Below are 121,872 nucleotides of genomic sequence, written 5' to 3'. Positions count from 1 at the left end.
ATGTTCTTTCTGCGTACTCCTCACATTCCCCTATCTCTATACCCTCTCTGCATCTTCCCCAAGTCTCTGTATCTTCCACATTTCTTTCAAAATCACCTCCCTTTTCATTCCCTCATTCCCATTCCTCCTCTATGCCTTCCATGTTCTTTCCAAATGTCCATGCCTTCTCAGTCACCTCCAATCAGTTGCATCCATTCAGTAAATAGGCACTTACTGCTAATTGCTGCTAAAGCAAGGCAGGGTTCAGTAAAACAGACTGCAGTATCACATCTCATCACTTCATTTACAAATCTAGCCCATCTAGCAAGACAGACTGGAAGTATTGTTGTTACAGTCACAAGCAAATGTCAGAGTTAATGCTCACATCAGCATTTAAAAGTAAGTGTGTCATTTGAAAGGACATGCAGCTGCAACCACAGTACCCTAGTTACAACTTGTGAGTCAGGATGCACATTTGTGTCTCAATGGGTATTCTTGGGGTCATGTATGGCTGTATCCGAACAGACTGGAAGGAGATGTACCATATCATAGGTGACAACAGCTGCTTCCAACTACAATACCAAAATAAAGGATTTACCGCTGGGATAACCAATCAGTAATAGTACTACAGAATAATATAAAAGCAGTAAACCACATGCAACTGCTTTGTGGGAAGATTTTCAGAATTATACATGTTATATTTGATAAATCCATACAGAAAGATATCTGTCTAGCTGTATTTGCTCTTCCCAATAAATATTTAAATAAACTACAAAATAAGCTACTGTCCCAAAGTTTAGCAGTGGCCACAATTAATCTGGCAAAAGAATGGTTACAAAAATCCATCACTGTTATGGGATAGTAGAGAGAATAAACACAATGCAGAACCTAGTGTATTTAAAGGAGAAGGAAAGTCTTCTTCCAATTGGGGGTGCCAAATGTTAGGCACCCCCAAGTGATTGTATTTACTTACACTAGTCTTAATGCCAAAAAGGTGGGGACCTTTTCCACCTTTGCCACCTTACTAATAAAATAGTATAAATAAATTAAAATAGATTTTATTGGTACTAAAACACAGTGTAGTAGAACAATCTATGCACTTTGCCGGCCTATCTTTTTTACTTCACCAATTTCAAATTATAAATAATAATCAGTTGTTTTAACTGGCTGCTTATCCTTAAAAAGCTTAAAAAGACTTTAAAAAACAAATCACTGAGGATTTCATATGTCTTCAATTACGGTTCATTGGGGCAAATTCACTAACCTCCGAAAATTCGCCGGCGATGGCTTCGCTCACAACGCAACACTTTGCCAGGCTTAGATTCACCAGGACAAAGCTAATTCACTAAAATCCGAAGTTGCGTCCAGGGCGCTGAACACTGGTGAAGTTGCGCTAGCGTTACTGCGCCAAGCAAAGTGAAGTTGTGATACCATTACTGCGCCAAAGCGAAGCAAAGTTGCGATATCGTTGCCTAATTTGCATACGGCGGGAAGTTAAAGTTGAATGGACGTATATGTTGCAGCAAATACATTACACTACACAAGCCCGGGAAACCTTAATAAAATAAAGTTGTTATAATGAGCTACACATGAGCCCAGTGTATAGTTTATGTGCCATATGTTAGCTGGTTACCCCAAAAATATTTTACGCTCTTTTGCAGCCTATCACCCTGAAAAAAGGAATGATGCTAGCGTTTTTTGGGACTTAGAGAAATTTTCAACTATTTTTTGAGGAAGTCCTATCTACTCTATTGCACTTCGCCTGGTCTGAGGTGGCAAAGGGAAGTCTGGCACAAGAGGTAACGTTCAGTAAAATCCGCATATTAGTGAATTTGCGTAGTTACATCCATTCGCAATAGCGCAAATTCGCTTGGCGTTAGGGAGTGAAGAGTAGAGTGTAGAGTCTATCTCCTTCGCTAGCAAAGTTACGCCGGCGACCATTAGTAAATCGGCAAAGTTCCGAAATTACGTCTCGCTGGCGAATTTTCTCCAGCGTTAGGCACTTCCCCCTTTAGTAAATTTGCCCCTTAGTGTTCTATATTTCATAAATAGGGGTTAAAACTTTTCCCGGATATTATTATAGTTCACCAATCCACTCAGATAGTATTCAGGTTACTTTGTTGCCAATTCACATAAAGTTCATATTTTAATTGCGTGAGCTGCTATTGTGGTGTGATTTATTGACTTATACTTTCTACAGGGTAATTTTCTCCCGACTTCTTACTAGATTTAGCTGCAAAAATGAGAGAGAGCGGGAGCTGCACTGCAATACAACAATATAATTTGAAATTGGCGAAGTAAATAAGATAGGCCAAGTGCATAGATTGTTCTCCTAAACTGTGTTTTAGTACCAATAAAATGTATTTAAATAATTAAAAAAACATACAAAATAAAAAATGAAGACCAATTAAAAAGTTGCTCAGAATTGGCCATTCTATAAGATACTAAAAGTTAACATAAAGGTGAACCACCCCTTTAATGTTGTCATTTCAGCTTTCGTGACAAATTATGATGCTAATATAATTGTGTAATGGATGACTGTAACTAGAATGTGTTTCTATGCAAAAGGGAACATGGCTGCTGGGAGGAAAGGGCCCCCTCTTTAACTGTTTCTCCACGAGAGGAACACAGAAATGATAAGACCTGCAAACAATTGCCTTAGAGGGTGAATAACTGAAACCGCAAAGTTTTAAAATGTGCACTTACGTTGATTTATTAATTAAAGGAAAACTATACTCCCCAAACAATGTGGGTCTCTATAAACAGATATTGCATTAAACAGCTCATATATAAAACCCTGCTTCATGTAAATAAACTATTTTCATAAAAATATACTTTTCTAGTAGTATGTGCCATTGGGTAATCATAAATAGAAAGTGGACATTTTAAAAAATAAGGGCTGCCCCCTGGGACCATACGATTCACTGTGCACACAAACATACCAACAAACTATACTTGTTAGGTCACATGAGCCAATAAACAGACAGAGTCTATATATATATATATATATATATATATATATATATATATATATTCCAGTTTGCTAAGATTCTTTAATATGCCACTTAATATGATATCTGTTGCTAAAGCATTCAATTTGTGGGTATAGTTTTACTTCAACGAAAGCTTAATTTGCCACAGTCAACTTGGTTACGTGTGCATCTTCTTTTGCCCACACCAAACATGGCCGCGCTGAGCGTTATTGCCAGATGAAATCTCGAGATATTACCTCATCGCCCGTGACTTGTGTAAGCAACATGAGCACGTGAAACCACGTCCCGCATCCTTTGCATCCACGTCAAGCTCCAGTCACGTGGACTAATGGCCGCAGCAATAAAGTTTTTTGTTCTTGTTTTAAATAGTTGACAACAACTGGCGCTGCATGATACAAATGTAAATGTTTACGTTCTGCAGAAGCCGAGATTTTATTTGCATTCTTCTGCCTTTCTCTGAATTTCGCAACACTACTAAAACGGCTCATCTTCGTTCCGCGAAAACGATTTTAGGCCTTACTATAGTGAGTTTTAACTCGGCGTTAATTTTATAAACCCCTCGATTTCCCAATGGGCCTGACAGTACCTTCTAAATGTGGTTCTACACGGCTTGACACGTAGGTGGAGACTTAGCCCGCGTTATCGAATTGCGCCATCGCGTGGCAGTTCTGTGATACTGTAGCATCAAACTTTTAACCTCTGCGCCAGGACTAAACATCTTGCCCCTAGTTCTCATTTTGTACTTACACTTCAGTAAAGTACATCGGTGAATGCGGAAGGGTAGTGTAGATTGTCTGTTTTCCTTAAAGGACCAGTAATACCATAAAGTGAAAATAGATATATATCTTTTTTTGCAATCATAGTTTTTATCTGTACAACCAGCACCTACATGCAGGGCCGCCATCAGAAATCATAGGGCCCCATCCACCCTCACTGCAGGCCATGTCCCAAACCCCCATACCCAGGGTCGGACTGGGCAAGCGGGATACCCAGGCCCTCATGAACCTTACTCTATATTTATGTTTTTTCCCTTTTAATAACATTCGGACCAGCCATCATTTTTACCGGACATGCCGGTAAAATACCAGCCAGGTGGCAACCCTACGGGACCCCAGCTGGCCCAGACCTACTTCCCCGGTTGCCCCATAAAGACAAGCTGTTGGGCAGTGGTGGGCGGCGGCCTACGCACATCGCTTCTTCTGCCTGTGCTCGCTACGGGCCCAAGAGTCTGGAGGGGGCCCTAGGGACTGCCTGGAGAGCCCTTTAGTTTTGCAGCCCTGGTGGGCCCATAAGGCTCCAGTCCGACCCTGCCCACACCTAGTGTTGCCACATTTTAATAAAATTTCCACCGGCCGGTGGCGGTGGGAACAAATGGGCAGACTGTGATGTAAAAGGGGCAGGGCTTGACATAAAAGGGGACGGAGCCACTGCATGCGATGGCTAGAAGGAGGCAAAAAGGTAAGTTTTGAGTGGATTGGGCAGGCCAAGGGCATTTGTTAGGAGTATTACAAATTTACCGGCAGCTACAGATAAGTAGCTAGCATAAGTAGGTGCCGCAATCATGAGGGGGGGGGGGCACACTTTAGAGGTGATTTTGTTTTTAAACCCTGGTTTGCTTGGCCTTTAATAGTTTTTAATTTTTTTAACTGCTTGTTTCAACCCCCTTTTGCACTCCCCACCTCCCTCTTGGCAGCTGCTAGCACGGGTAAACAGATGATTTGGGGCAATATAATGGGTTTTTGGCTGCTGTTGGCACAGGTACATGTTTGGGGGCAATATGAATGCTTTTTGGCTGCTGCAGGCACAAGAACATATTTGGGGGCAATACATTGTGGATTTTTGGCTGCTGCTGGCACAGGTACAGATTGGGGGCAATATGAGGAAGTGGTTGCTGCTGGCTCAGGTACATAGGGCAATATGGTGACTGCTGGCACAAGTACACAGATGTTTGGGGTAATATGACGGATTTTTGGCTCATGCACAGGTACAAATTAGGGGCAATATGTGGATTTTTTTGGCTGCTGCTGGTACAGGTACAGCAGGGCCAGAACTAGGGGTAGGCAGAGTAGGCACGTGCCTAGGGTGCAAAGTTGGCGGGGCGACAGGCCCGTATCCCCATGTCCGGCCCCCTCTCTCCCCGACTAAGTGTGGCATTTCAGCATCTGCTTGCGCATGCGCACATGTGTGTACTCTTATTCGCGATTCTGCGCATGCTTGCATTATGATCTGCGCTTCCGTACGATGATGTGAACATGCACATGTGCACAAGGTCACCAATTCGCGCATTCGCTCTCTCAGCCGGTGCTGTGCCCGGGCAGGTTGCCTAGGGTGTCTGCCTGGTCTGGCCCGGCTCTGAGGTACAGATTGGCTGTAACACTATGGTGGATTGTTTGGCTTATGCTGGCACAGGTACAAATAGGGACAATATGATTGGTGCTGCTACAGGTACATGGGGCAATATAAATGGTAAGGTGGGAAATGGTAATGCAGGACAGGGTGGAGGCACTGCTTGAAGCCTAGGGTGCCAAAATACCTTGGCCGGCCCTGGTTTTGGTTCTGGAAGATCCCAGACTAGTGTGCCTATATGAAAATGACAGCATATATGACTGTGTAATGTAATCTTGCCTGGTTGAGTATGTTACACAATGCATTGTTATTAATCTTTGGTACTTGTGTGTTGCTAGGGGGTTGCTAGGGGGTTGCTAGGGGGTTGCTGAATGCACTCAGGCGCATTACAAAAAGATGGTAAAAGATGTGTCACTAGGGCTGTCACTGTATGAATATGAGCACATAGGGACAGTGTGTGTTATTTTGAAGATCCTATAGGATATACTTGTGTGTGGCTGGGGGGGGGGTCGTTGTACGTAAAATACATTGTTACTGAGGCACAGAGCTGCAGTGTGTGAGTAAATGTATGCTACTAATGTATGTGGTCTGACATTGCCCGAGTACTTGAGAGTTGCAGACAGTTGTGCCACCCTATGCTGTGAGCAATATTGCTCCTCGGCCTGGACACGTGACTTGGTATCTCCTGCTCCCTCTGCCTCTCCCAGAGCTTCCCTCCTCCTCCTGCACAGCTAAAGGCATCTCCATCTGTATCACACCCACACCTTGTAGCTGCTCACAGCCTGCGCCCCACGCTCAGCAATGGCCCGGAACCGCCAGGAGAGGAACAGCTGGGGTGAGTATGAGCCGCGAAGAACATGCAGAAATCCTCAGAAGCCCAAGGCGGGAGTCCTGTGCAGCTACTGTGCCGGCGTGAGAAACAGGTGCACAAGAGCAGCATCAGCACCAAGCGACGAGTCTGTACTGGCGGCTAATTCTGCTGCTCCTGCTGCTGCTGTGATCATGGCAACTCCCTTTACGGGAAGCACGGGGGACCTATGAACTGACTGAGCAGCAGGCTTCCCACAGTGGCATATATCCCCACACATAGTACTGCCGCCCCAATATCCCCACAGTGCTGCCGCCCCAATATCCCCACACATAGTACTGCCGCCCCAATATCCCCACAGTGCTGCCGCCCCAATACCTTTTAGGCCCACCAGTTGGCTGTCAGCACCATGGAACCTGGATACACGGCGCCCTTTCCCATCGTTTTCTGCGTCATTGGAGAGTGAGCGGGGCCTGACTCTATGGGATACACTAGGGCTGTGACTTGGGCCCAAGCAAGAGAGAGAGTGTGAGAGAGAGTGAGAATAAGAGTGTGATACATAGTGAGAGAGAGAGTGAGAATGAGAGAGAGTGTGTGAGTCAGAATGAGAGTGTGTGAGAGAGAATGAGAGAGAGTGAGAATGAGTGTGAGAGAGAGTGTGAGTCAGAGAGAGAGAGTGTGAGTGAGTGTGAGAGAGTGAATGATAGAGAGTGAGAATGAGTGAGAGTGTGAGAGAGAATGAGAGTTTGAGAGAGAGTGTGAGAGTGAATGAGAGTGAGTGAGTGAGAGTGTGAGAGAGATAAATGAGAGAGAGTGTGAGAATGAGTGTGGAAGTGGGAGAGAAAGAGTGAGAATGAGAGCGTGAGAGAGAGTGTGAGATAGAGTGAATGAGAGAGAGTGAGTGTGAGAGACAGTGAGAATGAGAGTTTGAGAGAGTGAATGAGAGAGAGAGTGAGAATGAGTGAGTGTGAGAGAGAGTGGAAGTGGGAGAGAGAGAGTGAGAATGAGAGCGTGAGAGAGAGTGTGAGAGAGAGTGAATGAGAGAGAGTGTGAGAAAGAGAGTGGAAGTGTGAGAGAGTGTGTGAGAGAGAGAGCGAGAATGAGAGTGTGAGTGAGAGTGAATGAGAGAGAGTAAGAATGTGAGATAGAGAGTGGAAGTGTGAGAGAGAGTCAGAGTGTGTGAGAGAGAGGGAGGGTCCAATAGTCTTTAACAATAAAAGGAATGGGAAGTCCTGGAGGAAGGGCCACACACAATACTGGGTCACCTGCAGGATGAGGGGTATGGGGAGTGATTCTGGGGGTGATGGGGTTTTGGCCCTATAAGCTTCTGATATTCCAACTGTTAATAATTGCTGATAGAAAGCTGGGGCTGGAACTAGAGGTAGAGTAGGCGCGCGTCCCGCCTAGGGAGGGATTTTTGAAACCCTGGTCTCTTTTGCCTATAATAGTTTTTCAATTTTATAAAACGCCTGTTCCAACCCCCTCTTACCCGTGATTCGTACTGCGGGCAGAAGCTCTCCCCACCTTCCTCTTGGCAGCTGCTGGCACATGTACATATCTGGGGGCAATCTCTTGGCTGCTGCTGCTGCTGGCACAGGTAAACAGATGATTAGGGGCAATACGATGGATATGTGTCTGCATTTATTTTAACTTTATTAAAGATACAGTATAAATTAAATTCTTCATACATTTCTCTAGGTTGTAGATTTTTAATGCTGTGGTACAATTATCCTCTAATTCACATGTTTGGGTCGTTATAAAACAATGTCATACAAAAAGCTCTATGGAGATATTGAGCATTATGAGGGACCTAGAAATCCTATGAAGGGCCACAGTCTGGACCACTGACTTTTAGGCATTTATTTTACTCTATGGTTTGCTAGTAAAATAACAGGTCTCACGTATAACATACCGTAAATGATTATGTTACTTGAATGACAAAGTGCAATTAGGATTTATGGTAAGGGCAGAGACACACGCTGCTACTTCGGGAGATTAGTCGCCCAGCAACAAATCGATTCTTCTTCGGCCAACTTATCTCCCCGAAAAGCTGTCCCGACGGCTAGAATCGCAATTACCGGCGGTATGCCATTCCGATCGCATCAGCTTTCTGAAGTCGCCCGGAGTTTCCTCGCGAGGCAACTTTGGAAACGAAGCCTTCCGACTGCCATCCCGCCATCGGTTTTCATTCTAGCAGACGGGAAGGCAGAGATTAGTTGCCCCGAAGAAGAAGCGATTTATCGATGGGCGATTAATCTCCCGAAATAGCAGCGTGTGTCTCTGGCCTAAAGCGTATGATAGTTTTTACATCTTACATTCAGCATCAGAACAAAGCAATAAAGAACAACCCCCAAGAAAGCACTCTTATCTAAACTCAGCTTGTCAGCACCCCCCCGGTAGCTACTTCACTGGAGGATATTATGAATTGCCCTTCTCCACAACTGGAGATCGTTTTCGACAGTTGTATTTCATCAGAAATCTCAGAGAGATTGCCTATGACTAAGTGCTAGGTAAGCATGAAATGCGTTAGGCTCCATGTGGGGGCGTTGTTGATATTTTAAAATGATTTAATAAAATAATACTTTTTAATCTAAAAAGCATGCATGTGGAAAATTTTTAGAAGTAATGGGCTATGCCTCTGTTTGGTCACTAGAGGACCACCAGCATGCTATTATTGGTTAACCTATGTCTTTTTCCTAGAAACTTAGAGATTACGGTAGTTTTATGCAACCAAAACTTGCTTCAAAGCCACTGGGAGCAAAATCCACGGGGTTGGTGGGCAACATGTTGTATGTGAGCAACTGGTTGGCGATCACCTGTCTTTTCCATTTATTGTGCCATTTACATCTGTTTGGTATTTGCAGTGTTTATATCGGAAATAATGTACCCAGTGCTGTAAAAGATAATAAAAGTTAACTTCTAATATACTTTACAGCACACGAAACTCTAAAGCTTTTAGTATGATGAGTGATGATATAGAGAGTGATATTCTCAAACAATATACCCACTTTACTTCCATGGCCCAGCCAGGTAGGATATAAATACAAATAATAAACGAGTTACAGCTGACCTGGGTATGATAACTCAGAATAACTCATTCTCAGCAAATTTATTGCACTGCAAACTTTGCTTGTGTCTGCTCAGTGCTGCTGACTCAGCCAAACGCTGACCTATTTTCTGTGCCGTTTATCCCACTTTATTAAAATAAACTAGATACTTGCATTCATTGTCTGTTTATATAATTAAATATGTGAATGTACCGGCTTGCTTAATTAAATGAAACATTTTTTCTTGTACTACACCTTCATGGGACTCATTCAGTTGTACTCAACACTAAGGGCAGGAACGAATCCGGCGCGATCCGACGCGCTGCACAAAAATGCAGGCGTCACTTTGGATGCCACGGAAATAAGGTAAGTAATGCTATTGTCGGATCGTGTTGCATTGTTGATGCGACATGACACAGCGTTTGCATCCGACGGTTGTGTCGCGTCAACGCTGCGACACGATCCGACAATAGAATCAGCTACCTTATTTCCATCGCATCCGACATGACGTCTGCGTTTTTGCGCAGCTTGTTGGATCGCGCCGGAATCGTTCGTGGAGTCCTGTCCTTATGACTACTGAGACTCCTCTGCATGTCTCCAAGTGTCGGTTATAAATTTATATATATATATAAATATATCCACAAAATGTCTCTGTCTTAAATATATTGATAATGGGTTGAGTGCAGAGGACTCTTGTAGTTGACTATATGTATTTTGTGGTCACACCCTCATTGCACCCCCGCCTAATGGTTTTAAAAAATAGTGGTGAGCACAACTTTCCCTTGTTTGTTATAGTTATACAGGAGCAGTGACCAGCTCCATGTTGTAGCTCCCACCCTTCCCAGCTATAGTCAGGTGATCCCACTGGTGTCTAATAAAAGGGCAGCCAAGTATGGAGGTTTACTTTGAAAGCAGCTAGTAAGTTGCAGGTAAAACTTAGTCCCTTTGTAAAATGTATAATGAAGCAATTGAATTCTTAATGAATCAGATGAAAATTGAGCATAGGACTGGCCAGATATGGGATGACTTTGACGTAGTTGGCCAGCTTAAATATATTGCAATATATGGACAAACAATCCCTGTGTTGTTTAAAGGGTAAGGCATTTTTTAGTAGCAGTATGCACAAAATGTATTGATAATGGGTTGAGTGCAGAGGACTCTTGTAGTTGACTATATGTATTTTGTGGTCACACCCTCATTGCACCCCCGCCTAATGTTTTTAAAAAATAGTGGTGAGCACAACTTTCCCTTGTTTATATATATATATATATATATATATATATATATATATATATATATATATATATATATATATATATAGCAATCATCCCATTAATAATATGCACAGGGTCCATTCTATCCTGCGCTGTTCACCCTTGCTGACCTGATTATGTAATTATGTGGCTCTATGTCTAATGGCAAACTGTCTCATGGTTCTAGGTGGGTTTTCTGACAGGAATTATGACTGGAGCTCAGAAGAGGAGGAGTATGAGAAGAACGCTCACCCAGTTCAGGTCCTTGTGGTTAAAGATGACCATTCCTTTGAGTTGGATGAGGCAGCACTGAACCGTATTTTGCTCTCAGAAGCCGTCAGGGACAAGGAGGTGGTCGCTGTGTCAGTAGCTGGAGCATTTAGAAAAGGAAAATCATTCCTGATGGACTTTATGCTGAGATATATGTACAAAACGGTATGTACTATGTGTTATTGGCTGATGCCTAACGTAAAATGTATCTAATTTGCCTTTAGATAAATATCCCCCATGCCAACAATGACTGAAGTACATTAGTACAGGTATAGGATCCTTTATCCGGAAACCCAATATCCAGAAAGCTCCGAATTATGGAATGGCTATCTTCCATAGACTCCATTTTATCCAAATAATCAAAATTTTTAAAAATTATTTCCTTTTTCTCTGTAATAATAAAACAGTAGCTTGTACTTGATCCAAACTAAGATATAATTAATCCTCATTGGAAGCAAAACCAGCCTATTGGGTTTATTTAATGTGTAAATAAATTTCTAGTAGACTTAAGGCATTAAGACCCAAATTACGGAAAGATCCATTATCCGGAAAACCCCAGGTCCCGAGAATTCTGCATAACAGGTCCCATTCCTGTACTTCATATATTGTGAGAATGTGTAATATATTTTATTTTGCTTTGCATCTCTCAGGCTTGGAATTTCAACTGCTATCTGGAAGTAGATTGTAGATTGGAAGTCAGAATGGTAGAGAAATAGAATAAGAAGCCTGACAGGAAAGATTACATACAAGAATAACAGTCAAAATGGGCCTCACAGTCAAAATGTTTCTTGATTGCTGGGGTCAGTGACCCCCAACAACCAGATAACATTTTCAGGTGCAAGCTGGAAGTAGGCAAAATATGAAGGCTAATAATCCAATAACCAAAATAATGAAGGCCAATTGAAAATAATAAATAAGTCTGTTTATAGGCATATTAATAAGTTAATATAAAGGCGATTCAATTTCTGTGAATCCTATTTCCATAACCCTCTACTGTGCTTACTGGTGTTTTTCTGTTTTGTTCAGGATACAGTTGATTGGCTTGGTGATTATAATGAGCCACTGTCCGGTTTCTCCTGGAGAGGAGGTTCTGAACGGGAAACCACAGGAATTCAGATATGGAGTGAAATCTTCCTGGTAGAGAATCCTAATGGTAACAAGGTACAGTGCAGTAGTGCCAATGAATTATTGTTTAAATAACTGTAGCACAACTCCATTATTTTGAGGGGCACTTACAGCTGGAAAGAAAGAGGGAGTGGGGGACACCCCAGCATATCCCATTGGAAACCTGTTTCATCTACAGCCTCACACAATTAGCTTGATAATCCACTGAGAGAAGTACCTAATCCCCAAATGGGAGAACTATAACTCACACCCCACAAAGAATTTCTTCCAAGTTGGAGAACTGTAACTCATAGCCTTCCTTTTCACGAAATTGCTATTTTACAATTGGGGCAACCACCTATTATAACCTACGAGTATATATTGTATTGTTGAATTTTAATGAGTGACCATCCATGTGAAGTAATTTGACAATTGTTTTTATGTAATTTTATTGATTATTTATTGTGTTTCCTGACCGGACAGATTTTAAGAATTCTATTTGACAAATAAATGATATACTTTAACACCTTGGTCTTAAAATACACCTTTAATTTATCTCTTAAATCCGAACTAAGTTTCTTGCAAAACATGTTGGAAACATAAGACATAGTTCCTGTAGCAGTGGTCCCCAACAAGTGGCTGGTGAGCAACATGGATGTTGCTAACCCTAACCCAGAGGCCTCAAAGCAGGTGCTTATTTTTGAATAGGAGGCTTTTGTTTGCATAAAAAAACAGGTTTATTGCCAAACAGAGCCTCCTGTAGGCTGCCAGTCCACACAGGGCAACTGAATAGCAAATATTCTTTTTTTTGTCACCCCAAGAATGTTTTCCATGCATGTGTTGCTCCCCAACTCTCTTTACACTTGAATGTGGGGCCAGAGCCGGAACTAGGGCTAGGGTGCAAAGGTGGAGGGGTGCCAGGCACGTAGCTCTTCTACTTCTTTACCCTAGTTTGGACCTTTCTGTCCCCCACATTGCTCTTCTGTGCATGTGCACACTTTTTAACACACACATGCGAGGGGGAGGCGACATAGCCTAGGGCGCCCGGCCGACTTGGCCCAGCACTGAATGTCGCTCACAGTTATAAAAGGTTATTGACCCCTGGCCTGTAGTATAAACTGTAGTATAAGATGTAATGAACCCCAATTAAAATGTATAAGAGTACAGTGATAAATAGAATGCTTTTACTGATGTGTTGTTTACCTTTTTGTTTCATGCAATACTTGAAGGTGGCAGTGTTACTTATGGACACCCAAGGAACCTTTGATAGTCAGTCTACACTCAGAGATTCTGCTACAGTATTTGCCCTGAGTACTATGATTAGCTCCATACAGGTATGTCGGTTGCAATGTTTATTTAGCACTTAAAGCTAGTTCTATTGCACTAAAAGCTATTGTGGTTTTTACTTTTACTAGTGTTGAGCTTGCATGTTGAAGCTTGTTCTGATGTATGTATTGCATAACTTTACGGATTGTCGTCATCTGAACTGGTCCCACCTGCTGTGATGGTATCTGTGTTCTGCTGGATTGCGGTCACACAGAAAACGTGCAACCAAATCATTTAAAATGTCACATCCAGGGTTATATGGATTCAGACCAAAAGCATGGATCATTCCTTTCTTGATGCTGATTTACCTCCAGGAACATCATCCCAATTAGAATTTCTGTTACCCTTCAAGCCTTTAAAAATACTTATTAAATTACTTAGTATTTAGCCATTCTGGTTGTTGATTTCCCTATACTAATCCTGCTATTCTGGTTGCTAGTGTGTAACCTAATTTCTTTGATTTAGGTGTACAACTTGTCCCAGAATGTGCAGGAAGATGACCTACAACACTTACAGGTAACACTTTTGCTTAAAAGGGAATATGTACAATTGGAATACAACTTTAATGTCATGCTTATTGCCTGCAATTTAATGACTTCTTATGTTTAACTTTTATATACAAATATTAACACAGGTTAAAATTGACCTTATTTAGCATCCATACTGTTATATTTTAATGCTGTTATTAAGGTTGGAAATTTAATTTGTTTATGAAGCTATAATTTTCCCTTTAAAGCTGTAGATAAATCATTCAGGAATGTGCCATCCACACATGTAACATGCGATTAGTCAGTATTATATATAATATAATATATATAATATATATATAATATAAGTGTTAAAGAATTCATTTGTACCCAGGGACCACTGTACTAAATGACAAATAATCTTCCAGGCACCTGATGTATCACTTTTCTCCTATATTTCCCAACCCAGCTATTTACAGAGTATGGAAGGCTGGCGATGGAAGAGACCTTTTTGAAACCCTTCCAGGTGAGTAACATGAGATCTTTGCAAGATACTCAGGCATTCAGTGGCCATTTAGATTGCTTAAAATGTCTGAGCTTGGAAAGTAACCGATCGGGAGGGTAACAATAAAATTAAGTGTTTGGAATGAATAAATGTTACACTATGGGAGTATGAGCAAGACTTCTATAACAGTCACATGCACAACCTAAAGCAATAAGTGATTTGTGCATGACTGTATGAGGTGCAGAATAACTGACTCTTTGCAGACAGAACCATTGCAAAATATGCATCTGGTTTTTTTTTTTGGGATAAATTTAAGATGGGGCCCCATAGTATGGGGGTGCAATCTACAAATCACAACATTAATCCCACCAGCTGTAATTTTAACAATATTCAAGCCTAATGTGTACTTTAAAGGAGAACTAAACCTTTGATTAAAAAAAACCCTACCCCCTAACGTACATAGACCCCCTCCCTGCTCCCCCCATCCTACCTGTTACCCCTGGTAAATGCCCCTATTTCTTTACTTACCCCCTGAGTACTATAACACATGGGGATAATATATTTATTTATTGAATTGTACCTTACCTCAATCATTGGTTATGATGGACTACTTAAATATATGTGTTTTTTTTAATCGATGAACAAATAAAGTGTGTCTTTTTAATGACACCTTCAGCAGTGAGACCCCTCATTAAGTAGCTTCTTGTTTATTTAACTGTTCTTTCACTTGTTTTGTGAATAGTGTAGGTACTTTCTGTCTGGGTCTGAAGTGTGAACGGTGCAGGGCTTTAGGGATGTGAACTATAGAGGCGTTACAGGTGTGAACAATGCAGGGGGGATTACAGGTGTGAACAATGCAGAAATTTACTGCCTAAATTTAATGGAATACTGTCATGGGAAAAAAAGTTAATCAGTTAATAGTGCTGCTCCAGCAGAATTCTGCACTGAAATCCATTTCTCAAAAGAACAGATTTTTTTATATTTAATTTTGAAATCTGACATGGGACTAGACATATTGTCCGTTTCCCAGCTGCCCCAGTCATGTGACTTGTGCTCTGATAAACTTTAGTCACTCTTTACTGCAAGTTGGAGTGATATCACACCCCCCAGCAGCCTAACAACAGAACAATGGGAAGGTAATCAGATAGCAGCTCCCTAACACAAGATAACAGCTGCCTGGAAGATCTAAGAACAACACTCAATAGTAAAATTCATGTCCCACTACAACACATTCAGTTACATTGAGTAGGAGAAACAACAGCCTGCCAGAAAGCAGTTCCATCCTAAAGTGCTGGCTCTTTCTGAAAGCACATGACCAGACAAAATGACCTGAGATTGCGCCTACACACCAATATTACAACTAAAAAAAAAAAACACTTGCTGGTTTAGGATGCAATTTTATTTCCAAATATTCTTTATTATTTTCAAAGAGAGAATAAAGAAAAAACGCAGTATAGGTATACAGCATAGTCTTATGTATCATACAATTTCCATTACGAATATCAAGTATACCGTTGAGAAAGGGAGAAGGTTGTTAGTGAGAGGGAAAGCAAGAAAGAAAGAACAAAAGAAGGAAGAAAAAGGCACATTCCAAATTTAACCCAAAAGCATATTGCTCCAGACAAAGGAAAATCCAACACAGAAATTAGGATGCAATTTTATATGGTAGAGTGAATTATTTGGAGTGTAAACAGTGTAATTTAGAAATGAAAACTACATCATAAAAATCATGACAGAATCCCTTTAAGGTTAAACAACGCAGGGGCCAGTTAATCTCAATACTGATATGTTTTAAAGCTTTAACAAGGGAAGCAGTCACAACAGGCAGACTTTCATGTGAGGGGTCACATAGAACAGGGGGTCGCTGCCCGCCAGTTGGACAGCACTTGTTTAGGGAAATGACAGAGGGGATGTTTTGTTGATGGTGATTAATCTCAGGTACAGACCTTTATCAGATGTTGTTTGCTATGCTAGGTGGCCAGTCCCTAAACTGATACTGACACTAAAAAACTACTTTTTAAAATATGAAAGTTACCTATAGGTCATGTTTATCGTTTTTTGCTGAGAGGTTTTTTTTTTTTGTAAGTTATTGTTAGTTGAAGTTTCTAAACCTGACTGTTTTGCCAACCTGACTGTCCCATTTCATGGTCTGATAAATGATCTGCAACCAGCTAGTCATAAACATGAATGATCCCAAGTATATGGGAAGACCAGAACATGGTGTAAAACCCGTGAGAGACAATTACTATGCAGCACAGGAAATGCAAGGAAACAATCAACTCTTATTTAGTCATACTGTACATGTGACATCACTAGGACTGTTATGAGATGGAATGAGCTGCTTATCAAATCAGAAGAGACAATTATTTTCTGCAGATATAACTGCAGGCAGAGCTTCTGGCTGGAATATTGCCAGTGACAACAAGCACCCTTGTCCGTGTGTGCACACATCTCCTAAGATACTGCTATGCACAAATAATATGTGAAAAGTATATATATACACTTCCAGCAACTGCCTGATCCCACTTGTTACATTCCTTCTATAGGGATGTGGCAACATAAAGTAGACAAGTTAGTTATGTCATTGCATAGGCATGCTTTTGTCTTTGTTCTTTGAAACAAACAATAAAAATACGTGTTTGCTCATAGAAAACGGTGAATATACCCGCATGTTTTCACTGTGGCCCAGGAAAGATAATTGCAACCAGGAGCTGTGGGGACTAACTAACTTTATTTATTGTCAGAGGCAAGCATGGCTTATCTTGAGAAGGCATGCCACTGTTATATTTAATCAAAATGTAAATTACTCTTGAGGGGGGATTAGATTGCAGACACCGAAATGTCCTTTCCTACTCAAGCTGGCCATAGACGCAAAGATCCGATCGTACAAATCAACGTACGATCGGACTTTCCCATCTCCCGACCCTCCACTAACCATTCAGATCAAAGTCTTACCATTCCGATCCAATAAAGTAGTTAAAGAACAGATCAGCCAATGTTCATCCTCTGACAGCAATCGTACGATAGTTATGTCTGACAAAGCTAGTGACAGTCTCCCTCTGAAAATCGTATGATTGGCAATAAATGCAGAGATATTAACGGCAGGCGACAGAAATTTCCTAACCTGTCCGACCGATCTATGTCAAACGACCGATCTCCGCCGGACGAAAAATGTTGGGACTCTCCACACACGGTCTGAAAATCGTTGCGTCTATGGCCAGCTTTAGGGCAAAGACTCAAGTGGAGATTCCAGGAGATTAGTCGCCCAGTGACAAATTGCCTCTTCTTCAGGCAACTAATCTCCCCGCAATGCCTTCCCGCCGACGATTTAGATTCTAGATGGCACTCGGAGCGCTTAGTTTTCCGAAGTCGCACAAAGTTTTATTCATGAGGCAACTTCAGAAAATGATGTCACTTGTACAGTACGAAGTTTCCTCGTGAGGTTACTTTGGGCAACTTCTGAAAACGAAGCGCACTGAGTGCCACCCCCCGGCGATTTAGATTCTAGCCAGCAGGAAGGCAGTTCGGGGAGATTAGGCGCGGGAAGAAGAGACGATCTCCCTGAATCACCACGTGTGTCTCTGCCCTTATGTATATTTACAGACAACAAAAGCAACCCATTCATTGTCAATCCCATTTATTTCAGTGGTTCACGGGGGAGAAGATTCTAGTTTAGGAAGGTTCAGAGAAGAAGTTGATGCAAATACAGTTTAGCTTAGTTAAAAAAGGGATGTTGAGGGTCCACACATAAAAATTTAAAGGCAAAGGATCCCAGTTATGATTATACACATAGAAGGTTAATGCTACCTGTTTACATATTTGTTGTTGAGGATTTGGGTTTGGATCAGCTTAGCTTCACACAGACAGGTAATGGTGCATACATACATAAATACTGGTTACTTGGGGGTACAGGACATATTGCTTACTTGGGGCACAGAACCACAGAGGTTTGCATATACTGTATATATATTTGCACACGCGCTAATTTTGGATAGATAGTTCCACTTAATATTATTACATGGGTGTGGTAGAGGGTACAGCAATGCAGATTGTATCTCCTTTCTTCTTGATACACTAAAACGTTACAGCAATTTTGCATTTAGTTCTGGGCACGAGGTGCCGGAGTTTGTAACTTCAGAGCATTATGTGCAAGAAATAAATAGTCTGGGTTTGTTCTTGTGCTGATTCAACACTCTGAGGCATTTGCCAATGTTGTTCTGTAGCCAGTTTTGTGTCACTGATAGAGACAATAGAATCCAGCTGATCTCATTCTACCAAGCCAAACAAAACAGCATATAACTTCAGTCATCAACCACTTCCCCCCCCCCTCACTTCCTTTGTATATTTAAGAGATTTCAGTGTTTAACATGGAAATCTCACTTGAGCTGATGGAGCCATTTTCAGATCACTTTCTTAATATGCTCTGGTACAGAAATCTCACACGTTTTTTTGTCTTATACTGTGTGTATGTGTCGGATCATGGTTAAATCAAGATAATTAGATTACTAGCTATCATACATATGAGAAGGTCATTTTATTCAGACTCTTAAGGTGGCCATACATGGGCAGATTTAAGCAGCTGATTCAGGTCCTTCAGACCAAACACTGCTGCGAGGCTCATACACCTCAGCAACCGCTCCTCCTCTGCCTCGCCATTCTGTCAATCCCTGCACTGGCTTCCGTTACCTTTCGGAATCAAATTCAAATTAATGACACTTACTTTCAAAGCACTTCATAACTCTGCCCCACCCTACATCTCTGAACTCATCTCTATTTACGCACCCAACCGCTTACTACGCTCCTCTACTGACCTGCTACTCAACTCTTCTCTCATTACCTCCTCACATGCTCGCATTCAAGACTTTGCAAGGGCTGCACCCCTCCTCTGGAACTCTCTCCCACAGTCTGTCTGACTTTCTCCCAACCTTTCTGCTTTCAAGAAATCTCTTAAAACGAACTTCTTTCGAGAAGCCTACCGTCACTCTGCTTAACTACCAAACGCAACACCACATACAATACCACATTTCTCACCCACTTAATTCGATCTTGCCCACTCCCACACCTTGTATATTACTCCCTTCCCTTTAGACTGTATGCCTATGCATAGGGCCTTCTTCACCTTTTGTACCGGATTGACTGTGATGTATGTAACTCCATATGTTCTATGTATATAATTCATGTGATGTAGTTGTATAATCACATTTACTTTACAGTGCTACGCGTTATGTTGACGCTATATAAATACATGTTAATAATAATAATTTGGCATCTTATCTGCCCACGTACATGGCCTTGCGACAGACCCAACCGATATCTTGCCAAAAATCGGGCAGATATAGATGGGGCTGGTTTGGTTTTCCCCTGCAATCAAGGACTGCATTAGCTAGTTGATGTGCTCCCCATCCATTCAGCCATCATTGTAATCCGATCGTTTGGCCCTAGGGCCAAACGATTGGATTCGCCTGATAACTCCCTGCCTATGGTGGGCATATAGGGGAAAAGATCCACTAGCCTCCTCAAACAAGCGGATCCTATAATGTATAGCCACCTTTAGTCATTTACTATTGGTGTTTCCCAGTTGAGCTTTCTTTCTGCCCAGGTGCAATAAATGAAATTATTTGTATGGAAAAGTTCTAAACAACTCGTGGTACAAATATTACAGCACAGCCCCAGCATCCCACCAACAGCCATCTGTGCTGAAATTACCTATTTATAAAATTTCATCAAGATAACTTAGAGAGAGATTATGTTAGCCATTTAAGTGATATTTCAAGGAAGCAGTAAAATGTAGGGTAAACAATGGTTCTTTATTCCTCAGTAGGAAATTCAGACATATCTGGGGCTGCTGCTCCCCATGAATTTTAACATAGGTCAATATAAAATTTGCAAAGTGAGAAAAACCAGGGTTAGTAGATGTGCCAAGTACTGTTGGGATGAAACACCTGCAACCGTCTACCTTTTTCCAGATTTGAAACTTTATAAATAGGTCTCTAGGTTTCACACAGGTTACATACAGGTCTTTGCTAAATGACTTAAGGTGGCCATACACGGGCCGATAAAAGCTGCCGACAGACCGAGTCGGCAGCTTATTGGCCCGTGTATGGGGGCCCCCGACGGGCTTCCCCGATCGAGATCTGGCCGAAAGTCGGCCAGATCTCGATCGGATGGGATTAAAAATCCCGTCGGATCGCGGCCGCATCTGTTCGTTGATGCGGTCCCGCGATCCGACCGCCCGTTTGGCGAACGCTAGGATCCGATCGTTGGGCCCTAGGGCCCACGATCGGATCAGCCCGATATTGCCCACCTCAAGGTGGGCATATCGGAGGGAGATCCGCTCGTTTGGCGACATCGCCAAACGAGCGGATCTATCCGTGTATGGCCACCTTTAGTCATTTAATTATTATCCAATGGCATTGTATAATAGAAAATGTATAGCATTTCTCTCACTAGTTTTGTTTCTCTTGCTTTATAGTCCCTTATCTTTCTGGTACGTGATTGGAGTTTTCCATATGAATTCCCTTATGGTTCTGATGGAGGCACTAAGTTTTTGGAAAAGCGCCTAAAGGTTTGTACATTCACTAACTCATCAGTATTGAACATGTCTGACTACATGTTTATTGTTTAAATTGTGCTTATATGCTATTGGTGATATAGATTCCTTTCTGAAGATTTAAACTAGCAAACTTATAGGAACAAATTGGGTGCTGCTGTTAATACCATTTAGTAGAACAATATCACAGTACTTTATGGAGTATATCTTAATATTTAATGGAGTGAGTGTGCCTTAAAGGGGACCTTTCACCCAGACATAAAAATCTGTATAATAAAAGTCATTTTTAAATTAAATATGGAATCCAAATTCTTTTTTTTATTAAACCATCCGTACCTGTTATAAACTTGTTTAAAAGTCTCAGCTGTCAATCATATATTGCCCGCCCCGCCTATATGCCTTAGGCATAGGGGTGGGACAGGAAATTACTTTCACTTTCCATTCTGCACTCCCCAAATTCTCCCTCCTTCCTCACCATCTAATTGTAAAGCAAGTGCATAGACATGGGCAACAGATGCCCCATTCCGGCACATAAATAATATTTTGGCATGACGCAAAGCTTGCCTTAATAACCGTGTTAACAAAATGGCTGTTGCCTGCTTGCCATGACTGTGAATTTCAAGACAAGAAAAAACAAGATTTTAATAATTGTTAAAGTTCAAGTGAAGTTTATTTTGCTTGACTAACATTATAAAATAGAATTTGGAATTATTTCTTAAGGTGACAGGTCCCCTTTAAAGCTACAGGGCTTTGCAGTCTAGTTAGTGTCTGAAGTAACCAGTGGCTTTGAGTAGCTATGGACTTAATAGCGCACTTCACTAAAATGTACAGCTAATGAAAAACAAATTGCATATCCAATGAAGCAATACAGAGACAAGCGCATTGCATGAGCTTCCCATGATACACATATTTACTTACAGGTCTCTGAGAACCAGCATGAAGAACTGCAGAATGTGAGAAAGCACATCCACTCCTGTTTCACAAACATCTCTTGTTATCTCATGCCACATCCAGGCCTCACTGTAGCAACAAACCCAAACTTTGATGGAAAACTTAAAGGTATGTTTTATCAATAAAAAGCTTTAGATATTTTAACTGTAAAATTAAGTCTATTTAGTAGAAGTCATTATGTTCCATTTACTACCCTTCAACCAGGAAGTATCGGTACCATAATTTACTGCATGCGCATATTCTCTATCTTCTCTAACTTTGAATATATCCAGGCATAGGAGCTGTTACGTGTCTTGTTTTAACTGAAACATTCTATATATAAAACCATAGCAACATCACATAGCATGCATAGTACTGCTGATCTAGGTCCAATTTATTATGCCTATATAGGGCTGTGCTATACTCAAGTGCATCATGCTGTTGTACCTACACTCAGTTTGCAGCTGCCATAAAATATGAATGGAGGATTATATTTAATAGCCAAAACCGCGATTGTAATTATTATTAGGCAGCTGAGTGTACTTTTAGTAATTTATTTAGGTGTTTAGTGTCCAACATTTGTTTTGCTTACTCGGCCCTTCCACTATTAGGTTGCATTAAAGGAACAGTAACACCAAAAAAGTGTTTTAGGGCAGAGACACACGGTAAGATTCGGGGAGATTAGTCGCCCAGCGACAAATCTCCTCTTTTTCGGGGCGACTGCCTTCCTGACAGCTAGAATGTAAATCGCTGGTGGGATGGCATTCGGATCAGTTTCTTTTCTGAAGTCATCCGAAGTTGCCTCACAAGGAAACTACGGGCGACTTCGGAAAACGAAGCGCTCCAATTGCCATCCCGCCTGCGATTTTCGTTCTAGCCGGTGGGAAGGCAGTTCTGGGAGATTAGTAGCCCCGAAGAAGAGGAGATTTGTTGCCAGGCGACTAATCTCCCCAAATCTGACTGTGTATCTGCCCTTAGGGTGGTGGCACATGCTTCTATCCGAGGAGATTAGTCGCCCAGCGACAAATCTCCTCTTCCTCGGGCGACTAATCTGGACTAAATGCCTTCCCGCCTGCTAGAATGTAAATCGCCAGTGGGATGGTACCCAGTTCGCTTTGACATTCCGAAGTTGCCTGAAGTTTCCTTGTGAGGCAACTTCGGAAAAACTAAGCGATCCTAGTGCTATCCTGCACAGACAGGACTGTGACATCAATGTGCAACGGCTGATTTCTGCAGCATCAAAGTAAATGTATGTCTGCTGTCTTATTGCACTAGTTTAGTCATTGTGTTATTTAGACCGTCAATGACTATGAGAATATATATATATATATATATATATATATATATATATATATATATATATATATATATATATATATATATATATATATATATATATATATATATATATATATATATATATATATATATATATATATATATATATATATATAAAATACACAAAAGCCATGAATATCTTATCAATTATATCCTTTTAAACGCTGAGTTCTGATGTCATTTCTGTCACATGACTCACTGAAACTTGTGTATTATAATAAATAAAGTACCCCAGTTGCAAAATATAAGGATATTAGAAGTTACCTCGGAGTTCCATGACCTGTGGTCATGAAACTCCTCGGTAACTTATAATATCCTTATATTTTACAAGAGGGGGTTCTTTATTCACTATATATATATATATAGTGAATAAAGTACCCCCTCTTGTAAAATATAAGGATATTATAAGTTACCAAGGAGTTTCATGACCATATAAAAACACGAGGCCGAAGGCCGAGTGTTTTTATACAGGTCATGGAACTCCGAGGTAACTTATAATTTCCTCATATTTTACAACTGGGGGTACTTTATTTATTATAATACACAAGTTTCATTGAGTCATGTGACAGAAATGACATCAGAACTCACCGTTTATAACTGAAGACATCAGAACTCACCGTTTATAAGGATATAATTTACAGGATATTCATGGCTTTTGTGTATTATAGATGCATATAGTAAAATATATAGATGCATTTTTGTAGCTTTCCCCTGTTTACAAGCCTGTGTGTACCCTTTATGTTATCAAAACTGAATACTATTGTTATGTCATGGGGCAGGTAGTTTGTCAAAGAAAAGCATCAAAGACTCATTTTTACTTTAGATAAGACACCTATAGGGTAATTAACAACAGTTGCAAAGGTTGCACCAGGTCTAGTAACCCATAGCAACCAAACAGCAGGCTGTATTTAATGGCCACACGTTTGGAAATAAACATCTGACCGGCTGCTACGAGTTACTAGACCTGCTGCACATTTTGCTGTTGTTTAACAAAGCTCATGTCATGGCCTACCTCTCATTTTAATTTACAGATCATTAAACTCATCTGTACAATTTGCTGCAGTTTCTGAGTTTATTTGTATTTTCTTATCCTGTTCCTTATGCCTAAACACTTCCCTTTAGCGTCACTTATTTGAACAAAAATGAACTCTGGGTCAAGACTGGAGTAAAATTTACCGTAGCGTTTCAACCTACCGCGTTTGCTTTCATTATTATTATTAGCATTGACAGTTGAGAACCAGTTTCTGCTTGGTTGCTATAGAATAGATCATAACTGCAGAGTAGCATGGCACTAGTAATTGATGTATAATCATGTTTCCCTTTATAGAAATAGATGAAGAATTCATAAAGAATTTAAAGGTATTTATTCCATGGCTTTTGAGCCCTCAAAACTTGGATGTCAAAGAAATCAGTGGAAACCGAATTACTTGCAGAGGTCTGGTGGAGTATTTTAAGGTAATTTACCAAAGTTCTCCAAGCACCCTGTCACTTAAAAATGTCTAAATGTGAATATTTATGCATGAAATCCCTTCACTGTTCCTTTTTTACATTCAAATAAGCAAACGTTCAAGTTTTTTCGAATTGAAAGAAGAAGAAAAAAACCTAAAACTCGCAAACTAGCAAAATCTGAATTCTACGTAAATGGCAAAACCCTTTACTGAATCCTGAATGTGTTGCATCATTATTTCAAGAAACATTAGACAATGAAATGTATCAAACATGTCTGTAGACTCGTATTCATGTTGGGACATTCACAAAAAGAGGCCATTTACTCAAAAGTAAAAGCTCATAGCAATCAATTAGCACTTGACCTTGATAAGCTAACTATACCTAGGGGGTTATTTATCAAAGTCCGAATTTATCTCAATATTTTCTACTACAAACTCCGATAAAACCCGCTCGGGTTTTTTACGATTTATTATTACATTTTCCCAAAAATTTGGTTTGCTGTTATACAATCCGCTTTTCATGTTTTTTTCATCCGGTTTTTACGATTTTTCTGAATTTTCACCCGAAAACTCCAAAAACGTTGTGGTATTGCATGAAATCCAGCGCACAACAAAAAATATTTGGGACTTCTCCCATTGACTTATATGCAACCTCGACAGGTCTGAGATGCCGGATTTTCAGATTCGGACTTTTCCATCCTAGGGGTTTATTAAATTCCGAAAAATTTGTGATTTCCAATTTTATAAAAACAAATCACAAAGTCAAAAGGATATACTGTATTCATCAAAGGGCCAACAGTTTGCCACAGTTCATCATCAGCCTCAATTATACTGAATTTCTGTAGTTCTCCACCAATCACCAATGTTTTTATCCACAGATGTTTTAAGATTTGTTTTTAGTGCAGTGCAGTTATACATATGTTGTAAAGCACAGTTATGCAAGTGTCATTTTTTTATCACTGTGTGCAGTAGATAAAGTAATGCTAATAAAATTTGCTGCTTTTTACTAGGGATGCACCGAATCCACTATTTCGGATTCGGCCGAACCCCCGAATCCTTTGTGAAAGATTCGGCCGAATACGGAACCGAATCCTAATCCTAATTTGCATATGCAAATTAGGGGTGGGAAGGCAAAAATTTTTTTTACTTCTTTGTTTTGTGACAAAAAGTCACACGATTTACCTCCCCGACCCTAATTTGCATATGCAAATTAGGATTTGATTTGGTTCGGCCGGGCAGAAGGATTCGGCCGCATCTGAATCCTGCTGAAAAAGGCTGAATCCCGAACCGAATCCTGGATTCAGTGCATCCCTACTTTTTACACTGAGATCCCCTCCGATGGCTACAGACCCACAGAGCAGAATAAAACCAGTTAACAGCTGCATTGCTGTGAAGTGAAACACATTAAACTGCAAGTCATGGCAAATGCAGAGCCTAACATAAGAAAAACGAGCATTGGTTGCTGTGGGTTACTATGGCAAATTTACATTTACTCTCATTTTGTAAATTCGTCTGTATTACTTTTGTGCCGAACAATGCAGCACAGAGCCAATGAGATAGTGTAGCCTTCTTAATTTTTTAATTAATGGAAATTTCTTTGTGGTAAAAGCAACTTATATTTGCTGGGAATCTGTGGTTTTTGTAGGAGAACAGGCTCCCAGATGGGAGGCCCTACTGGCGTTTCCCCAAAGTATGTGTTGCTACTAATGAAGTTCTACATTCTGTAAGGAAATACACTTTCCATATTCACATCTAAGTGCCTACACCCTTTTGTAAAGGTGGCCATAAATGCAAAGATCCGCTCGTTTGGCAACATCGCCAAACGAGCGGATCTTTCCCCGATATGCCATTAATAAACATTTCTATATCGGGTGTAATCTGATGGTTCGGCCGTATGGCTGAACGATCCGATTACGATGTGCCGTGGGCTCCGGCGGGATCGGTCGGGTCAAAATCAAACCTGACCGATCGACCAAACGACCGATCTCCGCCGGACGAAAGATGTCGGCACACACGATCCGAAAATCGTACGAATCCTCGATTCATACGATAGGATCTGTGTGTCTATGGCTACCTTAAAATATTCCACAAAGGGACCCACCCAAATTGTGTGATCATCATTGCTTTTAAAAAAGGATGCTCCATACACTTGCTGTGTCAGCAGAGCCCCGGATACACAGGCCAAGGTTTACTAAGCAGCACTCATTTACGTGGCAATATATTAGTTAAATGATAAAGCTGCGGACAAATGCTTGATATGCAATTTGTAAATACGCGCATTTTATTATAGCCAATGACAGGGGTGTGGGTGGATTTGGTCCTGCAGGTAATATACTCAGCACTTCTTCACTTAATAAGTAACATCCAGAGCGAATTGTCGCCTGACGATAGAGTGCCAATGAGCACTAGCGCCTCTTTCACTAGCAAATCGGTAGTAAATTTGCAAAGTCCCTGCGGGCGGTAACACTGGCGAATTGTACAAGTTTAGGACTGAACTCCACGGTGCGGCTTATTCCGATCAGACGCGATGAGAGGAATCGAATACGATGAGTCGGATGCACAGAATATAAAGTAAGTAATAAGAATGTCGGACCTACAAGCTGCGTGCATCCAACAAGACACGACTGTCGGATGACGATGCAACGTGCGGCGTTTGCATTCGACAGTCATTGGATGCACGCTGCTTGTAGGTCCGACATTCCTATTACTTACATTATATTCAGCGCATCTGTCTCGTCGTATCCGATTCCTCTCATCGCGTCGGATCGCTGAGGCAGCACACAGACCATCACGAAATGGTGGTTCAAGAAAAGAGTTGTAAAAGGGCAATATTTACATAAATATATATATAATACACAAAAGCCATGAATATCCTGTAAATTATATCCTTATAAACGGTGAGTAGTGATGTCATCAGCTATAAACGGTGAGTAGTGATGTCATTTCTGTCACATGACTTACTAAAATTTGTGTATTATAATAAATAAAGTACCCCCAGTTGTAAAATATGAGGATATTAGAAGATACTTATAACTTATAATATCCTTATATTTTACAACAGGGGGTACTTTATTCACTATATATACCAGTTTGATAAGATTCTTTAATATGCCACATAATATGATACAAACTATCTGTTGCTCAAGTATTCATTTTGGGGGTATAGTTTTCCTTTAAGAGACAAATTATTTTTGATATTCTTTCCCTTTATTTTAGAGGGTTATTTGAGGTATTTTTTATTGCAGATGGATGAATGCCTGCCAGCAAAGTACAGTTTTAAGGCACATTACCAGAATTCCTGAGAGACTCCCTCCGATACGCAGCTGCCATATTTTGCTGCACACATTATTGGGTTTGATTATTCCCTGACAAAAATAATGAATAGCTTTGGAAAGGTTTCTTTTCCAGAGACAGCAAAGGATTATGGAGTGACTTTTGGATTGTTTGCTCAGCTGTAAATGGAAATGGCAAGGGTGTGTCGGCTCTCTAACACTGATGCCTTTTTTTTGTATAGGCTTATATAAAGATTTATCAAGGTGAAGAATTGCCACATCCCAAATCCATGTTGCAGGTAATTGTTTTTATACCAGATGGTGTGAGCCTGGCCATAAAATATGCCACAGTATACTACCCAATAGTATTTGGTGCAAAATGTGTAACCCTCCCAGTTTTCAGTAGCCATGTTTATTTCACATTTGTGCATGAAATGTAATTACAGGTATGGGATCTGTCATCCGGAAACCTGTTATCCAGAATGCTCCGAATTACGGAAAGGCCGTCTCCCATAGACTTTATCTTATCCAAATAATCAAAACATTTCTATATGATTTCCTTTTTCTCTGTAATAATAAAACAGTAGCTTGTACTTGATCCCAACTAAGATATAATTAATCCTTATTGGAAGCAAAACCAGCCTATTGGGTTTATTTAATGTTTACATGATTTTCTAATAGAGTTAAGGTATAAAGTTCAAAATTACGGAAAGATCCATTATCCGGTAAACCCCAGGTCCCGAGCATTTTGGATAATAGGTACTGTAATTGTACAAATTTGTAAGAAATCAGTTCAGGCTTGGTGAATTTTAGCGTCCAATCGGAAGCTGTGCATTTTTTGCAAGTGTAGAAAGCAAAGAGAGGTATGTAAATACAGGATTTACATACCCGTCTTGGCTTTCTACACTTGCAAAAAATGCACAGCTTCCGATTGGACGCTAGAATTCACCAGGCCTGAACTGATTTCTGACAAATCTGTACAATTACAGGCATATGCATGGACTCACATTAGGCACTTTGGGCAATGAGATTTAGGGTAGGACTTTTGTCACGATCCGATGTGCTGCGACAAAACGAATGCGAATTGTCGCACGCGACAAAAATAAGGCAAGAGATAGAATTGACGCATGGTGTCGCAGCATTGATCCAACGCAATCCGACTGTCGGATGCAGACACAGCACGCAGCGTCTGCATCCGACAGTCGGATCATGGAGTCCTTCCCTAAGGTTGATTGGTCAAAGGAAATATCAGACTGTTTCTGATGAAAGTATTTGAAGCATATGCTGCACCGGAACTGTGTAACTGCACTGCAGTGAAATGACTGTATAACTTAGGTGAGTACAAGTATCATACTTTCAACATTTATTTTCCAACCTGTGTTTCCCTTAAAGGCCACAGCTGAAGCCAACAATCTTGCTGCTGTGGCGACAGCAAAGGATTTGTACAATAAGAATATGGAAGAGGTGAGATTTCAGCTAAATCATTTGTCTTTTCGACAGATGAAATGTTATGTATATACCAATAGCTGTGTAACATACTGTAGGACATACAGGTAAAGGATGTAGACATTTTATTCCACCTCTGTAGAGGTATCTCTTATACCATACCTCCCAACTGTCAAGTTTTCAGAAGGACAGTCCCTCTTTTGACAGCTCAACCCGCAGTCCCTCGTTTGTACTGGAAAGTCCCAATTTTCTCTGCACTGAACAGCCAGTAAACTCTAACTTAATTAGCTGCAGATAAGATACTTTTGTAACAGGGACACGGTCAATTCACCGAAAACACAGAAATATGTTTAAACTTTCATGACCTGCCAAATTTTGTAAAATGAACATGGTAAGTAGGGGGCGTGGCCACGGAAATGGGAGTGGTCAAAAAGATTTTGCCACGGCAACTTTTTAGTCATTCTTTTTATTTCCAAAATGTTGGGAGGTATGCTTATACTGGTGTTACCCACATTCACTTTGAAAGTAGAACCGTGCTCAGTTTACATGCCTGGGCTATTAAAGGGGATGTAAAGGCAAAAAATAAAATCCAATTTTTACTTTCTTTAATGAAAAAAAATATATCTCCAATATACTTCAATTAAAAAACGTGTACCGTTTTTATAAGAAACTTGACTGTATGCAGTGAAATTCCCCCTTTGTTTTACTTGCTCTGGCTGCTGCAGACAATCCCTAACTGCTCTGCAGGGAAACTGACCATACTTTCAAATGGCAGGGGGAGGCCCCACCTTACTTCCCAGAACTCAAGCAGCTTTGTTGGTTTCCCTGTAGAGCAGCCGGCGACCATGTAGAGATTTGTATCCATAGACCCAGTGCAGTCTGCATATTCTGTTTATTAATCCTGCTGTATTGGCTTCTATGGCAGATATTATTTGACTTGTGATGTTTTGATAATTTATGACGATCCCTAAGCTTAACCTCCCAACTGAAGCCCAGACCACACTGAGCATGTGCACAGTCTTGGTCTTGCAAAGATGTATAACATAGTTACAAGATGGTGACCCCCTGTGGCCAACTTTGAAAGCATAAATCATTTGTTTAATTAGGCTTATGGTGCTGTAAGTTTATTTTTTGTATACAAAATACAGCATTTCTAGCTTTATTCTATTTTAGACTTTAGTTCCACTTTAAAAGAAAGGGTAAAAAAATGATATTACCTTGTGGTATAGCAGGAGCTGTATTACACATACCATATATTTTAGACCGTACCATACTTTCTACCTACTCGTTTCATATCTGAATAAACAACGCTTGTAATTCCTTCAGTCGCTCTACACTGAAAATGTGATTTGAGCTTTGTTTTCATTAATGAAAATGGGAAGCAACCCCTGTCAATCCAGGGTGTGATACCTCTTAATATCACCTTATTATATGAGTAAAAGCCAGCAATGTGATCACTTTTACAGGTATGCGGGGGCGACAAACCTTTCTTGGCACCCGCTGATCTGCAGCAGCGACACCAGCATCTGAAAGAAGAAGCAGTGAAGCTGTTCCGTGGGGTAAAAAAAATGGGAGGAGAAGAATTCAGCCGCCGTTACCTCCAACAACTGGAAAGTGAAATAGATGAGCTATATGTACAGTATATCAAGCATAATGACAGCAAGAACATATTCCATGCCGCTCGCACTCCTGCAACTCTCTTTGTGGTCATATTCGTCACTTACGTGCTGGCGGCTGTTACTGGTTTTATAGGTTTGGACATAATAGCCAGTCTGTGCAACATGATAATGGGACTGACTCTTATCACACTGTGCACCTGGGCATATATCAGATATTCAGGGGAATACAGAGAGTTGGGAGCAGTAATAGATCAGGTGGCATCAGCTCTGTGGGACCAGGTAAGCATTACTCTGCTAATACAAACATATAAACAGACACACTTACTCATCTGTACAGCAAATATCATCAAGAATCTGACCTCCTACTCAACTAACTCCCGTCTCATCTGCCCTTATGGTATAGATAAACTGAGGGATTCTGTCATGGTTTTTATGAGGCCATTTTTATTTCTAAATTACACAGTTTACGCTGCAAATAATTTACCCTGTAAAATGTAATTCCTAACCTAACAAGTGTATTTATTTTTAGTTGTAATATTGGTGTGTAAGCGCCATCTCGGGTCATTTTGCCTGGTCATGTGCTTTCAAAAAGAGCCAGCACTTTAGGATGGAACTGCTTTCTGGCAGGCTGCTGTTTCTCCTTCTCAATGTAACTGAATGTGTCGCAGTGGGACCTGGATTTTACCATTGAGTGTTGTTCATAGATCTACCAGGGAGCTGTTATCTTGTGTTAGGGAGCTGCTATCTGGTTACTTTCCCATTGTTCTGATGATGGGCTGCTGGGGGGGAAAGGGAGGGGGGTGATCTCACTCCAACTTCAGAGCACAAGTCACTGACTGGGGGCAGCTGGGAAACTGACAATATGTCTAGCCCAACGTCAGATTTCAACATAAAATATAAAATAAATTTGTTTGCTCTTTTGAGAAATTAATTTCAGTGCAGAATTCTGCTGGAGCAGCACTATTAGCTGAAAAACATTTTTCTCCATGACAGTATCCCTTTAAGCAGAGAGGCACCCACATTGGCGCTAGTGGGTACATTCAAATGGCATGTACGGGTTATCATTGAATAACATTAGACTTATACTTAATTTTGCTAAAGGAAACCCCAAGCCTATGTGTAAGTACCCATGGGGTGTTCCTAGACCCCCAAACTGCATCTAGTCTGAATTCAATGACTATACATGAATGAAATAATATGCTAATATTGTTGATAAATTGTGCTAGCAATGTAACAAATAGTGTCTAATCATATCTCTGCTTTCATTTACTGTCTGTAGTACAATCGATTGGTTGGTATAGGTGACTGCATTGCTGCACTGTATTGCTCCTATGATTCAGTAATGGCCCATTGCTAAAGGCTGCCTGTATTTTCAGTGAGACGTCTGTACTAGAGACATTTATGTTACCGCTAGTGATTTTTAACTGGATGTATAGGAAGCCAGCATTCATATTTATAAGTAAATTTAAATAGTCTCCTTACTAATTGACAGTAGCAGGTACATTACAATAGTGACTGTATGTATTAGGGATGCACCGAATGCAATATTTCGGATTCGACTGAACCCCCGAATCCTTTGCGAATGATTCGGCCGAACACTGAATCCGAATCCTAATTTGCATATGCAAATTAGAGGTGGGAAGGAGGAAAAAAAATGTACTTCCTTGTTTTGAAACAAAAAGTCACGCGATTTCCCTCCCTGTCCCTAATTAACATATGCGGATTCGGTTCAGCCGGGCAGAAGGATTCAGTCAAATCTGAATCCTGCTGAAAAAGGCCGAACCCCGAACTGGATCCTGGATTCGGTGCAACTCTAGTATGTATACACACACACACACAACTACTTATCAAAACAGCTACTAAAAACACAAAAGTATAACGTTGCGTGACATCTGTAAATGGCAGATAACTGTCCCGCTCCCTTGGGTAAAGAAATGGCCTTTGCTGTGGTGAGAATAAGGAAAGGGAACAAAATGTTCAGACAAAAGTATTTTCCCTTTTCCCATGTGAAGTGTTAGAAATAAAATGTGGAGAGTTTACACTGTCAGTTGTGAGGAGGATAAATGTATATTACTTGCTGCTTACTCATTTATCTTTTCCTCTCTTTTTTCTCTTTTATTTTTGCAAAAGGGAAGCACCAACGAGGTAGGTTAAATGTTTTTATCCAACCTTGCACATAAGGGCTCTAACTAGGCATAACTGTTATTTGGCTGGCATTTTAATTTAGGATGCATATACAGTAGAACCCCCATTTTACGTTTTTCAGGGGACCAGAAAAAAATGGTGTAAAATCCAGGGAAATGTATTATGCATAATATATAGGTGGGACCACAAAACAACAATGTAAAATGAGGGAAAACTTAAAGTCAGGAGATTTAAAAAGGGGGTTCTACTGTATCTACATAAATATATACCCAAAGTGCGTGTTATCCGGCACCCATGATTACCTCTAAATCTGCAAGGGGTGTGTTATGTGTTACCCACGGGTGCTGAGAGATCTGAAGCATTGAGGCCTGGAGCAAGTTTATGCCACAACAACAGCACTGATCGTTGGGCCCTAGGGACCCACTTCAATGTGGGTATATCGGGGGAGAGATTGGATCTCTACGTGTATGGCCACCTTAACCTATAATTCACTGTTTAAAGGTGGCCATACAAGGGCAGATAAAGCTGCCGATATCGGTCGTTTGGACCGATTTGACAGCTTATCTGCCTGTGTATGGGGGCTTCCGACGGGTCTTCCCGATCGATATCTGGCCACGATATCGATCGGGAAGGTTGGATTTTTACCCGACCGACCCGTCGGAGCCGCTTGGCGCATCGTAATTCGATCGTTCGGCCATACGGCCGAACGTTCGAATTACCCCCGATATAGCCACGCAGTTTAGTGGCATATCGGGGAAAGATCCGCTCGTTTGGCGATGTCGCCAAACGAGCGGATCTTGGAGTCTATGGCCAGCTTTAATCTTATTGCTGATCCAGAAATCTCTCCAGATATTTATTCTCCAATGTGCATGTTTACTAACACAGGAGATAAATATCTGGAGAGATTTCTGGAGATGTTGCCCATAGCAGCCAATCAGATCTTTGCTTTTGTTTTCTAAAGCTGGCCATTAACGGGCCGATAAAAGCTGCTGACAGAGTCCCATTGGATTGCAGCTTCATCTGTTCGTTCTGCCTGTTTTGCCTACATTATGATCCAATCTTTGGGCCCTAGGGCCCACGATCGGATCAGCCCACTATCGCCCACCTCAATGTGGGCATATTGGGGAGAGATTGGATCTCTACGTGTATGGCCACCTTAACTTCAACTTAATCTCTCCAGATATTTATCTCCAATGTGCATGTTAACTAACATTAGAGATAAATATCTGGACAGATTTCTGGAGATGTTGCCCAAAGCAACCAATCAGATCATTGCTTTTGTTTTCTAAAGGTGGCCAGACGTACAGATTTACCTTCACATTGAACGAACGATCATTCTGTGCCATCTCCCGACCTGCCACTAAAGCTGGCCATAGACGCAAAGATCCAATCGTACGAATTGAGGATTCTTTATTTGATCTGAATGGTAAGACTTTGATCTGAATGGTTAGTGGAGGGTCGGGAGATGGGAAAGTCCGGTCGTAAGTTGATTCGTGCGATCGGATCTTTGCGTCTGTGGCCAGCTTAACCATTCAGATCAAATAAAGTAGAAAAGAAAAGATCAGACGATATTCTGCCCCTGACAGCAATCGTACGAAAGTTATGTCCAACAAAAGCTAGTGACAGTCTCCCACTGATATCAGCAGATCGGCAATACATGCAGAGATATGGGTAGCCGCCAGAAATTTTCTAACCTTTCCGATTGTCTTAACCATGGTCACCATGGCACGAAAAATGTCTGGACACTCCACACACGGCCCGAAAATCGCACGAATCAAAGATTGGTACGATCAAATCTTTGCGTCTACTGCCAGCTTAACGTGTAGTTCACTGTTTAAATCTAATTGCTGATTGATTGGGCAACATCTCCAGAAATGTCTCCAGATATTTATCTCCAATGTTAGTAAACATGCCCCAATATTAACTCACACATGTCAAGGTGACTTGTAATGTTGTGTTTGTACTTGCAGGCGTTATACAAACTATACAATGCTGCAGCCACTCACAGACACTTGTATCATCAGGCTTTTCCTGTGCCACAGGCAGACGCTGGCGAAGAGACAGAGAGAAAACACATATAGCTGTGGCTTTCATTATTCCGTTTCTTTTATGTGGTTCACTGAGGTACCAGTCCCTTTGGATTATAAAGACGACACGCTGCATGAACATTAGAGTTCACTTCCTGATATCTGTACAAAGGACTGACGTTTACTCACAGAGAACAACAACAACACAGGGAGACAATAAAGCTGCCATTGTTCAGTTGTGGTCTTTATAGAACTTGTTGCTACACGGGTGGGAGGTGTCTGCTTCTAAACTGCAACTTTGTCTATGGTAGGGCTACTGCTTAGACATGGCTGCACAGAGCTTAGAAGTAGCTTACCATGAAATTAAGGGAGGAACTCCATGATCTGGTGCCGACACGTCGCCATACGATGAAACGCATGCAATGTGTCGGATGTTGTGTTGAAACATGAAGTGAAGAAGAATCGCATGTAAGAACTACATTTATCCGAATGTCGGATGAAAACGCACCGCATTTAACCGACTGTCAGTGAAAGAGAATCGCATGTAAGGACTAATGCGGTTGTTTTCATCCGACAGTCGGATAAATGTAGTTCTTACATGCGATTCTCCTTCACTTCCTGTCCGACTGTCGGATAAAGACTGGATAAAGGGGGCAGATGTCTTTGGTGGGAAAAAAACCCCATATTATTTTTTTGGTGAATTTTCGCTAGCAACGGCCACTTCACCCCTTAGTAAATCTGCCCCATGTCAAGCCGTGTCTTCTACTGCAGCAGCACCAGAGGTGGAGTCAGTAAAGGAACGCAGTGGAATGCAGGTCAGAACTGAAAGAGGTGCAGGTTGGGCATCCCTGATGCCACAGATCCAAAACCTCCACTTCTGTGATCAGAACGTTTCATTTATTCCTGAGTTAAAGGAACAGTAACACCAAAAAATTAAAGTGTTTTAAAGTAATGAAAATATAATGAAGTGTTGTCCTGCAGTGGTAAAACTGGTGTGTTGCTTCAGAAACACTACTATAGTTCATATAAACAAGCTGCTGTGTAGTAATGGAGGAAATTGAAAAGGCGGCTATATGGCACAGGTTAAATAGTGGATAACAGATAACACCATTATGTTCTACAGAGCTTATCTACTGTGTAACCTGAGCCTTTTCTCCTTTGAATGGCTGCCCCCATTGCTACACAGCAGCTTATTTATATAAACAATAGTAGTGTTTCTGAAGCAAACACACCAGTTTTACCAGTGCAGGGCAACACTGTATTATATTTGTATTACTTTAAAATACTTTTATTTTTTGATGTTATTGTTCCTTTAATTTTTTTTAGATAAAAATACTTATTCACGCAATGGTCTCTGTTAAGTGAAAAACACCTCCTCTACTGAGAGCTGCCACACCAATGGCCTATGGCCGTTTGAAACACTAACCTTACATTGAGCTGCCAGGAGAAGCGAGTCTCCCTAAGGACAGTACTTGCCACACAAACGTTCTCATATCTCACTGCCAATTTACAGAAACAATTGTCTATAAGATACTCTCAGCTTTTCAAACAAACTACTAGCTGTCTGGGTGAAGTCTCTCTATAACAACCCCCCTTTCAGATATACCATGCTGATGAACTCTGGACATTATTCTGCATACATGTAAACCTGACACATGCAGCACATTTCTCATGGTTTTGGTGTTACTGTTCCTTTAAGCCTTACTGCAAATTATGGATTTCAGATTTGTTTTTTTTTTACATTTGTGTTTATTGAAAGTAAAATCTAAATAACAGTCAGCAAACAATATTGTTACACCAAAAGTGATGTAAAGCTGGCCATATGAACAGTTGTGGGCTAAAAATAGTCTGTAAATCAATGTTTGGCCCTCAGTAAGGATGTGGCCTGGTTTTCAGTCCTTTTGGGCTTAAAGGAACAGTTCAGTGTAAAAATAAAAACTGGGTAAATAAATAGACTGTGCAAAATAAAACATATTTAGTTTGTTAGGCAGAAATGTAATGTATAAAGGCTGAAGTGACTGGATGTATAACATAACAGAACACTACTTCCTGCTTTGCAGCTCTCATGGTTTCCACTGATTGGTTACCAGGCAGTGACTTGAAGGAGGGCCACATGGGACATAACTGTTGCTTTTGAATCTGAGCTGAATGCGGAGGATCAATTGCAAACTCACTGAATAGTTATGTCCCATGTGGCCCACCTTAAATGAGAATTCAACCCCACGTCAAAAAACCCCTACCATACATAGACCCCCTCTGTCGTCCGTCCCCCCAGCCTAAGTGTTACCCTGGCAAATGCCCCTAACGTCTTACTTACCCCTCTGTGCAGATTCAGGCATTGGAGTTCACGGGTGCCATCTTCAGCCGATTCGTTAATCTTCAGAATGAGACCGGCTCTTCGGCAACTTTTGTGAATTTCGCCGCATTTGCAGTTGTCACCAAACAGAAAATTGCTCCAACTGCGCATGCTGAAGATTTACGAAGAGAAGAAGATGTCGCCCGTGAACTCTGATGCCTGAATTTGCACCGAAGGGTAAGTAAAACATTAGGGGCATTTGCCCAGAGGAAGAAGGAGGGGGTCTATGTAGGGTAGGGGTTTTTTACGTTAGGGTTGTATTGTCCTTTAAAGTCGCTGACTAAAGGTCCCCATACATGGATAGATCCGCTCGTTTGGCGATGTCGCCAAACGAGCGGATCTCCCTCCGATATGCCCACCTTGAGGTGGGCAATATTGGCCAGATCCGATCGTGGGCCCTAGGGCCCAACGATCGGATCCTAGCATTCTCAAACGGGCGGTCGGATCGCGGGACCGCATCAACAAACAGATGCGGCCGCGATCCGACGGGATTTTTAAACCCATCCGATCGAGATCTGGCCGACTTTCGGCCAGATCTCGATCGGGGAAGCCCGTCGGGGGCCCCCATACACGGGCCAATAAGCTGCCGACACAGTCTGTCGGCAGCTTTTATCGGCCCGTGTATGGCCACCTTAACTCAGAGTTAGAGAGCTGAAAAGCAGGAAGTAGTGTTCTGTTCTGTTCTGTTCTGTTAGACATCCAGTCACTCCAGCCTTTATACATTACATTTTTGGCTAACTAACTATATTAGAAACATTTTTTATTTTGCACAGCCTATTTACCCAGTTTTTATTTTTACATTCAACTGTTCCTTTAAGCTCCCTTTGCAGTTCAACATTTGGTCAGAGCCAATAAACAAATGTAATTATGAAGCCATTATTTTTAGAGTTCAGGGACAGCAATTATATTCTAACCCCCAAATGTCATGTGCAATAGAGCACGAATATCCTACCCAAATCTCACCCTAACAGCTTTAAATACATTGGCACCGCACCCCTGGCTACAGCATCGTTCCCTCCCTAACTGGCAACTTCTGCCTTCAAACCAGCAACTTATATTTGTTTAACACCTTAGTTTCAAAAGGGGTTTCAACTTTTTGCTGAGCCTCAGTAAAACGGAGAAAACTATTTTTTTTTTCCAGGTTACAATGAACCAGAAGCTGTATATTAGGAGCGGGGCAATGTATAATCACAGAGAGGGGTGTGTGCTGTATCAAGCTATAAAATAGAATTTTCAGACATATGAATAAATACAAATTATACATTTGAAAGCAGGGTTAATGCACAAATAATTTATTTGGGGGATCAAAATCTAATATTCTTTATTCCCCAAGGCCTGGAAATAGAAATTAGAGAGGAATACCATGAATAATTCAAGTTGTGACCAAGAGATTTGTAACATTTTGATATTAAAATACATACATTTCTTAAGGTAGTTAAAACAGAATCACAAGGGAAAGCCTTGCTGATGTATATAAGGAAAAGAGTTCATATCAATATTAATGGATAACTAAAAGACAATGATATAAAATACCCAATAACCATTAAGATATCACACTTATTTATACAGTTAGGCCCATAAATCTTTGGACAGAGAACTTTTTTCCAATTTTTGTTCTGTACGTTACCACAATAAATTTTTAATGAAACAACTCAGATTCAGTTGAACTGCAGACTTTCAGCTTTAATTCAGTGGGTTGAACAAAAAGATTGCATACAAATGTGAGGAACAAAAGCCTTTTTTTAACACAATCACTTGATTTCAGGGGCTCAAAAGTAATTGGACAATTGACTCAAAGGCTATTTCATGGACAGGTGTGGGCAATTCCTTCGTTATGTCATTATCAATGGAGCAGATAAAAGCCCTGGAGTTGATGGGGGGGGCTTGTATGCGGTCAAAGGACCTCTCCATGCAGGTGAAAAAATGTCATCCTTAAGCTGCAGAAACAGAAAAAAAACATCCGAGAAATTGCTACAATATTAGGAGTGGCACAATCTACAGTTTGGTACATCCTGAGAAAGAAAGAAATCACTGGTGAACTCAGCAACGCAAAAAGACCTGGACGTCTATGGGAGACAATAGTGGTGGATGATCTCAGAATCATTTCTAACAGCCAAACAAGTGAACAACACTCTCCAGGAGGCAGAGTATCGATATCCATAAAGAGAAGACTGCATGAAAGTAAATACAGAGGGTGCACTGCAAGGTGCAAGCCACTCATAAGCATCAAGAATAGAAAGGCTACATTGGACTTTGCTAAAAAAAAAAAAAAATTCTAAAAAAGCCAGCACAGTTCTGGAAAAACATTCTTTGAACAGATGAAACCAAGATCAACCTCTACCAGAATGATGGCAAGAAAAAAGTATGGAGAAGGTGTGGAACAGCTCATGATACAAAGCATAGCACATGATGTATAAAACATTTGGGAGGCAGTGTGATGGCTTGGGCGTGCATGGCTGCCAGTGGGACACTAGTGTTTATCCATCATGTGACACAGGACAGAAGCAGACAAATGAATTCTGAGATGTTCAGAGACACTGTCTGCTCAAATCCAGCTAAATGCAGTCAAATTGATTGGGAGGCGTTTCATAATGACCCAAAACATACAGCCAAAGCAACCCAGGAGTTTATTAAAGCAAAGAAGTGGAATATTCTTGAATGGCCAAGTCAGTCATCTGATCTGAACCCAATTAAGCTGCATTTCACTTGTTGAAGACTAAACTTCGGACAGAAAGGCCCACAAACAAACAGCAACTGAAAGCCGCTGCAGTAAAGGCCTGGCAGAGCATTAAAAAGGAGGAAACCCAGAATCTGGTGATGTCCGTGAGTTCAAGACTTCAGGCTGTCATTGCCAGCAAAGGGTTTTCAACCAAGTATTAGAAATGAACATTTTATTTTCAGTTTTTCAATTTGTCCAATTACTTTTGAGCCCTTGAAATGAAGTGATTGTGTTAAAAAAAGGCTTTAGTTCCTCACATGTTTATGCAATCTTTTTGTTCAACCCACTGAATTAAATCTGAAAGTCTGCAGTTCAACTGCATCTGAGTTGTTTCATTTAAAATTCATTGTGGTAATGTACAGAACCCAAATTAGAAAAAGGTTGTCTCTGTCCAAAGATTTATGGGCCTTACTGTAAAACACTGTTCCATTATTGCATTTAGTTAAGCTGCAGTTCAGTCAGTTGTTTACGGTTTATAATAAATATACATTGTTTACAAAGTGTCTGGAAAAACATCTAAATGGATTGTGAAACATGAAAAGTTCCCTTATTGTGTCCCGATTTCCTACTTCTAAAACTGTATAAATATCTCAAAAGATTTTGCACTGGCAATTGCTTAAACTTTACAAAAATGGTCACAAATAAACCGTTCTGATGACCCCGTTGGTGGACAACTTCTTTATTACCAGCTGCAAGTCACACGTGGAATCTGTTCTGCCCATTTCAAGGTCAATGTTGTAGAAAGACAGATAAAGAGAATAATAGAGAGACGGTCAGAAATGGTTGTTATGCTGCGAGTACCACTGCTGTCTCTGCTTCCGAGTCTCCACCTCAGTGATAAGAACCTGCCTATATGCCTCGTATAGTTTCACAATGCGTTCCAGTTCCTTCATGAAAAGCAGCTTTAGCATTCCCTGGTACGTGTCCAAATCGGCCAGTTGAAAGAGTTCCCACTTCAGGATGTGGTCGTATCTAGCGAAACAATGGAAAACTCGATTATTATTATGAATGATTACCCAGGACAAGAGAAGTGCTATTGTTTCCCAGCCAAATAGTATCAAAATACGAGTTTCAGAACTAGTCTTAAAGGAACAGTAACAGCAAAAAATGTATGTGTTTTAAAGCAGGGGTAAAATTGGTCTGTTTGCTTCAGGAACACAACTATAGTTTTTATCAGAGGAGAACTATCGCGATAAGCTTCCTCATACTGAAATAAGAAACTTTCTAAAAAAAATCAATTATAAATTCTGCATTGTTTCTCAAATAATCAAGTTTATCATCACTTTTCCTCTCTCAGCATCTGGTTCTTCTCATTCTGTCTTCATGTAGGAGTTGGGTGTCAAATGAATGATCCAATATTTCTTATAGAGGGAGGCTTCCTTTCCTAGCAGATAAATTAGAGCTCACTCAAATAACCGATTCCAGTACAAACAAAATCTAACAAAATAACTGCCTTTTGCACAAATTCTAAATGTCTGTATGTTCGCACACTCAGAACAAAATGCAATTTAGAGAGAGAGAGTGGTTTGAAAAAATAATTTTTACTTTTATGCAGAAAAAGGCATTTGACATAGACAGCGCCATACAACACATGGCACAATTTGTACAATTTTAAAAAAATCGCATAGAATAAAACCCACTCATTAGTTATACATAGCAAGCAAGAAACAAGCGTTCAAACCACTCTCTCTCTAAATTGCATTTTGTTCTGAGTGTGCGGACATACAGACATTTAATATTGATACAGGTTACCTGCAGTAGGGGTAACATTTGTTTCTGCACCTCTTATCATTTTTTGAAAATTTTGGTGTGCCCTCCATCCATTATTAATTCTTTTGCACAAATTCTGCATGTAGAGAGACATGATGTCTGGTGATTTTAATAGAGTGAGCTCTAATCCATCTTATAGGCAAAAAAAGCCCCCCTATAAGATATTTTGGATCATTCATCTGACACCCAACTCCTTAATGAAGACAGAATGAAGAGAAACAGATGTGGAGAGAGGAAAGTGAAGATAACTTAAATATTTCAGAAATATTGCATAATATATAATTGATTGTACTTAGAAAGTTTCTTATTTCAGTATGCTGAAGCTTATATTGAATTTTCATGATAGTTCTCCTTTAAACAAGCTGCGTTGTGGCGATGGGGGCAGCCATTCAAGCACAGGACAAACAGTAGATAACAGATAAGTTCTGAAGAATCACATTGTATACTACAGAGCTTATCTGTTATCTACTGTGTATCCTGTGCTTGAATGGCTGCCCCCATGGCTACAAAGAAGCTTGTTTATATAAACGATTGCAGCATTTTTGAAGCAAACAGATAAGTTTTACCAGTGCAAGTAAATAATATATAATTAAGAAGTGTTCTGGCTATTATGTTACACATCCAGTCACTCCAGCCTTTATACATTACATTTTTGGCTAACTAACTATATCAGAAATATTTTTTATTTTGCACAGCCTATCTATTTACACAGTTATTTTTATACTGAACAATTCCGATAAAACAATTATGAAAAGACAAGCATTTTATGTGTAGGACCTCTTTAGGGAGCACCTAATACATAGGCACCTTACACAGGAGGAAAGTAACATTGTGAGTGCTAATCAAAGATATATGATGGGCAGTTGGTACTTCATTAGGGCAAAACATTTTTTTTATTTACTTCTTGTTAAAGGTCAAGGTCAATAAACAGGAATCAATAGCAGAAAAGTCACAGAACGTACCCAGGAACACGATATAGTGGAACCTATAATTGGACAATGTTCTTTGTGTCCAGGCTTCTTAAATAGGCATCCTTTGGCGCCAAAATAGTCGTGATGACGTCATGACGCTGGTGACTGTCGCAGACGTACTGACGCTGGCGTCTATTCCGACGTCAACGCTGGCGTCCTGATGCTGGCGTCTATTCCGCCTTTGGCGTCCATTGCGGAGCACGTCGACGCTCTGACGTGGTGCTGCGTGGGAAGGCTGGGCGCTGCCATCTTCCACAATAGTCCGGTAAGGTTTCCTTACAGTAGCACATTCATCTCTGTTTTTATCTTGTTTACAGAAAAGACTGATTCTTTATACCTTCAGAATTACAGTCACTGGGGGTCATTTATCAACACTGGGCAAATTTGCTCATGGGCTGCAACCCATGGCAACCAATCAGATTGCTGCATTCATTGTTCTACTTGCAGCTGGCTTTAAAAAGCTAATCACTGATTGGTTTCTATAGGTAACAGCCCTTGGGCAAATCTGCCCAGTGTTGATAAATGAGCCCCACTATGTTTTACACCAAAGTGGCTGTATGTGTTCCGAATGTACAAGGGGTCAAATGTATCTGTTGTTTTAGCCAAGAACTTGCCGATATAAAACATTGAGACTGGCAAACATTAGCTGCCTGTGCATTGTGTATTTTATATCACATAATGGCCTATGTCACAGCCTGACTTAAGCTAAAACAGCTGCCACAGTATTAATGCAATAACACAAGAACATGGATACAATAATCAAGACAGAAACTTGTCTGAAAAACGACTCACTTTACAGGTGCCCGAGCATAAACCTGAAGCCAGTCAGGAATCTGTGCTGTGTGATAAGGATTAGCTGGGACAAGCAAGGGCTGACTTCTTTCTACTTGCTGAGGCTGATAAGTTACTGGAGGAGGGAGAGGGGGTGGATGGTCATACCGGGGGACACTACAAGAAAAATACATTGAGGAGTTACAAGAAGATTTTGCCAAAAATATTTTTTTTTCTTTTTTTGCCCTATAAAAAATATTGCCGGTTGTATCTATGTATGACTGAGAGCAACTATTATTTCTGCATATTGTCTCCCCATTGTACAGCTGAACTCATTGCCAAGAGAAAGGAACTACTTCCATCCAGTCCTGCAGAGCTTTCTACTCGCCATTTATCAGCAATGCTACATAGACTTCAAGCTTTAAGCTGCAAATTTGACAGCTTATCTACCATTGTATGAGCCCCACCTCACTAATATTTGGACAAAAATCAGGCAGATGTGGATCATCAGATTTGATTTTCCGGTTTAATTGAGGCCCTCATCAGCTTGTTGATGCAGTCCCTGCTCCAATGGCTGTTCTAATAAAATTGAACAATCGGTTTAAAGGGGTTGTTCACCTTGTTGGTGATATATATTGAATATAGAGACTGGAATATGAATAGGAGAGGCCCAAATACAAAGATGAGTAATAAGTAGCAATAAAAATAAATCTATAGCTTAACAGAGCATTTGTTTTTTAGATGAGGTCAGTGACCCCCATTTGAAAGCTGGAATGAGTCAGAAGAAAAAGGCAAATGTAAAAACTATTAAGAATAAATAATGAAGACCAATTGAAAACTTGCTTAGAATTAGCCATTCTATAGCATACTAAAAGAGAACTTTACGGTGAACCACCACTTTAAGCCGATATTGCCCACCTTAGGTGATCAAATCGGGGGTAAAATCTGCTCATTTGGTGAGAGTGCCAAATTTATCTTATAGTGTATGGCCCCTGAAGGGTGAAGACACAGAGGTACTAGTAGCAGCTACTTTTTGTGGCTACAAAATGCCACTATTGTCTATTTTGTAGCCATGACAAGTAGTTGCTACTAGTAGCTCTGTGTGTCTTTACTCCTCATGAGGCAACTTCGGAAAACGAAGCGCCGCGTGTGCTTTACTGCAGGCGACTTTTCATTATAGCGGACGGGAAGACACGCGAAGGCAGTTCTGAGACATTGTCGCCCCTAAATCTCCCCGAATCTGCTTGTGTGGACTGACCCTTACTCTCTTACCTCACTTAAATCTTAAAGGAGAAGGAAAGCTCCAAGACGGTTTATTGTCAACAGATTAGCCTCAATAGTGCAAGCTAGAACGCTATATTTATTCTGCAGAATGCTTTACCATACAACTCTAGACACTGTCTCTGTTTGTTTAGGATAGAAGCTGCCATATAAACTTGGTGTGACATCACTTCCTGCCTGAGTCTCTCCCTGCTCACTTACAGCTCTGAGCTCAGATTACAGCAGGGATGGGAGGAGGGAGGGGGAGAGGAGCAAACTGAGCATGCTCAAGCCCTGCCCTGGAGGTTTAAGCTGAAGGCAGGAATTCTGATACAGAAGCCCATGAGTACACAATAGAAGGGAAGAAATGCAGTGTTTCTTTTGACAGAGGACCCAGAGCAGCATTACTTTGAGGGTTTACTGGTGTATTTATATAGACCATTCTGATAAAGCTTACTTAATTTTAGCCTTTCCTTCTCCTTTAAACTCGGAAAGAGATACAAATTGATATGCAAGTATCTCGTTGTCCAAATGAGATTGAAGAGTCACCCTGTTTGCCATGTACCAAACAGACATAGGGTAGGACTACATGGATGTTTTTAGCGCGCTGCAACAAAACGCCAGCGGCAAATCGTATGCGACGGATCAACGCTGCGACACCATCCGACATTGCATTCACTTACCTTATTTCTGTCGCATGCGATTTGCCGCCGGCGTTTTGTTGCAGCGCGACGGATCGCGACGAAAACGTCCATGTAGTCCTACCCGAACAGCGGTTGCAAATAACTCCTGCAAAAAGTTGGCTGTATAAAATATGACGCTTGAATAGCTATGCAAACGGTAGATCAGTTTTTTTTGTTTTATGTGACGTTAAACAAAAACAAGGAAGCGTGCAGGTCATGTAACTTATAATTAGAGAAACTAAGTAACTTTCAAATATAGATTAAAAACCTTTATTGCTTTCAAAGTTATTAGATAATGTAATTGCAGATAAAAGTAGTATTTACACATTTCTGCAGTAAAGGTTTTGGCTCCTGAAACAGTGTAGCTCTAAAATCATGAAAAATAATTGGGTAGGGTTTCCCTTCAACAATGCAGAAAATGCTGCTGTAGCATTTAAAAGAACGGCGACAGGGCGACAATCAATCATGCACTGCTCGATTTCTCCTCCCTGCTTTCCTTATAGGAGCTAGCCAGGGAGGAGAAATCGAGCGCCGCACGATGGATCGTTGCCCTGGCACCGTTTCTGAAGAGGAGCGCAAGCAGAGAATCGGTATGTTATTTCTTAATAAAGACTGCGAAATTTAAAGGTAAAGAGGTCTTGGTGGTTTTTTTTTTCGTTAAATACAAACAAAATGTGTTTGTAAAAAAAAAAAATTAGGTCCTTTAATGCTGCGTTTTGACTTTCTAAAAAACAGGTGTTTAATGCAAATAGTGAGAGATATAGGGTTGCCATTTATTATTATTACAATTGTTTATCTTATGAGGGCCAAGGCAGTCAAATATTCTGTTTCACCATATTTTACTGCAGGTATCTGCAACAAACAGAATTGTCTATATAGTTTTACCTTGGAGCACACGGGTGCCTGTATTGGGCCAATTTATTGATATGGTCCACATAATAGACTCCAAATTCTGCTGATTCAACTCTCTCCCAACCAGGGGGCAATCCTTCCCTTTCAAGTGGATGACTCCAATGGGTAGTGTTTGTATTGTGATCTATGTAATATTTCCTTCCTCTTATTGTCCAGTCCACTGTCCAACCAGGGAGCAGAGGCATATCTTCAGCGCTGTGATTTGTTAGATTTCCAAGTGATGTAGCGGCAACTCTACCAATACCTGTACCATTAAAGTAAATATTATTTGCACAGTGTCCTATCACATTGATTAATTGTTAAGCAAATACTATTTATATTAATTATAGTGAATTACAGCACTGGCCTAAACACATTAATTCATAAATGAATGAGAAAATCAGTCAGTTCAGTGAGATTTCAATAATATGATCCGTCATTTCATAAGAAGCTATTTTAAAATACATAAAAGCAAATACTATTACAGGTATGGCACCGGTTATCCAGATAACGGGTCTTTCCGTAATTTGGATCTTCATACCTTAAGTCTACTAGAAAATCATGTAAACATTAAATAAACCCAATAGGCTGGTTTTGCTTCCAATAAGGATTAATTATGTCTTAGTTTGGATCAAGAACAGGTATGGGACCTGTTATCCAGAATGCTCTGGACCTGGGGCTTTCCAGATAATGGATTGTTCCATAATTTGGATCTTCATACCTTAAGTCTACTAGAAAATCATGTAAACATTAAATAAACCCAATAGGCTGGTTTGCTTCCAATAAGGATTAATTATATCTTAGTTTGGATCAAGTACAAGATACTGTTTTATTATTACAGAGAAAAAGGAAATTATTTTTAAAATTTTGGATTATTTGGATAAAATGGAGTCTATGGGAGACGGTCTTTCCGTAATTTGGAACTTTCTGAATAATGGGTTTCCGGGTTTACAGATCATATACCTGTACAAGCTACTGTTTTATTATAACAGAGAAAAAGTGAATCCATTTGGATTATTTGATTATAATGGAGTCTATGGGAGATGTTCATTCCCTAATTCGAAACATTCTGGATAACACGTTTCCAGATAACAGATCCTATACCTGTATCAATAATTATAGTGAATTAAAGCACTGGCCTGAACACTTTAATCTATATATGAATGAGAAATCAGCCAGTACAGTGAGATGTTATGATCTGTCGTTTTACAAGAAGCTATTTTAGCATACAGAGAAAGATAAAATAAAACCATTTTATGAAAAACAATTTAAAGGGGTGGTTCACCTTTAAGGTAACTTTAAGTACCGTATTTACTCGATCAGTTAACTTTAATGTATAAGACAATTGGTTTGTTCATTAGTGTTTATCAACAATCCCCATAAAACAAGAATTGCTATTGTTTTAGCAGAAACGAAGCAAGAAAACAGAAATAGTTTTAGAAAAATAATTTCTAATTACACTAATTTACACTATTTCACATTGTTTTAAGAATTCTCCCTTCCCTGTGACAACAATACCTGTATCTCTTTAAGAAAAAAGAGAGAGTTGGTTGTACAGTGTCAAACAAGTAACTTCACCAACTCTAGAACATTTTTAAGGGAGAAAAAAAAAAAAAACAAGCCAAAACTTGCAAAATAAGCGGTTTGTCCTGGAGCATTTTCTCTCAGCAGAGAAAACATTTGCATTCTGTAAGGAATCTGTTCTCAGCAACATTTTATTACAGATGTGATAAGCCACATTTTAGATTCTACTAAGGTTTAATAAATAATTGTGAGTCAGTTCAATGGAGGCGCTACCTTAATTGGTATCTATGGGCTGGGAGAATTTTCCTCTGCAACTCAACACTACAGAAGGTTTCCATGAACAAATTGACAACTATTGACAGTAGTGATGAGCGAATTTATTCACCAGCCATGAGTTTAAAGCAAAATTCTGAATTTCATCATGTGCAAATGTTCTTGCTGCAGAAAAATTCACCACCAAAAAATGCTCATAAGAAAAAACACTCATTGACTTTAATGCATTAGGAGAAATATACGCCCATTGACTTTAATAAAATTAGGACAAATAAGCCGCCATAAGAAAAAATGTCCATTGACTTTAATGCATTAGGACAAAAAAAGTCACCATAAGAAAAAACGCCCATTGACTTTAATAAAATTAGGACAAAAAAGTCGTCATAAGAAAAAACGCCCATTGAATTTAATAAAATTAGGACAAAAAAGCCGCCATAAGAAAAAATGCCCATTGACTTTAATGCATTAGGACAAAAAAGTCGACATAAGAAAAAACACCCATTGCCTTTAATGCATTTGGAGAAAAAAAGTCGCCGTAAGAAAAAACGCCCATTGCCTTTAATGCATTTGGAGAAAAAAAAGTTGCCATAAGAAAAAACAGCGATTGACTTTAACGCATTTAGAGAAAAGTCGCCAAAAGAAAAAACGGCGATTGACTTTAATGCATTAGGACAAAAAAGTCGCCATAAGAAAAAAGCGCCCATTGACTTTAATGCATTTGGAGAAAAAAGTCGGCATAAGAAAAAACGCCCATTGCCTTTAATGCATTTGGAGAAAAAAAGTCGCCGTAAGAAAAAACACCAATTGACTTTAATGCATTTAGAGAAGTCGCCAAAAGAAAAAACGGCGATTGACTTTAATGCATTAGGACAAAAAAGTCGCCATAAAAAAAAACACCCATTAACTTTAATGCATTTGGAGAAAAAAAGTCGCCAAAAGAAAAAACTGCCATTGACTTTAATGCATTAGGACAAAAAAGTCACCATAAGAAAAAAGCGCCCATTGCCTTTAATGCATTTGGACAAAAAAGTCGCCATAAGAAAAAAACTCCCGTTGACTTTAATGCATTTAGAGAAAAAAAGTCGCCATAAGAAAAAACGCCCACTGACTTTAATGCATTTGGAGTGAGAAATATTGTCGTTGGTGTACAAATCTGTTGCACGTATAAACACCCATTGACTTCAATGAGCCCCGCAAAATCTTGCCGTTTTGTGGATTTTTCCGTAGTGAAAAGGGACAGATTCGCTCATCACTAATTGCCAATGTCCCTTCACTACAATACGTGTTCTTCTTAATGAATCACTATTTTGTACTGTAGGAATAAAGTAAAGTATACACAGTATGGGGACACATATCAGGCTGCAACATAGAAAGATTTTTTTTTAGTTACACGTGGGTTTTCACCTACCAGCTGGGAGCCTGCCAGGTCCCTGGGGAACCCTTTGGTGATGGTCATTGTTGTTCTCATAATATCTATAGTCCCCAACTTGTCTCCTCCTTTGTCCGTCATACTGAAAATCTGAGCAAAAATATCTGCTGTTCACGTCTCCATTTTCCAGAACTGTATTGGAATCGGTTAAAAAGGACTGAGAAGAGGAGGCGTATTCCCTGGGAACATCACTTAGTCCCCTTACTAAATAGGGAGGAGCAGAAAGTCTATGGCTCTCTCTGCGCAGAATTTCTTGTGGAGCTCTCTGAACGGGTGGTCGCAAAAAGCTTTGGTTTCTAGAAACAGCTCCGTCTCCTGGGGGAGAGTAGGGAGTCGTATTTGTCTCTGGTGGGCACATATGAGTCCATCTTGGTATGGTTGGCCCGTGGCGGATAAAAGAAGGCAATAGATCTGAAAGAACAACAAACTTTGCATAAATACTTCGTTTCTCAAAAGTGTGAAGTTAATATACAGCATTATTATGCATGCACATAATGAGTGAATGCAACGACCTGCATGCACATGACGTCAGTGCATTACGCAACATGCGTTATGCACAACATGGCTGCACCTTCAAGTTAACTTTTAGTCATAGTATGGCTAATTCTAAGCAACTTTTTGATTGGTCTTCATTATTTCTTTTTAATTTTTTTTTTTTTAATCGTTTGCCTTTTTCTTCTGACTCTTCCCAGATTTCAAACGCGGCTCACTGACCCCCATTTTAAAACAAATACTCTGCAAGACTGCAAACTTTATTGTTATTGCTAATTTTGTATTACTCACCTTTCTATTCAGGCCTCTCCTATTCATATTCCAGTCTCTTATTCAAATCAGTGCATGGTTGCTAGGGTAATTTGGACCCTAGCAGCCAGATTGCTGATCTTGCAAATTGAAGAGCTGTTGAATAAAAAGCTAAATAACTCAAAAACCACAGATAATAAAAAATGAAAATTGCAAATTGTCTCAGAATATAACTCTCTACATTATACTAAAAGTTAACTCAAAGGTGAACAACCCCTTTAAAAAAAACCCCCAAAAACTACTGTTATCCCCCAACTTGAGTATGGGCTCTATTAGCCCGCACCTTTGATTAGGGATAATATTTTTGGCCAACAGGTGCCCTTTAAAGGGGTTATTCACCATCCAACACTTTTCCAGTTGGTTGTTAAGATTGTTCACCAGAAGTAAAGACTTTTTTTCCAATGAATTCACATTTTTTTAATTTTTTTTCCAGTTTTTTTTTCCAGTTTTTCCAAAATCTAAGTTTAAAGTTGAATGTTTGTGTCTCTGGTGTTCGAGTCTGGCAGCTCAGTAATTCAGGTGCAGATTCTGAACTGTTACAATTTTGCAACATTTAGTTGATACATTTGCCAGCAGCATCTCTGGAGTATTAGCAACTATTGTATCATTTTAAACAATTTGAACTATTTAATAATGAAAGGGTGTTACACTTTTGAGATAACTTCATATATGATGTAGAGAGTTATATTCTGAGACATTTTGCAATTGATTTTCATTTGTTATTGTGTTTTTTTGAGTTATTTAGCTTTTTATTCAACCGCTCTCCAGTTTGCCATTCAAGCAGTCTAGTTGCTAGGCTCCAAATTACCCTAGCAACCATGCTTTGATTTGAATAAGAGATTGGAATATGAATAGGAGAGGTCTGATGAGAAAGAGGAGTACTAAAATGTAGCAAGAACAATAGATTTGTAGCCTTAGCAAGCATTTGTTTTTTTAGATGGGGTCAGTGATCCCTATCTGAAAGCTGGAAAGAGTCTGAAAAAGGTAAATAATTTAAAAAACAAAATAAAAAATGAAGACCAATTGGAAAGTTGTTTAAAATTGGTCATTCTATCACATGCTAAATGTTAACTTTATGGTGAACCACCCCTTTAATCAAAACAGCACCTCCCACCTATATTTTAGTACTGAATATAATAAGGTGCAAGTCTCTGACAGCCACTTCCACCCGAACTGAAGGCACAATTTTTGCAATAGACAGCAACACACAGAGAGATTTCTTTAAAAGGCCTTTATTTAAAAAAAAAAAAAAAAAAAAAAAAAAAAAAGAGAATTGAATTCCTTGTTTTTAGATTCGTTCATAAATTCTTTAAATCTTTTAATCATCAACAGTTGCTGGAGAAGCCAACTCCACTTAGGGTCAGATTTATCAAGGGTCGGATTTCGAAGTGATAAATACTTCGAAATTCGACCCTCGAATTGAAATACTTTGAGTTTGAAGATCGAAGTTAAAGGATTTTTCACAGAATTTGGCCATCGAACGATCGAAGTAAAATCGTTCGATCGCACGATTAAATCGTTCGAATCGAATGATTTTAGCATACGATCGAACGATTTTACTTTGATGTGTAAAGACTTAGAAAAATGGTCTAGAAGGTCCCCATAGGCTATCATAGCACTTGCACTTCGGCAGGTTTAATTTGGCGAAGTATTGAAGTCGAAGTTTTTTTTAAAGAGACAGTACTTCGATTATCGAACATTCAAACGATTTTACTTTGAATCCATTTCAAAGTAAATTCGAAGTCATAGTATCCTATTCGATGGTCGAAGCATCCAAAAAACGACTTTGAATTTCGAATATTTTTTACTTCAAAAATTCCCTCAAATTCACTTCGACCCTTGATAAATCTGCCCCTTAGTATCACAGGCGAAATAGGGACGGGAGAGGCTTTCAATGTAGTCTGAATTTCTTTATTGAAGCACTTCATGTTTCGGACTGCAAAGGCCTGTATAAACAAGTAGTGATTCAATAAAGGAATTCAGACTAAATTGAAAACCTCTCCCGTCCCTATTTTGTCTTTATTAAAAAAAGGGATACAGCGACGTTTCAGGCCAACAGCCTTTATTAAAGCCAGTCTGAGACGTCGCTGTTTATCTGTCCAAGAAAAGCCCTTTTTTAAAGAAGTGTCCCTGTGTGGTGCTGTTTGATAATAGGCCTGTAGTGACTGTCAGTCGTGACCTGGATGAGCCCAGTGTACAGGTTTCATACAGCCAGTGCTCTGTGTTTGGGGAGCTGCTGCTGCTGTTGGGGGGGATAGAATAACACTGACATATCAGCAGAATGGTGAATACGTTTAATATACGGTCATTTAAAATATGTAAATTCAAATGGGCGAATATAAAAACAAGTTCCAGAAGTGAATAAGAAGTAGTGAGTGTAGCTCAGTATCATGGGATGAGGGATAAAGTGTCTCCCAATTCCCCACTAAATCTGCCCCATCACTCACTCCGCAGCAGCGGGGAGGTCTCTTTCTTCACGTACTTCCCCTGCACCTCCGCAGCCTTCGAAACTTCTTTCTTGGTTTTCTTTCTGGACAACAACATTCCCGCCCCTCGGCTATGGCGCCCCCACAGCGACTCGGCGCATCTCCGCTATTGTTCCCCCTCCTGCCTCACGCACACCCAGCGCCTTAGTGTTCAGGGGCCAGCGGCACTTCTTTTATTTAGCGGAGGCACAAGAACATCTCCTGTAACGCCCACCAGTGAGCCGCCCAGTACTACACGGCACATCCCGCTGCTCACTCGGTAGGTCCAGCGCATGTATCCAGTGACCGCACCGCCCCAACTATACGCGACCCTTCTCTGTAGCTCCCCATAAACTTTTATTCGCTCCTTGCCTGCTGTAAAGCGCATGCGCGGTAGTTGCAACAGGCTATGACGTAGCATCGCACCCCGTTTACCATTGGCTGACTCTGTTTGGTTTGTTGGTTGGAGGCGGAGCAGAGTCATAGTTGCTCTCTGTACATCCCTGTATGTGTGTGTATGCTAGACCAGAGCTCATACATTCATTACTGTAGTTATAGGGCAAATGACTCCGCTGCCCCCTCGGCTCAATAGCGCCTCAAGCTGTAAGGAATCATTGGCGCTATTTCGGTGCTTGGCTTTAGCAGGTAGTTCATCAGACGGCCAGCAGGTGTCAGCACTGAGCATAAAACGAAGCCGTGTGACGTCAGTACGAATGAAGCTTCTTAACACACAGAGCAGCGTTGAGCTTCCGCCGGGCGCTGTGGCGTGTGCCTGTAATCCAGCTACTTGGAGGCTTGGGCTGTCGGATCGCTTGAGTCCAGGAGTTCTGGTCTGCACTGAGCTATGTCGATCGGGTGTCCGCACTAAGTTCGGTATCAATATGGTGTTCCTGGGGGAGCCTCGGATCACCAGGTTGCTCTAAGGAGGGGTGAACCGGCCCAGGTCGGAAACGGAGCAGGTCAAAACCCCCGTGCCGATCAGTAGTGGGACCGCGCCTGTGAATAGTCCGTGTAGAACAGCCTGAACAACACAGCGAGACACACTCCTTTTATTACTACTACACAACTCTCAACCGATATATATCCTCTTTTACTTTTATTATAAAAACAAAAAATCACATTTCAGGTTCTTTCAGGTACACAGCTTGGTCACAATTCTACCTCAGCTCTCCTTGTCTTTATATCTGTATCCCTTGTACCATTAGTCTTAGGTTTTATTATAATCGTAACAGCTGTTTTATTAATAATAATCCATATATCCCGCTATTACACTTACACTGCCTCCTACTGGGCCCGACTAATAAAAACTGGCGGGAATATGTGCTGTGCTAGCTTTCATCTCTAGTGGCCGCTCTTCTCCATTACTGACAGATTTGACCCTCTCGCACTGCCGTAGTGATGTACGCATGCGCCAAGGGTAGATCAGCGCCGAGTTTCTCTGCACTTTCCAGTGCGAGGGTTGAGCTTCCCTCACAGCAAAAAGAACAGGTTGAACACTATAGATATCCGAGCTGTCTTAGGAACAAGTGGCGTTTATTAGACTTTATAAAGCTCCAACGCACGTGACTCCTGCTGCACAGTAAACAAAGCAGCCTCCATTTGGCCATGTGGCCGCTGTTCTCCACTACTGACCGCTAACAGATTTGACCCTCTCGCACTGCCGTAGTGATGTAGCTGCTAGTTCCCAGTAGATAAGACGCCGTGGGTGACGTCACGAACGTATCCGTCACGTGACATTCGGCGCCTTCGTCAAATGGTGGTCACGCGGGGATTGGCTGGAGCCGTACGCTACTACAGTGCTCCACTTAGTAGTTGTTTACGCTGACTAGCTTTAGGATTTTTCTTTGGGGCAGGATTTTATTCAGTCTTCCCTTGAGCCTGCGAACCTGTTTACATACTTGCTGGTCTGTGTAAGGTGTGTGTCCTTAATATTAGGGGGTTATTGGAGGCTGTTTACACATAATGCTGTTGTGTGGTAACTCGGAGGGCCCAAGAATAAGCAGAAGCCACCCACACGTCACGCAGTTCCATTAGTCTGATTTATAGCGGCCATTGGCCCTGCTGCATAATGTAACACGTGCTCCTAATGACAAAAGAGTTTTATTAGACATGTTGGACGAGAATAAACCTGGGTATTGCGCTTTATAGCAACCTATACCCAATATGTACCTACATGTGAATAGCAGCCAAACTGTACAATGATCAAGAAGTGAAGACATAGAAATATCCCAATGTAAAGTGTAGTGGCACTTAAAGGGGTTGTACACCTTTAAATTCACTAACCTCCGAAAATTCGTCAGCCACACTTCGCCAGGCGTAGATTTGCCAGGAAAATTCTAATTCACTAAAATCCGAAGTTGCGTCCAGGATGCCAGGGAAGTTGTGCTAGCGTAATTGCGCCAAGTGAAGCGAAGTTGCGCGAGCGTTGCCTAATTTGCATACGGCAGGAATTTAAAGTTGAATGGACGTATATGTTGCAGCAAATACATTACATTACACAAGCCCGGGAAACCTTAATAAAATAGAGTTTTTATATTGCCCTACACATGAGCCCACTGTATAGTTTGTGCCATATGTTAGGAAATGTAGTGGGGAAACCAGTTACCCCCCAAAAAAATCATGCTCTTTTTCAGCCTATCACCCTGAAAAAGTAAAAGTCGCCAGAGTTTTTTGGGACTTAAATTAAATGAAAAAATGTTCAACTATTTTTTGAGGAACTCCTATCTACTCTATTGCACTTCGCCTGGTCTGAGGTGGCGAAGGCAAGTCTGGCGCAAGAGTTCAGTAAAATCCACATATTAGTGAATTTGCGTAGTTACGTCCATTCGCCAGAGCGCAAATTCGCCAGGGATTAGGGAGCGAAGTACCGCTAGAGTCTATCTCCTTCGCTAGCGAAGTTACGCCAGTTACGAAGTTAGTAAGTACCAAAATGACGTCACGCTAGCGAATTTATGCCCGCATTAGTCACTTCGCCCTTTAGTAAATTTGCCCCATAGTATGATGTACGGGTGATATTCTGAGACAATTTCTAATTGGTTTTCATTTTTTGTGGTTTTTGACCCCCATTTGAAAGCTGGAAAGCATCAGGAGAAGAAGGCAAATAATTCAAAGATTATAAATAATGAAGACCATGTCAAAAGTTGCTTAGAATTAGTCATTCTATAATATACTACAAGTTCATTTAAAGGTGAACTACCCCTTTAAATAAACAGTATATGTGCCATGGTATAGAAGTATATAACTGGAATATGACTGAATTTAAACATCCAAATAAGATTTTCTTGTGTAGGATATATTACATATTAACTGGCTAGATTGTAATAAGATTAAAGGGGACATTTTACATAACCTTCATATTCAGATATAGGATTTATCTTTCCCCAAACAATGTAGTGATGCAGGAAAAAAAAAGTTTTGAATGTATTTTACCTGCTAAAAGTGTCATTATATCAGAGCAGCAATGAGAGGTGGGAGTGTCTGTTCATTCTCTCACAGTAAATGGTCACAGCACTGACTGACAGGCTGAGCTCTGCTGTAGCTTGGAAAACTCCTCCCATCTCCCTGCCTGTGTGTCTGTTCCATGTCTGCACATAACTGTCCTATGTCCATCTCTCTGCCATATCCCTGCCACGTGGGAGCTGTAGTTTAGGAACTTAAGGGCACTTACTCAATTGCGTTCTGACCTGCGCTCCCCTGCATTCCGTTTTTTGGCGTTCAGCCGCAGGGGAGCGCAGGAATAGACGCATGTCATTATTTCAAATGGGGCTGTACTCACTCAGGCGCGTGTAGGCGCCGAACGCAGGTTGAGACGCAACATGCTGCATTTTTCCTGCGTTCGGTGAGTACAGCCCCATTTGAAATAATGACATGCGTCTATTCCTGCGCTCCCCTGCGGCTGAACGCCAAAAAACGGAACGCAGGGGAGCGCAGGTCAGAACGCAAGTGAGTAAGAGCCTTAAGGCTGCACATTCTGGACACCTGGGATGTGTGGGGTAAACCCCTTTCTACCACTTTCTAGAAACAATAGATGGATTCTTCCAAGACCGCTTTATGCTAGTTATTTGCAGCTTGGAAGTCTTCCAGAAGTCTTCTGAACGGCTTCAGATTTATGCTGAAGCCGTTTGTAAAGCAAGCGTTCTCCCTCTATCTGATCATCACTGCGGCCTAGGGTTGCCACCTGGCCGGTATTTTACCGGCCTGGCCGGTAAAAATGATGGCTGATCCCAATGTTATTAATAGGGAAAAAAGTTAAATATATAGGAAGGCCGGTATTTTTTTCCAGAAAAGGTGGCAACCATACTGCTGCCCCCTGCGAGCCACCCCCTCCTCGTTGTGTAGTGCAGGGAAATTCATTGGGGAGGGGGTGACGAGTGGAGTTAAATCTAAACAGTTTTAAGCAGGCTAAATGTGTTACTGCTGGGACACAGCTGCTTTAAATCAGTGGATCACTTCTTCTCCTAGCTCCTCACTTGCCTGCCTTGCTTGCCTGCCTGTGCTCCATTCTGCTCCCCTCGCAACCTAATTGTTTCGATGCCCTGTGCTTGTGTGACCCGCACCTGACCCTAACCCGCCCTGCTGTAGTCCGCGCCCACCCGCGCTTCCGGGGTCCTTTTATAGACCCGCGCCACCCTGCAGATGACATCGCAATGATGTCACAAAAGGGGCGGGGCGAGCAGACGCGAGACTATAAAACCGGAGTTGGATGCCGGCATTTGAACGTGGACGTGGACGAGGAGCAGTGCGAGGTCGACCCAAACCCGCCTATCCCACAGGGTATTGGGTCGGCCCGCACATCACTATTGTGTAGTGTGGAAAACACATTGTCGAGGGGGAAGAGAGGGAGGGGAGATGAGTCGCTGGTCTCCGACCAGCTCCTGAGCTCCATTGTTCAGTCTGAAGGTGCACTGAGTCTGTGTGCAAGGGTGCCTGCCCGAAGCTGGGCGAGTGGGCGGGGCAAGCGCAAGCAGCCCTGAGAAGGACCCAGGCTTGATTGACATTTTAAACTTATAGCGTTACTTGATTAATTAGCCTTTAAAAATTACCTAATCTATTACCTTATACTCAATCCATCAATTCTCCACATTATTAGTTAAAAATTTGCATATTTGTTACATATATATAGGGAGGTTTTTTTTTATACAATTTGTATATATCAAGAAGGTATATTGTACATAAGTTTAGATAAAGACTTCTCCTAAAAAGGACCTTAGATTGAAGTCTATGTTGAGGCCCTTAGGTTCCAGTGTTCCCATTTTATATATCCTTCTGCTTTCGCATCTTCTACAATGTTTCCCCCCCTCCACTTTCTGGTTAATGCCTCCACACCCCAATATGGGGTGTGGAGGCATTAAAATGTTTAGATACCTTAAAATGTTTAGATACACTATGGGTTTCTATACCTTTCTCTATATTTCTCAGATGTTCCTCAATTCAACTTATTTTGTCGTTTGAACCCTCATCAACTTATTTTGTCGTTTGAATACTAAGCTCAAGGAGAACGAGCCTTCCTGTGGGTCGATTTTAAAAGGGGATTTCCAGAAACTGTTTTGGACACAACTTATTAAGTATTTTGATTGACATAGTGCCTAGATGACATCGGCAACCAGCACCTCCCACCAATGCACACCCAGTCCTTCTCAGTGGCTGCTGCGCTCTGGAAAAAAAAAAGTGAAAAAAAGAGATGGCCGACGGCTGCCCTGGCTTGCTGTAACAGGACAGGAAATCAGGAGAAAGGGAGGAGCGTGATAAGAAATGCTAAGATAACAAATAAAATGGACCCAAAAGGTATCTAAAATGTGTTTTATTCAATTTTATTGCAAAAAGAATTGATTAAGCTACAGTTCAAAATTATGGTATATGTCCCCTTTCAATATCTATGGAGCAGTAAAGGATGCCATTTATCCTATCTTTCTCATTCATCCATGTTTTGTAAAACTATTTTCAATTTTAATCGGTTTTGTATACTATGAAGCCTGTAATGCGATAGCTATATTTGTAGAAAGTTTTTTTTTTTAATACAGATAAAGTCTTACTTAAAGGGGTGGTTCACCTTTGAGTTAACTTTTAGTATGACGTAGAGAGGGATATTCTGAGACAATTTGCAATTGGTTTTCATTTTGTATTATCTGTGGTTTTTGAGTTATTTCACTTTTTATTCAGCAGCTCTCCAGTTTGCAATTTCACCAATCTGGTTGCTAGGATGCAAATTACCCTAGCAACCATGCACTAATTTGAATAATAGACTGGAATATGAATAGTATAGAGCCTGAACAAAAAGATAAGTAGTAGCAGTAACACTACATTTATAGCCTTACAGAGCATTTGTTTTGTAGATGAGAGTCAGTGACCCCAATTTGAAAGTTGGAAAGAGTCAGAAAAAGAAGGCAAATAATTCAAAAACTATAAAAAATAAATAATGAAGACCAATTGGAAAGTTGCTTAGAATTAGCCATTCTGTAACATACAAAAAGTTACCTTAAAGGTGAACAACCACTCTTGCTGCAGCTAGAATTAATTTGAGGTATTTTAGTATGTTGTCAAGAATGACGTATTACAGAGAATAAACCAGTTTTTATTATCAATAAATACACGAACAGGAGGACGGCACTCCGGTAAAAAGCAGGTTTTTATTGCTGGGTACTGTAGAAATACATAGGCCTTACGCGTTTCGGGAACACCTTCCCTTAATCATAGGCTTACAAAATGATTTTTATTATCAATACCCATGAGATTAAATCGAGAGGATAATGAAAATTGAGAACATGATCTTGAATATCTTTCCAAAATGTTGAATTAGAGGACTTTCCCAGGGTAGATGTAAATAATGAGGTAAAGAAAAAACACATTTGGGAGAGCTGTTAAAGGGGAAGGAAACCTAGTCGGCGCAAACCCCCCACCCCCCTCCCGTTGTTGCCCCCCCTCCCTCCTCCCCCCTGGCCTACCCGTCCCGCTGGGCAAATGCCCCTAACTTGTTACTTACCCTTCTGCGCAGTTCCAGTCCAGGGAGTTCAACGACAACATCTTCTTCCATGCGATCTTCTTCCTGCTGTGAACGGCGTTTTGGCGCATGCGCAGTAGGAGCATTTCGCCGGTACGGATCTACTGCGCATGCGCCAAAAGTCACGCGCATGCGCAGTAGATCGTACCGGCGAACTGATCCTACTGCGCATGCGCCGTTCACAGCAGGAAGAAGATCGCGTGGAAGAAGATGTTGTCGGTGAACTCCCTGGACTGGACCTGCGCAGAAGGGTAAGTAACAAGTTAGGGGCATTTGCCCAGCGGGACAGGTAGGCCAGGGGGGAGGAGGGAGGGGGGGCAACAAACGGGAGGGGGGTGGGGGGTTTGCGCCGACTAGGTTTCCTTCCCCTTTAAGGTATTTGCCATTATTTGAATGAAAGTTAAATCCTTTGTATGTCAAAGGGATCAATCTGTAATTTTGTTCTCTCAGTACTCCAGAAAGTAGTTTATAAAAGTAGAATTTACTAAGGATTCTGCAGAGACTTCATGATGCATTTTTTGCTGTGGATTCTGTGGGATGAGAATATTTTTCCATAGATGGGATTGAATGAACCTAATTTTGATATGAAACACAGAATGAAATCGCCGGAGCTTGGTCTAACCCACACTATGTTGAGCAGCTGCTAGAAGCACCCTTGTACTAGCGCTCAGTCTAACCCACACTCTGGAATTGACCAGCTGCAATAAACGATAAAAAGCCAATATTTGTACAGAGAGAAAAATTACCAGCACACAGTTTGCCTTTAATATTAATTGTGTGTATTACAAAAAAATGAGGTGTTAGTACCACACATTGGCCAAAATATGTAAGCTCATGTGCCATTTCAAGGCCCCTCATTGTACGCAAGTCCTACACTAGCCATTAGCATTTAAGTTTTTAGTGCATTTAAAATCAAGTGCCCCAGCAAACAGTGTGACTGAGAAGTAAGACCAACAGTGCACTTACCCTTTACTCAGAAGCTCTAGTGAGAAAGCAAGGAGCTTTTAGGGCTCTTACAGACGAGTTAGAGTTACTTTCCGGTTTCATTCGTTCAGCCGCAGGGGAGCGCAGGAGTAGACGCACTGATTTCTTTTCAATGGGGCTGTACTCACACAGACGCATGTAAGCGCCGAACGCATTTTGGGATGCAGCATGTTGCATTTTACCTGCAATCGGTGCTTACATGCATCTGTGTGAGTACAGCCCAATTGAAAACAATTCATTGCATCTACTCCTTGCGCTCCCCTGCGGCTGAACACATGAAACCAGAACGCAGGAGAGCGCAGGTAAAAACGCTCGTCTGTAAGAGCCCTTAAGCCCCAGCTCATTAACATACACCTGTAAATCATACCTTGTTTTAATGGCTCAATGTCAGCTATAGGCAATTTTTGGCTGCAATTTGTGCACAAAACACAGAAAAAAATCACAAGCGCTCAGTCTAACCCATACTGTGGCGTTGACCAGCTGCTAGAAGCACCTTTGTGCCAGTGCTTGGTCTAACCCACAATCTGGAGTTGACCAGCTGCTATAAACGATTTGAAGCCAATAATTGTACACAATGAGAAAGAGAAAAATTGCCGGCACACGGTTTGCCTTTAAAAACAATTATTACAAAAAATGAGGTGTTAGTACCACACATTGGCCAACATATGTAAGCTCACGTGCTACGTCAAGGCCCCTCATTCCTACACTATCCCTTAGCATTCTGAGTATGTAGTGCATTTAAAATCAAGTCCCCCAGTAAACAGTGTGACTGGGTAGTAAGACCAACAGTGCACTTACCCTTAATTAAATTATTCTCTCAACCAAATGTTATCTGATTGAACGGAGATGTATTTTTTGTTTTTTTTTTTAAAAAAATCTAAATTTGCACCAAAAAATACATACAAAATTTAATGAAATATGACATTACAGTCGTGAATAGGATTACATATATAAATTGGAGTAGGCCTACACACATTCCTCGTTCTACACCCAATAACCAGAAAATACACTACAAATCTGATTGTGCTAAACAGTGAAATAGTTACAGTTTCTTTACCCTTGGGCTGTTAGAGTTGCCTCCTTTCCTATAGATTTTTCTGGCCTGAATGAGAAGTCCCTGCTTGGTAAAATCAAGGGAAATGGCCAAACTGGTGATGTCACGGAGCCGGGATTGGGCAGGTATGGGACATCAGGGTGCAGAAATAGGCGTATTGGGCAATTGTAAGCTGTGGGAGATGAGAGGGAATGTTTAAAAAGGAGTTTTTTTAGCGAACCACTTTAGGAAAGGAAGGAGAAGATTCTACTTATTTCTGGGGAACAATCTAAAAACAACTGAATTGAAGAAATTATTTGGCAGATGAACAACCCATTTTATTGCCGGTAAATTAGTAATACCAGCCCCGGTTCTAGCTGGTGTTTTTCTGGCTAGCCCAGTCAAATATCAGCTGTGTGGCAACCTTAGGGGCTATACCTATTTTCACTTGGCATTGTATAAAATAAAATGCTATCAGGACATTGATAAGTATTCTTTTGTGTTTGAGTTGTTATTGGTAAGGGATTTCTCCCTACCCTACTGTATACCAGGTAGTAAACTAAAATACATAGGAAGTTTCCTGCTGTCGATTGTGGGGTAATGTCTGTACATATTTTGTCCAGGTAGCAAAGAAGGTAGTTACTTAGTGCTCTATGTTCAAGGTGGCTTCCAGCCAATCCATGTGATAGGCAAAATCAAGCTTAGTAATCGTCATTTCAAGTGATGGGGGGAGGGTTGATATCCAGGAATACTGTGTCTCCCAAGATTGCCCACAAAGATGTGATATGTATCTGAAAATGTAGCGTGACTTTACAATAGGAGGTGACAGTCTCCCAGAATTGTTTGATCAATGGATAAGACCAGTGGTTAATATCAAAATAAGCAATCGTTTGGGTTATCGATTTCCTCTGATAGTATGTTACAAGTCACTATTTGTGCATAAAGCCTAATTTGGAGATATATTTGTTAAAGAATGAAATGGGGAAAGTGAAAATGAGAGAATCCTTTAAACTAGGCTTGTTGAACCAGAGGGGTAGTTGAAAATAAAACAATTTCTCTTTGTCAGAGATTTGACATTTGCTTATACAATCACCCCAACCAAGAATATTTGTAGGGGAATTGAGATGTTGTAACCAATTAATATTTTTTCTTTTCCATTTAGGAGACTGGAGGCTAAGCCGAGCAGAGGAGACTCACGTTCCTTGTTAAAGGGGAAGGAAAGTCTTTTTAACTTGTGGTTGCCACAATTTAGGCATCCCAAGTGATTTTATTTACTTAACTGAAAACCCAGGCTGCTGCTCCTGTCAACAGAAAACTGCACCGGCCTAGTGTTCTTCCAGAGATCACCACAGAGTGATTCTCTTTTTCCACTTCTTCAGACATAACTGCACAGTGGTGTGAAATAGCTGTTTTTTTCTGTTGTTAAAGTATGGCTTTTCACTCTGCTGTGTATGCACAGCTGCGGGAATAAAGAATAAGCATGAACAGGATCCCTCTGTGTAACTCGCTTGGCCTCTGCAGTTTTCTATTGATAGGAGCAGCAGCCCTGGGTATATACAATCACTTAGAGCTGCCTAACTTTTGGTACCTTTAAGTAAAAAACTTGCTTCTCCTTTAAAGGTAAGTAAGGGTAACCTGATAATCATATTTATGTAATCAGTATAGTATTTGCCATACTATAAAATTGTTTCTATAAACTTGGTTATCTTTAATTTCAGAGGGGTGTTTTTTGAATTGTTCATTAAGCATTTCTACTATATTTTCCTTAGATTGTGTAGTTATTTTTAGATCTATATTAATATATTTGCCATTTTCAGAGATGTGCCTGGTTAATGCTGACTAGTTAAATCTCTGTAACCAGGTACCCCAAGACCATCATTTATTTTTGGACAATAACATCAAAAAAATTAAAATGTAACAAAGTAATAACAATTTGATGAACTGTGGCCCTACATTGATAGCACTGATGTGCTTGTTTTAGAAACACTACTAAAGTTTATACAATCAACCTGCTGTGTAGCCATGGGGCAAGCCATTCAAAGCTGGAAAAAGGAAAAAGGGACAGGTTTACATAGCAGATAACAGATAAACTATGTAGAATACAATGGGATTCTACAGAAGTTTTCTGTTAACTTCTATGTCACCTGTACCTCTTCTCCTTTTTTCAGACTGAATGGCTGTCCCCATGTTTATCTGTATAAACTATAGTAGCCTTTCTGAAGCAAACACACCAGTTTTACCAGTACAGGGCAACAGTACATTACATTTTAATTAATTGTAAACACTTTTTTTAGTTTCGGTAGAACAATTTTTTTGATTTTTTTCCTTTCCAAATTAATTAAAAGTATTGAGCAAATTCACCATAGGATAGATGCATTTAAGAAAGATCAACATTTTTTAGAAGGCAGTCCTTCCTTTTAAATTTAATGGTGCGTTTTTTCTGTTTATTATAAAAATGTGCCATCTTTTTTTTATCATTGGAAGTCATCAAAAATAGAGCCAATAAAGACCTGTTGGAAGTTATATACCTAGATTTTTGATGTAGGATTGTTTCCTTTCGATACCGAGTAGCAATAGGACTTTACCAGAAGAAAGGCCTTATATATTTATTAGTTCAGTCTTTTGGGTTTAAACCCAGAAATAGATTCAAAGTTTGTAATATTGAGAAGATATTTTTATATTATGAGAAGGATTTTTCACAATTAAGAAAACTCAAATGCTGGTAAACACACGGATAGATTATTAATATCCAGAGCAGGTAATCAGGAGGACATCTTGAGATATCTGATGAGGGATTCCAATGTTATGTTGAACAGTAGGAGTGAGAGAGGCCAACCCTGTCCAGTCCCTCTTTTTAGGTGGATTACTCCTCACATTTCATCCGCTGCGATTTTATGTGTCTTCGAAGAAGTGTATAGCAGCTGAAAAATATTCCATCACTAGCAGATGCCATAGCGGGCACTATTGCTTCTTCTATTGCGAAAGCCATGTCAAAGGAGGTTCCAGTGGAAAAACCCAAGCACACACTATCTAAGCGTGACGATATACCCTCCTGCACTTCTCACTCTCCGGATGTATCTGAAAGCTAGGGATCCAACAGGGAGGTATTTTCGTCCCCTGCCCAATCAGAAGATGACGATGAGGAAGAAAATACCAGAGAGAAGGATACCTCTCATGACATTGACGGCATTATCCAACGCAGATTCCTCATATCATAAAGGTATTTTTAAAAGAAAGAAAAAAATCTGCAACCTGCTTTCCCTCGCATGAACAGCTGACAGCGGTAATCCAGGATGAGTGGAATTTGCCAAAAAGGGCTTTTCAGGCATCACGCAGGTTCTCCAAGTCCTACCCCTTTCAAAGGAGTTTGTGGAGAAGTGGTCCATTCCACCAGTAGTAGATGCGCCAGCCTCACACCTTTCCAAAACAACTACTCTACCAGTCATGGACTCAGCCACCTTTAAGGATACTACAGAGAAGAGGTTGGAAGGATCCCTAAAAGCGATCTCAGTTGCAGGATCAGCTCTTCGGCCATCCCTAGCCTCAGCATGGGTGAAGAGGGCCATAGAAGCATGGGCAACCTCGCTCATACTGGGCACACCCCAGGTAGAATTCATTCACACTGCTCGTTGCATAGCAGAAACCAATGCATTCTTATGCAAAGCAGTTCTGGACACGGCACAGCTCATAGAACGTACCTCGGAGCAGCACCACCGCGGACCTTATGGCTAAAGAACTGGTCATCCGACATCAGTCCCAAGAAATTCTTTACAATTTTACCCTTGAAGGGTCTTCGACTATTTGGGGAAAAAATTATCAGGCGACAGGGGGTAAGAGCACTTTTCTACCACAGTCCAAATAACGTTCCGCCTCAGCGTGGCCAGAGCAGCAGGTCGACAAAAAAAATCAAACTCTCCATTCAGGTCATCCTTTCTCTCCAAACCATCAGACAAACCTCGTTCAGGATGGAAACCGAACAAGCCCCAAGGCAAGGTCACCCATGACAAGCCCTCATCGGCATGACTGGGCACCCCCTCCGGGGTCACAAAAGCACATAGGGGGACAGCTTCTCCATTTCTGGGAGGCGTGGCTACGCCACTCTTCAGATTTCTAGGTGGAGGAAATAGTCACAGACGGCTATCACCTGGACTTCACTTCTCTTCCCCACAGGAGATTCTTCATGTCAAAAGTCACGTCCACTCCAAGCAGAGCTCAGGCCTTCCAGGAATGTGTCAGATGTCTTTGGGACCTAGGGGTTATCAAACCAGTCCCATCACAAATGAGATTTTACGACTATTACTCCAATCTCTTCATAGTTGCAAAGTAGGACAACACATTCAGACCGGTGCTGGACCTCAAAGAATTGAACCTCTTGATCAGATTTGTGCAGTTGAAGATGGAAACCTTGTGCTCCGTAATCTGGAGAATGGAACCAGGACAACTGCTGGTGTCCTTGGCATCAAAGACACTTATCTCCATGTCCCCATCTGGCCACCCCGCCACCAGTACCTCCGATTTGCCTTTGGCAAGCGGCATTCACAGTTTGTAGTACTCCCGTTCAGGCTAACCTCGGCGCCATCCATCACACAGGATGATTTTCCTAGGGTTGGAATGCGACACGCTGGAACAGAGAGTTTTCCTACCACAAGAGAAGCAACTCAAGCGCCGCAACCAGATTCAGGATTCCAGACATTCTCTCCTTTTTACAAAGAGGGACGGACGTAGGTCTAAAGCTAGGTTCACTGAAGGTCCAGGTATCGGCATTGTCTCTACTTTTTCAGCTCAGATTGGCTCTTGATTCTGTGAAAACATTCCTACATGGGGTGGCCCATATAGCCCCCCCCACGACAAACACCAGTTCCCACATGGAATCTCAACATTGTTCTGGACGCACTCCTGGACCTCCAATTTGAGCCACTAGGCTCAGTCGAACCATCATGGATGATCTGGAAAGTAGTATTACTGCTAGCAGTATCATCAGTACGCAGAGTCTCTGAGCTGGGAGCTCTTCTCTGTGACCCTCATCTCCTAAATTTTAACAAGGACAAGGTGGTACTTCGTACTAATCTGAAATTCTCGCCAAAGGTCGTTTCATCCTTTCATCTCAACCAAGACATAGTAGTGCCATCCCTATGTCTGGAGCCCAAGAACGGCTGCACGGCTTTGATATGGTCCGGCCCCTAAGAATATATCTGTCACGATCCAAAGTGTCTCGCAAGTCAGATTGTCGGCTCGTTATTCCAGCCAACCAGAGCAGTGGGGGCATCATGGGCCTGGCGCAACTCTGCCTCGGCTGAGCAGATCTGCAGAGCGGCCATGGTCATCAATTCACACTTTCCGAAATTCTACCAAATTCATTCCTTTGCCTCCTCAGAGGCAGCCTTTGGTCGCAAAGTACTGCACACAGGACTAAAGGCAACAAAAATTCAGTTACTATTTTCACCCTCCCTATTGTTGTTGGGGCTGCTTTGTTAAGTCCCTACTGGTCTCCTGTGTCCCCCGGAGAGGCCAGAGAAAATAGGATTTATATACCTACCGGTAAATCCCTTTCTCTGTCGTCTAAGGGGGACACAGGATTTCCCACCCTCTGTAAATAGTTGATTGTTGAAATAGTGTTACTGTTCTCTCTACCTCTCTGTGTCCGGTTACTTGGTACCAACTGAGTTGAATAGGAAAGTACTAGGGGTAAAGCTGGAACATCCAGGCATGCCCTCTTTTTCTTATCCAATCAAGTGTCCTGCCTCCAGGAGGATGGCACTTAACCCCACTGGTCTCATGTGTCCCCCTGTCGACTACAGAGAAACGGATTTACCAGTAGGTTAGTGATGTGCGGGTAGGCCCAATACCTTCGGGTTTACACATGGGTCTGGCGGGTTCGGCCCCGCTCCTCCATTTGTGGGTGGCAGCTTCTGACTTCCTGCTTGATTTTTTAAACCTGCGCCTCCCCTTTTGTGACGTTATCAGCTGGGCGGGTCGGCGCAGGGCCTTAAAATGGAAGCAGGGAGTTGGGCGGGTTAGGGTCGGGTGCGGGTCGGGTTTTACCTTTACATCACTACGGTAGGTACATAAATCCTATTTTAAGTGCCAATTACAACCAGTGCATTTTTTTTAACATGTTTTGCAATGTAGATAATCTTTATAATAGTACTTCTTCCCAGATCTTCCTTTTTCAAGGCTCTTGTTTCCAGGGGTGATATGCTTCAGAGGAGTTTTAATAAACCATTTTGGGATCTGTTATCACCTTAGTAAGAGAAATTAGGCTTGATGTCAAAGGTTGTTTTGAGAAACAACGGTATTAAGCAAATGGGTCAAAAAAAGAGAAATTCAATTGATTAACTATTTGTTAAAGGGGTTGTTCACCTTTTAACATCTGTCCAAACATAAACAGTCTGGGTCATTAAAGCATTTTACTTAATCATCTTTATTATTTAAAAAAATATTTTTTTAAAATTACAGATCACTTAAGCTGCAGGTCAGAAGCTCTTAAAGAGATACTGACACCAGAATTTAAACTATTTTTTACATCTGTCATAATATTGCCTTTGAAAGCTACTTATAACTTTGCCATAAAGTATTTGCACAATGCTTTTACAGTACCTGTCTGATGCCCCATGTTCCTATATGAGGGGGCTGCCATATTTGTGCAGCAGTAGCCCATTAGCATTAGAAACTTTAACTGATAGGCTGAGATGGGACAGTCAGGTTGGCAAAACAGTCAGGTTTAGCAACTTCAACTTACTTACAAAAACAATCCTCTCCACAAAAAACGATCAACATGACCTATAGGTAACTTTTAATATACATTCATATTTTAAAAAGTAGTTTTTAGTGTCAGTATCACTTTAAGTTTCTTTCTGTTCTCCACTTAGGGAGGGGATCTCTCCAATCTTTGCCTGTGTGATGTGATGAAAGCCCAAGGAGGAAGTTCTGAACTGAAGAGCTACTGCACATTCCTTTCCTCTCCTGCTTCATTTGCATGTCTTCGACCCAACTGGCTGGCAAGATTTTACATAAGAGAATTAATTTAATTTATGTTCCAGAATATGACTTTGATTTTATCATTATAAACAATTGAAATGTACCATGCCACAAAAGAGATCATATTCAGTTAAGATAGAAAAAAAAAAATATATATATATAAATGTCAGCACAAAAGAAACCAAAAATAAACATTAAGAAACATGTTCTGCATTCTCTAATGAACCAGTGTGGCAGAAGATTTAGGGGTAGATTTATCAAAATGTGAGATCAGAGCTCACCACAAAAAAAAAAACACTTTGTATTCATTCCTGTGATTTTTAAGAAGCATATTTATCAATGGATGAAAGTTACAGTTCACCATTTGATAAATACACTTATAGGAATGACTAGAAAGGGGGATGAGTTTTTTTGTGGTGAGCTCTGATGTCACATTAAGGGGCCTATCTATTATGCTGTGTAAATGGAGGGTGAAGACACGCAGATCTGCTAGTAGCAGCTACTTGTCACATCTACAAAATAGACAATAGTGATTATTGGCTTAGCTAAGACACTACATGTGTTTTAGCAGAGGCAAGTCTTAGTATTGTCTATGGCCGGATACTTTTTTGGCTTTTTGTAGCTGCTACTAGGGGCCCTGTGTGTTTTCACCCTAAACGTTGTGTAAAATAAACAGCAAATTCCTCAACGTTTGTGCGCCTTCCAAATTCCAGATTTGGCGGCATTAGAAAAGAAGAATGCGTGATAAGTGCACCTTTTTTTCCTTTTGATATGTGGTGAATTTGAATGTTGTTTCTTTGCTTTATTTTTACACAACAGTAAATATTCCCCGTAGTGTCAGTCAATCGTTTAAGTGTCCATTGCTAATTGTTGTGAAAGGGATATGCTCTTAGTTAGAGAGGATCTGGATAATTGGCTATAGATATTTTTCATTGTCCTTTTATTTGATAGGGCAGAGAACTCTGCTCCCTGAATATCGCATAATCATCTTTTAGCTTTGGTAGGTAGTCATCATTTACCAGAGAGAGAGTCTGATAGTAGTGAAGCAAGCAAGTCTTTATAAAGTTCAAGAATGCCATTGAAACATACATTTTATCTTCTGGACCTGTTTTCCCAATACTTAGCTTTTCTTGCTAACTGTTTAAACTTTTTTTCCTAGATACAACAATTTATTTTTTGTGGAGGAAGAGTTATCTTCTATGAAAGGAATGCTGCCTTCCATCTCTAAAATGGTCATTTTGGAGGAAGGTAGGGCAGTTGATTATTTCTATAACTCTGTAACCTATCTCTTGCTTTCTATACATAATTCTCAATAGTCATGTCAGCTGTCTAGCTATAATGCAACTGTTTTTGCATGACATGACATTTGGGAGAGACTTATAATTGCACATTGTCTGTTGGTGTTTCATATTTTATGCAGTTCTTTACACAAATTATACCCCATTCACATCTGTATCCTTTCATACATAGTAGGGTCAGTTGTAGCGTGTGGAAAACAAGGAGTGATTGGAAACAATGTGGATTTAGTGAATCTGGTGTTTGAACTACTGAATTGCATACTAGTGAAGAAGCACAGAATGCTAAAGTGTTTAACTCATTGCATGTTGGGAGGGACACCGTGATCGATAATGCCTGGCTTTACCCCTCAATAGAGCAGTGAAACCCTTTATCAGACGGGATAGTAGCGAACAGCTTAGCTTCTGGCTTGTGAGTATGAAAGGGTTTTTACCTTACAAGATATATAATCATTAGAAAAGGTCCTACCTTCTGTTCTTCAAATGTGCCATCGTCATTTGTTTCAAGTCATCTGGCTTCCTCTTCTTATTTCTATAACGCCGTTACATTACATGCAGTGCATTTTACAGATTATACATCATTCACATCAGTCCCTACCCCATGAGGAGAGCTTACAATCTAAGTATACTATTACCTTCATTCACAGTAAGGCCAGTTATTTGTAAATCATATCGCTCACACACACACTTCATGCAGTGGTTTCCAGAGAGTTTACATCATTCACATCATTCCCTGCCCCACGGGGGAGCTTACAATCTAAAGATCCTACCACATTCATAGACAGAAGGGTCAGTTGTAGTGTGTTGGTTGTATAAAGGAGTGATTGGAACCATCATCATTCACATCAGTCCCTGCCCCACTAGGAGAGCTTACAATCTAAGGATTCTATTACGTTCATTCACAGTAAGGTCAGTTATTTGTCAATCATATGGCTCACACACACACACTTCATGCAGTGGTTTCCAGAGAGTTTACATCATTCACGTCAGTCCCTGCCCCACAGGGGGAGCTTACAATCTAAAGATTCTATCACATTCATTCACAGAAGGGTCATGTGTAGTGTGTGGGTTGTATAAAGGAGTGATTGGAACCAAGGTGCATGATTTAGTGAATCTGGTGTTTGAACTACTGAATTGCATACTAGTGAAGAAGCACAGAATGCTAAAGTGTTTAACTCATTACATGTTGGGAGGGACACCCTGATTGATAAAGCCTGGCTTTACCCCTCAATAGAGCAGTGATACCACTCATCCTTCATGCTCCGAGTGAACAGGCACTACTGTCTGTCTTCCGTAATGAGGTATGCCTTCTTCCCCACATTACAGTCGGGACAGTAGCGAAGAGCTTAGCTTCTGGCTTGTGAGTGTGAAAGGGTTTTTACCTTACAAGATATATAATCATTAGAAAAGGTCCTAAAGTCCTTATTAACCAAGATTCTAGGGAGACCTAACATATTAGTAAATCTTGAAAATGTTGCCCAGAAATACAACCTTAGTAACTGCACTGAAAGGGAAGCTTTTGAGGTGTCACTAAAAAAAATATTTGTGGCATCAGAGAGATGAAATCATCCACAGGCAAGATGAAAGTATCTCATGGAGTCATCACACACCACAAATTTATTGGCGCCCTGTCCTTCACCTAACACCTCAATTGCCTACACCTCCAAGTGCAGCGCAAAAAAACCCAAACTAAACACTGCATAAAACTCTATTATTGCCCTGAACCCATAAAGCATAAGTATAGTATATCAATTTTGCACAAAATGGAACATCAATTTTTACAATAAATCTTATCAGTACACACAATGTATTACCCTATCAATAGTGCAGCTTTCTTAGGAGCTACATTCTTGGCATTTAAATATTTAAAAGGCACTACTGTCTGTCCTCCATGAAGGGGTAAGCCATTTCCCCCACACTACAGTCGAGCGTGCACTTTCAGACAGGACAGTAGCGAACAGCTTAGCTTCTAGCTTGTGAATGTGAAAGGGTTTTTACCTTACAAGATATATAATCATTAAAAAAGTCCTACCTTCTGTTCTTCAAATGTGCCATCGTCATTTGTTCCATGTCATCTGGCTTCCTCTTCTTATTTCTATAGCGCCATCACATTTTATGCAGTGCATTTTACATATTATACATCATTCACATCAGTCCCTGCCCCACTAGGAGAGCTTACAATCTAAGGATTCTATTACGTTCATTCACAGTAAGGTCAGTTATTTGTCAATCATATCGCTCACACACACACTTCATGCAGTGGTTTCCAGAGAGTTTACATCATTCACATCAGTCCCTGCCCCACAGGGGGAGCTTACAATCTAAAGATCCTATCACATTCATACACAGAAGGGTCAATTGTAGTGTGTGGGTTGTATAAAGGAGTGATTGGAACCAAGGTGCATAATATAGTGAATCTGGTGTTTGAACTACTGAATTGCATACTAGTGAAGAAGCACAGAATGCTAAGGTGTTTAAATCATTGCATGTTGGGAGGGACACCCTGATTGATAAAGCCTGGCTTTACCCCTCAATAGAGCAGTGATACCCCTCATCCTTCATGCTCCGAGTGAACAGGCACTACTGTCTGTCTTCCGTAATGAGGTATGCCTTCTTCCCCACATTACAGTCGAGCGTGCACTATCAGACGGGACAGTAGCGAAGAGCTTAGCTTCTGGCTTGTGAGTGTGAAAGGGTTTTTACCTTACAAGATATATAATCATTAAAAATTCCTACCTTCTGTTCTTCAAATGTGCCATCGTCATTTGTTCCATGTCATCTGGCTTCCTCTTCTTATTTCTATAGCTCCGTCACATTTTTTACAGTGCATTTTACATAATATACATCATTCACATAAGTCCCTGCCCCACAGGGGGAGCTTACAATCTAAGGATCCTATCACATTCATAGACAGAAGGGTCAGTTGTAGTGTGTGGGTTGTATAAAGGAGTGATTGGAACCAAGGTGCATGATTTAGTGAATCTGGTGTTTGAACTACTGAATTGCATACTAGTGAAGAAGCACAGAATGCTAAGGTGTTTAACTCATTGCATGTTGGGAGGGACACCCTGATTGATAAAGCCTGGCTTTACCCCTCAATAGAGCAGTGATACCCCTCATCCTTCATGCTCCGAGTGAACAGGCACTACTGTCTGTCTTCCGTAATGAGGTATGCCTTCTTCCCCACATTACAGTCGAGCGTGCACTATCAGACGGGACAGTAGCGAAGAGCTTAGCTTCTGGCTTGTGAGTGTGAAAGGGTTTTTACCTTACATGATATATAATCATTAAAAAAGTCCTACCTTCTGTTCTTCAAATGTGCCATCGTCATTTGTTCCATGTCATCTGGCTTCCTCTTCTTATTTCTATAGCCCGTCACATTTTTGCAGTCATTTACAATTAACATCATTCACATCATCCTGCCCCACAGGAGAGCTACATCTAGGTTCTATTACGTCATTCACAGTAAGGTCAGTTATTTGTCAATCATATCGCTCACACACACACTTCATGCAGTGGTTTCCAGAGAGTTTACATCATTCACATCAGTCCCTGCCCCACAGGGGGAGCTTACAATCTAAGGATCCTATCACATTCATAGACAGAAGGGTCAGTTGTAGGTTTAGGTTGTTAAACGGAGTGATTGGAACCAAGGTGCATGATTTAGTGAATCTGGTGTTTGAACTACTGAATTGCATACTAGTGAAGAAGCACAGAATGCTAAGGTGTTTAACTCATTGCATGTTGGGAGGGACACCCTGATTGATAAAGCCTGGCTTTACCCCTCAATAGAGCAGTGATACCCCTCATCCTTCATGCTCCGAGTGAACAGGCACTACTGTCTGTCTTCCGTAATGAGGTATGCCTTCTTCCCCACATTACAGTCGAGCGTGCACTATCAGACGGGACAGTAGCGAAGAGCTTAGCTTCTGGCTTGTGAGTGTGAAAGGGTTTTTACCTTACAAGATATATAATCATTAAAAAGTCTACCTTCTGTTCTTCAAATGTGCCATCTGGTCATTTGTTCCATGTCATCTGGCTTCCTCTTCTTATTTCTATAGCGCCGTCACATTTTTTGCAGTGCATTTTACATATTATACATCATTCACATCAGTCCCTGCCCCACTAGGAGAGCTTACAATCTAAGGATTCTATTACGTTCATTCACAGTAAGGTCAGTTATTTGTCAATCATATCGCTCACACACACACTTCATGCAGTGGTTTCCAGAGAGTTTACATCATTCACATCAGTCCCTGCCCCACAGGGGGAGCTTACAATCTAAGGATCCTATCACATTCATAGACAGAAGGGTCAGTTGTAGTTTAGTTTGTGTAACTGAGTGATTGGAACCAAGGTGCATGATTTAGTGAATCTGGTGTTTGAACTACTGAATTGCATACTAGTGAAGAAGCACAGAATGCTAAGGTGTTTAACTCATTGCATGTTGGGAGGGACACCCTGATTGATAAAGCCTGGCTTTACCCCTCAATAGAGCAGTGATACCCCTCATCCTTCATGCTCCGAGTGAACAGGCACTACTGTCTGTCTTCCGTAATGAGGTATGCCTTCTTCCCCACATTACAGTCGAGCGTGCACTATCAGACGGGACAGTAGCGAAGAGCTTAGCTTCTGGCTTGTGAGTGTGGAAGGGTTTTTACCTTACAAGATATATAATCATTAGAAAAGGTCCTAAAGTCCTTATTAACCAAGATTCTAGGGAGACCTAACATATTAGTAAATCTTGAAAATGTTGCCCAGAAATACAACCTTAGTAACTGCACTGAAAGGGAAGCTTTTGAGGTGTCACTAAAAAAAAATATTTGTGGCATCAGAGAGATGAAATCATCCACAGGCAAGATGAAAGTATCTCATGGAGTCATCACACACCACAAATTTATTGGCGCCCTGTCCTTCACCTAACACCTCAATTGCCTACACCTCCAAGTGCAGCGCAAAAAAACCCAAACTAAACACTGCATAAAACTCTATTATTGCCCTGAACCCATAAAGCATAAGTATAGTATATCAATTTTGCACAAAATGGAACATCAATTTTTACAATAAATCTTATCAGTACACACAATGTATTACCCTATCAATAGTGCAGCTTTCTTAGAAAATACATTCTTGGCATTTAAATATTTAAAAGGCACTACTGTCTGTCCTCCATGAAGGGGTAAGCCATTTCCCCCACACTACAGTCGAGCGTGCACTTTCAGACAGGACAGTAGCGAACAGCTTAGCTTCTAGCTTGTGAGTGTGAAAGGGTTTTTACCTTACAAGATATATAATCATTAAAAAAGTCCTACCTTCTGTTCTTCAAATGTGCCATCGTCATTTGTTCCATGTCATCTGGCTTCCTCTTCTTATTTCTATAGCGCCGTCACATTTTATGCAGTGCATTTTACATATTATACATCATTCACATCAGTCCCTGCCCCACTAGGAGAGCTTACAATCTAAGGATTCTATTACGTTCATTCACAGTAAGGTCAGTTATTTGTCAATCATATCGCTCCACACACACTTCATGCAGTGGTTTCCAGAGAGTTTACATCATTCACATCAGTCCCTGCCCCACAGGGGGAGCTTACAATCTAAAGATCCTATCACATTCATAGACAGAAGGGTCAATTGTAGTGTGTGGGTTGTATAAAGGAGTGATTGGAACCAAGGTGCATAATATAGTGAATCTGGTGTTTGAACTACTGAATTGCATACTAGTGAAGAAGCACAGAATGCTAAGGTGTTTAAATCATTGCATGTTGGGAGGGACACCCTGATTGATAAAGCCTGGCTTTACCCCTCAATAGAGCAGTGATACCCCTCATCCTTCATGCTCCGAGTGAACAGGCACTACTGTCTGTCTTCCGTAATGAGGTATGCCTTCTTCCCCACATTACAGTCGAGCGTGCACTATCAGACGGGACAGTAGCGAAGAGCTTAGCTTCTGGCTTGTGAGTGTGAAAGGGTTTTTACCTTACAAGAATATAATCATTAAAAATCCTACCTTCTGTTCTTCAAATGTGCCATCGTCATTTGTTCCATGTCATCTGGCTTCCTCTTCTTATTTCTATAGCCCGTCACATTTTTAGCAGTGCATTTACATATATACATCATTCACATCAGTCCCTGCCCCACTAGGAGAGCTTACAATCTAGATATACGCAAAGGGCATAGTCATATATCCCACACCCACAGATGGTTTCAGAGATTACATCATCATCAGTCTCCACAGGGTTTCATCTAAGTCCTACACTTTAGCAATCATAGTTAAGAATATACATCATCACACATCATCCCTGCCCACTGGAAGTAACTAAGGATTCTTTCGTCATTCACGAAGGCAGTTATTTGTCATCATATCTCACAACACACTTCATGCATGGTTCCAGGAGTTACATCATTCATGTCCCTCCCACAGGGGGAGCTTACAATCTAAGGATCCTATCACATTCATAGACAGAAGGGTCAGTTGTAGGTTGGTTGTATAAGGAGTGATTGGAACCAAGGTGCATGATTTAGTGAATCTGGTGTTTGAACTACTGAATTGCATACTAGTGAAGAAGCACAGAATGCTAAGGTGTTTAACTCATTGCATGTTGGGAGGGACACCCTGATTGATAAAGCCTGGCTTTACCCCTCAATAGAGCAGTGATACCCCTCATCCTTCATGCTCCGAGTGAACAGGCACTACTGTCTGTCTTCCGTAATGAGGTATGCCTTCTTCCCCACATTACAGTCGAGCGTGCACTATCAGACGGGACAGTAGCGAAGAGCTTAGCTTCTGGCTTGTGAGTGTGGAAAGGGTTTTTACCTTACAATGATAATAATCATTAAAAAAGTCCTACCTTCTGTTCTTCAAATGTGCCATCGTCATTTGTTCCATGTCATCTGGCTTCCTCTTCTTATTTCTATAGCGCCGTCACATTTTTTGCAGTGCATTTTACATATTATACATCATTCACATCAGTCCCTGCCCCACTAGGAGAGCTTACAATCTAAGGATTCTATTACGTTCATTCACAGTAAGGTCAGTTATTTGTCAATCATATCGCTCACACACACACTTCATGCAGTGGTTTCCAGAGAGTTTACATCATTCACATCAGTCCCTGCCCCACAGGGGGAGCTTACAATCTAAGGATCCTATCACATTCATAGACAGAAGGGTCAGTTGTAGGTTTAGTTTGTGTAACTGAGTGATTGGAACCAAGGTGCATGATTTAGTGAATCTGGTGTTTGAACTACTGAATTGCATACTAGTGAAGAAGCACAGAATGCTAAGGTGTTTAACTCATTGCATGTTGGGAGGGACACCCTGATTGATAAAGCCTGGCTTTACCCCTCAATAGAGCAGTGATACCCCTCATCCTTCATGCTCCGAGTGAACAGGCACTACTGTCTGTCTTCCGTAATGAGGTATGCCTTCTTCCCCACATTACAGTCGAGCGTGCACTATCAGACGGGACAGTAGCGAAGAGCTTAGCTTCTGGCTTGTGAGTGTGGAAGGTTTTTTACCTTACAAGATATATAATCATTAGAAAAGGTCCTAAAGTCCTTATTAACCAAGATTCTAGGGAGACCTAACATATTAGTAAATCTTGAAAATGTTGCCCAGAAATACAACCTTAGTAACTGCACTGAAAGGGAAGCTTTTGAGGTGTCACTAAAAAAAAATATTTGTGGCATCAGAGAGATGAAATCATCCACAGGCAAGATGAAAGTATCTCATGGAGTCATCACACACCACAAATTTATTGGCGCCCTGTCCTTCACCTAACACCTCAATTGCCTACACCTCCAAGTGCAGCGCAAAAAAACCCAAACTAAACACTGCATAAAACTCTATTATTGCCCTGAACCCATAAACCATAAGTATAGTATATCAATTTTGCACAAAATGGAACATCAATTTTTACAATAAATCTTATCAGTACACACAATGTATTACCCTATCAATAGTGCAGCTTTCTTAGGAGCTACATTCTTGGCATTTAAATATTTAAAAGGCACTACTGTCTGTCCTCCATGAAGGGGTAAGCCATTTCCCCCACACTACAGTCGAGCGTGCACTTTCAGACAGGACAGTAGCGAACAGCTTAGCTTCTAGCTTGGGAGTGTGAAAGGGTTTTTACCTTACAAGATATATAATCATTAAAAAAGTCCTACCTTCTGTTCTTCAAATGTGCCATCGTCATTTGTTCCATGTCATCTGGCTTCCTCTTCTTATTTCTATAGCGCCGTCACATTTTATGCAGTGCATTTTACATATTATACATCATTCACATCAGTCCCTGCCCCACTAGGAGAGCTTACAATCTAAGGATTCTATTACGTTCATTCACAGTAAGGTCAGTTATTTGTCAATCATATCGCTCACACACACACTTCATGCAGTGGTTTCCAGAGAGTTTACATCATTCACATCAGTCCCTGCCCCACAGGGAGCTTACAATCTAAAGATCCTATCACATTCATACACAGAAGGGTCAATTGTAGTGTGTGGTTGTATAAAGGATGATTGGAACCAAGTGCATAATATAGTGAATCTGGTGTTTGAACTACTGAATTGCATACTAGTGAAGAAGCACAGAATGCTAAGGTGTTTAAATCATTGCATGTTGGGGACACCCTATTGATAAAGCCTGCTTTACCCCTCAATAGAGCAGTGATACCCCTCATCCTTCATGCTCCGAGTGAACAGGCACTACTGTCTGTCTTCCGTAATGAGGTATGCCTTCTTCCCCACATTACAGTCGAGCGTGCACTATCAGACGGGACAGTAGCGAGAGCTTAGCTTCTGGCTTGTGAGTGTGGAAGGGTTTTACCTTACAAGATATATAATCATTAGAAAAGGTCCTACCTTCTGTTCTGCAAATGTGCCATCACATTGTTTCAAGTCATCTGGCTTCTTCTTATTTCTATAGCGCCGTCACATTTTATGCAGTGCATTTACATATTATACATCATTCACATCAGTCCCTTCCCCACGGGGAGATTACAATCTAAGATCCTATCACATTCATACAAGAAGGGTCAGTTGTAGCGTTTAGGTTGTGTAACTGAGTGATTGCAATCAATTTGGATGATTTTGTGAATCTGGTGTTTGAACTACTGAATTGTAAACTAATGAAGAAGCACAGAATGCTAAGGTGTTTAACTCATTGCATGTTGGGAGGGACACCCTGATTGATAAAGCCTGGCTTTACCCTCAATAGAGCATGATACCCCTCATCAGACGGGACAGTACGAAGAGCTTAGCTTCTGGCTTGTGAGTGTGGAAGGTTTTACCTTACAAGGTACATAATCATTAACCAAACATAATCAGCCCCTGCCCCACGGGGGAGCTTACAATCTAAAGTCCTACCACATTCATAACAGAAGGTCAGTTGTAGTGTGGTTGTATAAGGAGTGATTGAACCTCATCATTCACATCAGCCCTGCCCCACTAGGAGAGCTTACAATCTAGGATTCTATTACGTTCATTCACAGTAAGGTCAGTTATTTGTCAATCATATCGCTCACACACACACTTCATGCAGTGTTTCCAGAGAGTTACATCATTCACATCAGTCCCTACCCCACGGGAGAGCTTACAATCTAAAGATCCTACCACATTCATAGACAGAAGGGTCAGTTGTAGTGTGTGGTTGTATAAAGGAGTGATTGAACAAGGCATGACTTAGTGAATCTGGTGTTGAACTACTGAATTGCATACTAGTGAAGAAGCACAGAATGCTAAGTGTTTAACTCATTGCTGTTGGGAGGACACCCTGATTGATAAAGCCTGCTTTACCCCTCATAGAGCAGTGATACCTCATCTTCATGCTCCGAGTGAACAGGCACTACTGTCTGTCTTCGTAATGAGGTATGCCTTCTTCCACATTACAGTCAGCGTGCACTATCAGACGGGACAGTAGCGAAGAGCTTAGCTTCTGCTTGTAGTGTGGAAGGTTTTACCTTACAAGTAATAATCATTAAAACAATTCATTCATTTACAGATTATACATATTCACATCAGTCCTGCCCCACGGGGGAGCTTACAATCTAAAGATCCTTACATTCATAGACAGAAGGGTCAGTTGTAGTGTGTGGGTTGTATAAAGGAGTGATTGACCATCATCATTCACATCAGTCCCTGCCCACTAGGAGAGCTTACAATCTAAGGTTTCTATTACGTTCATTCACAGTAAGGTCAGTTATTTGTCAATCATATGGCTCACACACACACACACTTCATGCAGTGGTTTCCAGAGAGTTTACATCATTCACATCAGTCCCTACCCCACGGAGAGCTTACAATCTAAAGATCCTATCACATTCATACACAGAAGGTCAGTTTAGTGTGTGGGTTGTATAAGGAGTGATTGGAACCAAGCTGCATGATTTAGGAATCTGGTGTTTAACTACTGAATTGCATACTAGTGAAGAAGCACAGAATGCTAAGGTGTTTAACTCATTACATGTTGGGAGGACACCCTGATTGATAAAGCCTGGCTTTACCCCTCAATAGAGCAGTGATACCCTCATCCTTCATGCTCCGAGTGAACAGGCACTACTGTCTGTCTTCCGTAATGAGGTATGCCTTCTTCCCCACATTACAGTCGAGCGTGCACTACAGACGGGACAGTAGCGAAGAGCTTAGCTTCTGGCTTGTGAGTGTGAAAGGGTTTTACCTTACAAGATATATAATCATTAAAAAAGTCCTACTTCTGTTCTTCAAATGTGCATCGTCATTTGTTCCATGTCATCTGGCTTCCTCTTCTTATTTCTATAGCCCGTCACATTTTTTGCAGTGCATTTTACATATTATAACATCATTCACATCAGTCCCTTCCCCACGGGGAGAATTACAATCTAAGGATCCTATCACATTCATACACAGAAGGGTCAGTTGTAGGTTTAGGTTGTGTAACGAGTGATTGCAACAATTGATGATTTTGTGAATCTGGTTTTGAACTACTGAATTGATAATGAAGAAGCACAGAATGCTAAGGTGTTTAACTCATTGCATGTTGGGAGGACACCCTGATTGATAAAGCCTGGCTTACCCCTCAATAGAGCAGTGATACCCCTCATCCTTCATGCTCCGAGTGAACAGGCACTACTGTCTGTCTTCCGTAATGAGTATGCCTTCTTCCCACATACAGTCGAGCGTGCACTATCAGACGGGACAGTAGCGAAGAGCTTAGCTTCTGGCTTGTGAGTGTGAAGGGTTTTTACTTACAAGATATATAATCATTAAAAAGTCCTACCTTCTGTTCTTCAAATGTGCCATCGTCATTTGTTCCATGTCATCTGGCTTCCTCTTCTTATTTCTAAGCGCCGTCACATTTTTGCAGTGCATTTTACATATTATACATCATTCACATCAGTCCCTGCCCCACTAGGAGAGCTTACAATCTAAGATTCTATTACGTTCATTCACAGTAAGGTCAGTTATTTGTCAATCATATCGCTCACACACACACTTCATGCAGTGGTTTCCAGAGAGTTTACATCATTCACATCAGTCCCTGCCCACAGGGGAGCTTACAATCTAAGATCCTATCACATTCATAGACAGAAGGGTCAGTTGTAGGTTTAGTTTGTGTAACTGAGTGATTGGAACCAAGGTGCATGATTTAGTGAATCTGGTGTTTGAACTACTGAATTGCATACTAGTGAAGAAGCACAGAATGCTAAGGTGTTTAACTCATTGCATGTTGGGAGGGACACCCTGATTGATAAAGCCTGGCTTTACCCCTCAATAGAGCAGTGATACCCCTCATCCTTCATGCTCCGAGTGAACAGGCACTACTGTCTGTCTTCCGTAATGAGGTATGCCTTCTTCCCCACATTACAGTCGAGCGTGCACTATCAGACGGGACAGTAGCGAAGAGCTTAGCTTCTGGCTTGTGAGTGTGGAAGGGTTTTTACCTTACAAGGTACATAATCATTAAAACAATTCATTGCATTTCACAGATTATACATCATTCACATCAGTCCCTGCCCCACGGGGGGGAGCTTACAATCTAAAGATCCTACCACATTCATAGACAGAAGGGTCAGTTGTAGTGTGTGGGTTGTATAAAGGAGTGATTGAACCATCATCATTCACATCAGTCCCTGCCCCACTAGGAGAGCTTACAATCTAAGGATTCTATTACGTTCATTCACAGTAAGGTCAGTTATTTGTCAATCATATGGCTCACACACACACACTTCATGCAGTGGTTTCCAGAGAGTTTACATCATTCACGTCAGTCCCTGCCCCACAGGGGGAGCTTACAATCTAAAGATCCTATCACATTCATACACAGAAGGGTCAGTTGTAGTGTGTGGGTTGTATAAAGGAGTGATTGGAACCAAGGTGCATGATTTAGTGAATCTGGTGTTTGAACTACTGAATTGCATACTAGTGAAGAAGCACAGAATGCTAAGGTGTTTAACTCATTACATGTTGGGAGGGACACCCTGATTGATAAAGCCTGGCTTTACCCCTCAATAGAGCAGTGATACCCCTCATCCTTCATGCTCCGAGTGAACAGGCACTACTGTCTGTCTTCCGTAATGAGGTATGCCTTCTTCCCCACATTACAGTCGAGCGTGCACTATCAGACGGGACAGTAGCGAAGAGCTTAGCTTCTGGCTTGTGAGTGTGGAAGATTTTTTACCTTACAAGATATATAATCATTAGAAAAGGTCCTAAAGTCCTTATTAACCAAGATTCTAGGGAGACCTAACATATTAGTAAATCTTGAAAATGTTGCCCAGAAATACAACCTTAGTAACTGCACTGAAAGGGAAGCTTTTGAGGTGTCACTAAAAAAAAATATTTGTGGCATCAGAGAGATGAAATCATCCACAGGCAAGATGAAAGTATCTCATGGAGTCATCACACACCACAAATTTATTGGCGCCCTGTCCTTCACCTAACACCTCAATTGCCTACACCTCCAAGTGCAGCGCAAAAAAACCCAAACTAAACACTGCATAAAACTCTATTATTGCCCTGAACCCATAAACCATAAGTATAGTATATCAATTTTGCACAAAATGGAACATCAATTTTTACAATAAATCTTATCAGTACACACAATGTATTACCCTATCAATAGTGCAGCTTTCTTAGGAGCTACATTCTTGGCATTTAAATATTTAAAAGGCACTACTGTCTGTCCTCCATGAAGGGGTAAGCCATTTCCCCCACACTACAGTCGAGCGTGCACTTTCAGACAGGACAGTAGCGAACAGCTTAGCTTCTAGCTTGGGAGTGTGAAAGGGTTTTTACCTTACAAGATATATAATCATTAAAAAAGTCCTACCTTCTGTTCTTCAAATGTGCCATCGTCATTTGTTCCATGTCATCTGGCTTCCTCTTCTTATTTCTATAGCGCCGTCACATTTTATGCAGTGCATTTTACATATTATACATCATTCACATCAGTCCCTGCCCCACTAGGAGAGCTTACAATCTAAGGATTCTATTACGTTCATTCACAGTAAGGTCAGTTATTTGTCAATCATATCGCTCACACACACACTTCATGCAGTGGTTTCCAGAGAGTTTACATCATTCACATCAGTCCCTGCCCCACAGGGGGAGCTTACAATCTAAAGATCCTATCACATTCATACACAGAAGGGTCAATTGTAGTGTGTGGGTTGTATAAAGGAGTGATTGGAACCAAGGTGCATAATATAGTGAATCTGGTGTTTGAACTACTGAATTGCATACTAGTGAAGAAGCACAGAATGCTAAGGTGTTTAAATCATTGCATGTTGGGAGGGACACCCTGATTGATAAAGCCTGGCTTTACCCCTCAATAGAGCAGTGATACCCCTCATCCTTCATGCTCCGAGTGAACAGGCACTACTGTCTGTCTTCCGTAATGAGGTATGCCTTCTTCCCCACATTACAGTCGAGCGTGCACTATCAGACGGGACAGTAGCGAAGAGCTTAGCTTCTGGCTTGTGAGTGTGGAAGGGTTTTTACCTTACAAGATATATAATCATTAGAAAAGGTCCTACCTTCTGTTCTGCAAATGTGCCATCATCATTTGTTTCAAGTCATCTGGCTTCTTCTTATTTCTATAGCGCCGTCACATTTTATGCAGTGCATTTTACATATTATACATCATTCACATCAGTCCCTTCCCCACGGGGGAGATTACAATCTAAGGATCCTATCACATTCATACACAGAAGGGTCAGTTGTAGCGTTTAGGTTGTGTAACTGAGTGATTGCAATCAATTTGGATGATTTTGTGAATCTGGTGTTTGAACTACTGAATTGTAAACTAATGAAGAAGCACAGAATGCTAAGGTGTTTAACTCATTGCATGTTGGGAGGGACACCCTGATTGATAAAGCCTGGCTTTACCCCTCAATAGAGCAGTGATACCCCTCATCAGACGGGACAGTAGCGAAGAGCTTAGCTTCTGGCTTGTGAGTGTGGAAGGGTTTTTACCTTACAAGGTACATAATCATTAACCATAACATAATCAGCCCCTGCCCCACGGGGGGGAGCTTACAATCTAAAGATCCTACCACATTCATAGACAGAAGGGTCAGTTGTAGTGTGTGGGTTGTATAAAGGAGTGATTGAACCATCATCATTCACATCAGTCCCTGCCCCACTAGGAGAGCTTACAATCTAAGGATTCTATTACGTTCATTCACAGTAAGGTCAGTTATTTGTCAATCATATCGCTCACACACACACTTCATGCAGTGGTTTCCAGAGAGTTTACATCATTCACATCAGTCCCTACCCCACGGGAGAGCTTACAATCTAAAGATCCTACCACATTCATAGACAGAAGGGTCAGTTGTAGTGTGTGGGTTGTATAAAGGAGTGATTGGAACCAAGGTGCATGACTTAGTGAATCTGGTGTTTGAACTACTGAATTGCATACTAGTGAAGAAGCACAGAATGCTAAGGTGTTTAACTCATTGCATGTTGGGAGGGACACCCTGATTGATAAAGCCTGGCTTTACCCCTCAATAGAGCAGTGATACCCCTCATCCTTCATGCTCCGAGTGAACAGGCACTACTGTCTGTCTTCCGTAATGAGGTATGCCTTCTTCCCCACATTACAGTCGAGCGTGCACTATCAGACGGGACAGTAGCGAAGAGCTTAGCTTCTGGCTTGTGAGTGTGGAAGGGTTTTTACCTTACAAGGTACATAATCATTAAAACAATTCATTGCATTTTACAGATTATACATCATTCACATCAGTCCCTGCCCCACGGGGGGAGCTTACAATCTAAAGATCCTATCACATTCATAGACAGAAGGGTCAGTTGTAGTGTGTGGGTTGTATAAAGGAGTGATTGAACCATCATCATTCACATCAGTCCCTGCCCCACTAGGAGAGCTTACAATCTAAGGTTTCTATTACGTTCATTCACAGTAAGGTCAGTTATTTGTCAATCATATGGCTCACACACACACACACTTCATGCAGTGGTTTCCAGAGAGTTTACATCATTCACATCAGTCCCTACCCCACGGGAGAGCTTACAATCTAAAGATCACAGAAGGGTCAGTTATAGTGTGTGGGTTGTATAAAGGAGTGATTGGAACCAAGCTGCATGATTTAGCGAATCTGGTGTTTTAACTACTGAATTGCATACTAGTGAAGAAGCACAGAATGCTAAGGTGTTTAACTCATTACATGTTGGGAGGGACACCCTGATTGATAAAGCCTGGCTTTACCCCTCAATAGAGCAGTGATACCCCTCATCCTTCATGCTCCGAGTGAACAGGCACTACTGTCTGTCTTCCGTAATGAGGTATGCCTTCTTCCCCACATTACAGTCGAGCGTGCACTATCAGACGGGACAGTAGAGAAGAGCTTAGCTTCTGGCTTGTGAGTGTGAACGGGTTTTTACCTTACAAGGTATTTAATCATTTAAAAAATCCTACCTTCCCTTTTTCAGATGTACCTTCTTTTATTTTTCCCATGTCTTCTTCTCCATATTAAATCCAACTGGCTCTGCTGGATGGAATAGTAGTAGATAGTATAACTTCTGGTTTCCTCTTTTTATTTCTATGTCATCATCACATTTTACACATTTCATTACACAAATTAGATGTCATTTAAACCAGTTTCTGCCCCAACGGAGCTTACAATTTAATCTTCCTATCACGTTCACTTACAGTAAAGTCAGATATACGCTATTTCTATGGCTCACACGCACACTTTATGCATTGGTTTCCAGAGAGTTTACATCATTTACATCACTCCTTTCCCCTTGGGGGAGCTTACAATCTAAGGATCCTATCATATTCGTACACAGAAGGGTCAGTTGTAGCGTGTGGGTTTTATAAAGGAGTAATTAGAATCAATGTGGATGATGGAGTGAATGTTGTGTATGAACTACTTAAATGTATACTGAGAGAAGGATTAATGAATGCTTAGGTGTTGCTGTCTAGAAGTAGAATTATTGGAAGGTGTAATTGTGTTTGAGATGTATTGAAGTGGAATCAAGCACACAATGCCAAGGTATTTTCTTCTGTGGCATTTTGGATTAGGTGCCTGCAGGTTAGGCTCTGCTTTGGAAGAAGAAGCAGGGCCAACCGCACTCAGGTGGATCCACAGGACCTGAGAAAATTTGTTAAAAAATATATATTTTATTTGGACAAAGTTAAAATGCCCTATGCATTTGCACCCACTTGCGGCACTTAGTCATGGACTAACTAATTTTCTCTGGTCCTGTGGATCCATCTGAGTGCCGGTTGGCCCTGCTTCTTCTTCATACCTGCTCTCTAAAGCTGGGGGGCTGGGGCACCCAAACCATATTTACTATTTGGTGAGACATTTATAATCTATTCTGGGGCATCTTTTTTTTAATCGTAACTATAGACTCTGCTTATACTGTACCTCCAACACTGTTGGTTCTAGCCCCACCTCCATGCTGTGTCTAGAAAAGACCTTATTCACAAAATTGGAAAAATAGGGACAAGCTAAAGAGGCTACACAGCACTCAGAAATCACACCAACCCCCCATGGGAGACTCACCACATCCACAAGACTCAAACTACATTAATCATACGCTTCAAAATGCACAATAGATTTATTTAATTAGACTTTTAATAATCTACTACGCTAAATTTGATGTGCTACAGCAAACCGTAATCACAACACCTTTTAGAATTTAATCTAATACTCAGGGACTGAATACTGGAGATTAGAGGATAATTAATGTAGATTACCAAATTAACACAACAGAAAACGAGATCAGCTATAGACTTAATTACTAAATTAACTTTGAGAAAAAATAGATAATTTAGATAATAGATCTTGGAGAAGTAAGTTTCATTGGGGTACCAGTGTCAATACGTCTGGCAGACATTCCCAAGTTTATCCTCAATATTCTCTGCAATTCTCTGAGTTTATAACATCAGTTATCTGACAACAGCATTGAAAGGGCACACGGGCTGGGGCGTGAGTGATCCTAGAATAGGAAAAGAAGTCACCCAGTTATGGCAGAATTGATCTTACATGCATGTAGAAAAGTAAGAGATCTCAAGGTACAAGACCATAATATACAGGTCTTTCAGGGCTTCTCAGCCAAAGTATCACAGAAGAGAGAGAATTAACACCAATTTGCAGATACTAATTTGAAAACGGCATGCACTTTTCGCTTACATACCCAGCAAAATTAAGCATTATTTTGAATGGTTAAACACACATCTTCCTCAACCCCCAAACATCAAGGGAGCACTTGGGTTTATGCAGAAAGAAACAAAAGGAAACTGTCACAATGGGCAGAGGCCATGCAACTAACAGACATATGGCGATGGAAAAACCCAGAGGAAAGTGTTCTCATGCTACTCCGCTACGCACAACACAATGTCCAGAATAGACCTGGCCCTAGCCACAGGTGACTTAATACAACATGTACGAACAGCAAAATATTTACCCTGAGGTATTTCTGATCATGCTCCTTTACTTGTCAACCTAGGACTACTTTCACCCAGGGAAACCAAACCCTGGAGATTAAGCCCACTATGGCTAGTTAATGACACAGTGGCAGAGGCATCAGCCAAGGCTATAACAGAATACTGGGCCCTAAACACAGCAACTGCAGCCCTCTCCCCCATGGTTTGGAATGCATTTAAAGCCACAATGAGAGGAACCCTTATCCGTGCCATAGCGGGAGCTAGAGCCAAAGCTGCAGAAGAAATTCAGAAAATGCAGTATATAGCTGTATATTGCTGCAAAGGAGAACATACTTTACTCTTTACTCATACCCCTAAAATGTCTTCTTTTTTCTAACTAAAAGTTGAACAGAAAAAGGTGGAGCACACTTGCAAGTAAGCCAAATTGAAACACTGGGTGATACCCCTTTATGCCAGAGAGATCGACAGATATAAATATAAGGCGGCTTTACAGCAATATCCTAGCAACACATAGGGAGGTAGGCTCTAGAGTGGTAGTCTCTTTGGATGCAGCCAAGGCTTTCGACTCGGTCGAATGGTCGTTCTTGTGGGAGGTCAATGAAAGGTTTGGATTGGACGGCCAGTTCATCACATGGGTGGGACTCCTGTATCAAAACCCCCAAGCACGAATAAGTGTCAATAATATATTGTCAAACACCTTTCAGCTGAGTAGTGGCACCCCGCCAGGGATGCCCCCTTTCGCCGTTATTGTTCGCCTTGGCGATAGAAGCAATGGCTATTCTAATATGCACAGCCCACAATATAGTAGGAATGCATCTGGGTAGGGTGGAGGAGCACAGAAAGTAGTCAATCAAACTCAAGCAATGGGGGAATTTACCCCTGACAATATGGGGTAGGATCAACCAAAATTTTTGTATATCCTCCACAATTCTCCTATGTACATCCCCAAAACAGTATTCCAACATATTGAACAAATGCAGTCTTCGTTCATATGGGGTAATAAATCCCCGAGATTTACCAAGTCCAAACTAAAGGCCCCAATTGACGAAGGCGGACTGGGCTTCCCAGACCTACAATACTACCTCTTAGCCTCTCAATTGTACTATGTGGGCTGGTGGCTAACGCCAGACCCCAACAACCCTAACTTCCAATTGGAGGCTACTTTGGCAGGCTCAGTAGAAACCCTTTAGGGCTGGGACACACTGGGCGATTTGGGGAGATTTAGTCGCCTGGCAACTTATCGCCGCGACTTTCCACGACCAATCTTCCCCGAATGCCTCCCCTCACTCTGCGCCTGGCTAAAATGAAAAATCGCCTGCGCTAATCACACGCGGCGATTCGTTTTCCGAAGTCGCCCGAAGCTTCGGAAACTTCGGGCGACTTCGGAAAACGAATCGCCACGTGTGATTAGCGCAGGAGATGTTTCATTTTAGCCAGGCGCAGAGCGAGGGGAGGCATTCGGGGAAGATTGGTCGTGGAAAGTCGCGGCGATTAGTCGCCAGGCGACTAAATCTCCCCAAATCGCCCAGTGTGTCCCAGCCCTTAACGTATACCTTATAGGAAAATAGCAGACCTGCAAGTGAGACAACCGATTCTTACCACCCCACACAAGGATTGGACGGTGGTTCTGCGGATCACTAGCCTTAAAAACCCGTTACTCAAAATTGATTAACCTATTTGGGCCACTCTCACCTTCCCCATTTCCAACAACTCCTAACATATATGAGGTGGCCAAGGGCCGGGATCAGGACTTTGGGCGATGCAGCGCTGGATGGGCAGTTGCTCACCAGAGAACAACTATTAGTCTCATCCCGGAGTCCAAATTAACCAACTAGTGTACCAACAATTTAGGCATGCCTTCATAGCACAATTCACATCAACCAGAGTGGAACTGGTAACACCTACCTTTTTAGAGGCCCTTAAATCGCCAAACCAAAAAAAAAAATGCTTACCAACCTATATGGGAAATTACTCTCCGCAATTCCCTCACCATTTGCCAAAGCATATGAGGCTTGGCATTCAGATATCCCCACTTTAACAGCAGAAGAATGGGAGGAGAATAAAGACAAAGCGTACCAGTACCTCATTGCTAATAGAGATAGGCTTATCCAGTTTAAGCTATTACATCGGATTCACATCATACCACTGCGCCTAAGCCAAATGGGTGAGATAAATAAAGCATATTGCCCAAAGTGTCAACAGCAGGTGGCTGGTTATATTCATATGATGTGGAACTGCCCTCAAATCAGTAAATACTGGGATAGATTTATGTCCCACATCCAGGACAAAACTACCTTCCCCAAAATTGTCTCCACAAGTCTGTGTACTGGGGGTGATAGATGAGATTGTCCCGCTAAATGCAAAGAGAGACCTATGGCGATCTCTACTGTTCCACGCCAGGAAAGCATTGCTTATGAAATGCATGGACCCAAAGCCACCTTCCCTCTGGTTTTGGTTAGCCTTAATAAACAAAAATCTCCCATTCATACAACTGACATACCTAGCTAGAGGGTGCCCAAACAAATATTGGAAAATCTGGGATGAGTGGACTGAGGCCAACTCATAGCAAACGCCAAGGTATACTAGGGCATCACTAGATAAAACCAACCCCACCTCTAATGTACTGGTGTGAATTGCAACTTGACTCTAAGAAATGTTGAATGTCGTGTCAATTATTGAGCACTAATTGTACCTGAACCCCCCCTTCTCTTCTGTACCCCCCAAGTTTCAGAAAATTAAAAATAAATACTTATAAAGAAAGAAACAAAAGGACTTTGAAAGAGTATCTTAAAGCCACACAGCTACAGTGAATCTTCAATTTTTACTACCCTGATTTCATTTTTCAGATATTTTACATTGTTCTTTGTTTTTTTGTCCCACCAATTTATAATGCATTTCAGTGAGAGATTCTCTCTGATTTTATATAACGTTTTCCAGATTTCACATAAAAAAGGCCGTTTGTTCTCTATGACTGTTATTATTAGTGAAAAAAAGAGGTTTAAAATGGTAACCAGTTGGCATGCCTTGGTTGTGCCTGTAAATAGTCAATTCTAATTAGTCATACACAAGTCTCTTATTGCTGTAGCTTGTGTATGTGACTGCCAGAGAGGCCTTGCACATGCCCCCCATAGTGTAACATTATGCTTCATTCCTTAACCCTTGTTATTAACAAAGTAACATTTCCCTGATTTTATATTTTCCTGGATGTTAATTATTTTTTTTGTGGTAAATAGAATAAGTGAAAGTAAAACAGACTTCTGTGCTTAAATCTTTTGAGTACTTGAAGGGGTGGTTTATCTAAGTCAAATTTTAGTATGTTATAGAACGGCCAATTTTAAGCAACTTTTAAATTGCTTGTTATTATCTTTTTATAGTTTTCAATTATTTGCCTTCTTCTGACTCTTTTCAGCTTTCAAATGGAGGTCAGTGTCCTCACCAAAAATGCTCTATAAAGCTATATATTTATTCTTATTGCTATTTTTGATTGCTCAACCTTCTATTCAGGTGCTCTGCTATTCATATTTAAGTCTCTTATTCAAATCAGTGCATGTAAAGGTGAACAACCCCTTCAAGGAATATGTTGCTTTCCCCAAATTTTTATTTTCCCTAATTATAGCTAAAGTTTTTCTGGTCCCTCTGAAAAATAGGGGTTCTGCTGCAGCTAATTTTAGAGTAGAAAACTCTCACTACCCAACAGAACAGGAATGAGCTGTCCTGAAATGTTAAGATACTGAAAAACAGGAGCAAATATTGGTATTGTAAATATGTAATTAGATGATTGTTATTTAAGTTATAATGTCAATCTCTCTCTCTCTTAATTCTACTGTCTCTAGTACACAAGCCTGGCCCACAAAAGTTTTGGAAGGTCGAAGAGGCTAGAACATTACCAGGTGGATGGAGCCAGGGCATACCTAATAATGCACAGTTAAGACTTCATGACAGAACAGTTAGATGAATACAGGTAACATCACAACCAACACGCTACACATGTTCAAACAACATATGAGACAGATACAGTAGTTTGGAATGTAGGTTGGTTGACCTCACCAATCAAAAGAAAAAAAAATTAACAAATCTCAAGAAACTAAAACCCAATAGAATATTATTTTTAAAGACCCTCTGGAAATTAGGAGATACCAGTGTACTTAAAGCGGCATGGATACGTGAATTCCTATCAGCACTATATAAAGCCAAACAAAGGGGAGCAGCCAGTCTTATTTGCACATCTCTGCCAAACAAATTGGATGACCTGATATATATGTCACTATTTAATATTGTGTAAATCAGATATCAGACAAAAAAAAGACATGGTAGCCAACATATATGCTCTGAATAGCCCAAATCAGGACATTTTTACTTGGCCTCACTCAGAAACTTATGGAAACCCCCTCCCCAAACTTGATTTTGGGACAAGCAACGTTTTGGCTGGTTTCCTAGTTATTCATTCCAGCTTGCCTTGTGAAAAATGTGCTATACATACTTAAAATATGATTTTGTACAAATGCAATGCCATTTCCCCTAATATATGTCCCTAGTTCATCTGTGCAACACTTAAAGCTGATCTAAAGCTGCATCTGATAATCTTGCAACTGTCATTAGTGTTTCCAGTCTGCAGGTTGGAAAGCCCTGATGTAAAGTGTTACTGATTCTAGCTTGCCTCACTGGACATGTTATTACACACACTTTAAACATGATAAGAACTTGATTTATTACAAGTGCAATATCAGGGGGGTATACTAGGAGTTGTCAAAATGCACATGGTTGTCTGTAGGTCTGGGTTGGTGTTTCTCTAGCATGGCTACTAGCAATCCAGCTTCAATATATTTTAGTATGTGTACTGTTAGTATGTGTACTGTACGGTATATTGCATTAGTGCATTAGATTAATTATCTTTTCAAATTCTGTCCTACTCTCTAATATCATTTCCTCACCATTACTTCACCTTTAAGCATTAAGAAGACAATTATCTTAGAGTATATGATAGTTTTTTAAAGTTAATATCTTATTAGCACTGATTTTTATATAATTTCACCCATGGTTTCCATACCTTTAAATAAGTACTAATGCTGCAATGCTTAACCCTAGTCAATAACAAAGTAAATATTGTATTTCAGAGTAAAAGAGACCTGTGCTTATAAACTTCGTAAACTTAAAGGATACATTTATTATGCTCATTTCACTGATTTTACATTTACATATTTTTTCCTGGTCCCTTGAAAAGGTAAAGTGGGGTTTCTACTTTACCTAATTTCAGAGTAAAAATCTCTCACTGCCCAACACCAACCAGTTATCATCACACCATGTAACAACCCAAAATTGATTGACAGCATTTGAAGAGTACTTTAGGAAAATATACTCCACTGAGGAACCATCTGAAGACTTTATCAATCTTATGTTACAAAAAGCCAAACTATTAGAAATTGACCAGACACAGAGGGAGATGCTTAACTCACCAATAATAGCAGCAGGGATATCAGGCATAATAAAATAACTGGCCACACATAAATCACCCAGATTGTTATATAGTGTAATATTATAAAATACTGAACCCACATATGATACAATTATCAAACCATATATATAATGCAATGTTCCAGAGGTGAAGTAATAATTGTTTAATGTTTTTCACCTTTAAAATGTATATTTAGTATGATATAGAGCAGTGCTGTCCAAATTCTATGGTACCGAGGGCCGGAATTTTTCTAATCTACATGGTGGAGGGCCGATAATGGAAGCCAGTGTTAGCCACGCCCTGTTTTTAGACCACACCCACTTTAAACCACACCATGTTACCGCAAGACCATGTCCATATTAATAGCACACCAACAAATCAAATGGTTGATGCTCACTGCAGGGATCAGGGCCGGAACTAGGGGTAGGCAGAGTAGGCGGCTGTCTAGGGCGCCATCATTAAGGGGCGCACTTTTAAGGGGATTTTTTTTCGTTTTTTTAATGTTTTTGTTTCTTTCAAGCATTTATTTAATAATTAGTTTCAGTAATCATGGTTACCCAGTTGGGTGGAATCCATCTCCTTCACCTTCTCCCTCTTGCTGGCAAGTAATAGCTCCTTCTGTGCGGTAGTGCAGCGCGAGGTGCGTACACGCGTCAATGACGTCACTGATGTGTTGGGTGACAGAGAGCTGGCGGGCTGCTTGGTGTGGCTCTCGCTGCTCTCAGCCTTGCACAGTTTCACTGAATTTAAGACATTCTTTCTATTACTGTGAAAGTGTGAAGCTTCCTGCTGGCACAGCCAGGTACAGATTTAGGGGCCATATGTTTGCTGTTGCTGCTGAGCTGGGCGCTGGCACAGGTACATAAATACTTGGGGGCAATATGATGTGATCAGATTTATTTTTGGCTGCTGCTGGCACAGGTAAAGATTGGGGGCAATATGATGGCTGCAGGAGGGCTGTATGATGAATGGCTGCTGAGCTTGCTGGTACAGGTACGGGTGGGGTGTATTATGGATGGCTGCTGGGCTTGCTTGGTACAGTTATAGGGAGCAGTAATGAGTAATGAAAAAATGTTGTACACTTTCTTGCTCTCTTTATTGAAAAACCACCATGGTAAGGAGGGAAATGATAATACAGGACAGGAGGGCACTGAGTGAAGCTTTTGCCTAGGGTGCCAAACTACCTTGTGCCTGCCCTGGCAAGGATGTCACTCATATGTGTTAAGTTAAGTCATATAAGACATACCCATAAATCCATATGCCTCCTCCTCCCCTGTGGATAATACAGTACCCCATCATATGATTAAACACCTTAATGGCCACTAACAATAATTTTCAATTGCTAACAAACCCCCAGAACAAATACCAAAGTATGACACACACAGGGAGCCTAGGGCAGAGAGTATGGCACACACAGGGAGCATATGGAAGGCAGAACAGAGCAGGAGACAGGAATCAGGACCAGTCTAATATGTACTAAATACAGTAACACAGTACTGGTGTCCATTAGCATTTTGTATAAAGTGTGAACAATGTGGGCAGTTTCAGTCTGGGTCTCAGTTGTGAATAGTACAGGGTTTTAGTAAGTGAACAATAGAGGTGTCACAAGTGTGAACAATACAGGGGGATCACAGGTATGAACAATGCAGGAGATTAGTCTGAATTTGAGGTTTAATTAATGCAGGGGCCAGTCAATCTCTGTAGTGATACATTTTAAAATTTACATATGGTAAGCAGACACATCAGGCAGACTTTGATGTGGAGGGTCATATAAAGGGGGGTCACAGGCCGCCAGTTGGACAGCCCTGATATAGAGAGTGACATTCTAAAACAATTTGCAGTTGGCTTTCATTTTTTTTTTAGTTATATTTTTATTTACCAACTCTCTAGTTTGCAGTTTAAGCAATCTGGTTGCTAGGATTCAAATTACCCTAGTAACCATGCACTGATTTGAATAAGAGACTGGAATATGAATAGGATAGAGCCTGAACAAAAAATGTATAGCCTTGCAGAACATTTTTTTAGATGGGGTCAGTGTCCCTATTTGAAAGCTGGGAGTTAGAAGAAGGCAAATATTTTAAAAACTATAAAAAAGGAAAAAACAAAGGCACAAGCAAAATATTCTTAGAATTAGTCATTCTATAACAAGATTAAAGTTAACAGAATAGTGAACCACCCCTTTAAAGGAATTGTTCAGTATGAAAATAATAACTGGCTAAATAGATAGCCCATGCAAAATAAAAAATGTTTCTGATATAGTTAGTTAGGTAAAAATGTAATGCATAAAGGCTGGAGTGACTGGATGTCTAACATAATAGCCAGAACACTATTTCCTGCTTTTTAGCTTCTTTAGTTTCCACTGATTGGTTACCAGGCAGTAACCAATGAGTGACTTGAAGGAGGGCCACATGGGTCATAATTGTTGCTTTTGAATCTGAGCTGAATGCTGAAGATCAATTACAAACTCACTGAACAGTTATGTCCCATGTGCCCCCCCCCCCTTAAAGTTGCTGACTGAGTCAGAGTTAGAGAGCTGAAAAGCAGGAAGTAGTGTTCTGGCTATTATGTTAGACATCCAGTAACTCCAGCCTTTATACATTATATTTTTGTCTAACTACATAAACAGATTTTTTTTTTTATTTTGCATTGTTTATATATTTAGCCAGTTTTTGTTTTTACACTGAACTGTTCCTTAAAGCACCAGCTAGGCTTTGTATGCAATCGACAGTCAACATAGTGCTTTAGGATGGCAATAGCGGCTACAATAATGCTAGGTAAAGTAGAGACTTCCCTTTAGAGCCTTGACACAGAGAAGGCATTTGATAAAATGTTATGGCTCTTTTACTTTAGTGCACTCCATATTAGAATGCTGGGTGACACCTTCACATATTGTATCAGAAAAATATACACCCATGTTCAAGCTAAGCTACTCATCAATGGCACCATAACCAACCCAATAGACATAAACAGAGGTATGCCTCCTCTCCCTTCTTCTGTTGAACCTATCATGTCCTCTCCTTAGGCTCCTTTGAGATATGACAACATTTCAATGCATCAAAATTGAATCACATGAAACAAAGTTTACAGTAGTTCGTTATATATAACAAAGCCGAAGCAGGGCCTGCCACACATCCTATCCTTCATCCAACAATATGGCCAAGTCTCTGAGTATTGGTATTGATGCATATGAAATATTACTATTGAGCAATAAAGGGAACCCCAGATGGAGTAGAAAATAAAGTTTTAAATAGGCCAGCAACACAATCACTTACTTTAGCAGACAAATACAGAAGAATTCACATAGTATATATGCATATAACATCACATATTGCATAGAGGAAACTCTGCAAGAACCAAACAATGGCAAGCACATCTTGTGTCATACTCTGCCTGCCTTATTCTCCCTGCATGAGCTATACTTTATGTTCCACACACTTTCTGCCCTACGCTACCTATTTGTTCCATATTCTGTCTTTCCTAATCTATCTGTGTGTGCCATACTCTGATTCCATGTGCTATATGTGTGTTCCATATTTTGTATGCCCTACTCTACATTTGTGTGCAATTTTCTTTCTGCCCTACACTGCCTACTGCCTGTATTCCACATTCTGCCTTCCCTACTGCCTGGCTGTTCTACCTGTATTTGCAATACTCTACTTGTACTAATCTGTCTGTGTTTGCCATACTCTTCCTGCCCTATGCTGCCTGTGTGTTCTATATTCTGCCGGCCCTATTCTGCCTGTGTTCCACATTCTGCTTGGCCAACTTTACCTGTGTGTGAGATACTCTGCCTGCAGTGTTTTGCCTGTATGTGCAATAATCTGCTGGTGCTAATCTGTCTGTGTTTGCCTTACTCTGCTTGTTCTATTCTGCCTGTATGTGCCATACTCTGTTTTTTCATTGTTGCCTGTGTGGTCCATATTGTGCCTATCCTACACTGCCTGTGGGTTTCATATTCTGCCTGCCTTACTCTGCCTGTGTATGCCATACCCTGGCTGCCCTCCACTCACAATCCAAATAGTTAACATTGAATTGAATTTAAAGAGAGAATACTGGACCCTTGTTAATTATATGTGGAATTTTATTTTTGGGAAGAGGAGGTATCAATTACCCAATTGACATTTAATTTATTAAAGAAAAATAGTAAATAAACCCTCTCTCTCCACCACCTCACCAATTCTCAGTATTTTACCTACTGACAAAGTGCTTAGTGCAGTTATCAAAAGTTGAAATAACTTAGCATAACATCTCAAATATTTGTTAATTACTGAGGATTAAATAAATAAAGTTAATTGACAAATCAAAGTGCTTGTGCTTAATTAATAGCGTGTTGAGGTAGAGAAATGTGTATTAATTGCTTGCCTATGTAGGACCAACTACTCATGACCATTAGGTTGTACACATTTAAAAATAATTCATTTAAGTGTGAGGGCTAGTGCTAATCAGGCCCAGACTGGCAATCTGTGGGTTCTGGCAAATGCCAGAGGGGCTGCTATAAGGTCCCATAGAAAGTCAGTATTTAGTGGGCTGGTGGGGCCTGTTTGGGCTTCTATATGGGCTGATTGGGCCTCTGTGTACCTGAAATGCCAGGGCCTATTTTAATTCTCAGTCCGGCCTGGTGCTAATTGAAATCTCAGATTGCCAATGAAAAAATTAATCTGAATTGCTTGTTAAAAAAGCTTGAGCTAATAGGTGTTGAGAGAATGAATTTATTAAATATTTAAAAAAAGATAAAAAAAATTACCAAACCCCCACTAATGAAATGGAAGTAGGAAAAGGAAAATAGTACAGAGGTGGAGAAGTCCCAAGAAACGGCTGCCTGATTGTTTTCTAGGCCCTGGGACCCCACATGGGGAGACAGTAGGATGCTGGGGACTGTGGTCTCAAGACTACCTTTCTATCTTAAAAGAGGGCTATTCTTCCCTGTAAAACCACAAATCCACCCGTGCCATGAAACAAAACGAGTTTAAATTAGAAATTTTAAATGCGGTTAAGGTAGGCTACGTTGTTCAATCAATACAATGTTCCAAAGCAGTAGATTTTTCCCCAAATATAAATCTAGGGACCAGGGCCCAATGTTAATTTGCTTAGGTGGCCATCATCACTAATAGCAGCCCTAACGTATGATATATTGTATAAAAGCACCTAACATCTCCTAAACAAACTGATACTGACCATTCCAGTCTAAATGATTTAAACCTGATTTAGTACACATGCATTATTTCCCCTAAAATGTGTCGCTAGCATGTCTGTGCTGCACTTACTAACTCCACATTGCCTTACTGGAAAAGTTGCTTTACACACTTTTAACATGATTAAAACCTGATTCAGTTCAAATGCAATATTATTTTCCATCATATGTGTTCCTATAGTAGCTGTGCTGCACTTACCTCTCATCTAAAGCTGCATCTGATAATCTTGTAACTGTCACTAGTGTTTCCAACGGTCACTTTGTAGTTGAAATACAGCTACAATCTGCAGGTTGGAAAGCCCTGCTCTAAAGTGTTACTGACCCCACATTTGAAAAGTTACTTTACATACATTAAACATGATTTAAACATGATTTAGTACACATGCAATGCCATTTCCCCTAATATATGCCTCTAGAGCATCTGTGCTGCCCTTACCTCTGTTGTAAAGCTGCATCTGATAATCTTGTAACTGTCACTACTGGTTTTAACTGTCACTTTGTAGTTCACTTACTGCAATCTGCAGGTTGGAAAGCCCTGCTCTAAAGTCTTACTGATTCCAGCTTGTCTCACTGGAGATATCACTATACACATTTGATACATTAAAACATGATTTACTACAAGTGCAATGTCAGGGGGCATAGTAGGTATGGTCACACTGCACATGGATGCTTTTAGATCTGGGTTAGTGGGACAGCCATGGGCTTTTGTTACAACACAAGCTGTTCCCGGTGTCCAAATCCACAAATTGGGGATTTAACTAAAAATTACTCTGACAAAAACCTAAGACCAAATGGCACATCACCAATCCATCAACTTTATCCTAAGAGCCACCCCCTTGAGGTAAGAAAATTTGGTTGTGTCCTTACCTGGCAAAACATCATTATGTTGAGCTGGCAGACTGATTGGCTGTTGCTGATGGGAGATAAAATCCTATTCCCTTCACTGCCTTCTCTTGCCAACATTCAGTTTTTCCTACAGCTGGTACCAGTGCATGATGGGAAAGTGTTTAGCCAATCAGTAAGGTGTCCTTAGACATATGGTGGATGGAGATTCACAGTCAATACCAGAACACTAGGAAAGAGAGCTTAACCAGTAAGGAAGTTGGGCTAAACCACTATCTGAAATAAGAAGGGGGGGGCAGTTAAGCTGTGAGTGCAGAAGTGTCAGAATCATTGCAAACAGATTTTATGTTGTTGATGTCATTGCTAGCCTGATAGGTATTTGTTATTGCATGCTGATAGCTAATCCCACTCTATGGAGAGCCCACATATGAACTGCTGGTAAACATGTTGGGATAGGTTTACAGTGTAGTTACATGTCATAGGCAGTGCTATCAAGTGGCACAGATTTAATATGACGGCCATTTTGATCTGATTATGGAAATTAGAAAAAACCCCAGTTTTCAGGTACCTTTTTATTCAGATAGATAGATGGTAGGTTGAAGCTCAGCACCTTTGAAAACCCCATGGTACATCGAGTAGTACTAGTAAAGGATCTATTAATAAAAAATGCTCGGGACCTTGAGTTTTCCACTTAAGGGAGCTTTCTGTAATATGACCCACCATACCGTAATCCTTTACGTAAAAATGTTATGTTCCCAAAAATGTTTTTTTTTCCTCTATGAATTTTATTATTCGTCAAATAAAATGGTTCTGCCTTTAAATAGTCAATTCCAATTAGTCTGCACCTCATACAGTCATGCACAAATCACTGTGAATGTGACTGAGAGGTCTTGCCTATACTTTCCATAGTGTAACATTAATGCTGCGATGCTTAACCCTAGTCAATAACAATGTGAATATTGTATTTCAGAGTAAAAGTGCTTATAACCTTTGTATACGTAAAGAATACATTTATTTATCTCATGCCTCTGATTTTATATTTTCCTGGATTTTACATAATTTTTCCTGGTTCCTTGAAAATATAAAATGGGGTTTCTACTGTACCTAATTTCTGAGTAAAAAAAAACTCTCACTGCACAACACTAACCAGTTATCATCACACCATGTAACAACCCAAAATTGATTGACAGCATTTGAAGAGTACTTTAGGAAAATATACTTCACTGAGGAACCATCTGAAGACTTTATCAATCTTATGCTACAAAAAACCAATCAATCTTATGTTACAAAAAACCAGACACAGAGGGGCAAATTCACTAAGCGCCGAAGCGCCGAACGCTAGCGTCAATTCGCTGGCGTTGGGTATTTTCGTTACTTCGCAAATTCACTAACGAACGCTGGCGTAGATTCGCTAGTGTTACTTCGCACCCTTACGCCTGGCGAATTTTCGCTACGGACGTAACTACGCAAATTCACTAACGCGCGCAGTGTACTGAGGTGTACTACCTTTTACGCTAGACTTCCTTCGCCACCTCAGACCAGGCGAAGCGCAATAGAGTAGATAGGGATTGCTTCCAAAAAAGTTCAAATTTTTTCTAAGGCCCAAAAAACGCTGGCGTGTTATGGGTGATAGGCTGAAAAAGATCGAAAAATTTTTTGGGGCTCCCCTCCTTCCCCCCTCCATTTCCTAACTCATGGCAACTTAACTATAAAGTGGGCACATGTGTAGGGCAAAATAAAAATTTTATTTGATGTTTTGAAGGTTTCCCAGGCATTTGTAGGGATTCTACGTATTCCTCCATTGAAATTTGAATTTGGCGCCGTATGCAAATTAACCTTCGCTAGCGTAACTTCGCTTCACTTAGCGAATCAACGCTAGCGCAACTTCGCAACCTTATGCTACCCCTGTGCGCAACTTCGGATTTTAGTGAATTTGCGGAGCGCTTGCGAAACTACGCCTGGCGAAGCGCGGCAAAGTTGTGCCTGGCGCAACTACGAATCTTAGTGAATTTGCCCCAGAGGGAGATGCTTAACACACCAATAACAGCAGCAGAGATATCAAGCATAATAAAATAACTGGCCACTCATAAATCACCCGGATTGTTTCAATGCAGAATATTATAAAATACCGAAATCACATATGATACAACTATTAACGCATATATATATAATCCAATGTTCCAGAGGTGGAATAAATAATGACCTAGCGGAAGTATGCAGTACACTAATCCCCAAACCGAATAAAAACCCCACTATGTCATGTCAACCTTAAAATTATTACAAAGATACTGCCCTAGAGACTTCAACTTTTACTTAAGGTTTTTTACCTTTACATTAATATTTAGTACAACGTAGAGATTCTAAAACAATTTGCAGTTAGCTTTCATTTTATTATTTGTTTTTCATGTTTGAGTTATTAAGATTTTTATTCACCAGCTAACCAGATTACTATTTCAGCAATCTGGTTTCTAGGATCCAAATTACCATAGCGATCATGCACTGATTTGACTAACAGAATATGAATAGGATAGAGCCTGAACAGAAGGAGAAGGTAATAAAAAGTAGCATTAATTATAAATGTGTAGCCTTATATTTGTTTTTTAGATGGGGTCAGTGACCCCTATTTTAAAGCTAGATGTTAGAAGAAGGCAAATATTTTAAAAACTATTAAAAAGGATAAAGGAAAAAAAAAACGCCAAAGCAAAATATTCTTACTGTTAGCCGCTCTATAACAAGTTAGAATTTAATAGAACAGTGAACCAATCCTTTAAAGGAACAGTTCAGTGTGAAAATAAAAACTGTGTAAATAGATAGGCTGTGCAAAATAAAAAATATTCTAGTATAGTTAGTTAGCCAAAAATGTAATGTATAAAGGCTGGAGTGAACAGATGTCTATTAAAAAAGCCAGAATCCAACTTCCTGCTTTTCAGCTCTATAACTCTGAGTTAGTCAGCGACTTGAAGGGGAGCCACATGGTACATTTCTGTTCAGTGAGTTTGTAATTGATCCTCAGCATTCAGCTCAGACTCAAAAGCAACAGATATGACCCATGTGGCCCCCCCTCAAGTCTCTCATTGGTTACTGCCTGGTAACCAGGGTAACCAGTCAGTGTAAACCAAGAGAGCTGAAAAGCAGGAAGTAGTGTTCTGACTGACATGTTATACATCAAATCACTATAGCCTTTATACATTACATTTTTGGCTAACTAACTATATTAGAAACATGTTTTATTTTGCACAGCCTATCTATTTACCCAGTTTTTATTTTTACACTGAACAATTCCTTTAATGTAGCACCGCTTGGCTTTGCACACAAGTGACAGTCAACACGGTGAATTAGGATGGCAATAACTGCTACAATATTTTTTGCTAGGAACAACGAAAGTAGAGACTTCCCTTTGAGCCTTGAGACAGAGAAGGCATTTGATAAAATGTTATGGCTCTTTTACTTTAGTGCACTCCATATTAGAATGCTGGGTGACACCTTCACATATTGTATCAGAAAAAATATACACCCATGTTCAAGCTAAGCTACTCATCAATGGCACCATAACCAACCCAATAGACATAAACAGAGGTATGCCTCCTCTCCCTTCTTCTGTTGAACCTATCATGTCCTCTCCTTAGGCTCCTTTGAGATATGACCACATTCCAAGGCATCAAAATCGGATCACATGAAACAAAGTTTACAGTATTTCGTTATATATAACAAAGCCAGGGCCTGCCACACATCCTATCCTTCATCCAACAACATGGCAAGTCTCTGAGTATTGGTATTGATGCATATGAAATATTCCACATTCTGCTTGGCTTACTTTACCTGTGTGTGAGATACTCTGCCTGCAGTGTTTTGCCTGTATGTGCAATAATCTGCCGGTGCTAATCTGTCTGTGTGCCATACTCTGCTTGTTCTATTCTGCCTGTATGTGCAATAATCTGTTTGTCCTTTGTTGCCTGTGTGTTCCATATTGTGCCTGCCCTACACTGCCTGTGAGTTTCATATTCTGCCTGCCTTACTCTGCCTGTGTATGCCATACCCTGGCTGCCCTCCACTCACAATCCAATAGTTAACATTGAATTGAATTAAAAGAGAGAATACTGGACCCATGTTAATTATACGTGGCATTTCACTTTCCGGGAAGAGGAGGTATCGATTACCCAATTGAAATTTAATTTATTAAAGACAAATAGTAAAAAAAAAACCCTCTCTCCACCACCTCACCTATTGGTCATGAGTATTTGGTCCTACGTAGGCAAGCAATTAATACACATTTCTCTACCTCAACACGCTATTAATTAAGCACAAACACTTTGATTTGTCAATTAACTTAATTTATTTAATCCTCATTAATTAACAAATGAATTATATTTGAGATGTTATGCTAAGTTATTTCAGCTTTTGATAACTGCACTAAGCACTTTGTCAGTAGGTAAAAGATTGAGAATTGGCGAGGTGGTGGAGAGAGGGGTGTTTGTTTTTTACTATTTTTCTTTAATAAATTAATTAAATTGGATTAGTAACCATATACTTGAAGAATAACTTATCCGCCTTTGGCAGCTTTTGGAGTTGTTGCTTTGACTTCAGCTAAAACCGCAGGTTGGAAAGCCCTGCTACTAGACATGTTATTATATTCACTGTTCCAAAGCAGTAGATTTTTCCTCAAATATAAATCTAGGGACCAGGGCCCAATGTTAATTTGCTTAGGTGGCCATCATCACTAATAGCAGCCCTAACGTATGATATATTGTATAAAAGCACCTAACATCTCCTAAACAAACTGATACTGACCATTCCAGTCTAAATGATTTAAACCTGATTTAGTACACATGCATTATTTCCCCTAAAATGTGTCGCTAGCATGTCTGTGCTGCACTTACTAACTCCACATTGCCTTACTGGAAAAGTTACTTTACACACTTTTAACATGACTAAAACCTGATTCAGTTCAAATGCAATATTATTTTCCATCATATGTGTTCCTATAGTAGCTGTGCTGCACTTACCTCTCATCTAAAGCTGCATCTGATAATCTTGTAACTGTCACTAGTGTTTCCAACGGTCACTTTGTAGTTGAAATACAGCTACAATCTGCAGGTTGGAAAGCCCTGCTCTAAAGTGTTACTGACCCCACATTTGAAAAGTTACTTTACATACATTAAACATGATTTAGTACACATGCAATGCCATTTCCCCTAATATATGCCTCTAGAGCATCTGTGCTGCCCTTACCTCTGTTCTAAAGCTGCATCTGACAATCTTGTAACTGTCACTACTGGTTTTAACTGTCACTTTGTAATTCACTTACTGCAATCTGCAGGTTGGAAAGCCCTGCCCTAAAGTCTTACTGATTCCAGCTTGTCTCACTGGAGATATCACTATACACATTTGATACATTAAAACATGATTTAGTACAAGTGCAATGTCAGGGGGCATAGTAGGTATGGTCACACTGCACATGGATGCTTTTAGATCTGGGTTGGTGGGACAGCCATGGGCTTTTGATACAACACAAGCTGTTCCTGGTGTCCAAATCCACAAATTGGGGATTTAACTAAAAATTACTCTGACAAAAACCTAAGACCAAATGGCACATCACCAATCCATCAACTTTATCCTAAGAGCCACCCCCTTGAGGTAAGAAAATTTGGTTGTGTCCTTACCTGGCAAAACATCATTATGTTGAGCTGGCAGACTGATTGGCTGTTGCTGATGGGAGATAAAATCCTATTCCCTTCACTGCCTTCTCTTGCCAACATTCAGTTTTTCCTACAGCTGGTACCAGTGCATGATGGGAAAGTGTTTAGCCAATAAGTAAGGTGTCCTTAGACATATGGTGGATGGAGCTTCACAGTCAATACCAGAACACTAGGAAAGAGAGCTTAACCAGTAAGGAAGTTGGGCTAAACCACTATCTGAAATAAGAAGGGGGGGCAGTTAAGCTGTGAGTGCAGAAGTGTCAGAATCATTGCAAACAGATTTCATGTTGTTGATGTCGTTGCTAGCCTGATAGGTATTTGTTATTGCATGCTGATAGCTAATCCCACTCTATGGAGAGCCCACATATGAACTGCTGGTAAAAATTTGGAGAGATTTACAGTGTAGTTACATGTCATAGGCAGTGCTATCAAGTGGCACAGATTTAATATGACGGCCATTTTGATCTGATTATGGAAATCAGGAAATTCCCCAATTTTCAGGTACCCGTGTATTTTGATAGATATGTTTATGAGCATATTTTGTCCTTTGTATGAGTATGGAATGGCCCAGTATCATTGTGATGTGATTGTGGATCAAATAAAAACCAATCTGGATAAGCTCATTCATGGTATGTGCTCAATTTATTTTATTTGTTCTTTATAGAAACCAAAAATTAGATAAACCCAATAAAACGGTCTTGCCACCAACATGGATTTATGTAGCTTAGTTGCTATCAAGTACAAGGTACTGTTTTATTATCATTTTTAGAAATTAAAACTGAAGGTTAAGGAATGGGACTCTATAGCTGATGGGCTTCCCATTTGAAACTGGAATCCCATACCTGAACTATGAATTGGTGTAATTTGCTCCATCCAATGGGAGGCTTGTTGGGGTACAAAAAGAAAATGGACTGGGGATCAAGTAAATATATATATATAAACTCAAATGCAGCCATTATAATCATATACTGTAGAAGCAGAAAGAAAAAAAGAATAATACAACTTCAACATATTTTGTATGTGTCCTGTTTTATTAGTATATTGCATTAGTGCATTAGATAAATTAACTTGTGAGATTCGGCCCTTCTCGCTTATATCATTTATTCACCAGTACTTCACCCTTAAGCTCCTCCATAGATCTTAAATTCTCACATTATACCAATCATCTACATTAATAAAATCTTTTGCTTTTGATTTCACAGTTACCATACTTCTTGCTGAATGCAGCATTTAGTCAGTGGATCTGAGATTACTCTCTTGGGGTATGTGTGCCATATAATATAAATATACTGATAGTATTGTTTCACCTGTGAAAACACCTCCAGCATAAGTCTGTGGTGCCGTATACCATCTTGAGATAATTTTTTTATCCTGATTCATATAATCTTATTACAGAAAAAGCAGGAAGTAGTGTTCTGGTTATTATGTTAGGCATCCAGTCACTCCAGCCTTTATACATTACATTTTTGGCTAACTAACTGTATTGAAATTTGTTTTATTTTGCACAGAAAAACTATTAGAAACTTGTTTTATTTTGCACAGCCTAACTATTTACTTAGATTTTATTTTTACACAGAATTATTCCTTTAAGCTTTAGTTCTCCTTTAATGCAAACCTTTGCTTAGCGATGGTATATTCACCAGCAAATGATTTGACACATTCACAAAAACACCATTTTAAACATCTTTTTACATCCCCCTTTTGTATTTTTCTGTCAGTGGACCTTTCGGGTTGCAGACTGGAAACAAACAGGCTAATAATTGAAAAACGATACACACATTAAAATGTGAACTTCCTCTTTTATTCATATTATACTGTATATCTTCCTAGTTTGAGTGGGACCCAGCAACCAAATAACGTTTTAAATTCCAGGCTAAAGACCTTTGGGACAATGTTTTACTCCACCTCACCCCTTTAAAACCAATCACAATAGGGCATGGAGCATAAAATGTGTTCAGTGAAGTTACATAGTTAAATCGGGTTAAAAAAAGAAAGTCCATCATGTTCAACCCCTCCAAATGAAACCCAGCATCCATACACATACGCACACTCCCACTGACCCCTCTATACACTCACATAAATTCTATATACCCATATCTATACTAACTATAGAGTTTAGTGTCACAATAGCCTTTGATGTTATGTCTGTCCAAGAAATCATCCAAGTCATTCTTATAGTCATTAACTGAATCAGCATCACAACATCACCCGGCAGTGCATTCCACAATCTCACTATAAAAAACCCTTACGTTGCTTCAAATCCTTCTAGTCTAAAGGGGAGGCCTCTGGTACGGTGATCCACTTTATGGGTAAAAAGGTCCCCTGCTATTTGTCTATAATGTCCTCTAATGTACTTGTAAAGTGTAATCATGTCCCCTCGCAAGAGCCTTTTTTTCCAGAGAAAACAACCCCAACTGTGACAGTCTACCCTCATAATTGAAATCTTCCATTCCTCTAACCAGTGTAGTTGCACTTAGTCTCTGCACTCTCTCCAGCTCATTTTTATCTCTCTTAGGGCTCTTACACATGAGCGTTTTTACCTGCGCTCCCCTGCGTTCCGTTTTTCGGCGTTCAGCCGCAGGGGAGCGCAGGAATAGACGCATTTCATTATTTCAAATGGGGCTGTACTCACACAGGCGCATGTAGGCGCCGAACGCAGGTTGAGACGCAACATGCTGCATTTTTCCTGCGTTCGGTGCCTACACGCGCCTGTGTGAGTACAGCCCCATTTGAAATAATGAAATGCGTCTATTCCTGCGCTCCCCTGCGGCTGAACGCCGAAAAACGGAACGCAGGGGAGCGCAGGTAAAAACGCTCATGTGTAAGAGCCCTAAAAACTGGAGCCCAAAACTGCACTGCATACTCCAGATGAGGCCTTACCAGGGACCTATAAAGAGGCATAATTATGTTTTTATCCCTTGAGTTTATGCCCTTTTTTATGCAAGTACTTTATTTGCTTTAGTGGCCACAGAATAAAGTAAATCTATATTTTTTTAAAAGTTTTTATTTTTCAAAATTTTCAAGAGGAAAGAAGAAAAGAAAGAAGAAGAGAGAAGAAATCATACAAGACAGCATTTTATGCCAGTGGAGCCAAATAAAATACACATTTCATAAAGCCACTACTGTGCAGTGTGTAAAATAAAGTAGTACAGCGTGAATCGTAAAAAGTTTAAAATCAAGAGGGAAAACCCTCAGGAACCTGCAGTGTATCAGACACTAGAGCCCTATTGTAGATATCGCCGCCATTTACAGGTACGGATCAGGACGTATGGTTTAAGCCCCTGTATGAAACGAACCGACCTACTGCCGTAGTCCTTAGACTCCTTCTTACCAAGCGCGCTAGCTTAGTACCTTCAGGGGGTCGTAGCGATGTTGATTCTGCTCCTATTGCCAGTATTTGTAGCCTTAGCAAGAATTTGTGTTTTTAGATGGTGACCCCTATTTGAAAGCTGTGAAGAGTCTGAAGAAGAAGGCAAACAATTAAATTAAACGAAACAAAATAAAAAATGAAGACCAATTGAAAAATTGTTTAGCATTGGTCATTCTATCACATACTAAAAGTTAACTTTAAGGTGAACCACTCCTTTAATCAATACAGCACCTCCCACCTATATTTTAGTATTAAAGTTGGCCATATACACAAAGTCGCACAAGTCAATGTTTTGTACGATTTTCAGAACACGTGTGGATTGCCCTGACGTTTTTCGAACCGAATAGCGATCAGCTGTTTAGTTAGATGTCGTCTGATTTGTTTTTTTACTACTGTATTTAATCTGGATGTTTAGTGGCAGGTCGGAAGATTGGGACGTCCGATACAGGGGTAAAATGTGCAAGTCTATGGCCAGCTTTAGTTCTACATCCACAGAGTGTGCATTCAGTACTCAGGAAGTCATTTCTATGCACATTGTATAAATCTTATCATCTGCTGTTACCCACCCAAGGTCTCCATCCAGATCCTTCCTCAGTTCAACTCAATTGTCCTCTATTCCCTTCATTGCTCCTCTACACACCATCAGCTCTCCTCCATTCAACCTTTTATAAGATGAATGCTCAACAGTCCTACATGTACATGAAGTCCTTTGAATCTTGAACTGCCTTCAACAATCCCCAAATCTCCATTAGCTGCCCTAGACAGTAGAACATAAAGAATTGTGCATAAAAGAAGTTGAGTGTGCATCAAGGAAGGCCGACGATTGCAAGAGGGGTCCTGAAGGCAAAAGAAGGTGCAGGGCTGGATTTACATAGTGGGTGCCCCTAGGCCTGCTGTTATTAGTCACCCCTGTCCCCCTCCCCTTCATTTGTGCACATGCACAAATTTCCATCATCAAGTCGGGAGCACTGGGGAGAAGATGGACTGAAGTGCATGAGCAGAGCCGGGCCAACCCGGCCAGGCGCCCTATGCAACCCGGCGCGATTTTTTTTGCCAGCGCGCATGTGCGATTTTTTTGCCAGCGCGCATCGGTGAAATTTCGCTCCAGCGCGCATGCGCAGAAGCGCAAGTCAGTGGCAGTCGGGGAGAGCACGGGACCGGACACGGGGTAGGCGACAGAGCAGGTACGTGCCTGGCGCCCCCTCAGCTTTGCGCCCTAGGCACGTGCCTACTCTGCCTACCCCTAGTTCCGGCCCTGTGCATGAGAAAAGGATAATGTGCTGATGTCTGAATACTGACAGGCTCCTATGGACATAGAGGAAAAGTAGGAATATCCTCTATATCAGGGTCCCAACCTTTTATAAACGTGAGCCACATTCAGAGGTAAAAGGCGTTGAAGAGCAACATAAGCATGCAGAAAGCTCCTGGGGTGTCCAATATGGGCTGTGATTGGCTAATGGTAGCCACTATGTGGACCTACAGGAGGCTCTATTTCACGGTACACATGTTTTTTTATCCAACCAAATCTTGCTTTCAAGTCATTCATTCAAAAATAAGCACCTGCTTTAAGGCCACAGGGAGCAACATTCAAAGGGTTGGAGAGAAACATGTGGCCCATGAACCACTGGTTGGGGATCAGCGTTTTATATAATATATACATGTCCCTCAAACACAGGATCAGCCCCGGCCCGGAAATCTGTGGGTTCTGGCAAATGCCACAGCCTTTATTAAAGCCAGTCTGAGACGTCACTGTTTATCCGTCCAAGAAAAGCCCTTTTTTAAAGAAGTGTCCCTGTGTGGTGCTGTTTGATAATAGGCCTGTTGTGACTGTCAGTCGTGACCTGGATGAGCCCAGTGTACAGGTTTCATACAGCCAGTGCTCTGTGTTTGGGGAGCTGATGCTGCTGCTGCTGTTGGGGGGATAGAATAACACTGACATATCAGCAGAATGGTGAATACGTTTAATATACGGTCTTTTAAAATATGTAAATTCAAATGGGCGAATATAAAAACAAGTTCCAGAAGTGAATAAGAAGTAGTGAGTGTAGCTCAGTATCATGGGATGAGGGATAAAGTGTCTCCCAATTCCCCACTAAATCTGCCCCATCACTCACTCCGCAGCAGCGGGGAGGTCTCTTTCTTCACGTACTTCCCCTGCACCTCCGCAGCCTTTGAAACTTCTTTCTTGGTTTTCTTTCTGGACAACAACATTCCCGCCCCTCGGCTATGGCGCCCCCACAGCGACTCGGCGCATCTCCACTATTGTTCCCTCTCCTGCCTCACGCACACCCAGCGCATTAGTGTTCAGGGGCCAGCGGCACTTCTTTTATTTAGCGGAGGCACAAGAACATCTCCTGTAACGCCCACCAGTGAGCCGCCCAGTACTACACGGCACATTCCGCTGCTCACTCGGTAGGTCCAGCGCATGTATCCTGTGACCGCACCGCCCCAACTATACGCGACCCTTCTCTGTAGCTCCCGATAAACTTTTCTTCGCTCCTTGCCTGCTGTAAAGCGCATGCGTGGTAGTTGCAACAGGCTATGACGTAGCATCGCACCCCGTTTACCATTGGCTGACACTGTTTAGTTTGCTGGTTGGAGGCGGAGCAGAGTCAGAGTCAGCTCTCTGTACATCATCCCTGTATGTGTGTGTATGCTAGACCAGAGCTCATACATTCATTACTGTAGTTATAGGGCAAATGAGACTCCGCTGCCCCCTCGGCTCAATAGCGCCTCAAGCTGTAAGGAATCATTGGCGCTAATTCGGTGCTTGGCTTTAGCAGGAAGTTCATCAGACGGCCAGCAGGTGTCAGCACTGAGCATAAAGCGAAGCCGTGTGACGTCAGTACGAATGAAGCTTCTTAACACACAGAGCAGCGTTGAGCTTCCGCCGGGCGCTGTGGCGTGTGCCTGTAATCCAGCTACTTGGAGGCTTGGGCTGTCGGATCGCTTGAGTCCAGGAGTTCTGGTCTGCACTGAGCTATGTCGATCGGGTGTCCGCACTAAGTTTGGTATCAATATGGTGTTCCTGGGGGAGCCTCGGATCACCAGGTTGCTCTAAGGAGGGGTGAACCGGCCCAGGTCGGAAACGGAGCAGGTCAAAACCCCCGTGCCGATCAGTAGTGGGACCGCGCCTGTGAATAGTCCGTGTAGAACAGCCTGAACAACACAGCGAGACACACTCCTTTTATTACTACTACACAACTCTCAACCGATATATATCCTCTTTTACTTTTATTATAAAAACAAAAAATCACATTTCAGGTTCTTTCAGGTACACAGCTTGGTCACAATTCTACCTCAGCTCTCCTTGTCTTTATATCTGTATCCCTTGTACCATTAGTCTTAGGTTTTATTATAATCGTAACAGCTGTTTTATTAATAATAATCCATATATCCCGCTATTACACTTACACTGCCTCCTACTGGGCCCGACTAATAAATACTGGCGGGAATATGTACTGTGCTAGCTTTCATCCCTAGTGGCCGCTGTTCTCCATTACTGACAGATTTGGCCCTCTCGCACTGCCGTAGTGATGTACGCATGCGCCAAGGGTAGATCAGCGCCGAGTTTCTTTGCACTTTGCAGTGTGAACGTTGCGCTCCCCTCATAGGATAATGAAGAACAGGTTGAACACTATAGATATCCGAGCTGTCATCGCGGAGCTAAGGAACAAGTGGCGTTTATTAGACTTTATAAAGCTCCAACGCACGTGACTCCTGCACAGTAAACAAAGCAGCCTCCATTTATCTACATTAGACTAATAAAGACACGGTGTGTACGTCACAAGGCTCCTATCTCATTGGCTTCAGAAGTAACATTGTAGTTGTTATTATGTGAAAATAAGCTTTTGTTATCCATTATGTGCTCATGTTCCATCTCACTATTTATTGTTTTGCAGCAAAAAAAAAACAGAACCATCCGGCCCATTTCTAGGCAGTTGTGCTGCTTATTTTTACAGTATTTGCCTTAAAGGAGAACCAAACCCTTAATTATAAAACCCCCTACCCCCCTGCATAGACCCTCCTCCCTGCTCCCCCCAGTCTAGGTGTTACCCCCAATAAATGCCCCTACCTCTTTACTTACCCCTCGGTGCAGATTCTGTGCAGTGGAATTCATGGGCGCCATCTTCTTCTCTTTTCGGTAATCTTCAGGTCTTCTTCCGGCACTTTGTCAATTGCCGTCACTTACGGCGCATTCGCTGTTGTTGTGAACCGGAAGATTGCTCCAACTGTGCATGCGCCGTTACACCACTCTCTTCCCGGAAATTATCGAAGAGAAGAAATGGCGCCTGTGAACTCTGCTGCACAGAATCTGCACCGAGGGCTAAGTAAAGAGGTAGGGGCATTTCCTCTTCAGAAAAGGCGACACGGCAACGATCCATCATGCGGTGCTCGATTTCTCCTCCCTGGCTATCTCCTATAAGGAAAGCAGGGAGGAGAAATCGAGCGCTGCCCGATGGATCGACGGATCGCCTTTTCTGAAGAGGAGCGCAAGCAGAATTTTGGTTATTTCTTAATAAAGACTTAGCGATTTAAAAGTTTAATATGTCTTTGTATGTTTTTTTTCGTTCTATGCTAACAAATTTATAAAAAAAAAAAAATGATGTGACCGGTCCTTTAAAACTCTCCACCCCTCAAAATTCCCTTCTAACACTCAGTGAGGTCCAATTCACCTTTAAAGGGGTGGTTCATATTTGAGATAACTTTTAGTTTGTTATAGAATGTCCAATTCCAAGCAACTTTGCAATTGGTCTTCTTTATGTTATACTTTTTGAGTTACTTGCCTTTTTCTTCTGACCCTTTCCAGCTTTCAAATAGGGGTTCCCTGACTCCATTTAATAAACAAATGCTCTTTAAGGCTACACATTTATTGTTATTGATGCTTTTTATTACTCATCCTTCTATTGAGGCCCTCTTCTATTCATATTCCAGTCTCTTATTCAAATCAATGCATGGTTGCTAAGGTAATTTGGACCCTAGCAACCAGATTGCTGAAACTGCTGAATTACTGCTGAATAAAAAGCTAAATTACTCAAAAAATAAATTATGAAAACCAATTGCAAATTATCTCAGAATATTAATCTCTACATCATAAGAAAAGTTAATTTAAAGGTGAACAACCCCTTTAAGTAAACATTTAGTATGTAATGGGCCAATTCTAAGCAATTTTTCCATTGGTTTTCATTATTTATTTTTTATAGTTGTATCGTTATTTGCCTTTTTCTTTTGAAACTTTCCAGCTTTCAAATGGGCGTCGCTGACACCATCTAAAAAAACAAATGCTCTGTAAGGCTTCAAATTTATTGTTATTGCTAATTTTCATGTCTCATCTTTCTAGTAAGGCCCTCTCCTATTCCTATCGCTTATTCAAATCAATGCATGGTTGCTAGGGAATTGGTAATTGCTCTTTTAAAAAGAGCAGCACTATTAACTGATGCATTTTGAAATAAAATCATGTTTTCCCGTGACAGTATCCCTTTAAGTTCACTTATCGTTGAACCACAGCCAAGCAGGCAAATATCCCCTTTAAATTATTTCTGCTGCCAACCTATCTTGTTTTAATCTTTCCAAACTGCAGCTGCCAAAACAGCATTAAACAGTTTCATGCATTATAAAGACTCCACCGTCTTTCAGACAGTGTCAAGGTAAGTGTTTTCTAAACTGACATGACAAATAATATGAACTGTGTCCGCTTTCACCTCTAAACCTGGATTCTCTGCTGGCAAACAGGACACAGATTTATCACAGAATATGCCCAGAAAGGTTAAAGTGTCTGCACCAAATCTGCTGAACACAAAGCAAAAGTGACATTTCTGGATGTGTACAACATTATGTAAATCCTGTACCTCCTGGCCAAGTTTGACATGATTCAATTAACATTTTAATTAACTAAAAAGACCATTATTTTCTATTTTTGTAATTATATTTTAGGTTTTAAAGTCATAGCTATATGGTGTTATAATGGATTTGTATAGAATAACATAGTAAAGCACAATGATTTTCATGCTTTGCATTATTCCATATTTAAAAATAACTTCCCCCCCCCCCCCAATGTTATGGATGCTATAGACATAGGGGGAATTCTATGGATACACCGAATCCACATTTTGGGATTCAGCTGAATCCTTCATTAAAGATTCGGCCGTATACCGAACCGAATCCTGATTTGCATATGCAAATTAAGGGCAGGGAAGGAAAAGGTGGGAAATGTTTTTTACTTCCTTGTTTTGTGACAAAATTCCCTTCCCACACCTAATTTACATATGCAAATTTGGATACGGTTCGGCCAGGCACAAATTGTCGGCAGAATCCAAATCCTGCTGAAAAAGGCAGAATCCAGGCTGAATCCCGAACCGAATCCTGGATTCATCCCTAGGGAATTCATAAAAGTGGAGTGATAGTTTTGAGTTAAATAGTAAAAAATCAGATTCATCAACTTTTACCATGTTGTGAATAGGGTGATTTTGTGGACTTTGGTGTTAAAGGATCATTCTGAATGTCACTTTAATGCATTGAAAGTAAAAAACTACACCAGACTTACTGTATCAGTCAGAACAATTTATGAAGTTGGTGTAATTTTTGGCATCATTAAAGCAATAACTTCAAATTAAAAAAACAGAATTAAAAAAGAAAAGCTTATTAAAGGAGAACTAAACCCCCTTACAAAGAAAAAGTTGCCAGCCACTAACCCCCTTCGCCTCCCTCCCTGCATAGCCCATTGTTTAAAAAAAAATATCCCTGAATATCACACAACCTCTCCATGCAGTGGAGCTCATGAGTGCCAATGGGCATGGGGACACTGGGGGGGACAATAGTCCAGGGCCTAATGGCTTCTATATGTTAAGAGTGGCGCGGCCGTGCTGCTTTTCCTGGATTAGCCGGGCCCCTCTTGAACTGCTGATGTAGTAGCTGAGTTGAGCCGAACAACATTTTTTTTTTTTTTTTCAAACCTTTGGGTTCTTTCTCTTTTTTTAACTTGGGGGGGGGGGCATGGCAGTTGATGTTTTGTTTTTTAACTTGGGGGGCACTGTCAGATGATTTTTTTTAACTTGGGGGGCCCTGGCGGCTGTTTTGTTTTTTTTTTAACTTTGGGGGCCCTGGTGGCTGTTTTTTTTGTTTTTTTTTAAACTTGGCTGGCCCTGGCAACTGATTTTTTTTTTCAACTTGGGGGGCCCGGGCATCTGACGTTTTGTTTTTTTTTTTAACTTGGGGGGGCCTAGGCCACAAAATTTTTTATCTTTTAACTTGGGTGGGTGGCCACAAAGAGTTTTTTTTTTTACTTGCACTAGTCCCTGGCCACCATGTTTTTTGTAGGGGGCCCAGAAAATGTATGGGGTCCCGTGAATTCTGATGGTGGTCCTGCAGGCAATGGTCCTCCCATATCATCTTCTTCATCAGCATCTGCCAGAGGCTGCTCGTTTCCATCCGCCATCCTTCAATAAACAGATTCAAGTCCAAGGAAGGACTGAAAGCGCAATGAATTTACGTCATTGGTCTCACAATAATAAAAGTCAAACACAAGCGCTAGGGGGCGAGGATTGTTAGGATTACCCGTAGCAACGGTTGCTAAGCCAGAGGCTGGTTATTTATATAAAGAACACTGGAGTTTTCACTAATATAAATTATTGTACTTTGTATTATTTAGAGTTAATTTAAGTCACTCATCAGAGTGCTTTTACTATTGGCAGCTATTTTAAAGGAAAACTATACCCCCAAAATGAATACTTGAGTAACAGTTTATATCAAATTAAGTGGCATATTAAATAATCTTATCAAACTGGTATATATATATATTTAAGTAAATATTGCCCTTTTAAATTTTCTATTTATCATTACCCAATGGCACATACTTCTAAAGTATATTATCATGAAAATATAAACCCAGCTAAAACTGCCGTCTCAGGGAGCATTAGACTTATGAAACAGATATTAACTTTATTTGCCCTAGTGAGAGAGCAAGCCAATATGGCTGCTTACTGCAAGTGCTACATATGCAAACTAAACTAGACAGCTGGTTCTATGTAAATGAAGACTGGCGTGAAATGGATTTTCTTGATATGCTGTTGTTAAAATGTTAATAAGTAATGGTTGCTATAGATTAGGGGATGCATCAAATCCACTATTTTGGATTCGGCCAAACCCCTGAATCCTTTGGGAATACCGAACCCTAATTTGCATATGCAAATTAGGGGTGGGAAGGGGAAAACATTTTTTATTTCCTTCTTTTGTGACAAAAAGTCATGCGATTACCCGTGATGCAAATTCGGATTCGGTTCAGCAGGTCCGAATCCCGCTGAAAAAGACAGAATCTTGGACTAAAACCTTGAACAAAGTTTCAGACTGAGTGAAACACTTACCTTTAGGGCAGGGGCACACGGGGAGATTTAGTCGCCTGACGAATAATCACCTCTTCCGTTGGGCAACAATCTCACCAAACTGCCTTCCCCCTGATAAAATGAAAAAATCGCCTGTGCCAATGCACTCGCGGCGCTTCGATTTCTGAAGTCGCCCGAAGTTTCCTTGTGAGGCAACTTCAGACGACTTCGGAACTCGAAGAGACATTATGCTGGAGTTTTCTCATTAAAGCAGAGGGAACGCAGTTCGGGGAGATTGTCGCCCTGCAGAAGAGGCGATTAGTCGCCAAGCGACTAAATCTCCCAATGTGTCCCTGCCCTTAAGGGTATGGTTACTGCTTTCAGAGTCCTGACAAACAATGAATTTACATGGCTGGGGTTTTTCTTTGATCTGTGCCACACCGGGGCTCATTTATCAACACTGGGCAAATTTGCCCAAGGGCAGTTACCTATAGCAACCAATCAGTGATTAGCTTTTTAAAGCCAGCTACAAGTAGAACAATGAATTCAGCAATTTGATTGGTTGGCATGGGTTACTGCCCATGGGCAAAATTTGCCCAGTGTTGATAAATGATAAACTTAATTGAACATTGTTTATATACAGTACCAATTACATGTTATACAATGCTTTACAGAGGTTAGTCATCATTCACATACAACATTTAAAACAGGGGTGTCCTAAAGGTAAATCGGGATTGACCAGTAGACCTTTAGCTGGTGATCAGAAGATCTCAAGACACCCTCCTATTTCATGCTTTTCATTCAGATATTTTACATGTTAAAGGAGAATTCGACCTGTAAAAAAACCCCTACCCTACAAAGACCCCCCTCCCCCAGCCTACCTGGTACCCGGGGCAAATGCCCCTAACTTTTTACTTACCCCTCCGTGCAGATTCTGTCCTCAGTAGTTCATGGCCGCCATATTCTTTTCTTCGTTTAACTTCGGAAGCAGATCTTCATTTTTGCCCCATGCGCAGTTGGAGTAATATTCCGGTCCTGAACAACTGCGCATGCGCCTAAAGTCCCAAAAATTCATGAAAATTTCCGAAAATTCTTCGTAAATTGCGCATACTTAGAAATTCACGAAAATTTACGAAGCGTGCACAGTTGTTCAGGACTGGAATATTACTCCAACTGCGCATGCACTGAAAATTATGGTCTGCTTCCGAAGTTTCACGAAGAAAAGAAGATGGCTTTGAACTGCCAAGGACAGAATCTGCACGGAGGGGTAAGTAAAAAGTAAGGGCCATTTGCCCCGGGTACCAGGTAGGCTGGGGGGGGGAGGACAGAGGGGGGTCTACATAGGGGTAAGGTTTTTTTTTATGGGTTGAATTCTCCTTTAATGATACATAAGAAATAGTTGTTTAAAGGGGTTGTTCACTTTCCAAACACTTTTGTTCAGTTCAGTTGTTTTCAGACTGTACACTAGAAATAAAGACATTTTTCAATCTCCTTCCATTTTTTAAAATTGAATGTTTGTCTCTGGTGTTTAAATCTGGCAGCTCAGTAATTCAAGTGCAGATTCTGAACTGTTACAATTTTGCAACATTGAGTTGATCCATTTCTCAGCAGCATCTCTGGAGTTTTAGCAACTATTGTATCAATTCTAACAGCTGCCTGTAATGAAACTCACGAGATTCTGCTCAGCAGGGACAAACATAAGAAATGTATCAACTAAGGGTAAGGACACACTGGACGATTTGTTGCCAACGTTTTTAAAGGAGAAGGAAAGCTCAAAGACAGTTTATTGCCAACAGATTAGCCACATTAGGGCAAGCTAGAATGCTATATTTATTCTGCAGAATGCTTTCCCATACCTGAGTAAACAGCTCTAGACACTGTCTCTGTTTGTTTAGGATAGAAGCTGCCATATAACCTTGGTGTGACATCACTTCCTGCCTGAATCTCTCCCTGCTCACTCATAGCTCTGAGCTCAGATTACAGCAGGGATGGGAGGAGGGAGGGGGAGAGGAGCAAACTGAGCATGCTCAAGCCCTGCCCTGGAGGTTTAAGCTGAAGGCAGGAAGTCTGATACAGAAGCCCATGAGTACACAATAGAAGGAAAGAAATGTGGTGTTTCTTTTGACAGAGGACTCAGAGCAACATTACTTTGAGGGTTTACTGGTATATATATATATATATATATATATATATATATATATATATATATATACCAAGCAAGAGAAGGATCCGCACTCTCAGGTCTTAAATACTGTCAAAAAAGTTTTATTAAAACATGCGAGTCTGACGTTTCGGCCTCCTCCGAGGCCTTTCTCAAAGTATCAAATTGTTTTTTGTAGCATACAGATAAACCCTGCATCGACCCGGCAGCCTCCAACGTACATTTCGATGTACTTTTTGTTTTTTTGTTTGTTTTTTGGGTTTATTTAGACAACAGGGTGGTCTTAAGGAACACTGGATGAATATCCGTATTACGCTAATATGTCAATATTGGAATCACGCTAATATGTTATGTCATAGACATGCACCAAGGGTTAAAACAAGTGAATTGGTGATTTGGGATTTCCTCCTACACAGATGTAGTCATGACACATTGACATTGGGAACTTTTTAGGTGAATATGGAGGACTGATCACTGGGCATGTAGGGTTAATTATTACACACAAATTGTCTTTACGCACGCTACACGTTTTTGGCCCGTTAATCTCATGATAAGTAGGAATAGACTTAAATGGGGGTCTCTAGATAGCTGAAAGGGTGTGAGATCCACTATGGATGCTTCCATACCGGATAATAGGTCCTAAGTCACATAGCAGGGAAGCATACAAGCGTGATTTTCTATACATTAGTAAGTCTCTATTATTTTATATTTTTTTTTTTATTATTCCCTAGGGGTACAACGAGTGGTAGCTTTTATACTGAACATATAGGATGGACTGAGCTCCAGAGCAGGCCTGTCAACTGTGCTCATTATTTTCTGTGTAAACTTTTTGCAACATTGTTCAACACTGTGACAAATATAGTGACAAGTGAGAGTAAAAGTAGTATATTGAAACAATGTTACATTACATGATGATTTTAACAGTTAGTAAGTAATATTTTCTTATATAGAGATTATTAACAATAATGCTATTTATATTTGTGCTATGCACTTTTTAATATATTTATTGAGATGTTAGTAGTGATATTTAAATTGGCAGTGATGTTCTGGTGATGTAATCAATACGTCTGTTTCTATTTGTCTAGATTCCCGCCAATTCTTGTATTTAAGGCATTCTCATAAACAATTTGATACTTTGAGAAAGGCCTCGGAGGAGGCCGAAACGTCAGACTCGCATGTTTTAATAAAACTTTTTTGACAGTATTTAAGACCTGAGAGTGCGGATCCTTCTCTTGCTTGGTATATATCTATATTTTGATACTGCACCCAGGCGACTCAAACCTTTTATCGAGAGTGCTGGCTACCTCGTGGACTATATATATATATAAATATATATATATATATATAGACCTTTCTGATAAAGCTTACTTAATTTTAGCCTTTCCTTCTCCTTTAAAAAGCAAATCGCGGCGACATATTGCTCGTTTTGTCTCTGAACAAAATGAAAGACGCCAGCTCCTGTGCCCACAGCGCGTTTGTGAATCGCCTGTAACTCCAAAACGCACTGAGACCCTTTTCCGAGCGATTTATCAGAAATAGCATGTACTTAGAAAAGCACTGAAATCTTCTAGACACGCACACACATACAGATAAGTAGCAGCAATTGTATTCAAATTACAATGCGAACGCAATGACGCAAGAACACAAGCACGTAAAGACGCCAGGTTACAGCGGGATGCACAAACCGTTTCCGGTTTGGGTGGAGCACGTACCGCACAGAGTAATGGGATACAAATCGCTCTGTGCCAATAGTCGCTGTGAATCGTCTGTTCAAAAAAGACGATCGTCTTGTCGCCGCAATTTACTTTTTTAAAATGTTGGCGACAAATCGTCCAGTGTGTCCTTACCCTAAATGTTTCAATTTAGAACAGTTAACAGGGTCGGCAGGGGTTCAGCCGAATCCAAGTTAAGCTGGCCATAGACGCAAAGATATAGTTGTACAAATCGAAGTTTCATACATATTTGCTCTGCGGTTTTGTGCCACTGGCAAACAATTACTGTATGATGCATTGAAAGCCTTTAAATGTGTGTGAAAGCCACTGAAATATTTTGAGAAGAACTGTGTGCAATTTACATGTGCCTTTAAAAGACTACAATTGATACAACATACTTGTTATTGTATCAGCAAGACTTAATACAGTAGATCTTATCTACCAGAGAAAATGCATGTGTTAATCAAGGACTTGGGTTACAATATTCCACTTCTGTGATGTTTGGGACTACTACTGTCTGTAGAATAAAAAGCTAAACTTCCCAATTTCAAGGGGGAATTCACAAAAGTGGAGAGAGCTCATTTCTAGAATAAAAGTGGTGGTAAACTGGAGTAAAATACTTTCTCCATATTCACAAACAGAAATCCCCCTAAATTCCGTCTCAACTGCCACTTTTTCTATTTTAGTGCAAGAAAGACACTTATGAATTTGTCTTTCAAACGACATAAAAATGGAGCAAAAACAACATTTTCTCCCGACATTTTAAAAATGGAGTAAAGGTCATTATAACTCTTCCCCATGTGTCAGATCAATTCTAAAATAACTTGCTCTGCTTCGTTCACCCAATCTTCATTTCACACCTCTTGTAAATACCCCATTGGGGAATTATTATCATATTAATAGGGATTAGCATTTTATAGTCAGGGCACAAGTTTCTGTCCAACTCTATAGGTGTAAAAGCCTCAATAACAAAACAAGTAAAACACTGATTAAACAAAAAAGTGTAAATATAATATAATGTAAAAAGTTTTTAACTCACACTTGCATAATTTTACTAGTTTTATCTTAATGAATGAGGCAATATTAGCAATTTGAGTGAATATATTATCTAAAGGAAAAGTAAAGCCTCCCAGCCAGTTTTTTTAGTTTTAGACAC

General features: G+C 40.7%; 2 protein-coding genes and 2 long non-coding RNA genes across 9 annotated transcripts; 3 read left to right on the top strand and 1 right to left on the bottom strand.

Annotated features, from left to right (window-relative positions):
- The first annotated feature begins 5,916 nt into the window (after positions 1–5,916).
- atl1.S (atlastin GTPase 1 S homeolog) lies at positions 5,917–35,108 on the top strand. Of its 2 annotated transcripts, none has more exons than XM_018232367.2 (14): positions 5,917–6,153; positions 10,614–10,861; positions 11,723–11,857; positions 13,030–13,134; positions 13,592–13,642; positions 14,063–14,119; positions 20,571–20,663; positions 21,569–21,707; positions 24,244–24,371; positions 27,879–27,935; positions 29,029–29,100; positions 30,549–30,980; positions 32,832–32,846; positions 34,817–35,108. In XM_018232367.2, the coding sequence occupies exons 1-14, from the start codon at positions 6,120–6,122 to the stop codon at positions 34,925–34,927; spliced, it is 1,677 nt and encodes a 558-aa protein (XP_018087856.1). In that variant the 5' UTR covers positions 5,917–6,119; the 3' UTR covers positions 34,928–35,108. The 2 variants fall into 2 exon arrangements, with proteins under 2 accessions (XP_018087856.1, XP_041430788.1); XM_041574854.1 differs by lacking the exon at positions 5,917–6,153 and adding an exon at positions 7,436–7,723.
- Positions 35,109–40,237: 5,129 nt separating this feature from the next.
- On the bottom strand, positions 40,238–53,151 carry sav1.S (salvador family WW domain containing protein 1 S homeolog). Of its 5 annotated transcripts, none has more exons than XM_041574552.1 (6): positions 52,804–53,151; positions 49,500–49,931; positions 46,289–46,559; positions 45,404–45,523; positions 43,482–43,637; positions 40,238–40,920 (listed from the first exon to the last, which is right to left on the bottom strand). In XM_041574552.1, exons 2-6 carry the CDS (start codon positions 49,876–49,878, stop codon positions 40,722–40,724), a joined length of 1,125 nt encoding a protein of 374 aa, XP_041430486.1. In that variant the 5' UTR covers positions 49,879–49,931; positions 52,804–53,151; the 3' UTR covers positions 40,238–40,721. The 5 variants fall into 5 exon arrangements, with proteins under 5 accessions (XP_041430486.1, XP_041430487.1, XP_041430485.1 ...); XM_041574553.1 differs by lacking the exon at positions 52,804–53,151 and adding an exon at positions 50,304–50,360; XM_041574551.1 differs by having other exon boundaries at positions 40,239–40,920; positions 52,769–53,150.
- Positions 53,152–54,043: 892 nt separating this feature from the next.
- Positions 54,044–64,077, top strand: LOC121397595. Its single transcript, XR_005963781.1, has 3 exons — positions 54,044–54,701; positions 58,274–58,570; positions 62,963–64,077. It is a non-coding gene; the product is annotated as an uncharacterized LOC121397595 (long non-coding RNA).
- Positions 64,078–69,151: 5,074 nt separating this feature from the next.
- On the top strand, positions 69,152–108,256 carry LOC121397613. The gene is made up of 3 exons (XR_005963804.1): positions 69,152–70,026; positions 91,807–91,934; positions 108,180–108,256. It is a non-coding gene; the product is annotated as an uncharacterized LOC121397613 (long non-coding RNA).
- Positions 108,257–121,872: the final 13,616 nt, after the last annotated feature.

This window comes from Xenopus laevis, chromosome 8S (assembly GCF_017654675.1).
Source record: "Xenopus laevis strain J_2021 chromosome 8S, Xenopus_laevis_v10.1, whole genome shotgun sequence".
In the NCBI taxonomy this organism is placed as follows: domain Eukaryota; kingdom Metazoa; phylum Chordata; class Amphibia; order Anura; family Pipidae; genus Xenopus; species Xenopus laevis.
Note: the sequence above shows the minus strand (reverse complement) of the source record. Positions and strands in the feature narration are given on the sequence as shown.

Excerpts from the sequence above, each read along its gene's own strand:
- sav1.S (XM_041574551.1), bottom strand. The coding sequence starts at position 52,865 with ATGTTGTTGTCCAGAAAGAAAACCAAGAAAGAAGTTTCGAAGGCTGCG. Across the intron at positions 45,524-46,288 it reads AGGCACCCGTGTGCTCCAAG|CCAACTTTTTGCAGGAGTTA; the intron begins GTAAAACTATAT and ends TATTTTATACAG. Across the intron at positions 40,921-43,481 it reads TATGCTCGGGCACCTGTAAA|ATACGACCACATCCTGAAGT; the intron begins GTGAGTCGTTTT and ends TTGTTTCGCTAG.
- atl1.S (XM_041574854.1), top strand. The coding sequence starts at position 7,675 with ATGTACATATCTGGGGGCAATCTCTTGGCTGCTGCTGCTGCTGGCACA. Across the intron at positions 7,724-10,613 it reads TGCTGCTGCTGCTGGCACAG|GTGGGTTTTCTGACAGGAAT; the intron begins GTAAACAGATGA and ends TCATGGTTCTAG. Across the intron at positions 13,643-14,062 it reads ATGACCTACAACACTTACAG|CTATTTACAGAGTATGGAAG; the intron begins GTAACACTTTTG and ends TTCCCAACCCAG.